Below are 142,487 nucleotides of genomic sequence, written 5' to 3' on the forward strand. Positions count from 1 at the left end.
CTGGCTTCTCCCAGGGCAAGCGATCTGACGATGAAAGAGATAAGGCACAAAAATCAGTGAATATCAGAAGCGATGTACCATCACTTCTGCCGTGTGCTGTTGGTCAGACTAACCATTGTGAGGGGAAGGGCTGGACAGGATATGAATCCCAAGCAGGCGGGATCTCCGTGTGCCAACTTGCAGACCACCATGGTCTACCAAAGATTTGTATCCTTCCCACGGGCAGAATATAGTCAGCTCCTCCCAGAGTCCCCAGAAATCTCACCCTGCGATAGCATCTGCTCAATGTCCGCAATCTCACAGTGCACATCAGGTCCGGGTGTTGTCATAGTTCCTTAAATCCAATTGCTGCATTCCCGTTCTTCTTGCTAAGTTGTCTGCTCCACCCCAACCCCTTGTGTATTAGTCAGCTCAGTCTGCTGTAGCAAAATCCCATAGATTGGGGGCCTTACACAACAGACATTTATATCTCACATTTCTGGAAGCTGGAAGTCCAAGATCAGGGTACCAGTGTGGTTAAGATCTGGTGAGGGCTCTCCTCCTGGCTTGGAGCTTAGTTTTGTTGTTGTTTTTTTTTTTTTGATAGCCTTTTTACTGTATCCTCACATGGAAGAGAGAGAGAGAGAGACAGAACTAGTTCTCTGGTCTCTTTACAATCTTATCACGAGAATCCCACCCTTGTGGTCTCATCTAAACCTAAGTACCTCCAAAATCTCCACCTCCAAATGCCATCGCATTGGGAGTTAGGGCTTAATAATGAACTTTAATGGACCACGGATATTCAGTTTATACACCCTGCCCTACTGAACATACAGTGGGACAGAAACAGAATAACCACTCTAGACAATCCTGCTCAAAAAGGGAGAAGATGAGAGCATGGAGCAGTTGCTGGTCCATACAGGTTCAAGCCAAGCAACTGTTGTTAAATTCCTTAATTTATGTCTCATGGTTTGGGAACCAGACGACAAGGCTCTGGTATACATATAGCTGAGTCCCTTTGCTGTTCACCTGAAAACATCACAACAGTGCTAATTGGCTAATCAGCTATGTATGTGTGTTAATTGCTCAGTTGTGTCGACTCTTTGCGACCCCCTGGACTGTAGCCCCCAGGCTCCTCTGTCCGTGGAATTCTCCAGGCAAGAATACTGGAGTGGGTAGCCACTTCCTTCTCCAGGGGATCTCTGTGATCCAGAGATTGAACTTGGGTCTCCTGCATTCGCAGTCATATTCTTTACCACCTGAGCCACCAGAGATTGTGCTCTAACACAAAATAAAAAGTTTTTTAAAAAAGGGAGAAGATGAGAGTAGGAAGCAGTTGCTGGTCCATGAAGATTCCAAGCCAGGCAAATGTCATAAGTTCCTTGATCATGTCTCAGGGCTTGGAAACCATACTCCGAGGCTCCTGACTGCCTTCTGGGCTCTTGATCCTTCCCTGTGACTCAGCCTTCTTTTTTCAAGAAGGTATCATGTGTTAGCACTGGGGAATATTCTCAGCCTGCTTCTTGTCAGTAGAACTTTGAGGGTCCAAAGACCTCCTTTTTTCTTGCACTACCTCTGTCCCTTTCAGTCCAAATCGGTAATGATTCTGTGCATGTAATTCTCACAAAAACTTTATGGATTCTCTGCTAATCTCCACGGATCTCCTCCATTAGACAAAGGCAACACGCCCAAATCTCTTCGAGATGAGATCTTCTCCACAAAGATAGGGCTTCTGAAGACAGCTGAGGGGAAATGGGCTAAAGCTTCTGGGAGCACTAGGTAATTTTTTGGCTGCACCGTTTGACATGCAGGATTTTAGTTCCCCGACCAGGGATTGAACCTGTGCCCCCTGCAGCAGAAGCTCAGAATCTTAACCACCAGGGAAGTGCCAAGGAGCACCATCCTTTGATTGCAAGGGTCTGTGAGTGACTCAGATCACTGGGGCTGCTGTAACAAAACACCGCAGACTGGGTAACTGATGAACAACAGGTATCTATTCGCACAGTTCTGGAGGCTGGAAGGGTTGAGTCCAGGGTACCAGCTTGGTTGGGTTCTGGTGGGGGCCCTCCTCCAGGTTGCAGACGTCTCCTTGTGCCCTCACATGGTGAAAAGGGCTAGAGAACTCGGTGGGGTCTGTTTTATAAGAATGCTAATCCATTCAGGGGGCTCCACCCTGTCAACCACAAATTGGCACTGGGCATGGTGCTTGCTGGATTTCCCTCATAGCTCAGCCACCAAAGAATCCACCTCCAATGCAGGAGACCCTGGTTCAATTCCTGGGTCGAGAAGATCCCCTGGAGAAGAAAAAGACTACCCACTCAGTATTCTGCCCTGGAGAATTCCATGGACTCGATAGTCCATAGGGTCACAAAGAGTCGGACACAACTGAGCGACTTTCACTTTCATGGTGCTTGCCATCTACTTCCTCAAGGATTAGGTCATGTACCACTGTAGCTGCTGACCTCAACCACCCCTAAAGGGATTCAGGGTGGAGAGCAGAAATGAGGCACTCTGGGCTCCCGGAAAACTGGCAGGATGGGTCTTCAGATAATCAGATATTCTCAGGAGCTGACTTTATGAGCCCAATTCTTGTATCTCCTCATATCTAGAAGAGCACTAAAATCCACCATGGCGATGACTGTTTCTCATGACTAGCAGAAGCTTCATGAGACCAGTAGAAATGTTCTAAAAAGTAAATAGGCTTGATCGCATGTATTCTCAGTTCAGTTCATTTCAGTTGCTCAGTCTTGTCCAACTCTTTGCGATCCCATGGACAGCATACCAGGCCTCCCTGTCCATCACCAACTCCTGGAGTTCACTCAAACTCATGTCCATTGACTTGGTGATGCCGTCCAACCATTTCCTCCTCTGTCATCCCCTTCACCTTTTGCCTTCAATCTTTCCCAGCATCAGAGTCTTTTCAAATGAGTCAACTCTTTGCATCAAGTGGCCAAAGTATTGGAGTTTCAGCTTCAGCATCAGTCCTTCCAATGAACAGTCAGGACTGATTTCCTTTAGGATGGACTGGTTGGATCTCCTCGCAGTCCAAGGGACTCTCAAGAGTCTTCTGCCTTCACCTAAATCACACATATACTGACCTTCCCCCCTGTTTCTTTGGAGCAGTTTCTCAGAGCTAGTTGAGGTGCTATCTTCCAGACTGCAGTCCTCATTTTGCCCCAGATAAAATTTAACTTGAAACTCTCACATGCGTTTTTTAAGTTGACCTAAGCACCTTCCAAACGCCCCACCTCCTAATGCCATCGTGTCACAGGGTTGGGATTACAATGTAGGAATCTGGGGGAGACAGGAGCATTCAGGTCACAGCAGTGAGGCATTTTTAATCTCATTAGAGGGCTTTTTGTCTGACAAAAGTGCTCTGGGGGTAGGGCTCTATGTCTTTCTGAAACTTTTCAAAATGATTTATAGGCACAGTCTAGGGTCTATCACTGGACCACGGTTTTCCTGGCAGAGCTTTGAATTTGACCTTTTGCTTGGAAGCCATTTCTTGATTCTAGCATAACTTGTCTTCTGGCCGAGCTGAAAACCATCCAGTCTGAGCTCCTTTCAGCTTAATGGCCTTTCTGTTCATTTCTCTCTCCCCCTGACATCTTATTATGAGTAACTAGTGGAAACCAGGCATCCCTGGCTCCAAATCTCCTTGACTAGATCACGAGCCTGCTGGGTGCGTTCTCCTCCGTCCACGTGACTGCAGGCAGTGGCATCACTAGCATCTCCTGCCTCCAGTTTCCGACAATTCCCTCACTTTCCTGCCAGCTCTCACCTGAGTCTTTAAAGGCCTTGGCTCTTTTTCTTTTTTTAAATTGCTTTTAAAAAATGCTTGCCTTAAAAAAATATTTAGAGGGCTTCCCTGCTGGCTCAGTGGTGAAGAATCTGCCTGACAATGCAGGAGACACTGGTTTGATCCCTGGGCCAGGAAGATCCCACATGCCCTGGAGCAACTAAGCCCGGGCGCCACAGCTAATGAGCCCACGTACTGCAACTACTGAGGCCTGAGCACCCTAGAGCCCGTGCTCCGAAACAAGAGAAGCTGCTGCAATGAGAAACCCTTGCACTCAGCGAAGGGTAGCCCCCAGTCACTGAAATCAGAGGAAAAAACCCATGCAGGAGCAAAGACCCAGCACAGCCAAAAGTAAAAATAAATAAAATTATTTCCAAAACTATGTATTTATTTATTTGGCTGCACCCGGTCTTAGTGGCAGCAACTTTGATCTTCCTCGTGGTATGCAGGCTCCTTTAGCTGAGGCATGAGAACAATTAGTTGTGGCATGTGGGATCTAGTTCCCTGACCAGGGATTGAACCCAGACCTTCTGCGTTAGGAACGAAGAGTCTTAGCCACTGGACCTTCCCTTGTGGCTCAGCTGGTAAAGAATCCACCTGCGATTCAGGAGACCTGGGTTCGATCCCAGGATTGGGAAGGTCTCCTGGAGAAGGGAAAGGCTACCCACTCCAGTATTCTGGCCTGGAGAATTCCATGGACTGTGTAGTCCATGGGGTCGCAAAGAGTCAGACACAAGTGAGTGACTTTCACTTTCACTTCAGCCACTGGACCCCAGGGAAGTCTCAAGACCTTGACTCTTTTATTCGCAGCTTCTTCAAGGGGCTCCAAGCTCTCACCAATATTCTCAACAAAGCCCACTGGCAGGTGCCAAAGCCACCCCCACATTTTGAATTTCCATCACAGGACCCCGCCTACAAATGGGTACTCTCTGTGCTACCAGCTTAGTCCTGAACTGTGCAGCTTAAAGCAGTAGAAGTTATTACCTTGCAGTTTCTGAGGCTCAGGTATCTGAGTGGCTTAGCCAGTGGTTCCCATGCAGGGTCTCCCAGGAAGCTCCCGTCCAGACATTGGTGGGTGTTGCGGTCATCTGACACTTGACTGGGTCTGGAGCATCTATGCCCGTGAGGCTTTCTTTGCTACGAGGGCCTCTCCATGGGGCTACTAGTGACTTGGCAGCTGACTGCCCCAAGAGCAAGTGATGGGGAGGGGAGGGAGTGAAGACAAGATGGAAGTAACCACGTGTCTGTTGTAACATAATTCCAGACGAGACCGGCATCACGATTTCTGTATTCTCCTGGACCAACCCCGTACGATGTGAAAGGATGTGAAATCCCAGGAGCACGGAGCATTATGGGTCATTTTCGAGGCTGATGATCACATAATTATTTAGGGGTGAGATGTCATGCTGTCTATAACTTACATACTTCCACAAAAAAAAGAAGAAGCAAACTTAATAACAATACTGTTAAGTCCCTTCATATGAACCTTCCAGTTGTAAACTTCAATGATGTGAACGTGCATTCACATGCCCAATCATGTTAGCTGGTTCACGTGTCTGATGTACATTGGGTTCACTCAGCTCCTGGAATTTCGGGCTGTCGTATACATGCATCTGACAAGTGGTTGGGCTTTGGTGTACCTTACTGCACAGTACTATTAGGGTATAGTAGTGCAGTATCTTTACTTCAGGCTCAGGATGTTAAGAAGCAAGCATAAAAGCAGCGGCGATGTAGCCTGGTGATCAGGCGTGAGTGAAATCACAGCTGGCCCTCCGTCTCCTATTGCTGGTAATTGCTCTGCCATCTCTCACCTCTTCTCCCTCCTCCAATCAGTACCCCCTTCTTGCCTGTTCTCTTGATGCCAGCCCATGTGCCAGCTGTTGTACTGCACCACTGGACTTTTCACGATACAGTACGGTAAGATTTACAACATTTTCTTTATTTTTTGTATTTGTTTCCTATGTATTATTAGTGTGAAAAGTATTATAAACCTATTATGTGCATGCTCAGTCACTTCAGTCATGTCTGGCTTTTTGCAGCCCTAAGGACTGTAGCCCACCAGGCTCCTCTGTCTATGGGATTCTCCAGGCAAGAATACTGGAGTGGGTTGCCATGCCCTCCCTCAGGGGATCTTCCCAACCCAGGGATCAAACCCAAGTCTCTTACATCTCCTGCATTGCCGGTGGATTCTTTACCACTAGCGCCACCTGGAAGCTCCTGTTAATAGTACAGGACTATACAGCCGATTGTGTTAGTCAGGTACCTAGGCTAACACTTTGGACTTGTGAACAGATTTCACTTACTCTTGGCATGGAGATCCTTTGTTTGTAGAGGCGTTACTGTATGTGACCCTTTGTGATCTTATGGGTGTAGCTCACCAGTCTCCTCTGTCCATGGGATTCTCCAGGTAAGAATACTGGAGTGGGTTGCCATGTCCTCCCCCAGGAGATCTTCCCAGTCCAGGGATCCAACCTGCAACTCCTGCATTGGCAGGCGAGTTCTTTACCACTAGCGCCACCTGGGAAGCCCCAGGGGACTTCCTGTAATTATATCTAAATCTACGGGACTTTACTGAGCTTTTCTTTCTACTTTTCTACATATTCACATATTTTCATAGTAAAAAGTGAGAAAGAGAAAACACCAATTTAGGTTTTCCGTGTGGGGGTAACCAGATGGCCTACTGGTTCAAGTATCATCTAGAAACCAGCTTTCCTTTCTCCCCAGCCTTCCGACATTCAGCAGCAAAGCCTGCGCTGCACAGAACTCAGTGCTTTCCCAGCTGGCTACCTGCAGCTGCACACAAAGGGGGGTTTGGCGGGCGAGCTGAGTCAGCAACACGGCCCAGAAATAGGAGCAGATGAACTGCAAGACGCTCTCCCCCAGGTATTCCTGGGAGATGTTCTCAAACACACCAGCACTTTTTGTGATTTTGCTCCTAAATTTCTTTAGAGGAGCAGTTACACAGAATACTTTTCCTGACCTTGCCTTCAAGGTCAGTGTTGATCCCGGGGCTTTAGCAGAGTCAGCGGTCTTGTTTAACTTTGCCTTTGCCCTGTTTGTTAATTCAGCTTGGGTTCACTTCCTGGAATTTCGATCCTGATTTCATGATAATAAATAAAACAACTTTGGAGGGATAACCAGCTGTGACTGTTGAGTCACAATTCTAATTTATTAAGGAACTCTGTGAAATCCGAGTGTTCAGTAAGAGTTTCTATAAGAATAGAGTTAAAAAAGAAATTCTTTTTAGAGTTAAATATTAACTTGTGATCAATTTTCCAGAGGAGTTTGAAACTGAAATTGGTGAAGGTGAAAAACTGCCCTTTGGGGTGTTGCGAGCAGTTTGTACATTTTGAGATAGAAGCAAAAATTTTTGTTTAGCGTTGACCTTCAATTTGTCCTGGGTGATAATACTTTGGTGACTTCTTTTACTTATTCAGATATTAAAAAAAAATACCTACACATTATTTTGGAGAAATCCTGTGGAAGTTTGAAATAATTCAACTGCAGATGTTTCAGACTGGCATGTGAAGGGTTCTGTTTAATGTTAAACTGGTGTATCTCTAGCAGGACACCTTTGCAGTGGGGAAGATCAGAAGGGAACCAGCCAGGGGTGATGGTTTGCTAGCTCAGCTATATTTCCCAGGATTCCTTTTCTTCTATGTTTCCAGTTTGATTGAGCTATTGAGTTGCGCAGTTGTGTTTGACTCTTTGTGACCCCGTGGACTGTAGCCCACAAGGCTCCTCTGTCCATAGGATTTTCCAGGCAAGAATACTGCAGTGGGTTGCCATTCCCTTCTCCAAGGGAATCTTCCTGACCCAGGGATCGAACCCACGTCTCTTATGTCTCCTGCACTGGCAGGTGTGTCCTTTACCTCTAGCACCACCTGGGAATGATCTCTAATTGAGCTATAAGAGATATTTTATCCTGAGAGTTGCACCTGCCTTCCTCCAGCCAGGCTTTCCTTGCCAAACAAAATCATGGAAGGTTGACACTGACATGGCCTATACAGATTACCTAGTTCAATTGGATCCTAAAGTTGGTCCATCATAAGACTCATCTGGGAAGCATTTTTTGAAATGTGGTTTCCCTAGTACCACCCTGGAAGATTCCAGGTCAGTAAATCTGAGCTCAGGACATCTGAATTTTCTGAAGTCCTTAGGTGGTTAGAATGGTCAGCTAAGTGGGTTTGCTGGTCATTGCAATTTTCAAAGTGTGGTCTTTGGACCAGGAGTACTAGGATCATCACCTAGAATCTTGTTTTGGACACACAAATTTTTGTACCACCTCCTAACCACACCTTGGACCTTCTGAATCAGAGGCTCTGTGTTTGGGGGCCTGGCACTCTGTGGTTTAATAAACCCGTCAGGGGATTCTGATGCATGATAAAATTTGAGAACCAAATCAAGTTTAATCCCTCATTTCATAGTTAATGAAACTGAGTCTAAAGAGAAGGACACATCTTTGGCTCAATATAAGGAGACAAGTCACTCTTTCCATTTTCTGGAAACAGTGACAGAACTTTATTTTGGGGGTCTCCAAAATCACTGCAGATGGTAACTGCAGCCATGAAATTAAAAGACATTTGGTCCTTGGAAGAAAAGGTATAACAAACCTAGACAATGTATTAAAAAGCAGAGACATCACTATGCTCAGGAAGGTCCATAGAGTCAAAGTTACAGATTTTCTAGTAGTCATGTATGGATGTGAGTTGGACCATAAAGAGGGCTGAATGCTGAAGATTGATGCTTTTGATGTGGTGTTGGAGAAGACTCTTGAGAGTCCCTTGGACTGCAAGGAGATCCAACCAGTCCATCCTAAAGGACATCAGTCTTGAGTGTTCATTGGAAGGACTGATGCTGAAGCTGAAGCTCCAATACTTTGTCCATCTGATGTGAAGAGCTGACTCATTGGAAAAGACCCTGATACTGGAAAAGATTGAGGGCAGGAGGAGAAGGGGACGACAGAGGATGAGATGGTTGGATGGCATCACTGACTAAATGGACATGAGTTTGAGCAGACTCTAGGGAATAGTGGTCAGGAAAGCCTGGTGTGCGGCAGGGGACGGAACTGCAGAGTTGGACATGACTTTGTGACTGAACAACAACAACAGGGAGAGGAGAAGAATAAGCAGCCTCTTATGGCACTCAGGTATTTTGAGGAGAGAATACTCACAGCCTTTGTTTTCAGAAACCTCGGGTTACTACACTTGTGAAAGCAAAGCTATCATCAACTAGAATATAATACACGATTCAATGAACCGGTTTGTAGTCCAAGATGCCAAAGGAATTGTTTTTCAGGAGTGCATATTGCCAACATCCGCTGGATCATCGAAAAAAGAAAAGAGATACAGAAAAACACCTATTTCTGCTTTATTGGCTATGCCAAAGCATTTGACTGTGTGGACCGCAATAAACTGTGGAAAAGACTGACAGAGATGGGAATACCAGACCACCTGACCTGCCTCTTGAGAAACCTATATGCAGGTCAGGAAGCAACAGTTAGAACTGGACATGGAACAACAGACTGGTTCCAAATAGGAAAAGGAGTACGTCAAGGCTGTATATTGTCACCCTGCTTATTTTTATACGCAGAGTACATCATTAGAAATGCTGGGCTGGAAGAAGCACAAGCTGGAATCAAGATTGCCGGGAGAAATATCAATAACCTCAGATATGCAGATAACACCATCCTTATGGCAGAAAGTGAAGAGGAACTAAAAAGCCTCTTGATGAAAGTGAAAGAGGAGAGTGAAAAAGTTGGCTTAAAGCTCAACATTCAGAAAATGAAGATCATGGCATCCGGTCCCATCACTTCATGGGAAATAGATGGGGAAACAGTGGAAACAGTGTCAGACTTTATTTTTTTGGCTCCAAAATCACTGCAGATGGTGCTTGTAGCCATGAAATTAAAAGACTCTTACTCCTTGGAAGGAAAGTTATGACCAACCTAGATAGCATATTAAAAAGCAGAGATATTACTTTGCCAACAAAGGTCTGTTTAGTCAAGGCTATGGTTTTTCCAGTGGTCATATATGGATGCAAGAGTTGGACTGTGAAGAAAGCTGAGCACTGAAGAATTGATGCTTTTGAACTGTGATGTTGGAGAAGACTCTTGAGAGTCCCTTGGACTTTAAGGAGATCCAGCCAGTCCATTCTAAAGGAGATCAGTCCTGGGTGTTCTTTGGAAGGAATGATGCTAAAGCTGAAACTCCAGTACTCTGGCCACCTCATGTGAAGAGTTGACTCATTGGAAAAGACTCTGATGCTGAGAGGGATTGGAGGCAGGAGGAGAAGGGGACGACAGAGGATGAGATGGTTGGATGGCATCACCGACTCAACAGACGTGAGTTTCAGTGAACTCGGGGAGTTGGTGATGGACAGGGAGGCCTGGCGTGCTGCAATTCATGGGGTTGCAAACAGTTGTACACGACTGAGCGACTGAAATGAACTGAACTGATTAGGGAAAAATCAAGAGCTGTAGCACTAAGGGAAGCTTCATGGAGAAAAATTTTAAAAGCTGGAAAGGATTTGCACAAATGGAAAAAGAGAAGGCGGCTCTTTCCCCAAAGTGGGAAAACCACAGGGAGGGAAAGGCAGAGAAAGGAAAATTGCAGCCAGGCTGAAGTGGAAGGTGCAAGTTAGGACAAAGAGAAAGCTTGTGGGCTGGATCTTGGAGATTATTTTAGGAAAACAGGTGGGAAAACAGTAGATACAAACCGTTCTGAATGTGGTTGTTATTCATTTGCTCAGTCGTGTCCATCTCTTTCCGATTCCATGAACTGCAGCACGCCAGGCTTCCCTGTCCTTCACCCTCTTCTGGGGTTTGCTCAAACTCACATCCATTGAGTCAGTGATGCTATCTAACCATCTCATCCTCTGTTGCCCTCTTCTCCTCTTGCCCTTCATCTTTCTCAGCATCAGGGTCTTTTCTAGCTAGTTGGCTCTTCGCATAAGGTGGCCAAAGTATTGGAGCTTCAGCTTAGGTAGGAGCAGAGGTGTATTTCACATTATAAGGCTGTCTCGTAAAATCTGAATCTGCCACACAACTTTGCTAGTTGGGAGTGATCTGGAGGTTTCCCAGGTGATAAAGAATACGGCTGCCAATGCAGGAGGCACGTGTTCGATCTCTGGGTCAGGAAGTTACCCTGGAGCAGGAAATGGCAACCCACTCCAGTATTCTTGCCTGGAAAATCCCCTGGATAGAGGAGCCTGGCAGGCTAACTGAGCATGCACGTGTACATCGACCTGGAGGACACTTAAAAAACCAAAACAAAAAAAAACTACTTTTAAGTATCTATGTCAATTTAGCACTGGGTTGGTATGTTTTGGCAAGACATGCATAGAGCTTCGAATATGAAATCCATCATGTTCAGTTCAGTTCAGTTCAGTTGCTCAGTCATGTCTGACTGTTTGCAACCCCATGAATTGCAACAGGCCAGGCATCCCTGTCCATCACCAACTCCCGGAGCTCACCCAAACTCATGTCCATCGAGTCAGTGATGCCATCCAGCCATCTCATCCTCTGTCGTCCCCTTCTCCTCCTGCCCCCAATCCCTCTCAGCATTAGAATCTTTTCCAATGAGTCAATTCTTTGCATGAGGTGGCCAAAATACTGGAGTTTCAGCTTTAGCATCAGTCCTTCCAAAGAATACCCAGGACTGATCTCCTTTAGAATGGACTGGTTAACTAGTGTTAATAAATAAGAAGTCACTAATGATGCTTGGAGAGCAAAACTCAGCAAATACCGGAAAAATGATGCCTAATCAGTCACATCTAATCCTTCCTTGTAAATGGTACTTACAAGATGCTTAGAAATAGTCTTATAGAAACAATTTTGTGTTTCCATGGAAACATAGGCTTGTGTAGAGGTCACCCTTCAGGCTGTCTGATTTTTGTCTTTCAGTGTCTGAGAGCTATTTTACAATTCAGTAAGTTGTTTGGAAATGACAGATAAACTGACCTTTGCCTCTGTCTTGTGGGAAAAAAGCCAGTTTTGCCTTCGTCTGCATTTTCCTTTCAGCATTCCTTTACTCCACATATGTGTGGACTTCCCCAAAACTTTCTTTTGAACTAATTTTAACATGTGCCTGGTGTTCTCATTAATTCATGAATAAGTAAAATCTTCAACACATGTCATTTTTATATCTGTGTGAGCATTGCTTTCCCTTTTTCGAAAATTACTCTTTAACAATCAGATTAAGTCTCACAAACCTTATTGCTGCAGGCTTTTTATATTATTGACTCATCATCCCTCTGCGGAAAAAATGTCTTATGAAAAAGGTCACCCTTAATCTCGATTCACAAGGTTTCCAATTAGAAGCATCTTAATTAGCAAGGCTCTGGTCTCTCTGGCCATCAGATTTTGGATGAAACTCTTATGGTGTCAAAAAAACTGCTGTTCCTTTTCACTCTGCCACTTATTTCACCCTCATTCCTTCCCGTTTCCTTTCTCAGCCTTCCTCTGTGGCCAGCTGCCTTGGTTATCACACTCTCAGGTGGCCTGACAAGGCAGAGGGCGGGAGGTCAGGTATGAATACCTAGCCACCTACTTTTTAAAAGAGCCTAATTTAGATTTATAGCAAAGAAGCCACAGGTGAAGCGGGATGAGGACAGAGGATGAGATGGTTGGAGGGCATCACCCATCCAATGGAGGCGAGCTTGGGCAAACTCAGGGGGATAGTGTGGAGAAGGAAATGGCAACCCACTCCAGTACTCTTGCTTAGAGGATCCGGTGGACAGAGGAGCCTGGTGGGCTGCTGTCCGTGGGGTCGCACAGAGTCGGACACGACTGAAGCGACTTAGCATGCGTGCATGCCTTGGAGAAGGAAATGGCAACCCACTCCAGTATTCTTGCCTGGAGAATCCCAGGGACAGAGGAGCCTGGTGGGCTGCCGTCTATGGGGTCCAACAGAGTCGGCCACGACTTAAGTGACTTAGCAGCAGCAGCAGCAGGGGGATAGTGAGGGGCAGGGAGATTTGGCGAGCTGCACAGTCTACGGGGTCGCAAAGAGTCAGATATGACTTAGCCACTAAACAACAACAAAGGGGTCACAGGCCTCCAGAACCAGGCACACATGTAAATTTCAGGGGCTCGCGGTCTTTATCCTCTCGGTCGACCTCCCTCCTTCCCTCCTCCCTCCCCGCTCCCCCTCCCACCTCCCCCGTCCCTCCCGCTTCCCTCTACCCTCTCTCCTCCCTCTGGGCCTCCCCGCCCCTCCCCGCCCTCCGACTCCGGCCTTCGCGGAGGCCGGAATCCTGGACGGTCACTGGCTCGCCGGGATCCCGCCGCGCTTCGTCACCGCGTCCACTTCCGTCTCGGCCGAAGGTGCCTCCCCGTTCGGCTGGTCCCCGACTGGCTCCCCTGGGTCCCCCAGGGCTGCGGCGCTGCCCTCTCCTGTCCAGTCCCCTCCTCCTCACGGGGTGGACAGCGGTCTTCAGGCGGCTGGAGGAGGTAGTGTGCTTTGCTGGCCCGAGGACTGCGCTGCAGGTCGGCGCTGTTCTGACTTGCGTGCGTGCGCGCGCAGGAGGCAAAGGAGGTCTTTGGCAGACGTGCACAGGGAATGAACCTATCCAGTTCACTCTCAACACCTGCTTTCAGCAAAGCAGGACATTGTCCCTTGCAGGACCGCCACCCCGCCATCCTGCTTTGGAGTGTTTTCCTGTATTACACTTTCACTGTACATTTTGAAAAGAAAGTTGAACTCATACTCTGCATAAATTTGCAATCTTTTTTTTTTTCCCCATGAAACACCATGTCACAATCCTTTCCTGCATGCTACTCTTCGTGACTGAGTTCCTACGGTTGAACATTTTGGTTGTAAAGTTCTTCCTATTAATGTAAAAGTGTGCGGGGGGGGGGGGGGGGTTGGGAATGAGCATACCTGGGTCCAGTCGGTTCTCCACACTTTGAAGCATTTATTAACACATGATGGAGAAGGGAGTGACAACCCACTCCAGTATTCTTGCCTCGGAAATCCCATGGACAGAGAGGAGCCTGGCGGGCTACAGTCCATGGGGCTGCAGAGAGTTGGACACGAAGCAACTTAGTGCGATGTTAAGAGAGACTGGGGCTGGTCTAGGAGCATGGCATCCTGGGTGCTGGCTGGGTCCTGCCAGCAGAGACTGTACAGTTCCCGCTGGGCCACGTGTGTCAGGAAGGCCCAGGCCTTGCTGACACTGGGCCCTGTGATTTAGGGCCACTTGCTGATGGGAATGCCACCTGTTGTTTTCAAAACCCATTTAAAGTAAGGTGGTCAGAAGTGAGCCTTGTGGGTATCAGTGGGAATGCCATCTGGGCCTCGCCACAGTCCAAGAAAAGGCCAAAGGCAGGTGTCTGGTTGCCAAGTTCACAGGCCAATCTAGCCTCATCCCATCTTGTTTTCTAATTAATGTTCTCAAGACTGTGTGCTCTCTGGAAAACACAGCCCAGACTGTGTGCATGTCAGTAGCAAGGTGGTATCCATGTCTCCCACCGGTCTCCTCTGTCCAAGGGATTCTCCAGGCAAGAATACGGGAGTGGGTTGCCATTCCCTTCTCCAGGATCTTCCAGACCCAGGGATCGAACTCGGGTCTTCTGCATTCCTGGCTGATTCTTTACTGTTTGAGCCACCAGGGAAAGACATGATTACTGAAAAACAAAAATAACTGGAGGAGTTGATGTTCACAGGACCATCTCTAAGGGTAGAGACTGAAGATCGATTGCCCTGCAAATTCCAATGTTGGCCCTTAGAGGAAGCCCCCCAGCCTTTCCCGGCAGCCACCTTCGCGGTCCTGTAACATTCCTCAGTGTTGCTTTCAGTGTCTTTGCAGGGATCTCCATCTCTAAATCGCCGAGGCTGCTGGCACTTTATTCCTTGACTTCTTTGCTAGTTGCATTTCCCTCAATGCCCATTTGCTTCACTCATTGAGATCTGCTTCTCTGTCTCTGTTAGAGAATCTTCATTGCTTGGGAAGTGTGACTCCCGAGTTATTTAAATCCTTGGGAGGATGAAAGCAGAGACCAGCTTTACCACCCATTTCTCTCGCCTTCTGCCCTCCAGTGAGAAAAGGAGAGTGTTCAGTTACACAGTTAAGGGTACTTTTCTGCGAAAGGCAAAATCATGACTCTAATACAAACATGAGCATGTGCTAAAGATTCTGTTTTATTCATTAAAGAGGGAACTAGGCAGGTGTTATCATTGCTTCAAAAGAAGAAGTCAAGAGGCACACATTCGTATGGAGTAAAAGGATGCCTCCGGAAGGTGCATCTTAGGGGCAGAGGGAGGACACAGCAGCCCCTTGAACTCTGCAGATGGAACACACCCCAGGGATCTCCGTGGGTCTGCTACTGCTGCTGTCGAGTCAGTCATGTCTGACTCTGCGACCTCATAGACGGCAGCCCACCAGGCTCCTCCGTCCCTGGGATTCTCCAGGGAAGAACATTGGAGCAGGTTGCCATTTCCTCCTCCAATGCATGAAAGTGAAAAGTGAAAGTGCAGTTGCTCAGTCTTGTCTGACTCTTTGCCACCCCATGGACTGCAGCCCACCAGGCCCCTCTGCCCATGGGATTCTCTTCCGTCCATGGGACTCAGTCCATGGCAAGAGTACTGGAGTGGGTTGCCGTTGCCTTCTCCCTCTGTGGGTCTAGACTTGTAATTTGGTGGAGACATTTGCTGTGTGAAGGAGGACTGGAGGGTGTTAAAGAAAAAATTAATCATTCGTGATGCTTGTTAAAAAACGGTAAGGTAGAGTTATTCAGGACCATTGTGATAGCTGTAGGGACCAGTCCAGCAGGATTTTGCAGTAGGAGAGAGGCAAGGGGCTTTAACTCCAAATGTCAGGAAAAGTGGGAATTTCTAGCCAGGGAGCAGAGTAGGAGTCAGTGGATGAAAATAAGGGGATTCCGGCTTAAGCTGACGTAACAGGATTCTTGCAGAAAATGAGCCAGGGTGAGCAGACATCCCCTGGGGGGTGGTGGAGGAGGAGGAACCGAGTCAGATATGGAGAGTAGGGGCTGAACCGACTTAGCCCGGAGTCTTACTAACACTGCACAAAGCCCAAAGTCAGAGCCTGGCTGAGAAGAGAGTTCAGAGGGTCCTGACTGGAGTCAGATCAAGGACAGCATCTTTGTTGAGGGATGAGAAAACCGGTCTGTAGAAGGTGGCTCTTGCAGTCACTCACAGTTGTGTGGGGTCTTGCATGGATGTGGTGGGTGGATCGCGGTCTTCACTGCAGCATTATGGGTGGCCTTGCCAAAAAAATTGTGCCCCTTGAGGTCTCCCCTGCTGGGGTCTGTCCTGGCCACCCCTGGTGTCATACAGAGGACTCTGACTTCTGGAGGCGTCCGTGGTGAAGACCACAGGTCTGATCTCGGCGTGGCTGGCACATGTGGCTTAGCCCACCTGCCATGATCCAGAAAAGCCCTTCTCGGTACATTTTAAGAGGCCCCCACCATAGGTGTCAGCCCACAGTCTGATCCCCTTACAGGAGGAAACCTTATCACTCACCATGACCTTGTCATGTCATTGAAGGAACTCTGTTTCAGTGGGAAAGTACCCGTTGACTATAGCACATCCTCTGAGCTGTGTGGTTCCAGGACTGTTCACTGTATTTGAGCTCTTCTGCAGCTCTGTGAATGTTGGGGATTGCTGATAGGTTTGTAAATTCTGTCCTGTCTGGTGATAAACTAATTGGCTTCCTCCCCTATGATCGAAAAATCTGTTTGGTCTCCACGTACAGTTCATATCAAGATCACTCTCCTGGGGAGACATCTGTGCCCTTTCCTTTTCCCCTTAGGCCCAGTTACAACATCTGCTTTATTTCCTCTTATTACACGAATAATACACAAGCCTTAACATGAAGTCATTTTGATAACTCTTCAGGAGTCAGAATAGTTTTCCTTTGTTTCCTGAAAGTTATGTTGTAACAAGTGTGTACTTGAGGGGTAGGGTGAGGGAAGGGCCCAAATCCTAAAGTGTCTGTGCAGAAAATTTATGTCTAGTACAGTCAGTCGAGCGTCAAGGGCACGTTTCCCAAGGCTCTTGCCCGCAGAGAAACTGTCTGCCCTGCCCGCCGTGGCCTTGGGCTGGGGCACACAGGCTGGGCTGGGCTGCTGTGCCACGTGAAGGCTCTGGCAGGAGTCCAGCCTTCGTGTGTGGCATGGCCAAGCCTGCCCTGGCCACCAGCCCTTTCTGCGGGAGAAAGACCTTTCGGGATCAGCCCAGAGAACGGCTCTCTTGGCTGTAAACATTCCCTTCAGAAAGTGGATAGCAGTGGAAAGTCAAGGAAAAAGATTCTGATTCGAGGTTGCTGCTTTTCTGCTGTCTTGCCTCCTCATTGGACCGCCCAGGTAAGAAATTAGCTGGAGGAATTGCTTTTCAAGAAATCGTGTGCAGTGGCACATGAAATTCACTGCTATTGATTGCTCTGACTTCTCTTACTAATTATTGTTCTATAACGTTGTTTACGGAAGCAAAGCCGTGAAAGATACAGTCAGATTTTTCTACGATCCAGTGGCCCACTCTGTTTGTATTTTTTCTGGTTTCCAGAGCTCTGCTTAGCAGGCAGTCTTGTTGTTGTTTTTAGCCCGACTCTTTGCAGCCCTGTGGACTGTAACTCGCCAGCTCTGTCCGTGGGATTTCCCAGGCAAGAAGACCGGCGTGGGCTGTCTTTCCTTTCTCCAGGGGATCTTCTCGACCCAGGGATCAAACCCGAGTCTCCTGCATTGGCAGGTGGATTCTTTCCTACTGAACCACCAGGGAGGTCGTCAAATGACTAACTCTTAATTTCTCTTTCCTTAAAATGTATTTATTGCTAGTTATGAACATTTAGAATCTGGTAGAAAGTACAGGGTAGCATGTAACAGCCACCTATAGTTATATGACACAGGTTTAAGATATGAATATTTTGTCCTATGTACTTGAAACCAAAACTTAAAGAAAACAACAACAATTTTATTTATTTATTTGATTTTGGCTGTGCTGGGTCTTCGTTGCTGAACAGGATTTTCTCTAGGTGCCGTGAGTGCGGGCTACTCTCTAGTTGCACTGGGAGGGCTTCTCACTTTGATGGCTTCTTGTTGCGGAGCGCAGGCTGGAGAGTGCTCAGGTTTCAGTAGTTGCAGTCCGTGGGCTCAGAAGTTGCAGTCCATGGGCTCAGAAGTTGCAGTCCCTGGGCTCAGAAGTTGCAGTCCCTGGGCTCAGAGGTTGCGGTCCGTGGGCTCAGAGGTTGCGGTCCGTGGGCTCAGAGGTTGCTGTCCCTGGGCTCAGAGGTTGCGGTCCGTGGGCTCAGAGGTTGCGGTCCGTGGGCTCAGAGGTTGCGGTCCCTGGGTTCAGAGGTTGCGGTCCCTGGGCTCAGAGGTTGCGGTCCGTGGGCTCAGAGGTTGCGGTCCCTGGGCTCAGAGGTTGCAGTCCCTGGGCTCAGAGGTTGCAGTCCCTGGGCTCAGAAGTTGCAGAAGTTGCAGTCCCTGGGCTCAGAAGTTGCAGTCCGTGGGCTCAGAAGTTGTAGGCCGTGGGCTCAGAGGTTGCAGGCCGTGGGCTCTCCAGCACAGGCTTAGTTGTTCTGGTGCATGGGCTTTGTTGCTCCACTGCATGTGGGATCTTCCTGGATCAAGGATTGAACCTGTGTCTCCTGCATTTGCAGGCAGATTGGTCACCCCTGAGCCACCAGGGAAGCCCCAAATCAAAGCTTTTTAAGGAATTAAGATGTAGCAAATACAGTTAAAACCAACAGTCTCCGTCCCTTACCTCCTGCCAATAACCACTGTGTGATGTGTGGTGTGTTTTATTGCCACGTGTTACACTTTTCCTACAGTGTATTTGTTAATGGAGTATTATTATTTGGAGGTCTTAGTGTTTATTTAGCATCAAAAAGCCATTGTCTTTTTATAAAACATGAGGTTTCGAGATTGAACATTTTGGTACATATGTATGGAGTTTGTTTACTGAACTTGCAGTGTCGTTTATAAGAATGGATTAGCTTCCTGCAGCTGCTGTAACAAATCACCACAAACTGGGTGATTTAAGACAACAGAAGCTTCCTCTCTCGTTGTCTGGAGGCCGGAAATCTGAAGTGAAGACGTTGGCAGGGCCATGCTCTTCCCGACACCTGTAAAGGAGGGTTTTTCCTTGTCTCTCTTCTGGCTTCTGGTGGTGGCTGCAGTCTTTGGCATCCTTGGCGTGTAGATGCCTCGCTCCAGCCTCTGCCTGTGTTGTCCCGTGACTGTATCTGTACCCAAATTCATTTCTCTTCTAAGGACACCAGTCATTAATTATATTAACACCCACCCTCCTCCAGGATGTTGTTGTTCGGTCTCTCAGTTGTGTCTGACATTTTATGACGCCATGGACTGCAACATGCCAGGCTTCCCTGTCCTTCACTATCTCCTGGAGTTGGCTCAAACTCATGTCCGTTGAGTCGGTGATGCCATCCAACCATCTCATCTCCTGTCGTCCCTTTCTCTTCCTGCCGTCAATCTTTCCCATCATCAGGGTCTTTTCCAATGAGTTGACTCTTCCCATCAGGTGGCCAAAGTATTGGAGCTTCAGCTTCAGTATCAGTCCTTCCAATGCATATTCAGGGTTGATTTCCTTTAGAATTAACTTCCTTGCTGTCCAAGGGACTCTCAGGAGTCTTCTCCAGCACCACAATTCTAAAGCATCACTTCTCTGGTGCTCAGCCTTCTTTATGGTCCAGCTCTCATCTCCGTACATGACTACTGGAAACACCATAGCTTTGACTATATGGACCTTTGTTGGCAAAGTAATGTCTCTGCTTTTTAATACGCTGTCTAAGTTGGTCATAGCTTTTGTTCCAAGGAGCAAGCGTCTTTTAATTTCATGGTTGCAGTCGCCATCTGCAGTGATTTTGGAGCCCAAGAAAATAAAGTCTGTCACTGTTTCCATTTTTCCTCATCTATTTGCCATGAAGTGATGGGACCAGATGCCATGATCTTGATTTTTTGAATGTTGAGTTTTAAGTCAGCTTTTCCACTCTCCTCTTTCACCTTCATCAAGAGGTTCTTTAGTTCCTCTTCTTAACCTGGTTACCTCTGCAAAGACCTTATTTCCAAATAAGGCCACTTTCATAGGTTCTGTGCGTTCAGACTTGAACAGTATCTTTGGAGGGGAACATGATTTAACCCATGACAGTGAGTAAATGACACTGTATCCCATTCTCCTCCTGATGGTCCTTAGGTTGCTTGCATAGGTTGCTTGAAATTGTTGCTACATCTTGATGGCAAGAACAGTCTTCCACATTCTCTGTGGGTGTGTGTGGTGAGCACATACAAACATATGCATGAATTTCTCCAAGGAATACACCCAGTGGGGGATTCTGGGCTGCAGGGTGTGTTCATTGTTGCCTTTGCTGACCTGCTTCCCAGAGTGTGTAGCAGTTTTTACTCCCTTCCTCCTCGCTCCATGGGCATCATCTCTTGGTGCTGAAAGACTTATTGCTGATCTGCAAGAGGTAAAATGGTATGTTGTGTTGTTCTTAGTATAATTTCCTTAAATACCATTGAGGTTAAGTATATTTTCATATATGTTTACGGACCATTCAGGTATATCCTGTTGTGAATTGCCTATTCATATCTTTGGAGCATTTTCTATTGGAGTTGTCTTTTTCTTGTTAATTTCTAACAATGCCTCATGTATTTTATCTGGATCCAACAGCCTCTACTTTGAAAAGAGTAACTTCATTTAGTCTGTATCTTGTTTTCCTCACTTTTTTTTTTATGGAATCTTTTATCTTACAGTGTTTAAAATTTTAATGAGAGTTTGAAAGCTTTTTGTTGTGGAACATCTAAAGGGTGTGTGAAAGTCCAGAGACTAGTACAACAGACACTCCTGAACCCCTCACTTCCAGCACAGTCAGAACTTGGACACTCTCTGCCACCTTCATGACCTACTGGGAGAGCCCCAGACTTCTGGTCATTTTATTAGTATGTGTGTTAGCATGTTGCTGTAAAAGATAGGACTCATTAAAACCAAAACTATTGCTGATATAATACTATTCCTCTTTGCCTTCCCTCACCACCACCCCCCCATTAAAATGATTCTCAATATCACCAAATACCCAGTCCATCGATTTTCTCCAATCTTTTTCAAGTGTGTATTTACTTATTTGGCTGTGCCGGGTCTTAGCTGCAGCATGCAAACTCTTAGTTGCAGCATGCGGGATCCAGTTTCCTGATCAAGGGATTGAACCCAGGCCTCCTGCATTGGGACTTCGGAGTCTTAGCCACTGGACCACCAAGGAAGTCCCCTCAGTTTTCTCATAAGTGTTTTTTAGACTTGGTTACATCGGCACCTTCTTGCACTTAGAACAGTAGACAGCACTTCAGCACTTCCCATGAAACCACCAGCAAAAAACAGAATTACAAAAGACGTGGCTCTAAATAGACCACGAGAAGGACACTTGTTCACAGCATGCGAGCTGAAACAGGAAGTGAGAGCACAGCCTTGTTCAGCCTTGGCTGGGCATGCGCGTCTCGGTGGCTCAGATTTTTCGCACCTCTACACAGACCTGCAGATGACGCAAAAGCCCTGCAAGTATTGATTTTGGCCTTCTGAGTAAATGTAGCAAGTAGGCAAGTTCATGAACGTAGAATCTGCAGGTCATGAGGTTCGACTGTGTGTGCTGATCACTCTCAAATGCATATCTTCAGCTTGGCCCCTGGCCCTGAGCTCGCGTGTTGTCATCCAACTGTCCCACTCAGGGCGTCTCAGAGCCATTTCAAACTCTCACGCCCCAGACTGAAGTCCTGGTCTCAAACCTGCTCTGTCTCACCCTCCCCTTCTCGTTGAGACCTTCTGTCCTTTCCCAGTTGCTCAAGCAAAAGACCTAGTCACCCCTGACTCTTTTCGGTCAAGTACCCTACCCATGCCATCTGTCAACAAAACCAATTGGCTGCACTTGAAAAATCTACTCAGCCCCTGACTTTTCTCCCTCTTTTCTCCATTGCCCCTCTTGCAGAAATAATTTGGCTTTTCCTCCATATGAGATGGGAGCTATTGGAGGATCCTGGGAAGTGGAATATCCCCCACCACCCTCCCTGATCTTTCTGTTCCAGTTACACTCTTCCTTGTTGTTCTTCACAAACTGAAAGAAAGGGGACGTCCTGGGTGGCTCAGTGGTAAAGAATCCACCGGCCGATGCAGGAGACAGGTTCGATCCGTGATCCGGAGACATCCCACATACCACAGAGCAACTAAGCCCGTGTGGCACAACTATTGGGTCTGTGCTCTAGAGCCCAGAAGCCACAACTGCCGAGCCCACGTGCGATGACTCCTGAAGCCCACATGTCCTGGAGCCTGTGGTCCACAAGAGAAGCCGTGCAGTGAGAAGTCCGCACACTGCAAGTAAAGGAAAGCCCGTGAGGCAATGGAGACCCAGCTTGGGCAAACACACACACACACACACACACACATACACACTGAAAGCAAGCCAAACTTGTGTACCGATCACCTAGGTTCAGTAAGTGTTTGCAGTTTGCCATAACTGCTTTACATGTCTATATGTGTCTTGCATGTCTGTTTGATGAATGATTTGAGGGTAAACTTAAGATGTTGATACTTCATGCCCACTTGAACATACATCTTCTAAAACTAAGAATGTTCTCCTGCATAACTATCAGTTCAGTCCAGTCCAGTTCAGTTGCTCAATTGTGTCCGACTCTGCGACCCTATGAATTGCAGCACGCCAGGCCTCCCTGTCCATCACCAACTCCCGGAGTTCACTCAGATTCACATCCATCGAGTCAGTGATGCCATCCAGCCATCTCATCCTCTGTCGTCCCCTTCTCCTCCTGCCCCCAATCCCTCCCAGCATCAGAGTCTTTTCCAATGAGTCAACTCTTCGCATGAGGTGGCCAAAGGACTGGAGTTTCAGCTTTAGCATCATTCCTTCCAAAGAAATCCCAGGGCTGATCTCCTTCAGAATGGACTGGTTGGATCTCCTTGCAGTCCAAGGGACTCTCAAGAGTCTTCTCCAACACCACAGTTCAAAAGCATCAATTCTTCGGCGCTCAGCCTTCTTCACAGTCCAATTCTCACATCCATACATGACTACTGGAAAAACCATAGCCTTGACTAGATGGACCTTAGTCGGCAAAGTAACGTCTCTGCTTTTTAATATACTATCTAGGTTGGTCATAACTTTTCTTCCAAGGAGTAAGCGTCTTTTAATTTCATGGCTACAAGCACCATCTGCAGTGATTTTGGAGCCCAAAAACATAAAGTCTGACACTGTTTCCACTGTTTCCCCGTCTATTTCCCATGAAGTGATGGGACTGGATGCCATGATCTTCGTTTTCTGAATGTTGAGCTTTAGGCCAACTTTTTCACTCTCCTCTTTCACTCTCATCAAGAGGCTTTTTAGTTCCTCTTAACTTTCTGCCTAAGGGTGGTGTCATCTGCATATCTGAGGTTATTGATATTTCTCCTGGCAATCTTGATTCCAGCTTGTGGTTCTTCCAGTCCAGCGTTTCTCATGATGTACTCTGCATATAAGTTAAATAAGCAGGGTGACAATATACAGCCTTGATGTACTCCTACTATCACACCGTAGAAATTTAATATTAATTCATAATATCAACTATCATCCATATCCATTTCCTCGATTATTCCCCAAATGTCTCTTATAGCTGTTCTTTTAAAAATCATTTTATTTATTTCATTTATTTATATTTTTATTTATTTTTTACTTATTTATTATTATTTTTCTTTATTTTATTTATTTTTGCTGGGTCTTTGTTGCTGCTCAGGCTTTTCTCTAGCTGTGGAGAGTGGCGGTTACTCTTTGTGACGATGTGCAGGCTTCTCATTGCAGTGGCTTCCCTGGCGTGGAGCACAGGCCTAGGGGACGCGGGCTTCAAGAGTCGAGGTGCACGGGCTCAGTAGCTGGGGCTCCCCGGCTCTGGAGCGCAGGCTCTGTTGTGACACACGGGCTTAGTTGCACCGAGCCATGTGGGGTCATCCTGGATCAGGGATTGAACCCACGTCTTCTGCATGGGCAGGTGGACTCTTTACCAGAGTTACCAGGGAAACGCTATAACTGTTCATAATTTGGAACCAGGATGTAGTCAAGATTCACACAGTGCATTTGGTTTTCTTTCTGTTTAATCTCTTAATCTCCTGCTGCCTCGTCCTTTATTTTTTCTTTTCCATTGATTTCTGAAGTTAGGAATGTTTCCCTCTCTCGTATTCTGTGTATCTGTCAGTTTTTTCCTGTTTCCAAATTTAATAGCATGAGGTTATTCGTACTTACTATCTATGAGTTTTAAAAGGAAACATATGTAATTTTTTCATTCCTTGTGCGATTATGTTGTTGCTCTGTGTCTTTATCATTCTGTCCTTTTTACTGATCTGGTTTCCTGGAGATATACCTATTTTATAACTCTTCAAAAAAAAACTCAGATTTTAATCATTTTCTGTTTTCTCCATTGTTTATTTTCATCTCATTATTTTCTTCTTTGGGGTTTATTCTGTTTTTTCCCCTCACTTTTTTTTTTTTGTTGTTGTTGTTTTTAAGCTGAGCTTTAAAGGATCTTAATTTCCTGACCAGGGATTGAACCCAGGGCCCCTGCAGTGGAAGCTTGGAGTCCTAACCACTGGACTACCAGGGAAGTCCCTTCTCTCACTTCATGAATTGGATTCCTAGCTTATTTCTGTTCTTTTCTTTTGTCAGTTACATACACTTGAAGAGCATCAGAGAATGCCATCCTCAAATATGGCACTTGGGCATATTGATTATTTTGAGCTGAAGGCAATTGAGAAACAGCAGATGAAAAAAGAGTTGTTTTTCACTCCCAGTTTCTACTTTTCTGCCTAAAATTAGGCCATAACTACCCCCTCCCCTGCTCTCCCACAATGAGAGGAGCAACTGTTATCACCAGAGATGAAGAGCTGTCACTGAGACGAGTCTGCATTAACAAAGTGGGCTCAAAGATCCTTCTCTTTTTATCAATTCCCCATGTCTTTCCTGGTCACATCTCCACAATTTATCACCCTTTGTTAAAATGGTATATAAGCCACGTGTCTGCTTCTTGGGCTTTCACTTCTTTTCTGCAAAGCCCCTGTGTACTCATTAAAAATATTAATAACATGTATGCTCTCTCTCCTGTTAATCTGCCATTTTTTAAAAAGGAAAGTTCATTGAAGTATGATATATTCACTCGTTTTAAATGAACAGTTTGCTTGATGCTGAAGTATCGAACTAGGTAGCCACCACCAAAACCAAGGTACAGAGCATGTCCATCATCCCAGTAAGCTCCCTGTCCTTTTGCAGCCAGTCTTCTTCCACTCCCAGCCTCTGGCAATAGTGGTTTAATTTCTTTATTATTTTACCTTCCCTGGAATGTCACAGGGGCTTGCCTAGTGGCTCAGCGGTAAGGAATCTGTCTGCCAATGTTGGAGGTGCGGGTTCAGTCTCTGGATCAGGAAGATCCTTTGGAGTAGGGGCTGGGTACCTGCCCCAGTATTCTTGCCTGGGAAATCTTTCCTATGGACAGAGGAGCCTGGTGTGCTGCAGTTCATGGGGTTGGGTTGCAGAGTCGTACATGACTGAGCATGCCTGCACATACTCTTGTACTTCTCATGTTTGTAATGGGAGTGGATTCTGATCAGCCTTCATCTTATTACTCAGAACTAGAAGTGATCATTGACTTCTTGCCTGAATACACTTCCCCAGTGGCTCAGTGGTAAAGAATCTGCCTGCCAGTGCAGGAGATGTGGGTTCGATCCCTGGGTCAGAAAGGTCCCCTGAAGAAGGAAATGGCAACCCACTCCAGAATTCTTGCCTGGAGAATGCCACGAACAGAGGAGCCTGGCAGGCTGTAGTCCATGGGATGGCAAAGAGTCAGACACAGCTGAGCAACTAAACAACATCATAGTTAAAATTAATTTTCCCTGTGCTCTTGATTTTAGTTTACTTGTTGTTTGTAAGCTTTGTCTTTGCACCACTCAGAGTATAATGCCTGTTCTCTCTCTGTAGCCCGAGTTGAGTATCTCCAATGGCTAACGAAGCTCATCCTTGTCCGTGTGACATTGGCCACAGAATAGAATATGGAGGGCTGGGGCATGAAGTTCAAGTGGAGCACATCAAGGCTTATCTCACCAAATCCCCTGTGGACGCTGGCAAAGCTGTGGTTGTCATTCAGGATATATTTGGCTGGCAGTTGCCCAACACCAGATATATGGCTGACATGATTGCAGGAAATGGATACACGTATGTATGAAATTCTGTGTGTGGGTTTTGTTTTTTTTTGGCTTAAATTCGTGTAAATTTCTGTATTTTGTTTCCTTCAAAGGAAACAAAACCAAAAAACCCTGACTGTGTTGTGACGTACATTATCTATTTTCTTATCTCACTGAAAAGAAAAAAGGAAGTGAAGTCACTCAGTTGTGTCCGACTCTTTGTGACCCTATGGACTGTAGCCTACCAGGCTCCTCCATCCATGGAATTTTCCAGGCAAGAGTACTGGAGTGGGTTGCCATTACCTTCTCCAAGGGGATCTTTCCAACCCAGGGATCGAACCTGGGTCTCCTGCACTGCAGGCAGATGCTTTACTGTCTGAGCCACCAGGGAAACCCTTAAAATGGAGAATGTCATATGATAGCCAATATCCAATGCAAGCCAACTGCTCCCAACTCAATCACTTGCCTTCAGATCCTTTGGTTGGCTGGCCGTGTAGACCTGCCGAGTGCTGAGAGAGTTATTTCCCTATGTGGGGCCCCACATAGACACTAGTGCAGGACAGCTGGGACAGAAGTCAGCAACTCTGAAATGGACCCATTACTTGGCTCCTGAAGCATCTCCACCGGGGTCAGCTTTCACACACAGGGCGCCCATGGTTATCCTGGTCTAAACACAAACTGTCATGTCAGAGTGAGATCTCCCTCACCTCCTGAAGGTCATCTCTTGGTCACGTTGTGTGGGCATGACCACCTTTGGTGAATGCTGTCATCTGTTTGCTCCTCACCACCCTGGTGTTGGTAGTAGCTTCAGGAAAGCTTCCCTGATAGCTCAATTGGCAAAGAATCTGCCTGCAATTTAGGAGACCCTGGTTCAGTTCCTGGGTTGGGAAGATCCGCTGGAGAAGGGATAGGCTCCCCACTAGAGTATTCTTGGGCTTCCCTGGTGGCTCAGCTGGTAAAGAATCCACCCGCAATGCAGGAGACCTGGGTTCAATCCCTGGGTTGGGAAGATCCCCTGGAGAAGGAAAAGGCTACCCGCACCATATTCTGGCCTGGAGAATTCCATGGGCTTTATAGTCCTTGGGGTTGCAAAGAGTCGGACACGACTGAGCAACTTTCACTTTCTTTTCAATAAAGCTTGGAGGAGAGAGGGGAGAGACCCTTCCTCTGTCCAGCTTCGCTAAGCGGAACGCCCAGCAAGCCCTGAGTGTGGTGCGCTGGATTCCCTTTTCTCAAAAAGAGGAGCTGCAAAGCAAAGGGAACGCCTGCCTCGTTCTCCTACAAGGAGAACCCATTTAAAGAGTGCACGCCCACTGACGAGTGATGTGGATTTACTGCTGACCCGAGAGAGGGTCTTCATTTGACTTTTCCCATTTCCGTGCCCTCAGGTTTCTTTTTGAAGATGTGTGCTTAGCCGCTCGGTCGTGTCCGACTCTTTGCAACCCCATGAACTGTAACCTTCCGTGCTCCTCTGTCCAGGCAAGAATACTGGAGTGGGTTGCCATGCCTTCCTCCAGGGGATCTTCCCAACCCTAACCCAGATCTCCCGCATTGCAGGCGGATTCCTTACCAGCTGAGCCACCAGGGAAGCCTCTTGGAGATGAGGCAGCTTAACTCTCCAGGGGCTACCCCAGTATAAAAACAACAGCCAATCCTGGTTGCCTTCTGGCTCGGCCAGACCGTGGGCTAGGGTGGGTCCTGGGCAATTCTCCTTCATCCTCCCAACAACTCTGCCGAGGTAGGGCTGTCGCAGTTCTCATTTTGCTGGTCAGGAAACTGGGGCGTGAAGGCAGAAGTCTCGGGGGCCCTAGGTCACCTGCTGTGACCAGGAGGCTGGATAGGATGGAGGTTTCTATTGTCTCAGTTCCGTTCAGTGCAGTCTTCAGTCGTGTCTGACTCTGTGACCCCATGGACAGCAGCATGCCAGCCTCCCTGTCCAGCACCAACTCCCGGAGCATGCTCAAACTCATGTCCATCGAGTCGGTGATGCCATCCAACCATCTCATCCTCTGTTGTCCCCTTCTCCTCCTGCCCTCAGTCTTTCCCAGCATCAGGGTCTTTTCCACTGAGTCAGTTCTTCGCATCAGGTGGCCAAAAGCATTGGAGTTTCAGCTTCAGCATCAGTCCTTCCAATGAGTATTCAGGACTGATTTCCTTTAGGATGGACTGGTTCAGGTGGGTCCATTAGCTTGGGACAGAACATAAAAATTGGGTAAAGATGCCTGTGACTTATAAAGTCCCTTCATACTTGTCTATTTTCCCTTCAGAATAGTCTTCTGAGGTTGGGTGGTGCTTGGCGCCATCTCTGTCAGATCAAGAAAAAGAGGCTGAAAGTGATTAAGTGACTTGTTAAGGTTCCAGGGGGGCGTCCCTGGTGGTTCAGTGGTAAAGAGTCTACCTGCCGATATAGGAGATGAGGGTTCGATCCCTGGGTTGGGAAGATCCCCTGGAGGAGGAAATGGCAACCCACTCCAGTATTCTTGCCTGGGAAGTCCCATGGACAGAGGAGCCTGGCGGGCTACAGTCCATGGGGTCGCCAAAAGGCAAAAAGTCGGACATGACTTCGTGACAACATAAGGTTTCAGGGCAGAACGGGGCAGTCCTGGGACCTGAACTTAGATTCTCCTGACCCGATTTCAGAGTTCTTCCTCCCACCATCACTCCCCGCCCCCGCAAGAGGAGGAGCTGTGTTCCTCTGTCCATGGCCATGACCTTTACTTTAGGATCTGGGTCTCTGGCTGGAGCCACGTTGCCCAGTCCCTGGGCTGATGCTCATGGAAGGACCTGACGTGGACCCCACAAGCCATCTTGTCCACTCCTCAGCCCTTTTAGAGCCTGCCCAAACCAGACCCTCCAGGCAGGAGATTGTGCCCCATTGGCCTCTTGGGCAGAGGCTGAGAAATTGCTTGGTCATGGTGACTGGACCGCTCAGAGGTGTGCCCGCTGGCCCGAGGCTAACTCAAAAGGCCTGCTGAGAGGTGTGGCTCCCCAGGGGTAGGTGCCACCCAGAACCTTTGTCCCAGGTGTTACACCTCGTGGGCATTGTGCTGAGGCAGGCGTTTTGGAGGGGTGGGGCTCTGAACAGGCTGCTGGCGGCCGTGCACCTTGGGTTGTGAAATCCAAGATGCTCTGGCCTGGGGCCAACTGGCCCGTTTGCCATGATTACAGTCCGCCTGGTGGCCACTGCTTTTTCTTTTCGCGTGGTCCAGAACCTCTTCCAGCACGGTAGGTTTCGTAAGGAAGGTAAACAGAGCCCGAGCCCCAGCAGCTCCGACACTAAGACGGGTGGCTCTCCTATTTTACAGAACCATTGTTCCAGACTTCTTTGTCGGGCAGGAGCCATGGGATCCCTCGGGGGACTGGTCCACCTTCCCGGAGTGGTTGAAGACCAGAAATGCCAGAAAGATTGATAAGTAAGTTAACGAGTGTGTCACCAGCCAGCATGGCGGTCTTGGTAGAGCCCCCAGGGACCCAGGAAGCAAGAGGCTGGAGGGAGGGGCGGGTCTGGCTTCTCCATCACATAGGACCTTAGAGGCTACTGCTCACCGAGTCCTTCCTGAGGCAGGAAGACAAGGTCTATGTGGTGGAGGGGTAGAACCGCACAGGCACCCTACCACCAGCAAGCTCACTTGCTTTGCCTTCTGGGAAATTCTTCATAGCACGGATGCTGAGGGAGCTTTCTTGAAGTCCCTGGGGTCCCCTCTCCCTTGGGCTCTTGGGGGCTATAGATCAACATGCCTTCCTCTTCCTCGGGCTGCAGAACCGCTTGAAACAACAGGCAGAGAAGAGAGACTCGAGAAAGCCTCAGGCCCGTTTCTGCTCAGCGGATTGGAAACAAAGCCTTGAGTGCTGTTCTCCCCCAGCGAGCCTCCCCACCTCCCTGGGGAAACTGCGGGTCTTTAGACCAGACCTGCCAGACCAGGGCTGCTGTCTTGCCAGGGTCCAGGGAACAGTGGGAAGAAAAGTGGGGGGCGGGAAATCCCCCAGATTGCAGCCTTTCATTGAATTGGCTCCAGCCAGTTCAGAAGCAAGGACCAGAGTGCTCAGCTGCCACTCGAATCCCTTCTCTGTCTGGAGGGTGAAGGATGGAGACGGGGGAAGAGGCGGGATGTTCTCCAGGGCCAAGCTCCTCCTGAGTTAGAGACCTGAGTCCCGGGCAAACGACTCCACCAACCCCTAGGCCTCGGCTCCCATCATTGGACTTTGTCCTGCCATGCATGTGAGCCTCGTGTTTGATAAGTTGCCCCCAAGCCCAGGCTGGGGCAATTGCAATAACAAAAGGCTCCCTGCCGGTGGCCACCTAGTCCCCGGACTCTCCGCTCCTCTAGAGCTGACCCCGGGCTGTGGGCCCCTCTGTCCCCTGACCTGGGGGACCCCACGCTGACCCCTGCCCCCAGCCCCCAGGGGCCCGACAATGGAGCTGGCATCAGACAAAGGTGTGGAGATGGGCATCCCGGGGATACCTTCTGAGCTATGGATCAGCCTTTGCTCAGAGTCAGAAGATACCTCCCCAGCCTATCCGCCGTCCGCTGCAGCTCCTCGGCCCCCCTCCCCACGCTCACTGGGGTTCTGGACACCCTCTCTCTGGGTGCCTGTGCGGAGCAGCCGTGACGCTCTATGGCTCAGGCCAGGGTCTCCCTCGGGTCCCTGCACAGTCCATCAGGCTGGGGAGATGCTGCAGGCTGCCCTGGGAGCTCCCCTCTTGCCAGAGCGTATCAGCAAGAGTAACAGCCTCAGGGTCTCACTGCGGGGGAGACCAGGGCCAGCGGCTCCCTTTGGAATTGCCTCTGGGGTGTGAAGCACCTTGTCTTGCGTCCCATCCCGGGAGATCTCACTTCAGGGCTATGGAGCCCCGGCTCCTTGCCCCAAGCTGGGGGACCCTCAGAGGTCACCCCAGCTCCAAGCTCCCCGAGGAGCCAGGTGAGGCTTTTGTAGAGACTGTGCCACTCCCCACTTTCTGTCCCCATCCTGCTTTCTCCCTTCCCCAGGGTGGACCCCGAGATCACTGGGGACCCAAGCTCCCACACATTTATCCATTTCCAGGCCTCCCTCCCGGGGGTTCAAGCTGCAAGCCGAAGGAAAACAAAATAAGCAAAGAGTTAAGAGTAAATTAGAAGTCGAAACACAAGAAAACCCAAGAGCCTGGGATGTGACTATGAAATTCAGCTTTGCGTGTGGGGGTGGGCTGGAGAGACTAGTTAGGACATTTTGAGGAAGAGCCCACGGGGCTGCCTCCCGTTTGTGAGTTCAGATCTGGGTGGTCCTTTCTGGCAGGCATCAGAGCAGCCCAGAGGGAACCCTCCACAGGGGATAAGGAGAACTGCACCTTTTCAATCAAAATGAGACATAAAATGCAAACACTAATTTGGAAAGTAGACCGAAGTCCTCGTGCCTGGTCAAGTCTTTTGTTTGAAAGAAAAGCCATCTTGAACTTACTGCTTAAGCAGTCGTGGGATTTGTTGGCTGACAGAACTGAAAAGAGGTAGTTTCTGGCTCTGAGCAGAGGTTGATCCGTAGCTCAGAAGGTATCCCCAGGATTCAGCCTCCACACCCTTGTCTGATGCTGGCTCCATTCTCGGGCAGCGTTTGCCTCTGGATGACAAGATGGCTGCAGCAGCTCCAGCCTCCTGTTGACTCTTTTCCTAGCAACCCAGCAAAATTCCCATTTTGTCCTGATGGTTATGATTGGGTCACAGGTCCATCCTTGAACCATTTATTGTGGCCAGAGATCACTTATACTCTGACTGGCCAGGCCTGAGTCACATATTACCCTCCTGGAACCAAGGCCCCCAAGGTATATGGACCAAGCATGGGGAAGAGAGATTCGTCTAAAGCTAAATCCTGGTGTTCCTGGGAAAGTGGGGAATATTCGCAGCAACAAAAGCAAAGATAGGGTCACTCGAGTCGGTTAAAGAATTTTTACAGAAATGCCCTCTTCCTTCTTGTCCCCTCCAATTAAGGCACTTATTCTTCAGATCAGAGCATTTGAGAAAACCCAAAATGACACAAACAGTGGCTTATTCCATTTCATTTTGCAGAATTACTCAGTTACTGCCCTTCTAACATTGTGAAAACTACTTGCACTCAGAATGGTATGATACAAACGTTTAAGTATGTTCCAAGATATCTTATGATTAAAGGAGAAAAAAAGTGGAAGAGAATTGTTTTCTCTCTCCTGTTCTCTTTTTTATCCTTAATTGCAAACAGACAGCATTTCTTTCTTATCAGAACAAGCAGAACTTTCTGGGCAGGGCTTGCAGCCCTGCCTCCATTTTGGCATCTTGTGTCTAAAAAAAAAAAGTTGTATGAGTTCCAAATGACCACTTTGCAAAAGAGCCATTTGCGAGAGGAGGGCTGCTGTCCCGGGTCCCCTCGGGCTTGCCTTGTCTTTGTGGCTTTCCCAACACCGCTGGGCTCCTGGGCACCAGAGGAAAGAGGCGAGGCCGAGTTAGAGTGCTGGGCAGGGAGCACGACGGTGCCCGGTCAGACAGGGCTGGGGAGCTGCCTCCTGGTTGCGGCTGGGCCCTCCTGGGGAGGAGAGAGAGGAGCTGGAGGTGCTTTCTGGGGCAGGACTTGGATCAGGCCCTCGAGCTGAGCTGCAGTCGTTGGCTTTGATTCCAAGGCTGTGGGAGACTGTTGCTCAAACTCGTCCTGTTTGTGCCGCCCTGTCGGGTGGTTGGAAGAGGCTGGGCTTGGCAGGGAGACTTCCCGGGGGATAGGGTACTGGTTACTCATCAGCTGGGCAGGAGGGCAGGGCTCTGAAGGTACGAATCTCAGACCTTCCCAGAACAGCTGCTGACAAAGCCCTGTAACCACTGGCACTTGCTGCCCGGCTCGCTTTCAAGGGGCCACACAATACCTTTTTTTTTTTTTTGCAGGGAGGGGTGGGGGGTCGTGCTGTGCAACTTGCTGGATCTTAGTTCCCTGACCGGGGATTGAACCTGGGCCCTAGCAGTGGAGGTGCTGAGTCGTAACCACTGAACCACCCGGTTATTCCCCTTGAATGACTTTCCTTTCCGTTTCTTAGAGAGTTCGATGCAGTCTTGAAGTATCTGAAGCAACAGTGTCAGGCCAAGAGAATCGGCGTCGTGGGATTCTGCTGGGGTGGAATTGCTGTTCATCATCTGATGTTGAAATACCCAGAGCTCAGGGCAGGGGTGTCCGTCTATGGTAAATCTGCCTTGTGTGTTTTTACACAGTGAAAGCCGGAGCGGGTGTTGAGGGACAATGGCCGCAAGCCGCTTCCCCAGCTGAGGGTCTTGAATGTAACACAAAACCCAGTTGTGTAGAGATGTTGTGCTGATCTTCAGGAAACGGTTTTAAGAATCTGAAGCTAGAGGTGGATGTTCTAGCTGACCAGAGGAAACGAGGGCCCGGCAGCGTGCCTTTGGGAAAACCCCCTAGCCCACGGGCTCAATTTTTCACCTAGGATGGAGGGGAGAATGTTTATTTCCACGATAAGGTTAATATCAAACAATATTGTTAGCCACAGCTTTGAAAAGATTTTTTTTCTAAGATATGAATTCTCAACTACTCATACATGTGTGCCCTCCTGCACACACACACACACACACACACACACACACACACACACAGAGGTTTCCCAGGTGGCACTAGTGGTAAAGAATCCGCCTGCCAGTGCAGGAGATGGTTTGACCCCTGGCTTGGGAAGATCCCCTGGAGGAGGGAATGGCAGCCTGCTCCAGTATTCCTGCCTGGAGAGTCCCCATGGACAGAGGAGTCTGGCGGACTCTTTAGTCCATGGTGTCGCAAACAGCTGGACATGGCTGAGCAGCTGAACACCCGCACATGAAGAAAGGGAAAACCCACTCTAAAATGTAAATAGCAACATAAACATTTCATCCAGATAGACCAAAGGTATCACAGCAGTGACATAAGAACGTTGTTATCTGTGTCAGTCAGTTCAGTCTCAGTCCTGACTCTTTGTGACCCTGTGAACCGCAGCATGCCAGGCCTCGCTGTCCATCACCACCTCCCGGAGTCCACCCAAACCCATGTCCATCGAGTCGGTGATGCCATCCAACCATCTCATCCTCTGTCATCCCCTTCTCCTCCTGCCCTCAATCTTTCCCAGCATCAGGGTCTTTTCACATGAGCCAGCCGTTCGCAACAGGTGGCCAAAGTATTGGAGTTTCAGCTTCAACATCTATGTACATAAACATTAAGTTAGGATGTGAAACGTTTGATTTTGGCTTTTTTTCATAGTCGTATATTCCATAGTATGCTAGAGATTCTTATTTAGCTTAATAGTTCCTTACTGTGGTATTTTCACTTACTTTCGGCATTTAAAAAGCCCTTTACCTGTTAACTTACACAAAGGTGTTAGTAAAGTTGCTGCTGTGCGCAATGGGGCTGGCGCTCCGGCGTGGACTGCTCGCCGACGCCCCCTCGTGGTCGCTGCTGCGAAGTGCCGACTGCGGAGCCTAGCTGGTCTTAGAGCCCTGGGGTCTCAAACGGCGGTCCAGCCACCCAACCTGGCCTTAACAAGATAGTGCAGAAAGCATGGCCCTCTTTCCCATGGCTCTTCTAGAGAAGAATTGCAGCTAAAGGGAGGCTCTCCGGGTTACCTAACTTTACTACAGAAAATGGGGAAATTTTATCTCCTCCCTCCCTAATCAGGATTCCCCATGACCACCCCTGAGTCAGGCTCCTCTGTGAGTCCTGTTTGCCTAGGTCCCGACCTTGGGCTCTGTCCTTGGCAAGAGTCCTCCACCCTCGATACGTGATCAAACTCCTCATGTCCCACCCTCGATGTCTTGTCACCCTGGCCTGCCTCCAGCAAGGAGAAAGTGTTAGTTGCTCAGTCCTGTCCGACTCTTTGTGACCCCAAGGACTCTCCGTGGATTGTACCTCTGTCCATGGGATTCTCCAGGCCAGAATACTGGAGTGGGTAGCCTTTCCCTTCTCCAGGGGATCTTTCTGACCCAGGGATCGGACCCGGGTCTCCGGCACTGCAGGCAGATTCTTTACTGTCTATGCCACCAGAGAAGCCCTGTCTCCAGCGAAGGCTTTGTCGAATGCTATCTGGCCAGCATCCCCTTTCCGCTTGGTCCCTTTGTGACTTTCCATCCACCAGTCCTCACTCTGCTTTATTGTCAGTAAATCCCTCTTGTCCTTACAGTGTGGTTGAGTCTGGTCTCCCTCTGCCGCTGCAAATTCTTATTGAATAAAACATCCATATCGTGTTTTAATAGGTGCCAAAATAATCTTTTCTTAAAGCTCCTCTTGAGCTTCCCTGATAGCTCAGCTGATAAAGAATCCACCTGCAATGTGTGAGGCCCTGGTTTGATCCCTGGGTCAGGAAGAGCCCCTGAAGAAGAGAAAGGCTACCTACTCCAGTATTCTGGCCTGGAGAATTCCATGGACTGTATAGTTCATGGGGTTGCAAAGTCGGACATGACTGAGCAACTTTGACTTAGAACTTCTCTTATTTCAAAATGTCAATGGATGGCAAAACTTTTACAGATTTTCCTATAGGACTGAGCACACCCACAGTTGTCTGAATCCATGAGGATTTTGACTAAATGATCTCTAAATTTCTAAAGGCACCTTTAGAAGGATAAAAGCCAATTATTATAAGTGACCCGCTAGGACCCTGCGCTGTCCCCGGGGACTTCATACGCTTGGTCTTATTTGAGCACAAATACCCCGTCGAACACTGAAGTCAGAACCTTGGGGCTTGAGTAGACTGTGAGAAACTTCCAGAACAGCCCTGGTCAGATGGTCCAGGTTAGAAAGTTATCAGTTCTTGGTAAATGAAGGCACAGCCTGGGAGGGAGCATTTTTCAGGCTGCTCCGCCGCATCTTTACCAGCCAGGCAGCCGGCAAGGTCTACAGTCATCATTTAATGGCCCGATTCCTGGTGAGTGAGGTGGAGAGAAGGGAGAGCTGACTCAGCAGCCTTCTCTTTGAGCCCAGTTGTATGGGCCAGGCCACTTCTGTGGAACTGCTAAAAAAGAAGAGAGAGAAAACCCCCAAAGCACATGTCTTCCTTTGGAAAATCAAGCTCGCGTCATTTTCTGTGGCTCGCGTACGGGAATCACACCCTTGTGTCTGCCCCTTCTCCAGGCATCATCAAAGACGCTGAAGACATGTACAGTCTGAAGAATCCCACGCTGTTCATCTTTGCTGAAAACGATGCTGTGATTCCTCTCGAGCAGGTAAGCTGGCATCTTGTTTAAGAGGATGACTTGACATTTCGGGGAAGATATCCCAAAGGATTTGTGTGTTGCTCCAGATAGTTTTCAACATTGAAATTTTAAAAGTGGGTTTTCTTTTGGGGGGGATTGTAGAGAGAGAGCGAGCTGGCATGGAGGCTCCTGGTAAGCAGGCCCTGCCTCCCTGTGCCCCGTGTGTAACCCACCAATTACCATAAGTTCTCTGTCCTTGAAGACATGGTTTTGTTAAATCCAGTATGTTGATAAGGAAAAGGCAGAAGGGAACTGTGGTTCAAAGCAGTTGTTTGGAAATTACTGTAGTTATTCATAACCCTTGTTGTTATTCAGTCACCAAGTCGTGTCTCTTTGGGACCCCATGGACTGCAGCACGCCAGGCCTCCCTGTCCATCACCATCTCCTGGTCTTTGCCCAAGTTATATCTATTGAATTGGTGATGCCATCCAAATACAATACATCATATTACAACCAATGCATTATATTAATGTTGAATATACATTTCAAACAACTTATATTTGAATCTACTGAAGTACAGATTGAATCCACTGAATATTGTGTGGTCAAATAGATTGAAGTATATTTTGAGTAATATGTGAATATATTAATATAACTTCAAAATAATGGATGTATCATTCTTATCAACATACTGCTCTGAATTCTGTCCTTTGCGAGAGGTTAGGATGGTGTCAGTTATAAAATTAAAAGTGAAAGCTTCATTCTAGCTCTGGTGCTTAAAGCACGGACGTTAAAGCTCTGTGATGAGCATTCAGGGAAGGAGTGGAGACTGGAACATACTGCTGGAGGGGTAATATCCTATCTTCATGACGTCTTTTTCCAACCAGGTCTCTTTGCTGACTCAGAAGCTGAAAGAGCACTGCAAAGTGGAATATCAAATTAAAACGTTTTCCGGGCAGACGCATGGCTTTGTGCATCGCAAGAGAGAAGACTGTTCGCCTGAAGACAAGCCGTACATTGACGAGGCGAGGAGGAACTTACTCGAGTGGCTGAACAAGTACGTGTAGCCACGGGCAAGGGCAAACTTTCTACAAGTAGCTCTCATTCGGAAATGTGCTTTGACATGTTTAGATCATTTTACTTTCACTTTACAGAAAATAAATCAAGGAGTCCTGAAATTCATCGTGTCATTTGAAACACAAATTCAGAAGGAAAAGTTAATGTATGAAATACTTTTATCTTTAACATATGCCCAAAATAAGATTTTTAACAACAGGGCAATACCTGTAGAATTTGGGCGATAGAGTAATATCCTATTAGCAAAAAATCCTAGAGGTCCCCAAGGAACACGTGACTACTCAGGTATGGCCTTCCTGGCTTGAATTGAGCGCATTCTCTAGAACAATTAAATTAGCGAAAGCATGAAATGTAAACTCAGGTAGAGCAAAAGCCCACCGTCATTGTACTTTAATCTCTGTCTTTACAGGAATGAATTTGTCATGATCATATACATATTGAGATTAAAGTAGGGTTCCATTGAACTAATTATATAAAGCTTATAACCTTGATTTTTTGGGTTTTTGAATCTGTGGCTTTTTCTAAAATCTAATAAACAGTGGATGAGAGTTGCCATCTGGCTGTCTCATGGTTTTTCAAACACAGCCATTTTTGGGCCCCTGGGGTTGGAGCTGCATCAAAAACTGCTCCTGTATTCAACCAGGAGGCTGGCGGTGTCAGAGGTGAAGCTTCAGTGTTTACACTGAAATTCATTAAAATGAAATCAAAGCTCAGGGATTTCCCTGGTGGTCCAGAGGTTAAGAATTCACCTCTTCACGAAGAGGGGTGTGGGTTCAATCCCTGGTTGGGGAGCTGAGATTCCCACATGCCTTGTGGCCCCCAAACCAGAACATAAAACAGAAGCAATATGGTAACACATTTAATAAAGGGCTTTAAAAAATGATTCTCATTAAAAAAATATCAAAGCCAAGCCCTGGCTCCTCAAGAGCCGCCTCCCGAGTCAAGGCTCGGTAGCCGCGGGTGGGCACAGCTTCTGAGTTTCTGCATCTGTGGCTTTTCCCGCATGCCATGGCCGCACCCTGCTGATGCCGTGAGACCTGCAGCCGCCCTTCTCGGCTGCAACTTGGAGACTCTCCACCCAGCCGGGTCCTCAGCCTTCCCTCCCACTGCCCCTGGGGTCTGCAGACACTGAAGGCTGCTTGTGTTCCCCCCGGGGGCCTGGGCCCTGCAGGTGGTACTCCTCACAGGCTGGGGGAAGGGAGCTTGCTTACGTACTGAGCTGCGGGTAGGCTTTTGGCCCAAGGTGCATGGGCTACTAGACCATTTCTTGTCAGGGCTGGGGTTTTTGGGGTAAGGGCAAATCGGGACCCTTCTCTTCTAGAAGACGGGGAGTGAGACGATCCCTTCAGCCCCAGGGAACCTCTCTTCTGGGCGTGCAGGAGCCCAGGGAAGGGGTGGCGGCTGATTGAAGCTCTTCCTGGAGGGACACCCGAGGGGCCAGGGCTGGAGGGCTGGCCCCTTTGGAGAGTGAGGGGGCCAGGGAGCAGAGGTGCCAGCCTGACCCTGTGGGGGTGGGGAGGGGAAGGGGGGCGCTAGAGCATTAGGAAGGGAGCTGGGAAGACACAGGGTCACCTGAAGTCGCCGAGAGACCACGCAGGAGCAGGGATACCACAGAAGTGGAGCTGTGGGGAGCAGAGTTTGGTTTCGGCCCAGCCTGGAATATCAGGTCTTCTTAGGCTGCAAATAACAGAAAGGCCCACTAACAAACAGTGGCTCAGACAGTCAGAGCTACGGTGTTTCCAGTGGTCACGTACGGATGCACGAGCTGGACCATAAGGAAGGCTGAGCACCAAAAGAATTGATGCTTCTGAACTGTGGTGTTGGAGAAGACTCTTGAGAGTCCCTTGAACAGCAAGGAGATCAAACCAGTCCATCTTTCATTCATTGGAAGGACTGATGTTGAAGCTAAAACTCCAATACTTTGGCCACCTCGTGCAAAGAGAGGACTCATTTGAAAAGACCCTGATGCTGGGAAAGATTGAAGGTGGGAGGAGAAGGTGACGACAGAGGATGAGATGGTTGCATGGCATCACAGACTCCATGGACATGAGTTTGAGTAAACTCTGGGAGTTGGTGATGGACAGGGAGGCCTGGCGTGCTGCAGTCCATGAGGTCGCAGAGTCGGATATGACTGAGTGACTGAACAGTAAAGAGAGTGATGGTGAAGTCTCCCCCAGACACCCTTAAATGGACCAGGAGTGGCTCAGGAGTGTCAGGATGTGGTAGGTGCCTGCTGCTCTGGGCCTCTCGCCTCCAGGCCTCGTGGGGAGGGAGGGAAATCCTGTCAATTTGTTAGGAGGGAGCTCTCCCAGAACCCAGCCTCTCCTCCCCCTAGCTGTCCTCCTGCCATGAAGGAGGCTGAGTGAGCCTGAGCCGAAGGGGGTCCATGGTCAGGACTGACTGGTTCCTGGCGCACCCCAGGGTGGGCCCAGTGGAGGCCTCCTGGCGGGTGGGCAGTAGAGGAGCCCCACGTGGATCTTGGGATTTGGGAACCAACTGCCAGGTGGCTGTGCCCCACGTGGGCATAGGCAGGTGTGGAGCAGGATGAGAGTGAGGTGGGCGGGGAGGGGTCCCAGTATCCAGGCCCCAGCATGTCAAGCTCCCATGTGGCTTTGGGAAACGCCCTAATGCTCTGACCTCTGCTGGTGGTGGTTTAGGTGCTCAGTTGTCTGACTCTTTGTGACCCCACGGACTGTAGCCGCTAGGCTCCTCTGTCCATGGGATCTCCCAGGCAAGACTACTGGAGTGGGTTGCCGTTTCCTTCTCTAGGGGATCTTCCCGACTCAGGGATCAAACTCGTGTCTGTTAAATCTCCTGCACTGGCAGGCGGATTCTTGACCACCCACAACCTGTAGTTCTTCTCAATGGGAAATCTACAAAATGAAGAGAGTAACATTGTATTGCAGATGGGTGTGGGCTTGTCATCAGGTGCTGGTCAGGGGGCTGAGCTGTGGTTGCTTCTGACTGTGTGTGTCAACCTGCCTTCACGGGTGCTGCAGAGAGGGGCGGCGGAGCCTGCGCTCAGGACCCAGAGGGCTTTGCTCTGTTCTGTTCTGTGAGGTGAAATGGTGAGAGACTATTTTTTGGGTACCATCTCCAGATAGTGACTGCAGCCATGAAATTAAAAGACGCCTGCTCCTTGGAAGAAAAGCTATGACCAACCTAGACAGCAAATTAAAAAACAGAGTCATTAATTTGCCAACAAAGGTCAGTTTAGTCAGAGCTATGGTTTTTCCAGTGGTCATGTATGGATGTGAGAGTTGGACCATAAGGAAAGCTGAGCACTGAAGAAGTGATGCTTTTGAACTGTGGTGTTGGAGAAGACTCCTGAGAGTCCCTTGGACTGCAAGGAGACCCAACCAGTCCATCCTAAAGGAAATCAGTCCTGAATATTCATTGGAAGGATTGATGCTGAAGCTGAAACTCCAATACTTTGGCCACCTGATGTGAAGAGCTGACTCATTTGAAAAGACCCTGATGCTGGGAAAGATTGAGGGCAGGAGAAGGGGACGACAGAGGATGAGATGGCTGGATGGCATCACTGACTCCATGGACATGAGTCTGAGTAGGCTCTGGGAGTTGGTGATGGAAAGGGAGGCCTGGCGTGCTGCAGTCCATGGCGTCACAGGGTCAGATATGACTGAGCGACTTCATTTTCACTTTCAAGAGGGCAGGGTGAGGATGCAGAGAAGAGGTTCCAGCCCTGCCCTAGGGCAGCTCACTCCTGCTCCGTGCCTGTGGCTGCTGGCAGGAACTCCTGTCACTGTCACCTCCAGGGGCCAGGCTGGAGGCCGCCCTGGAGCAGGCCCTGGCTGTGCCCAGAGGGAAGTGCCCCACGGGGCCCTGCATGGCGTGTCAGTGCTTTGACCTGGAAATGATGCTTCTTTCTGTTCATGGGCCCGAGCTGCTTACATGGCCCACTGGCCACAAGAATCCAGAAGTGTGACCCTGTCGGGTGCCCAGAAAGTGCTGGTGTGACAGACACGCACACACTCTGTGGCTTAAGGACAGATGTATGACCCCACGGTTCTGTGGACTGGAAGCCCAGGTTGGCTCATGTTGGTTTCTCCACTCTGGGTCTCCTGAGGTCCCAGTGCAGGTGCTGGCTGGCCAGGCTCTGGGGAGGATCTGCTTCCAGATACAGTTGACTCTTCAACAACAGGCTTGAACTGCAAGGGTCCTCTTGCAGATTTTGCAAACGAGATTTTTCAATAGTAAACCCAACAGTACTACATGTTTGACGTTGGCTGAATGCTCAGATGCAGAACCGAGCCCATGGAGGACAGGCTGTAATTTTTTCTTTCATTTTCAACGGCACAGATGGTCAGCGCCCCAACCTGTGTTTAAGGACCAGCTGTTCCTTGCAGCTTAGGACCAAGCTCTCGTTTCCTTCCTCAGGACCTAGAGGCCTTCAGGGCCAGCAGGTGGGCGTCCAGTCCTTCGCACCTGCCCGGCCCCGCTTCTGCTGTGGTTGCATGGGGCCCACCCACGTCAGCTTTCTAAGGTCTGCCAGCTAGTACTTGACTCCACTTGCAAAATCTCTTCACAGCAGCACCTGGATTAGTGTCTGACTGACTGCACCAGCAGGCTGAACCCTGGTGTACACTCCTGCCTACCACAGGGAAGGGGTGGGTGCGTGAGACTCTAGGTGGGAGCACGGGAGCTGGAAGTCCACATGGTCAACTTCAGTTGTTTTTGAAACAGGAGTTGAGATTATAACGCAAGTATTGATAAAGCTCTTAGTGCTTATCTTCAAAACATCTGCTATATGAACTTGAGTTTATTTCAGGCTGGTGCAAATTATGTAGCACCTCTTGAATCTGTCCATGACCAGCACTACTCATGAAGATTAGACGTACTAACAGAGCAGTTCTCAAACATTTTGATTTCAAGATCCCTGAATACTCGTCAAGACCTGCGAAATGCCCTACCCCCTGCTGCTTGTTTATGCCAGTTACACTAACTGGCATTCAATGTGTTAATGTAATTTCATATTTTCCAAAATGAAAAAAGGGAGCAGCAGCATTATTTTCCACTTTTGCAAACCTCAATGCCTCTTTACAGAGGACAGACAGTAAGTTCTCCTATCTGCTTCTAACGTGCTCAGTCCCTCAGTCATGTCCAACTCTTTGCGACCCCATGGACTGTAGGCGCCCAGGCTCCTCTGTCCATGGGATTCTCCAGGCAAGTATACTGGAGTGGGTGGCCATTTCCTCCTCCAGGGGATCTTCCCGACCCAGGGATCAAAACCATGTCTTTGGCATTGACAGGCAGTTTCTTTACCACTGAGTCACCTGGGAAGCTCTCTTTCTGTGTGATTGCTTGTAATTAAAGATCAAGCCATTTAACAAACATCAGAGACTTCCTTGGTGGTCCAGTGGTTAGAACTCTGCTTTCACTGCCAGGGGCTGAGGTTCTATCCCTGGCCAGGGAACTAAGATCCCAGAAGCTGAGTGGCATGGCCAGAAAACAATAAAGCAGATGAGTGGCATCGCCAGAAAACAATAAAAAACTCGCCTCCAACCCCTGAAACACTGAATAAAGCTGCAAGTGCAGGAACTGGGAACCAACAGGACAGTGCTGGGTACTGCGTGGGGATGTGGCCTCAGGGTCAAGGGCTTTATTGGCATGAGATACTGCTGCTGCTGCTAAGCTGCTTCAGTTGTGTCCGTCTCTGTGCGACCCCACAGACAGCAGCCCACCAGGCTCCTCTGTCCCTGGGACTCTCCAGGTAAGAATATTGGAGTGGGTTGCCATTTCCTTCTCCTATGCATGCATGCATGCTAAGTCACTTCAGTCGCGTCCGGCTCTGTGCGACCCCATAGACAGCAGCCAACCAGGCTCCTCCATCCCTGGGATTCTCCAGACAAGAATACTGGAGCAGGTTGCCATTTCCTTTTCCAATACATGAAAGTGAAAGGTGAAAGTGAAGTTGCTCAGTCGTGTCTGACTGTTCGCAACCCCATGGACTGTAGCCTACCAGGCTCCTCTGTCCACGGAATTCTCCAGGCAAGAATATTGGAATGGGTTGCAATCTCCTTCTCCAGGCATGAGATGGGGGTCAGCCAAAGCACAAGGGATGTAAACAAGCCATTTGGAATTGAAAGATAAAGGGCAACGTGGTACCTAGAAGAGGTGCTTTTCCTGGAAAGAATCAAAAGCATGTGAGCAACACATCTACGAGTTTGTTCATCAACTAGGCAGTTTCTTTCAACCAAAACCCTTCAGGAACGTCTGTGGTTCCCTGTTGGAGTGGTTTAGTCTTCACTCAACCACAAACCGCTTCACGTAAGAGACTCTGGTTCAAAGCAAGCTGTTGGATGTTCTTCACAGGCTGAAATCCGCCCTTGTAAATCAACTCATCCAGACAACTAGGTCAAGACAGTTATCTGAGTCGGTCTGTGTCTGCACTGAAACCAAACTTGAAATCGATGCATTCTGACGCTGCGCCCAACAGGTAGTAAATTATAAACGAGCCACTTCAGAGGCCATTTTACGATGAGATACATACTAGGTTGTATGTTCATCAGGAAGAATGATGTTAGCGTTCCTTGCTAAGTTTTCTAATGAAACCACCAATGTATTAACATGGAGCAAACACAATGACCCAACAGTTAAGACTGGCCAGCGTCCAGGTTCTCAGGAGAAACTAACGGCTCCAAACTCTTTCCCCTGGTGGCACGAAAGTGCACTTCATCATCACATCCTCTAAGCAACATGCTTTTAGAAAAGCAAACACAAGCCAGCAGGGGGCAGAACAGCACGGGGAGGGGGTACCCCAGACAAGTTGGCCAGGGTGTCTGACCCCACTGCATTGAATGCTGGCTGGAAGACGCTGGCCAATGAGGCCATTTGTAAGATGTGAACAGGAAGAAGGCTTTCTCCAACGCACGGTGGTAACAGGTGAAGCGCTCGGAACATAGCCTGGCCTCTGCCAAGGGCTATGCCACTGTGAGCCAGCACTGTTTAGTTGCCAAGTCACGGCGATTTGCTTCTTGACTCCATGGACCATGGCCCACCAGGTTTCTCTGTCCATGGGGATTCTCCAGGCAAGAAGACTGGAGTGGGTTGCCATTTCCTCCTCCAGGGGATCTCCCAGACCCAGGGATCAAACCCACAGTAAATAGAACTAACTCAATACCAACCTATACACATGGTAATTGCAAGGTGTTTCCTTCCACTCAACCCTTTTTTTCTGTTTCACTCTAACCTTCACTTGGTTTGTTCCCTGGAGAAAAGCCCAACTGGCTTCTGAATGGCCTTCTAAGCACCTGAGGGGGGGCCAGTCTGTGCCCACCCAGGCCTTCTCCGCACGACACTGGCCAGGGCTCTGGGTGGAGCCAGGCCAGGATAATGCTAGGGGGCTGTGTGAAGATCACACCATTAATGTTGGTCTACTCAGCACTGTGGGAACACCCCAGTCAGTATAACCGAACAGCACAGAAGACAGTCCACAGTTGTATGGTGGATACTCATCTCTGAAGGGTCTCCACAATCAAAGATTCACCCATTTAGACAGATGCACCACTTAAATAAATTTAATAGGACCAAGCCCATATTCCTCAATGTTAAAGTAAATCTTGAGACAAACCAAACGTTTAAAACTGTTAAAAACAGGTCGTACATTAAAAAAAAAAAAAATTAAACTCAAACCCCTTCAATTAAGGCATTTGATGAATGTTATAGTGAATGTTTAACTTAAAGAGCAGAATATAAAGGCTGTTTAGAGTTCCCTTTAATATAACAAATACAAAACCTTGTGAGATCACCTCTACACTTCCATGTCTCTAACAAGTGAAACTATGGTTACAAACAGCTACTGTTGTCACAGCATCTACGACAGTGTCTGATACGGGACGCAGCAATAAATAGCTATAGATGCAGCACAAGACCCCCATTTATTTAGTCACAGGAGTGGATCTTACTCCTCATTTTACTCTAGATTCTCTCTACTCTTCAGATTCTCCAGGCTTACGGATGTCGTCAATCTTCAAAATCATTCTGACCATTTGTGTTGCAAGAGAGATCTGTTGCTTTTTGCCGATCAAAGTTTCTATGACATGTTGATGTTTCATATCTGAAAAACACAAATTCATTCCTCTGAAACAGCATACTCTGGTCACTAATGGAAAGTGAACGTCGCTCAGTCGTGTCTGACTCTTTGGGACCCCACAGACTGTAACCCGCCAGGCTCCTCTGTCCCTGGTGATTCTCCAGGCAAGAAAACTGGAGTGGGCAGCCATACCCTCCTCCAGGGAATCTTTCCAACCCAGGGATTGAACCCAGGTCTTCTGAATTGCAGGCTGATTCTTTGCTGCTTGAGCCACCAGGGAAGCCCGTTATCATTAATACCTTGTTCCTATTTATCAATCAAAGTAAAACTTAAAAGACACAGAACTTTGAAAGCCACTAGTCTCGGTTATGTTTTCAGAAGAATACAATTTCATTACTTCCCAGGACATTCTGGAATGTGGGCCTGGTTACTGTAACACTGTGGAGGACAGGGAGTCCTCTTCAATAACAGGGTGAATTTCTCAGTGACTTGCTAAAAAAGGCAATCATTCAGTGACTTCTCACCCCCACAAAGTTCCCTACGCTATCGGTTAGTAAGCCCGAAGTCAGATCAGACGGTGCCTGACATGTAAAGCTGCTTCAGCAAAAACACAGACATTCAGGTTAAAGAAATGTAAACTGTCTGACAAGAAGTTGCTGCTATTACTAAATCCTCGGGTTGTTAACCTAAAATCCAGAATACACCTGTAGTTCTGAGTAAAAAAAATAAGCCATCAGATTCTGTGGTCAGAATTGAGACAGAACCCCAGAGATGGCCCAACTAGTAAGGAATCTGGGGATTCACCAGGACCACCATCCCACATGCTAGGGCTGCGCTACCATTTCAGCAATGAGTGATGAAGTGCTATGAAGCCACAGTACACACTCCATTTATAAAACACCCTCTGATTTACGGGACGCACCCACAGAATCAGTGGTAAACTGAAAGTCAATTTCACAGCTGTTCACTGACAGACCTTTATATAAAAGAAATGAGATGGGAATGACTTTCTACGATGGAAATCACCTTTGGAATAAATACTGCACTGCATTTTTTTGTTGTAGCTTGCTAAAACCAGCATCCTAACAATTCCCCAGGTAATTATATCAAACACTAAAACTCAGGACCTGGGTACCTGAAGTGTGTTCAAGAATTTACAAAGCCAGGACCAGTTCATGGTACACGCTATGCAGCAATAATTCCCCAGCTTAGGTCAGATTGCACCCAGTGCCTCACCATTGGTCCCCTTGTGCAGACAGTCGATCCCAAGGGCGGGGTTCACCTCCTTCACTTGTCTGGCCCGGACCTCGGTCATGGTCTGGATGGGGTTCATGCCGCTGTTCTCGGCGAGCGCCATGGGAATGACCTCCAGTGCGTCGGCGAAGGCGCGCATGGCGTACTGCTCCAGGGTCGGGCACTGCGAGGGCACAGGGTTACGTCAGCGTACTTGACAGAACCCCCAGCAGCTATTTGCAGACATTACAGAATGACACCCTTGAACAAGCTAACTCAGGACGAGTCCTCAGAACAGGCCGTCATATAAGTGCAGCTACACGGCGAGGGTGCAGAAGGTACATGTCGGAAGTCAAGAGAGCCAGTTTTCCTGCTGCACCTTTAGTTACAACGTCTAAGCAATTCTCAATTCCAGTTAATACTAAGTGTGCAGAGATCTGTGTCAAGGCTGCAGTCTGAAAAAGGCTGACAGATGCTGGCCTGTGGTAACCCACATCCACATCCTCAGGCACAAGGATCAGCTCAGATCAAAGGCCCGGAGTCCAGCCCCCGCCGCACACCATGCGGTCGGTCACACACCCTCACCTTGTCGGCCTCCTGGCTGACTGCCAGGGCACAGGAGATCTCCGCAGCGCCCCCGCCGTACACCACGCGGTTGTCCCGGATCAGGTTGCGGATGACGCACAGAGCGTCATGAAGGGAACGCTTGGCCTCCTCGATGATCTGGGAAAGCAAAGCTGCCCAAGTTAACGGTTCTATCTTCATTCTACTTTTCCTCCCTATAACGTACTTAGGGAAAAAACTCCCAAAATACCGGAGTGAGCCTAGGACTCCCTCCAGGACATATGACCAAGTGGTAAAGGGGGTCAAACAAAAAAAACAAAGCAACAGCCTTACAATGAATGAGTCTTACTCATCGTGATGCACTAGAAACCCATCCCTGGAGAGTGGAGAGTGCACCCACGCTCCCTCAGGTCTGCGTTTCTACCTGAGACTGAGGAAAGGCAAGTGTGCCCTGTAGGCCCAACAGTGGCACATGGTCTTCAGGGTTTTACACTGTGACACGAACTTATTTTATCTTTTTTTTGGCGGGCGGGTAGGGGAGAGGCCTGCACTGCATGGCTTGAGGGATCTTAGTTCCCAGACCAGGGATCGAGTCCAAGCCCCAGCAGTGCAAGAGCAGAGTCCTAACACTGGACTGCTAGGGAATTCCGGAGGTGTCCCTGCTTCTCCAAGAAAGATGGCCCCGTCCTTCTTCAAGTGTCCCAGCTAAATACATTATGTGAAAAGCCCAATCACATTCCAGAATCAGAAAAAATGCAGGACAAATAAGCGAATCCTTACCATCTTATTTCCTCCTCTGATGAAAATGGTGACGGCTCTGGAGTTCTTACACTGCTCAATGACCAGCATCTTGTCTTTGGTGGTCCCAAACGAGATCTCTTTCACAAGACCCGCAAAGCCCAGCTTCTCAGCTGTGAGCTCTGAGAACCGAGGGACAATGCGGCCGCCTGTGGCGATGGCGATCAACTGACGGGAGGAATGGAAAGACCAGCGTGGTGAGCAGGGAACTCTCAACACCAGACCACAGATGAGCTGAACGTGACCCACGACCGCCGTGCTCCCTAGAACCACCGCCCAAATCCAGCCCAAGAATCATGGTCCAGCCCAACGCCTTGTTCAGGGAACAAGGTTCTGAAGGGTGGGCGACCTGCCACTATGACCCTGCACACACTCTCAGCTCTCCCCCTTTCCCTCTCGCACCCATGAGGACCAACTACGCCTTGTCTGTTACCATGTCTGGGCAACTCTGAATGTTTATGAGGCTGACACAGAAGTGCACAACCAGTCTGCCCCCTCAGAGGGCCAAGCAGACAGCAGTGAGAAAGGAAAGCACCTGAAAATGCGATGGAACGCCAGAAACACATGCACAAACAGCAGGAAGATTCTAGCATTTTCCCCCTTGCAACTCAGCCTCTGGTCTGTGGAGCCTCAGCACAGTGTGGGAACCACAGCAGGGCGAGGTCACGGGGGCTTCGAGTAGAGATGCTCCGTGAGCTCAAGCCCTGCACGAGCTCAAGCCCTGCACGCAGTCTCCTCGCAGGGGGCCTCCTACCTCAATTTCAGGTCCTCCGACCCAGCGAACCGCCGGCAGGTCATTCTGGAGAAGTAAATGATTCGCTTCATCGTCAAAGCCCCACTGGCAAATAGCTAGGTTAGCACCAGTTTCTTTAATCTGGGAAAGAAATGCCACAATCATGTTAACAGAAGTATTTTTTATGCTCTTCTATTGGAAAAACGGTTGAAACCAAGGCGAGAAACATAGCTGGGTGTGTAGGTGGGAACATTAAAGTACAGAAAAGAGAAAGAAATACATCAGTGGCTATGTTCTGTCAGCTCTAGTTTAAATCTCACTAGGAGCAGTCTTAAGGCGCACCTGCCGGATCATCTCTTCAAACTTCTCCTTTTCGTACTTCTGAAGGGCTTTAAAATCTTCCACAGATGTCACATCCAGCTTATGCTTCGTCTTTGGTTTTGGTGGCTCAAATGGACACGTGAGGATTGCAATCTTAGCATCTTCCACTTGCTGCAGGAAGAGACAGAGACGTATGAACTACCTGGAGGGCTCAAGAGGGAGAAGCCTGATGCCACGGAGGCACGGCTCACCTTGGGCATCTGCGGGTGACTGAAGTCCTTGTCCACGATCACGCCCTTGATCAGCTTGGTGTCCTCCAGCCGCCCGCCCACCTTGCCTTCTACCTTGATGAGCTCGAAGTCAACGTCCCTGCGCTGCATGTCGGCCACGGTGAGGACGGCATTCACGGCGATCTCGGCCATTTGCCGGTGACAGCTGTTAACCCTGAGGGGACACACAACACTGACCTTTCCTGTCCACGCGACAGCGACTGCAGCCAGAACGAACACGCGCTGCGAAACTCAGACAGCGCGGCACAGCGTGCCCCACAGGCACGTCACACAACTAGCACATTCAGCGTCCCCGAAGGGCACCACCGCTGCCTGTACTTTCAACAGTCTGGGGAGGGACGCTTAACCCGGGTCCAGGGACTCCAGAGGGAGTCATAAACTGGGACGGGAAAAAAATTGTTAGTAACTGTACTGTACTATCTTCTTCCATTATGAATGTACACGAAGAGACCACTAACGTATGTCAAGAACCAAAAATTTACCAAGACCACTACTTGGTAATAGCACTAACACTTTCAAGTCAAAACAGAACAGGAGAGAGATGAAACCACCAAGGAGAAGCCAATCTTATCTACGGGACATGCACCACTCAACATCTGAAGCGACTGTTCAATTTCCCATCTGATTCTGAAAAAACCACAAAGCAACTGTAGCCCTCCAAATCCTAAGTTACCTGGAAAAGATAGCGGAGAAACTACAAACATTGTGTGTCCTAAGTGACTGACAAGCAATGTTTCAAAGTATGTTGAGTGTATCTGGCCCTTGTTGGTCCATTTGAACATTTTCTGTAGAAAAGATCTACGCATACCGCATACCGGAGTTTTCTAAAGACCTGCAAATAAAGCTGAGTCAACTTAGAAAGCAGTAACACAGAATGTGTGCATTTCAAGAAAGGGTAAAGCCTTCCTTCCAGGAGAACCAGAGTGCTGTACTTACAATAAAGGCCACCCCGGGGCAGTCACCCCTCCGGAGGCGTGGTCTCGGCTCAGACCTGCGACAAGGGGGCAGCTGGCACCACAGAGGACAGAAGGAAGCAGGCAACTCGGCTGCACTTGCCCCACCCTCTAAGTTGAGCCCATGTCATCCTTTAGGGCACAAATTTAAATACTTCCCAAATTGATGTGGATTAAGACAAACCCTGCAATAAGGTACCTTACATTAGGTTTTTATACTACATTTTAAAAAGAGCCCCTAAGTCTCCACTGTTGTTCAAGGTGAGCTTGTCTCGTGGCTGAGGCGGCTGAGTCTCCAGGAGGCAAGAGCTGTTTTGTGTCTCCAAGACTCCAGCTCTAGGCCTGGCAAGTAATAAGCACTATGTAAATGTTAGCAACAGCCCGTGTAAGACAATTTCAAGACTGCCCCTTCATACTAAACTAAAATTCTGGGTCATTAAATTCCCTCTTGAATGAATAAGGAGCAGAACCTCTCCATTAAAATGCTTCCTAGCAAAGAAATGGTAGAAAGTGTTAGAAAAAATGAGTACTGCCCACTAGTAGGATCCTTTACCACCCTAGCCTATTTTGAGAAATAAAGAACTAAATAGCTTACAAAAACTATCAAGGGGACTTAACCAAACCTGGAAATCCAGCCTCTAACAGAAACACAAAATGCCCATATTTATATCTGCAGTAAAGAGAAAGTAAACCCAAGTAACAAAACCAGAAGGTAGTCATTAAATCAGTATGAAGCCACCGTGGATAATTCTGAGCTGTCTTTAAGACCCAGCACATGACCACAGCCTCCTGCACGAACGTGCCCTGCAGCCCCGCACTGTACACGCACACTTTGGAGCCCAGCGTGGTCTTCGCCGTCTGGATCAGGGGCTCAGTGTTCTTCATGTCGACAAGGACACTGTCGCTGATCTTGTCCAGGTGCTCGATAGCGATGCGGGCGGCCTGCTCATAGCCGTCGGCGATCCTGATGGGGTGAATGCCGCGGTCCAGCAGCTGCTCGGCCTCTTCCAACAGGGCGCCAGCCAGGACTGCAGATAAGACAGCACACCTGGCTCAGGAAACCGCTAGAACTCAAAACACATGAGATGCTGCCCTGGAAATACCAAGGTTCCAGATGTAAGCTAAAAGTGTTTCAGAGGTAGAGGCCATCCTTAAAAATGGAGCCTCGTGTTTTGGTTCTTACAGGTACACAGATGGATGCTCAACTCTCAGTGACGTACAGAACGCAAAGAATGTAACACACAAACATTTTTATATGGGAAAAAAACTTCCTGTTTCCTAGGCCAAGGGTTTCTATTCAGTGAAATTTATGCTGGCATTATACAGTATTAAATAAAATTTGCTTACTATCCCTCCCATAACCTGTTGCCTTCCCCTCTCATTTTAGCATCACAAGAATTAAGTTTGAATGCTGCTGCACTCCAAGTACATCCAGAACAGTGTTTGGTTCCCAATGAATGTATAAGATATTTGCTGAATTAATTAATTCAAATTTCAAATGCAGAAAAAGTAACACTGAAGATATTCATCTCATCAATTCTCCCAAACTTAAAAAAATTTCAAACACTGAAAACAAATTTCAAGAATAATATAATGAATAGTTTACTTATTAAATCAGACATGTCACTCCTGAATATTTTAACATTCAGCTCCTAAGGACAGGCACAGTCTCCTGCATCGCTGTATCGAAACTGTCACACTCAGGAAATTTTTTTTTTTTTTTTAAAGGAAATCCTGATGTTGGTAAGATACTAATACATGACCCACAAATGACCCCACGTATCCCAAACATCCTTCAGAGCTGGGAGAAAGAAATCTGGCACCCAGCCAGGTTTCCCATTCGAGCTGCTGTCGCTTCTCTTGAGCTCCCTGAATCCAGAGGAGCTGCCTAACTCGACTCCCCACCCCCTTCCTCTTCTTTTATACTGACACTTTTGAAGCGCCTGGGCCATTTGTCTTGTATCGTGTCCTTCCACATGGATTTGTCAGACTGTCTCCCCATGATGTGATTCAGAATAAACACTTAGCAAGCGTGTTAGGCTTGTAACATTCTTTGCAACCCCATAGACTGTAGCCCATCAGGCTCCTCTGCCCACAGAATTCTCCAGGCACGAATACTGGATTGGGTAGCCATTCCCTTTCTCAGGGGATCTTCCCGCTCCAAGGATCAAATCCGGGTCTTCTGAACTGCAGGTGGATTCTTTAATGTCTGAGCCACCAAGAAAGCCCTTAATGTTAAATAACTTCTGTCAAATTAGAAAGGACATTTTCCCTTTTCTTACCAACCACTCCTGTGGTTCCGTCTCCGATCTCATCATCCTGTGATTTGGACAGTTCAACCATCAGCTTGGCGATCTGGTGGTCAACGTCCATCATGCTTAAGATGGTAGCACCGTCATTGGTCACAGTCACGTCACCATCTTTATCCACCATCATCTTATCAAGCCCTAAGAGACAACCATGTTTAAAATGACAGAGGGTAAAAACAAAACCAAAAACCTTACACTAAACCTATAAAACAGTTACCTTGACTTCTTGACCCAACACCTATCTAGGAGCTTACTACAAATAATTCAACATACATGAAGGAATATCTCCATGAAGACCTTTTTAGATTGGCTAACCTAAAGCAAAACACTGGAACAATTTAATGATGGCTAAAACCAGAGAAATTGCAAAAAAAAAAAAAAAAAAAATTATGGAGCATCACTAAATGTAACATCACAAAATATAATGTTGCAAAAGACAATAGCTATGATTTGGAAAATGCTAATGAAATTATGTTAAGTGGAAAAAACACCTGACCTAAATTTGGATGTAGCATGATGACTTTAACTGTGTTGAAGGTCTGGGATACATCCTAAACATGTGACCATATTAGGGGGAGGATGAGCCCCCCTGTCTCCTAACTTTCTGCAAACAGGCTGAATTGACTATCCTATACAACTTTCCTGAAAAACACAGAATGTTAAGTTTCTTACCATTTGGTCCAAGTGATGTTTTCATTGTATTTGCTACGGCCTTTGCTGCCATTATATGAGACTAAATGAAAAAGAAAAAGCCAATATTCAAGTTAGACATAATTTTAAGTTAAGAACATATAACTGATGGCTGTAAAACTCATGACACAGCTTCTATTCTCAAGAAAAGGCAGCAAACAGGTCCACATCTACCTGTGAAAACTGTACAACTCCTAGTGTTAGAAGACAATTCTTGTGTAAAACAACAGAGCCAAGTGCTCTGTGCTCGCTCTGTAACCCTCAACACCTCTAACGAGGCAGGTTGTCCCGGCCCATTTTACAGGCAAGAGCAGGGACAGTCTGACCCGAGAGGCTGTGCAGGACCATATGAAGCTGACTCCACGCGAGGAGTGCAGCTGTCAACACACAACACCCCGAACTATCACACCATGGTTTACTGTACACTCCTCTCCCCAAAGGTCCCGACGTACACAACTCCTCTCCCTAAAGGTCCAGTCAGTACACAACCCACAACCAAGAATTGCCCACCAAGGGAGTCAATGCTGAAAATAACAGAAGCCCAAATGCATCCTTCTCCCTTCCCATACATAATTACACTCACATTGCCTCCAAATACCTCATTTCCTGTCTTCCTATTCCTGCCATCACCAACCTAACTGATCCACCACACCACACAGATTTCCAGGGTCTCATTTACTGATCCTTCAGATTCATCCAGCTAAGTCATCCATTTTTCCGAACGTGTCGTTTTCCGCAGTCCCCAGCCCTTAAACGAGTCACCAGTACTCCGACTCTCAAGTCTGTAAGTTCCAGGTGGTCTTCGAAGTCTGAGACCTCGCTCTGTGCCAGTGAGGGCGGCCAAGGCCTGCTCCCCAACACGCCCTCTGACCCCTGAAGCCTTGATGAAGACCTCTGCTCATTAAATCCTGACCAGTTTACAAAGCAGTTCAAATGCAATGTTCTGTGCAGCCTTCCCTTGTCACCCCATCTCACAGGTTAACAAGACACAAAGTTCACTAGGTTTGTAAAAATACTGGTTATTCTTAAAATACATCTTTGACTGATAGGTCTGCATGATGAAATATGTAAAGAATAATGACCACAAACAGGTGGTTCATAACCAGGGGTGAATGTGCGCCCAGGAGACATCTGGCAATGCCTGGAGATATCCCTGGTTGTCACAATCAGGGAGGGACCAGAGAGGGTGGAGGCCAGGTGCTGCTATGCATCCAGTACAGGACAGACCTCACAACAAAGCAGGATCAGCCCCAAGGCTGCGGAGCAGGCTTTAGACCACTGGCTGCAGAGTCAGACAAGGCGGGTCTGAACGCTGGTGCTGTTCTTTACTAGCTCTGGGACCACGTTTCTCTCTAAGACCTGTCTCAAGAGACAGAGATTTGAAAGATGTAGCAGAGGCAAAATCACCTGTGGCTTCTGTTATACTGGTATTTTGGGTGCATGTGCTGGGTGTTACTTTCTCTGCTGGTTGCTTCCCATGAAAAACAGAACTGAACACGTAAAACAAGTGGCCTGAGTGCCCACCAGTGGTCAAAGGCTGGGTGACCACTTCTTAAGTTGCCCCATTTAATTCTTGTCCTCTGCTTGACAGGGATGTATTGCCCCCACTGGGAAAGGAGGTGTAACTTGCCCTAAGTCTAACAGCCCGGGACAGACCTATAAAACCTCAAGACACTAAGGGACAGCTCAGACCTGATGACACGGTCATACACACCAACTTCATGGACTCCACCCCAATGCCACCTCCTCAGGCACAGTTCTACCTAAACTGTTACTCTGTCCAAACGCCCTGCAATGGCTCTCTCCCATCCCTGAGGATAACATGGTCACGTCAAGGCGCTCAAGAACTTCCACCTGTGTGAACCCCTGCAACTCAGACTATGCTGCTAAAACCAGACTGCTGTCTCCTCCTCCAAGATGCCACGCGTTCTCTGGCTTTTGCTGTTCCTCTCCCTAGCAGCTAGCTCTCTCCCGTTCAAAACAGCGCTCGGTCCCAGACCAAAAGCCAATCCTCTACCCAAAGTATTAAGGACCCCCTCTGACTTTTGACCAGCACGCACGCCCTCCCATAGCTGGTGATTCAGGTCACACACTGCGTTGTACTACGATTATTGGTGACCACTTTTCATTCTTGCAGCTGTATTTTCTTCCTTAAAAGTGTACGTTTTTAACTTTTACGAGACCACACCCAGAACACGCCATGTATAAAGGAACTCAAAGATGAAATCACGCTGTCAATGGCTAAACCTTTAGGATGCCACGACGAAAATGAGGCCTTTGAGGCCGTTGCTGGGACACCGACTGAAAGTTAAGAGCCAGCGTCCTAACCGGTCAGGTGACCTGAGAACACCCCCCTGCATCCTACAGACGAAAACACTGTTCGGAAAACACTGTTCGGTTCGAGAAACCAGTGGGGACGCGCCTTCACCGCCCGAGAATTCAAGCCGCCCCACCCAACTCTGAAGAGCGCCCGCGGGCCACCCTAATCCCCCAAATGAGACTAAAGGCTTATACGTCGATTTTCCCGGGAGCGGGGCGAGGGACTGGAGACCAGAGTGGGCTCCCTCAAGCGCCCCCCGGAGCACATGGCAAAACGCCTCGGACATTGCGCAGGCGCAGAACCACCGGCTTCGGCCGCCTCCCCTCATCCCACCGCCAGTGCGTCCCGGGCCCGTTACCTTGAGGGCCTCAAGTCCCATAAGACGAGACTTGCGGTCCTGATCCTTGATGATGAGGAAAGGACGGCCATATTCATCGAAGGCGAGGGTCCCCACGGACGCCATGATGCGGCAGGAAGAGTTACACTCTCTCAACCGGCGGAGACCACGCCGGAACCCAGAGCCCGCCTTCCTCTCGCGGGAGGACTCAAGAGCTCGCGCAGGCGCAATGCAGGCCGCCCGAGACCTATTTCTCACTTGAGACTAGTTTAACGCCAGACAGTACCTTCTGGAAGCAACGACCTTCGGAAACTTCTATCATCTAGGAAGCTCTGGGGGGGGTGGAAGTTTGAAGACACAACGGGAACTTTAGAATCCAAAAGCTAGGAATATATGTAAATCAGACATTCATTAAAGCTCGAAAATTGACTGTTTCTTGATAGTGTTTCCCAACGAGGAGCTCATTTACTTAGAACATTATTTTCTCCCTCGTTCCCCTCCCGGCTCTGGGAAGGTGGTAGAGTCCACTTCCGGCTTTCTAACTGCCGGAAATCTCGCGATGGATGGAGGAGGAGGCGGTGAGGCCCCCCGCGCGCGGGAGTGGGCGTTTTGGGGCGCGGGCCCGACGTGGGGTTCGCGGTCAGTCGCCGAAGCATCCTGTCCAAGTTGGGCGCGGCTGGTGGGGGATCCGCGAGCCGGTTCCCGGGTTCGCGGCCTGGCGCTCGGTGCTCAGTGTTCGCACCTGCGGTGCGTGCTTGTGCTTGGCCCTGGTTTCTGCCCGCCCGGAGCTGTTCTCAAGCGCCTTGCGGCGAATAACTCATTCAGTTCGGCACGATATTCCAACACGCGGGCCCTGGAGTCCCGCTGTCCCGGTTGGGGAATCACAGCTCCGCTTCTTTTTCTAGCTGCGTCTTTGGGGAAGTGACCTGTCTGCAGCAATGGCAGTAATAACACTAGCATCTCTCTTTACGGGTTCAGGGAGACCCGTGCCTGACCCTTGGCAAGCTATGTGTAAGAGATCACTTGTTTTGCACAAATCCTTCGGTAACTAGCCCAGAGTTAACGCAGCTCCTAAGAAGAAAATGGACCTGGCTTTGCGCTGAATTTCCACCCCCTGAAGCCCGGAGTTGTGCTGCTTCTGAAAGTTTTTTCCTGGCAACCCTACCGAAGTCCCAGGTCCTCTGAATCCCTCCAGCTGCTTTTTCCTCAGAGCGCTGATTACGACCTAATCGTTTGTAGGCTTAAATTGATTTGTTGTGGGTTTCCAGCCTCAGCTGGTAAAGAATTCGCCTGCAATGCGGGAGGCCTGGGTTCGATCCCTGAGTTGGGAGGATCTCCTGGAGAAGGCAAAGGCTACTCACTCCAGTATTCTGGCCTGGAGAATGCCACGGACTGTGTAGATCTTTGGGTCGCAAAGAGTCGGACATGACGGAGCGACTTTCTCTTTCCAGCCTCCCACCATTCTGGCTGCCATAGAACAGGGGCTTTCCCTGTTGTATTATTCCTAGCCTTTTATTGTTTTGCTCAGAAGTTGAATGCGTGGGGCTATAACATTTAACCGTGGCCTGACAGTTGGGAACGGGTTTTGTCACCGGAGCCAGTGGTGATCATTTAACCTTTTCTTACGCTTGGCCCACTTGAGTGATGCTCCAAGGACGTTTAAACTTCTGGAGTCAGGTCTCAATTCATTTTAGCTTGGCCAGTTCAGTGTTTCCTCGTTCACAGTGATGAATCTTGCAGTCCATTTGGCTCCTTAGATTGTCGTGTAGTGCAGGGAATGTCTAGTGAGGTCTGCTATGCAATTTTATCTTTATTTTCTGTCAAAACATGGGGAAATTTTTTTTTTCTAGTATCAGTACATTCTTTATTTCAAAAAGATACAAGAGATGTTAGACCAGTACAGGAGAGACTTCTCCAGTGGACAAAATAATGCACGTTAAAGGGACATAAAATATATGCTGTAGTTTTTCATCCTGTATGTATATGGAAGTACACAGTGGATAGCCCTAAGATAGTGACGTGCAAATACAAACCCCCGCTTTAAACACAAATGGCAGGTCATAATCCCGGAAAGGCCTCTCCTTTCTTCCTGGCCATTTTACTTTGACTTGAATAAGAACCTTGTACCTTTTTGTGCCTCTTGCTCTAGGTGACCCAAACTTGTCCCTGAAAATTGAGGTCTTCAACTATTATCAGAAGTCACTTTTTTGGGTCTTCATCTCAAGGACTGGCTCCCTTCAACCCCTCAACAGAAATAGCCCATGGTCCCCCACAGCTCCCATTTAAAGAGCGCATGTGATGGAAATCTTGTGTAATTTATTTATATGACAGTGAGTAGACTGAATCTAACACATTGCATCAAAAAGATTTAGAGATTTGTAGAAGCTGTCTTTTTTTTTTTAATGGGTAAGAAGTGGATTTATTTAGAGAGAAACACTCCATAGACAAGAACGTTGGCTGTCTTAGGCAAGAGTGGCCTCGAAATATGGTGTGGCTAGTTTTTTGGCTTTTTCTTTTTAGTTTTAAGTCTTTTAAATTATGAAAGTATGATAACATGTTTACAGGAGACTTGAGAAACACAGAACAAGGTTACATGTAGTTCCACTATGTAGAAGCAGTCTTGATTTTAGTTTTTAATCTTTAGTGGCTGGTTTTCACTGGTAAAGGTCAGTATATTTTTTGTTGAACTGATAATAGCAATATTTTGGATATATAGTTTGGATTTACATAGTAACTTCTTCAAAAGTTTATGTAAATTTTTGTGATGTTGAAAGACTTTTGTAGCTGTAGAGACTGGAGGCAGAAAAGTGCGTGACACCATCAAGCGACACACTGCTGCTGGTGTTGCCTTTTTTAAAACCAAATAGTGTATTGCCTTTGCCCAGAAAGTTTCATCCCAGTGTGTATGAATAAAGGACAAGTTTAGCCTGGTGGTCAGGGACTCACACCCCATACTCCCCAAACACTGTTCGGCTTGCCTTACCTTGATTTCCAAGGCAGCCTTCTTTTCAGAATGTCCCTTTTTCAATAGAAGCCTCCCCTGCTTTTTTAAACTTTACACCACTTTGGTTTTATGAAAAACCTACATTAGTACCTATTTTTCCCAAACCGAAGTCCAAAGAGGATTTTCACTTTCATGCTAAAAGGGGACAAGGGAAGTGGCCTTCTGAGTTTTGCAGCGAGCTGTCCCCAGGGGCAGCATGCACCCCGAGGGGCTCTTTCCTGGGAACCACACTCAGCATCCAGCCGCCACAGCGCTGATCCCTGTCCGTTAGCACCTGTGCTCTGTCTAGATGTGTTCTGTTCATCCCTTAGCAAGGCATGCCCTAAGGTAATTGCTTCTTCACTTTAATCCTGTTCGACTTATGAAAGGTTTCACAGAGACACTGCTTTTGGACAGCATGGGAGACCTGTACCCTTAGGTCCTGCTGAAATCCTGTTTCTACCCACACCTTCCCGGTTCCATCATTGGGATCAGCCTTTCTTCTACCTCCTCTCATGTTCCCACCGCGTTTGGTACACGTTAGAGCATCTCGTACACTTTGTAACTGTCTCAGTATAACCCACCATTCACACAGGCTAAAGGGGTGCCCTGGAGACCAGGAGCGCTTTATTACATCTTTTTGCTGGTTAAGTTGAAGAGCACGTGTCTACACAGGTGAAACAGTTGTTTGGGTCCTCTGACTTGAGTTTATCTAGTCAGCTGCCTATTGGCTTATGCTCACTAGAGAAACGGATCCGTTACCATCTGAGGTACCAGGGAAGCCCAACTAGAGAAACGATCCATCAGCAGATAGTTGGGAAACAAAATGTGGGCTGTCCATACAGTGGAATATTATTGGACAGTAAGGAGAAATAAAGCACTGGTGCGATAAAGTGCCACACTGGCGATGAATCACTCACTAGGTGAAGAGTCAACCACAAAAACCACGAGCTGCGTGATTTCATGAAAGTCTTCTTTCTTTAGTTTATTTTTAATTGGAGGATAATTGCTTTATAGTATTGTATTGGCATCTGCCATACAACAACGTGAATCAGACATACGTATGTCCCCTCCCTCCTGAACTTCACAGCCCACCTCATCCCATCCCACCCTTGTAGGTTGTCTCGAGTACCGCACTGAGCTCCCAGTGTTACACAGCAGGAAAGTCTGCTTTCTTTAGAGACAGGAAGTAGATTTGTGTTTGCTTAGGGCTGGAGGGGAGAAGGCAATGGCACCCCACTCCAGCACTTTTGCCTGGAAAATCCCATGGGCGGAGGAGCCTGGTGGGCTGCAGTCCATGGGGTTGCAAAGAGTCGGACACGACTGAGCGACTTCACTTTCACTTTCATGCGTTGGAGAAGGAAATGGCAATCCACTCCAGTGTTCTTGCCTGGAGAATCCCAGGGACGAGGGAGCCTGGTGTGCTACTGTCTATGGGGTTGCACAGAGTCAGACACGACTGAAGTGACTTAGCAGTAGCAGTAGCAGCAGGGTTAGAGGGGGCAGGGAGGATGAGGGTAATGGCTGAAGCATAAGGGTTCATCCTATGGAAGTAATGAAAACGTTCTAAATTTAATTGGTGATGGATTTAAGGAATTGGCTCTTGTAACTCTGGAGGCCCATACCCACTGAGTGCTCAGTCGCTCAGACATCTCCAACTCTTTGTGACTCTGTAGACGGTAGCCCACCAGGCTCCTCTGTCCATGGGATTCTCCAGGCAAGAGTACTGGAGTGGGTTGCCATTCCCTTCAGGGATCTTCCCAACCCAGGAATCGAACCCCGGTCTCCTGCATTGCAGGCATATTCTTTACCAACTGGTCTATGAGGGAAGCCCCAACAACTCATCTTGTGCTACACAACTCTGAGTTCTGAGACTCCGGAGCTGTGTGACTGAGATCTTTCTGATCACTGTCCTCTACAGTTGAAACACCGGCAGAAGGACTTCTTTCATACAAGGCAAGGCAGACGTGCCTGCCTTTAACAAAGAAAAAAATCAAATGCTCTTCCATTAGCATGTTAAGTTCCTCCGTGCAATGCTGAAAAGTATGAATGAGAATGTACTTAAAACTCTTGCTTTCTATCGAACACCATCACTTTCCTAAACTTTACTTTACCTCCATCACTGGCACCATGAGTAGGCTTCTGTTACTGTTTCTGAGCTGGTCTTCTGCCATGACACCAGTTGTAAAACTCACTTTAGGAGACCTCAGCCTTCAATAACAAAGCCACGCTGAGCGGGAGATGCTGAGGTGGGTCAGCCGTGGGCTTCCGGTGTGTTCTGTATCCACGTTTGGGCCTCACCTCAGTTGCGGTAAATTACCACATCTCATGGGCTTCTCTGGGTGGCTCGAGTAAAGAACCTGCCTGCCAGTTCAGGAGATGCGGGTTCGATCCCTGGGTCAGGAAGATCCCCTGAGGAGGAAATGGCACCTACTCCAGTATTCTTGCCTGGAAAATTCCATGGATCGAGGAGCCTGGTGGACTGCAGTCCGTGGGGTCGCGAAGAGTTAGACACGGCTGAGTGAGCATGCACACCTCGGGACGGTAAGCAGAAGTAAGTCCAAATCTTACTTCCCAGCACCTGTGAGGACGCTGCTTGAGCCACTCGGCGGATGTGGTTGAGTGAAGGACTTCAAGATGGGAGGCTTGTCCTGGCCTGTCTGGGTGGCCCAGTGTACTCTCCAGGAAAGGATTCCTTTTTAAGAAGGAAAGGGGAGCAGGGGTGTCAGAGGAAGTGTGTTGTGGTGCCGGTGGCTGGGCTGGAGTGGGGCCACTGGCCGAGGAGTGCGGGTGGCCCGCCGTACCCTAGGGCTTCCAGAAAGGACAGGCATGCCCACCCTGTTTCAAAATCTGACCTCCAGAACTGTACCTTTAATAAGCGTGTATCGTTTTTAGCCCGCCTAGTTTATGGTAATTTCTTACTGCGGTAGACAGTGGGAGACTAAACACAGTGACCTTTTGAACAGAAACTGAACACTAATGTCTTCAAATGATGAGACTTGTGTGCCCCTTCCTCTTACTCCGTTTGTCTGCAGATTCCCGTGGTCTTGGCATTAGCGCCTCAGCTAGATGGAGAGCTGGTTCGGGGCACGGTGGTCTTGTTACGGTGGGGTTCCAGTGCTGCACGCTGTTGTGCATGCTCTTCCTGTATCCCCTTGTCTCATCCTCACAATGATCCCGTGATCCCCACTTTACAGATGAGACTGAGGTTCCGAGAGGTGAAGGGTCACAGCTGTCAGTAAGGGGTGGAGCCAGGATCCGACCTCGGCAGGTTCTGCAGCAGTGCCCTTACTCTCTGTGCTGTGCCCATCATTAATCCATTTCAGAATTAATTTCAAATAAATTTCAATGTAAAAAATGTGAGATCCTATTACGAATGCATTCTAAAGCATAAAACTCAGGAGGATGTTTAAGGTACCATTTATTCCCTTGGTAATCAGTGATTAGAGTTTGTTTTATTCTCTACTGTGATAGCACTGAAATGAGTGGTTTTTTTTTTTTTTTTTGTCCTTTATGGATCTGCTTTAAAAATCTCCTTATTACCATGGCTATTTAAGATTTTTAGTAAAATTTTGTCTCCTCTGTTAACTTCAGAATTGAATTTGTACCACTGGATTTTTGATGCCTGACCAATTTTGATGTAGAATGCTTTCTTCCTGTTTGAAATAGGATAATGATTAGACATTTTTATGCTTTTTATGAAGTTTTGTTCTGAACCACAAAAATACAGAGTGCATGGTTAATATTTGTATTAATGGATTGTTGTTTAGTTGCTAAGTCATGTCCGAGTCTTTGTGACACCATGAACTGCAGAACAGCGGGCTCCCCTGCTGTCTTTATCTCCAGGAGTTTATTCAAGCTCATGTCCATTGAGTTGGTGATGCCATGGGTACTGATTCATACTGATACTGATTCATAAGTAGATTTGAACACATTATTTTCCGGGGATGACTCCTAGGGGGAAAAAATCAGTATGTTGGAAAGAAAAGATTTCAGTCTTCCATTAGTATTGAATAATTTTCTGTTAAACACACTAGTTGATAGACTCTAGAACGCATTGTGGAATTCTACATTTGTAATTCCAATTGTTTTGAGCAAAATTAGCCTTTAAAAGGCACGAGTTTATTTGTTAATAAGAACTGTGGGGGAAAAAACCCTACCTTGGATTTCTGATTTGATGTTTCATATATCTTTTTCTGCTCTCAACCCAGGGACACACCTAGCAACACTTGAAGAAGGACGGCCGCCAGAATGCGTTCCACCTGCAAGTCTTGAAGCCAGCAGTTTGAAGAAAAGCAGCTGGGGGGCCTTATTTACTGGCATTGTTGGGGGGACGCTGGTGGCTGTGTATGCTGTGGCCACACCATTTATAACACCAGCCCTCCGAAGAATTTGTTTGCCTTTTGTACCTGCAACTACGAAACAGATCGAAAATGTTGTGAAAATGTTGCAGTGCAGGAGCGGACCCCTGGTGGACATTGGTAGTGGTGACGGACGTATTGTGAGTTACTCGAAGACGTTTTAAGGTTTACATTTTCTTAGGTTTTATGTTTTAAAATTTTTGTTTCACATTTCTTATGAGGCTTATGCAAAGCCTTGTTAAATTGATAGCCTAATAAAGTAGTCTTTTAATTTTGTGTTTGTTTGGCTGAACTACTAAGTCCTTCAGCAGGACTTTGGAATTTATTTTTCTCAGATTAATTGTTCTTAAAGGGGAAAGTGCTCGGATGTCTGGTAAAAAAGAACAATTGATTGATGATTATGAAATTGTTCATTAAAAAACTTAGGCCAACAGAAACATGTTAAGTCATGTAGTTTGACTATTTTACATTTTTTTCCAAGGATGACTCCTAGGGAAAAAAAAAAATCAGTATTTTGGGGAAAAAAAATTTCAGTCTTCCATTGGTATTGAATAATTTTCTGTAAAACCCTTTAGTTGGTATTGAATTAATTCTGCTTCTTGTGGGTTCAATCCCTGTGTTGGGAAGATCCCTTGGAGGAGGAAAGGGGTGACCCGCTCCAGTATTCTTGCCTGGAAAATCCCTCAGACAGAGGAGCCTGACAGGCTATCGTCCATGGGTTTGCAAAAAGCTGGACATGATGTAGGGACTCAACAACAGTAACAACTTAAGTAGGGAGTTTCATGTCTTTTTCTGATCTTGAATACAGCCTCTCCCTGCAGGTGATCGCAGCTGCAAAGGAAGGGTTCACAGCTGTGGGTTATGAGTTGAACCCCTGGCTCGTCTGGTACTCCAGGTACCGCGCCTGGAGGGAAGGGGTGCAGGCATCGGCCAGATTTCACATCTCAGACTTGTGGAAGGTACGTGTGGCAGAGGGCATGCTAGAGTACTCCACTCCCAAACTTTATGATTCTTGATTAGTATGACTGAAAACTGAATTAAAATAGAGAGTTAAAGTGTATATTTTGGCATTATGAAATGTGAACAGCTTTTAAATTGATAGATTTTACAAATCAGCCCTTCGTTAGAGTAGAAACTTAAGGTTTATAACTTTACAGGTCATGTGAGTACTTCTAAGGCTTTATTTACTCAATTTTAAATGTTATTTCTCTTTATTATGCAGTGATAAGGTTTTTTTAATCTCATTTGTAAGTCTTGTACATTGTCGTATAGGCATTAACTTGTTAATGTCATTCTTGGTAAGTATTGTGTGTGTGAGTGTGTATTTATATGCACATATAAGTACGTGTGTCTGAGTGTGTTTGAGACTGTGTCTGAGTTTGTGTATGTGTGTTTATGTGTGTGTGTATATGTGAGTGTGTGCACGCTAATGTGAGAGTGTGTGTGGGTACATGTGTGTACGTGTATATATACCTAGGGAGAGACAGACGTAGTGCAGGAGAAAGGAAAGGACCCACCAGCCACGCTGTGATGCTGCTTTGTGCCTTCAGAAAGTATAAGATATTTCCAAGTTTACTTGTTTTCTAAAAAATGCCTGGTAATTTTGCTTTAGGAATGCTCCATAAAATGCTTTTTCTTAAATAAGAATTTTCCTTTGTAATAGTGTCATCAGTAGCTTATAAAAATTCACTTGAGTTTTGTTTGCCTTGGTTTTTATTCCATATATACGTAAATGATCTCTCTATAGAGTAAATAAAACTTTTATTGGGTAATAAGAATTTTGACTGGCGAAGCACTTTTTCCCTCCAGTTTTCCAACTAAAGACCATTTTATTGCCATTTTTACTTAGTGTTTTAGAGAAGAGAAGGGGGACCATAATTCTAAGGATGACTCCATAGGAGAAACAGGTGGTTCCGAAAAACCTGGAGTTCTTGCTAAGCTTGTTTGGTGTAGAGCAGAGTAGAAAGTGGGTTGGGGTGCAGATGGCCCAGCCTACCAGGGTGACCACCACTGGTCACTGGTGAGTCCCTGCTTTTCTGACCATCGATCTGGGTGGCCCTGTGTGGAGTGGCTGTGAGGATGAGCTGGGATAGCTTCTGCGGAAACTTCTGGAAAACTGTAACAGATGAGCTAACATGGGTGAAAGTATTAACACGGGAAATCTTAAAAAGGGCCACTGTTTGTGAAAACCCACTATTTTTTTGAACTTCTGTTTTGTATTGGGGTATATATTGGGGTATATATGCTGGAAAAAACTGAAGGCCAGAAGAGAAGAGGGCAACACAGGATGAGATGGTTGGTTGGCATCACCAACTCAATGGACATGAGTTTGACCAAACTCCGGGAGGTAGTGAAGGACGGGGAAGCCTGGCATGCTGCAGTCCATGGAGTCACAAAGAGTCAGACAGCTTAGCAACTGAATAACAACAATGGCCGATTAACAATGTTGTGATAGTTTCAGGTGGACACCAAAGGGACTCAGTCATACATATACATGTATCCACTTCCCTCCAAACTCCCCTCCCATCCAGGCTGCCACATAACATTGAGCACAATTCCTTGTGCAGTACAGTAGGTCCTTGTTGGATATCCACTTTAAATACAGCAGTAGGTACATGTCCATCCCAAACTCCCTAACTGTCCCTCCCCAGTGGCAACCAGAAATTCGTTTTCTAAGTCTGTGAGTCTCTTTCTGGAAAACGGACCATTTTTGGAAATGGGAAATTGCTACTCATTTTGAAGTAAAGCTGATGTTTGACTTTCCAGAATTAATCTGTGAATTGTTTCTCCCTTCTCTTCAGGTCACCTTTTCGCAGTACTCAAATGTTGTTATCTTTGGTGTGCCCCAGATGGTGAGTACATCCTTCCTGCCACCCAAGTGTCTTTTCTAGGTTAGGAGGGGGTTTCTGGCCTGCTCCCCCGTGTGCAGAATGACAGATCATTGGTTTAACAAAGTACTTTAGGGCCTTAATAGTTTAATCATGAAAGATTCAGTCTTGTAGTTTGAAAGTTCTGCTTTAGATGAAGGCCTCAGGGATCTGCCCTAAGCCCTAACAGTTTGAGTCTGAAAACTGCTTTATGAGCTCCTGGTGTCTAATGTGAGTGGGCTTTCACAGTTGCTCACTTATTCTATCCAGCTGAAATCACTTGGGAAAGTTAATGGGAGGGGGCTTCCCTGATGGCTCAGTGGTAAAGAATGCGTGTGCAATGCAGGAAACACGGGTTCAATCCCTGGTCGGGAAGATCTTCTAGAGAAGAGAATGATTGCCCACTCCATTATTCTTGCTCGGGGAATTCCATGGACAGAGGAGTGTGGTGGTTTATTGTCCGTGGAGTCACAGAGTTGGACACAACTGATGCGACTTCGCAGGCACACACAAGCGCTGACTAGTTTCCATTGACCTCGGTTGGCTGATTTGTATTGAATTCTGACTCTGTACTTTGGAAAGTGAAAACGCTGCAGCATTGGACTGCAGACGGTCCTAAATTTAGCCTTTGGAAAGATGACCAGAATGAGAGGCTTTCATTGTAATTGTTGGTTTACTGACTGTAGAAAGAAATCCTCCTTCACTTTTCAAGCTCTATAATTGTAGGCATAGTAATCCTGGCAGATTTTGTTGTTTGCCGAAATGCCACTAAGTTAAGTGATACGGTTTTTATTAAAAAAAAAAAGGACTTTGTTGTTATGCTTTCTTATTCATATCTCAATTTTTCTTTAAGATATCTCATGCTGGAGGAATTTTTTTCTGTTAGAATTTTCAGTGAAATGCTTTTTTCTCTCTTTTTTTAAAAAAGTATTTAGAAGTGCTTTTGTTAGATACTCTTGAAAGTGATAGGATTCTGTATGTTCATAATTCTCAGCAAGCCTAACATGAAGGTGAAACCTGGGTGTCTATACTTTTGTTATAAAAATGAAAAGAGGTAGAAAGGCATGATCTCTGATCATTTTAAAAAAAACCTAAAAACGTATTTAGTATCAGAATTGCTATGGAATTTGATGGTTTTTTTTTTTCCTACTTATTGTGAAGTTTGAGCATTCTTTTGGGATAGTTGGCATTTTGAGGCAAAGAACCTTAATTTAAAATCCATGCTTTACACGGATAGAAAGCTGGCATGTTTGCACGGTCTTGAGAGGCCCCGAGGTGCTGTCCCAGCAGGGGGCAGCACTGGCCTTCTCCCGGCTCCAGCTCCTTGGCTACTCACTGCATTTGAAGTGTGGTCAGTTTTGGGAACTGTTCACCCAAGGGAAGAGTGTTATTTTGATAAATACTTTTGCGATTATGGGCCATTCTTCTGTACACACAGGAACCTTAAATAAGGCACTTGCAGCATTTCACCGTTCCCAGGAAGAAGGAAGCAGCTGAAATGCACAAAGTGCCCATGTCTCCTGGCACGAGAGGGATTCAGCCAACTTGGAGTCCTCCACGCAGGGGGACGGATCAGGGTGCTGAGGCCCGGATGGCCTCGGTGGGTCTGGGAGGCTCGGTTTCCCGGGCAGAGGTCCCTGTTTTCTGCCCTCCCCAGGCTTTGCCTGCGTGGAGACAGTGAAAGGAGGGAGGGGGCTGCCAGGGGTGTCAGGGGCCAGGTCGCCCTTGGGGTCCTTAGAGCCCTGGAAAATTCTTTTAGGCTGTCTGGGCCCATTATGCCATCTCCTGTTAGAACGTATTTCCCTTCTCCGCGCACTGGCTGGTGTCCTGGGCTTGATGGCTGGACAGAGCCAGCATGGCAGGGTTTCCTGTGGCCGCTGGGGCCCACGTGGGCCGTGAGAAGCCGGAGGCGGCGTTGGGAGCATCAGGGGGCGAGACCCTGGTGTTATGTGGCCTCCCTCTCCTGCTGCTGCTGGACTGGTGGTCCCTCAGCTCTGCTTCCGGTGCTGGACTGGCCGTCCCTCACAGCCTTGCGTGTCCGGTGCCAGACTGGCGGTTCTTCACAGCTCTGCACAGCAGCGCTCGGCTTACAGTGGCCCGAGCCTGCATCATGCGTGTGTGTCCAGGGTAGCAGGAGTGAGAGTGCCATTGGACCTGGCAGACCAGGGCCTGGATGAGAGATCGCGTCTCAGGCTTTTGGCTAAGATCAAGTGTGGTATCTGTCCTTATCAGTTTAATGTCTGGGGCTTCCCTCGTAGCTCAGTTGGTAAAGAATCTGCCTGCAATGCAGGAGACCCTAGTTCTATTCCTGGGTCAAGAAGATCCGCTGGAGAAGGGATAGGCTACCCGCTCCAGTATTCTTGGGCTTCCCTTGTGGCTCTGTTGGTAAAAACTCCACCTGCAATGTGGGAGACCTGGGTTCGATCCTTGGGTTGGGAAGATCCCCTGGAGAAGGGAACAGCTAATCATTCCAGTATTCTGGCCTGGAGAATTCCACAGTCCATTGGGTCACAGAGAGTCAGACAGGACTGAACAGCTTTCACTTTCACGTTCACCATGAACTTGCCTGCGAGGAGGGTGGGACAGATAGGTCGTGTCCTTGTTGAAAACCCTCTGGTGACTTGGTCATGCTTTAAACCAGCGATGATAAGGCCCAACCTTCCATCTGGCCTTGGCACCTGGCTGCCCCTAGCTCTCTGCGCACTGGCCCTGCCCTCCTCATGGCTGCTGGACTACACTGTGTGGGGCCGTGTCCTCCCCGAGACTCCAGTCCCTCCAACTCTGGGCCTGGTTAGTGAACGTCTGCTGACCACTCACAGGTCAGATGTCTCTTCCTCCGAGAAGCCATCCTTGATTGCCCTGTGCGATGAGCCCCGATACCACGATTTCCAAAGCTGGTTCCCTTCCCTGTGGACACGTGACTGCACTTCTCCTCATGTGATGGCTTTGGTGGCGTTGGCCGTGTGCACTGCACTGTGAGCTCGGGGACAGGGCAGACCTGTTGAGCTCTGCCAGACTCCCAGCTCCTGGCTCAGAGTGATCAGCTAGGAAATGTTTGTTAAACGAATGGATGAATATGGTATAAACATGCGCGTTAAGTACACTCTTCCCTTGGGCTATTAAGTTTCATAACTTCAAAGGATGACTCATTTAATTTTAGCTACGAATTCTGTTATGAATCCATGAGTGAAAATACTGCATAGTGTTCTGATAAAGAAACAGCATTCAGAACCGTGAATCCTGCATTCAGTCATTCATTAAACAAGTGTTTACTCAGGGTCCACTAAGCATCAGACCCTGTTCAAGTACTTCAGTGAATAAAGAGAAAAAAGGAAACATCCCTGCCCCAAGGTATTTACATGCTAATTGGGAGAGCAGGTATTCAGTGAGACGGGAGTGTAGACTGTGGTACAGTAAGGGGGGTCAGTGCTGTGGGCTCAGCAAAGCGCGAGAGGGAGACTGTCTTCGAAGAGGGGACTTTGAAAGTGAGGGGGAGCTGTGCGGCCATGTCTGGAAGAGCGCTCCAGGTCGAGGAACAGCCTCTGCGAAAGGAAAGGTGCTGAGGGGTGTGTGCCTGTGGGTCCAGAGGCAGCGAGGGGGTGGCCGTGGTGGGAGGGAGTGAGCAGGGGTGGCGGGGGAGAGATATGGGGGCCAGGCGGGAAGGACAGGGCCTGCTGTGGGGAGCAGAGGGTGGGGGAGATGCTGGGAGACGGGTCTGAGCTCTTGCGGACATCCAGGCCATCAGTGGGGGAAGCCAGTGCCAGGGTGGAGAAGCCAGTGACAGGTGGTCAGACTCTGGATGCTTGATGAGGACAGGAACAGGGTGAGCTGGCAGATCCAGTGGGGGGCACCCTGAGGTGTCTGACCTGAGCTGCTGGAGTCTGCTGAGCTGGGAAGCTGCAGGCAGACTGCGTAGGGGTAGGGTGGGGGGATCAGGAATTCCTCATGACACACGCAGTCTGGGACACGTGTGGGGTGACATGTGTAGGCAGCGGCCGATACCCGGAGGTCTGGGCTCAAGGTAGGGGACTTGTGGGGCATCAGCGCTCAGGAGCTGAAGCCGTGGGGGGCTGAGATCACCCGGGGAGGGGCCAAAGCCTTGCTGGACCTGAGCCCTGGCCTCAAGCACATGAGGGGCCCCTGGCAGAGGATACAGAGGAGTTGGGGTGGAGGAAAGGGAGGTGGAGTGACCCAGTGGCTCGGAGCTGTGGACGGGCCTGGCTGTTGTGTCTTGTGCCTTTAGCTGGTTTCAACTTATGTTTCAAGTTTGGAAGAGGTAATTAGAATAGGATGAGTTCATGTCACTTTGAAACGTATAATTGTATGAATTCCTTTGAGTTTCATTAGGCGGAGATGACACATCACGGCTTCTCTTTGTGTAAGATATCAAGACCCAGGTTTGTTGCATATTTATGTGTAATTTAGTCCGTTAATTTCTTATGATTGAAATAGAGCCTTTCATTCATAGGTTTATCTTGACTTAGCATATGACAGTCATTTGGAAATAAAAGATCTGTAAAAGAGAAAAGAATAGTAATCTGAATAAATTTACAGTTGTCCTTTTTATGAACAAAATTAGCATAAGAAACCCCTCACATTTTGGAAAAACACATATTGTCTTATTCTTTGCTTATTTAATTTTCCCCTCAAGGAACAAAATTTTTGCTTTTTTTTTTTTTGTTTAAAGAGCAATCTTTTGCAAGCTGTTAAAAGAATAAAAATATTCCATCCTTTAGTGGAATTTATTTATTGTTATCTCAGTTTTGATTATAGTAAAGAATCAGAATTTTGGCTCACTCCAGCCACAGGTCATGTAGAGGAGATTTTTTCCAAACCGCTTTTTAAAGACGCAGGTGAGGAATCAAACCCGTAGAAAATTCGTTCATCTTAATTTAACAGATTACTTTAATTAATTTTTGTCCGTGCCGGGTCTTCATTGCTGTGCTTGGGCTTTCTCTAGTTGCGGCGAGCGGGGGCTCCTCCCTAGTTGCGGTGCACAAGCTTCTCATTGCAGTGGCTTCCCTTGTTGTGAGCACAGGCTCTAGGTGCGCGGGCTTCAGTCCTTAAAGCTCACGGGCTCAGTAGTTGTGGTACGTGCACTTAATTGCTCCGTGGCATGTGGAATCTTCTGGACTAGGGATCAAAACCCGTGTCCCCTGCCTGGGCAGGCAGAGTCCTATCTGGCACATACAGTCTGGACACGTGTGGGTTGACACATGCAGGCATGTCAGGTGGGCAGCAGCACATGCCTGGAGGTCTGGCTCAAGGTAGGGGGCTCGTTGGGGCATCCACGCCCAGGAGCTGAAGCCAAGGGGGTACTGAGATCACCCGGGAAGGGGCCAAAGCCTTGCTGGACCTGAGCCACCAGGGAAGTCCAGCTTAATTACTTTTAAAGAGTGTAGCTTTTGCACAGGTCTTGGTTTCGAAACATTGCTTCTCACTCAGAGGAACCAGGAACGTTTGAGAAGTGGCTGATCCCGGGGCTGGGAAGGGAAGGTGTGAAAGCCTGGAACATTTAGTTGAGTCTGAATGTGAGGAAGTGCTCAGAAGGTTCGGTCAGGGCACGTGCACAGGAGAGAAGCCAGCTTGAGGGGCTCCAGGTGACCAAACCGGACAAGTTGAGTGTTAGAAGAAATGAGGATGACAGCGGATCGTAACCCGTTGATGAATCCGTGATGAATCCATCATGCTTACAGTGATGGAGACAGCAGGGGGAAAGCTCTTCCTTGAGATTCTGACTGTTGATCTGAAAGGAACGATGGACTTGGCAAGTGGCCGCTTTCAACCTGTGTAGTGAAATGGACTCAGGCAGAGTCGTCGAGAATGCAGCACTCACCGGGGGACAGTTAGACGAGTAACAAGACATTCACATCTTCCCAGGTGTCTGCCCACAGTATCGTGTTCATTTTGAAGGAGGGATAGTAACCACACTGTGGAGACGCTGAGATGCCTCCTCAGCCGAGTGGTACGTCACCCTCAAAGCAGAAGGACCCCACGGGCTCAGGACTGTCGAGTGTGCGAAGTTCACAGCCCCTCTGCTGGGTTGTTGCCATGGACGCACACGCCGCTCATCACAAGCAGACGCCAGAGGGACTCGCCTGTATCCTTTTGTTTTTCTTTTTTTGAGTTAAAATTTTATCTGGGGGCAAAATGAGGACTGTAGCCTGGGAGACAGCCCCTCAGATCGCTCTGAGAAACTGCTCCAAAGAGGCAGAGGGATAGGGTAGTATTTATGTGATTTTGGTGAAAGAGGAATACTTAGAGTCAAGCACATGTGTTTTTTTCGCAGAAGGTTTCTGCTGCTGGTCATGAGAGACAGTCAGCACCATGAAGGATTTTAGTGCCTTTCGGATATGAGGAGGTGCAAGAATTGGGCTCATGAAATCAGCTCCTGAAGATACCTGTCTCTCTGAAGGCATGCCCTGTCAGTTTTTCCCGAGCACAGAGTGCCTCCTTTCTGCTGTCCAACCTGAACTCCCTTCAGGGGGTGTTGGCTGTCAGCAGCTGCAGCAGCATGTGATTTAACCCTTGTAGAGGTAGGTGGCAAATGCCAGTTTGCAGTCAACAGGGCCTACTCATGGTCGTAAATTCGACCGTCCTTTGGGAGGCTTTTCGTGATCGTTTCATCTGACAGTGCTAGGAAGGCTCATTCCAAGGGCCAGCGAAGATTTTGCAGGCGGCTCACCCAGTGTGCACTGAACTAGGTCCATCAGCAGCAACCAGGGGGCTCTGGACCAGCTGTCTTACTTAATCTGTCGTGGTCCGGGCAAAACTCCCTCTTGTATCTTCCCATATTTAGAGTTACACCATTACAGTCATTGACCATATACAGGAGTATGTATTTGATCAACTGCTTCAAGTCGACTGGCCTGTGTTCTTAAAGGAGGTTATTGTCATGAGAGACAAAGAAAGGTGAGAGACTGTTCCAGCTTCAAGGAAGCCAAGGAACCGTTACAGCTCTGTGTACTGTGCGACCCTGGACTAGGGGGAGGTGTGAAGGACGCTCCTTGGGCATTTGATCGGGTGCTGTTGGGATGATTGTTGTTGGGATACAAAGTTTCCTGAATCTGATAACTGTGTTGAGGCTCTTTATCAGGAAACACTGAAGTACCAGGGAGTAAAGGGGCATGTTGTAGGCAGCCTATTCTCAGATGGTTTAGAAAAAGTGTTCTGAGGGGGGGGCGTGTAGAACAAGTCAGATAAAGCAACTGTGACAAACTGTTGAAAACTGGTGAGCCCGGGTAAAGGAATATAGCAGTTTTTTTGCTCTGATCTTGTATCCTTTCTGTGAATTTGAAATTATTTGAAAATAATAAAAGAATAGAGAAAAATATATTTAAGAGGTGAAGCTGGTAATATATTTTTAGGACCTGAAGATAAAATTCTAAGCAGCTGTTAATTTGCTAATATAATCACAGTGTCAGTACTTTTAGTAAACAGTAAAACTCTTACTTCACAAATAGATTACTTATAAAGTTATGTATAAGTGATACGTAAGAGAATTTTACTTTTCGTAAATTATATTGACTATAAAGAAATTAATTATTGGTGTATTATGGATATCTTTTTTGAAGAATTGTGAAATGTTTGATCATATTTCAATTTGGTAGAATGTGTATTTTTTTCCATGGTCTAATTCCATGTTTCTTTAGTTAGGAAAGTGGAAATCTGTGATACACATTTGCTAAAAATGACAGATTTTATATTTGATGATAGAAAATAGTCTTAAAATGGTGGTTCACGTGACTTCTGTATTTTGGTGGATTGTCGCCCAGGAGTGCTCTGTTTTACAATCAATAATTTGGCACAGATATTTTCAGGGACACAGAAGGACACTGAAGAGCCCCTTCCTGTGACCCCCCTGCTTTCTGAAATGATGGCTGTCATTCTCCACAGATGGCGCAGCTGGAGGAGAAGCTTGAACTCGAGCTTCAGGACGACGCGCGGGTCATTGCTTGCCGGTTCCCCTTCCCGCACTGGACCCCGGCGCAGGTCACGGGGGAGGGGATAGACACCGTGTGGGCCTACGACGCGCGCTCTTTCAGGGGAGGAGGTGGGAGGCCCTGAAGACCCGTGCACTTCCCGTTGGTTGTTCCCGTACAGCCTCTACCCAGAGTTTTCTGAGGTGTTGGAGTCTTTGATCTTCTAGGGACTTAAGGCTGTGTCTTCAGCAAAGATTATGTTTTTCACCACTGTGGAATGAGAAATGACAATTACTTTCCCTGACTTTTGGAGAAAATAAGCAGAAGTTGAGGCCAGCAGGTAGATGAAAAGCCCTTTTTGCGGAGTACGCCAACAGCTGTGTTCACCACTCTTCACGCACTTGGCCGTGAGAAGATTCGAGTAGGCTGTGCTCACACTGATGGCTGGGAAAGACGTTAGCAGCTCTGCACGTTGTGAAGGATATGATTTGACGCCACAGATGACAAGAAATATTTTTAAAGAGGGAATGTACTGTAAATGGCTTGCTGTTTCCTGTAACTTGATTCATACTTTAGATTTATCACTCTTTTTTTTTTCTTTCTTTCTGTGCTTCAGGACAAGATTAATTTTCTAAAGGTTTGGAGAAGTGTTACATTTTATAGCACTTTTTTTGGAATAACTTGTTCCAAGGCTATGGGATTACTGTATTTTGTCAATCTAAGATCTATATGTGTGTATAAATCTGTGTACATACATACACATTTTAACATTTCTGAATTGTGACATACCTTCCAGTTGACGGTGTTTTGTAACTTAATTGGCAGTGTGGCACTTCATGGCACAGTTGTATGTCAGCCACTGTTGGCAGAGTCTCAGATTTGATGAACTGTGGTGGAATAGTTGGTATGATTTGATAGTGAAATAAACCATCCTGAGCTTTGGTAAGGCAGACCTGGGTTCAGAGCCCTGCTTCAGCAGCAGCAGGGCCTTGTCGAAGTGGCTGGGCCTTGGTTTCCTGAGCATCGCTGTCGTTTGGATAGTTAAATGCTGAACAGGGGGCTGGAGACTGATCTGTAGAACTCTCAGCATGGAGTCTGAGGCCTGTAAGTGGTGTTTATTATTTCAGATACTAAAGAAAAGCTTGTTCACAGAAGCTACAGATTATTTCTGCTAGTCACCTCTTTATTTTATTAAAGCAGCCATTTATTTAGTATTTCTCATTTGTGAGAAGAGACTTAACTAATTTAGATAAAGACACGTCAAGGAAAACCTTTGAATGTTCGTAGGTAAACTTTACATATCTGAAAAATGAATATAGACTTGGCTCGCACAATCCCCATGTATCACAGAAAGGAATTAAACTCCCAATAATATTACACCTGAAACCTGAACACCAAACCATCTTAAGAGAGGTTTGATAAAATGGGATGGTTTGCATTTTTAACTAAACTGATAAAAATATGATCAGTTTGATAATCTTCACTTTTATGAGCAGCAAGTTGGGACTCATTCATTCAACAAATGCTTATTGACTGTCTACTGTGCAATAAACTTGTCTGATTCAATGGTGGGTGACGTGCAAGTCCCCAGATCTTACGGGGTTTATGTTCTAGAAGAGAGACAAACAGGTGAGTGAATGTTACCATGTGTGAATTCTCTGGAAGACGTAAGCGGTGTGATGGTGTAACGAGAAGCGAGTGTGTCTGGGGTGAGAGGGTGGGATATTGTGGACGTTCATCAGAGCGTACGGCAGAGTATGCAGAGCATACGGCAGGAATCTCCTTAAGTCTCGACAGGCGAGCAGACAGACCAGAAGCACGTGCCTTGGTTGTGTGGTGTGTCTTGTCCCCCACTGGGGCTGTTTGTTGTTCAGTTGCTGAGTCCTGTCTGACTCTGGCAATCCTATGAACTGTGGCCTTCCAGGCTCCTCTGTCCTTGGGATTTCCCAGGCAGGAATACTGGAGTGGATTGCCATTTCCCCCTCCAGGGGATCTTCCTGACCCAGGGATCAAATGTCTCCTGAATTGGCAAGCAGATTCTTCACCACTGAGCCACCAGGGAAGCCCTCAGGCTGCCTTGTTAATGATAAACCCATGTTGTTCTTAAGCTGCTTTCATGCAGGTGCTGTGATATTTGTAACCTCAGCAGTCTGATGGAGACAGGAGGAGTGAGGGGGGAAGCCTGCTGGCAAGGTTGGAAGGTGTGTCTGGAGTGTTCCAGAGGGATGGCAAGCCCCCAGGAACTCCCACCTGCTCTCAGAGTGGCGTTTAGGAATCATACCAAGTCACGGGGTCTATGACCTTGGGCCCGGCCTTCACAGCCGACATCCCGTGAGAGCATCTTGTTCTTGGGGACATGGGAAGCAGAATCTCCACTATCCTTGCTCCTGGGGAGTTCTGTTGGGGGAGAGATGATTTCTCAGGCTTGGAAAGGACTTGGGGAAAGGAAGGGAAGAACTTACCTTGGACTGCCCTTCAGATAGAGGAGCTATTATGGGCTGCATGTTTGTTTCCTGTGTTGAAATCCTAACCTCCCCAGTGTGTTGGCATCAGGAAGGGGGGCCTTGGCTTTAGGTTATGAGGGTGGATTCGTGCCCTGATGAAAGAGACCCCAGAGTGCTCCCTCGCCCTGTCCACCACAGAAGGTCACAGCGGGAAGAGGGCCCCCACCAGACCCCACAACAGCCAGCACCTTGATCCTGGACTCCCCAGCCTCCAGCACAGTGAGAAGTAGACACTTGGTGTTTCAGCCCCTTTCTGTGGTATCGGTCAGAGCGGCCTGATCTGACTGAGACCAGCCAGCGCAGAGAAGAGCCGTGCCAGCCCTTCCCAGACCTGTTTGTGCTCCAGCCAACATTTCCTTAGCCCCAGCAAGGAAGGGAAGTGAGAGGGAGCCTGGCTTAAAGAGGACTCTCCTGGGAACCTACTGGGAAGGGCAGGAAACCAGCCCACTGCCCTGATGAGTGCGGCCGAGTAAGCTCCCGGTCGGTTGGAAACTGGGTGGACGCTCTTAGTGAAGGCGGCCTCCGTGGGAGGGATATTCTCTCTGGATCTCCCCTCCTGACACTCACGGGGGGGATGCTTTGAACACAGTTTGTCCCTGGACTAACGTGGGTGATAGAACTGGAAATAGAAAAAGGAAGAGAAGAAACTGCTCTGAGAAACAGTGAATTCTGGATGGTAAAGGGTCTTGAGAACATACCGGAAGAGGCACAGTCATAGAGGTGGTGATGTGGGCTTCCCTGGTGGCTCAGTGATAAAGAGTCTGCCTGCCAACGCAGGAGACACGCGTTTGATCCATGGTCTGGGAAGATCCCACATGCCAAGGGGCAGCTGAGTCTGTGTGTCACAGCTGTGGAGTCCACGTGCCAAGACCGTGCCTGGGGCCTGTGAGCCACAGGAGAAACCACCTCTATGAGAAAGCTGCACACTGCAACTAGGGGGCAGCCCCTGCTGGCCATAACTTAGAGAAAGCCCACACACAGCAACGAAGACCCAGTGCAGCCAAAAAATAAGTGGATTTATATTAAAAAATATGAGGCTGTGGTATTTACCTTGGATGAGAGAGAGTTCGGAGGAAAGATCCCTCAGAGTTTGCAGGGTTGCCAAGCAGCAGCAGAAAGGAAAGTGACAACACAGCCGTGCGGTTTCCGTGCACTGGGAGTGTCCTGGTCTCGTCTTCAGGGAGGTGGCATTGTATTTATTTTTCCTTTTTAGCCAAGGGGTGTGTGTGTGTGTGTGTGTGTGTGTGTGTGTGTGTGTGTGTGTGTGTGTGATCATTAACTTGCTCAGTTACAAACTTCTCCAGTGTGTGTGTATGTATGTATATGTGTGTGTGAGATCATTAATTTGCTCAAACTGCCCCTGTGTGTGTGTATGTATGTGTGCGTATATGTATGTGTGTATGTATGTATATGTATGTGTGAGGGTTCATTAACTTGCTCAGTTACAGCCCACTCCAGTGTGTGTGTGTGTGAGATCATTAACATGCTCAGTTACAAACTGCTCTGGTGTGTGTGTATGTATATGTGTGTGATCATTAACTTGCTTAGTTACAAACCCCCCCTCCCCTTTGTGTGTGTGTGTGTGTGTGTGTGTGTGTGTGTGAGATCATTAACTTGCTCAGTTATAGCCCGCCTTGCGAGCTCAGGGTCTTACTGCAGTTGGCTGCTTCTCTGCAGTTCGACCTGTTCTGTGGCTCCGCGGTGTGAACTGGGGTCATCGGGTGGGAGCCGGACAGATGTGAAGTTCACGCTTAGGATGAAGTCCTTGCAGGACCTGCTGAGTCACTGGTCACTGGAGAGGCTGGAGCCGAGGCAGGCCGGCCACTGGGTGGAGATGTTGCAGAAGAGATCCGTCCTCCAGCAGCCTGAGTGCTGAGACAACCTGGGCTGATAACGAGCTGCGCAGTCCTGGCAGGGCCGCCTGCATCCTGTCTGCCAACCTCGGGGGGTCTGGGAGGCATCAAGACAGGCTTCAGCTGTGAAGGTGAGTCGCACAACTCCACAGAACTCAGCACCCCAAACACAACTACCTTGGGATGTGCTGACAAGGTAGTTGAATTGTTGGGGCGCAGGCGAGGCAGGCGAGTAAAGAGAAACATACCAGGGTCTCCAGCTGGGAAATGTGCAGGAGCAGAGAAGGAGGTTGGAATCTACAACCCATCAAGGGCTCAGCTGGAAAGGACGTGGTCGGGTTCACTGGGCACTGATTAACCCGGGGGACTGTTTCTGAAGCCTCTGATGGAAACAGGTCACTAATGACACCTCACTCCCTTCTGACATCGCCTGTCCTTGGGACCTTGTCCCAGGAGCAGCCTTCTGAAGACCAGGAACCCCCCTCGACCCTTCCCCAGCTTGTCTGACCAGGCTTGGCATCTGAGACGGGAGCTGAGCTGTGGAGTTTTGTGTTGAGAATTTTAATTGAGGAACAGGAGGATTGGGGACCGTCAAGTGGGAGCTCAGGTCAGGAAGTTGAGGTCAGAGGACCTTGGAAAGGTGTGAGAGACGAGAGACAGGCTTCTTTTTGGTCAGGGGCTCAGTGCAGGGGGCTGGCCATGGGCCTGGGGGGGTGGGAGCTCCTACCAGATGCCGGCCCTCGACCACCGACCTCTAGGTGGCTTAGGGAGCTGTCACTGTTTCTGGGATGTCCCAGCTCCCTCTTCATTGGATTCAACTGAGTGTCGGTTCCTTGAAGAACTCCGTTTAGGAATGGGGTTATTTTGTGACGATTGAAAATACCACTTGTCATAATGGGTATTAAACACAAGGAAATAATTTTCCCCCAAGATGTTGCAAGTTGTATTGTCATTTAGTTGATACATCATGTCCGATTCTTTTGCAACCCCTGGACTGTAGCCCCCCAGGCTCCTCTGTCCATGGGATTTGCCAGGCAAGAATACTGGAGTGGGTTGCCATTTCCTTCTCCAGGGGATCTTCCCGACCCAAGGATTGGACCAATGTGTTCTGCATTGGCAGGAGAGTTTTCTACCGCTGAGCCACCAGGGACTCCCACAAACTATATACTTAGGTGGAAGAAGTGGATATTTGTATAAACGTAAGAAAATTTCCATCTAAGTAACACAATATAGTTTAGGTAGAAAACTTTAGTGGTCTGGGATCCTCGGGCAGGACTCCATCTCCCTTTAGAGGGGAGCGTTCCTGTAAAAACACCAAGTTATGATTGTGTTGGAATCGTCCCACTTGTGACCCTATGGACTGGTGCAAATTGAACGTGAACAACAACAACAAAAATCGCATTGCCTCTTCTAGGTGAGGGAGATTAGATGTGTTTTTCTAACTTAATATTATGGTGTGAACGTTATCCAAGAAGAATGGATAAAACAGTAGCTTGTCAGTCACTATCTTCAAGGATGCGAGGGAGGAATCAAGTGATTTTTCTTCTCTGTAATATTGTAGGATGAGCAATTGGGCAGCCAAATTATTTTTCCTATGAATGAATGCAAATGTCAAATGATTTTTCCAAAAACTCCATCTGTATTCCAGACTTGGTGGAGGCATTTGCGTGGTGGAATCGCGCAGGGTTTGCTGTAAATACAGCTTTGTTGTGTTGTGCATGCAGAGCGTGACAGCTGCAGAAGGGACAGTGAGTCACAGTCTGCTGCTGCCAAGCTGCTAAGTCACTTCAGTCGTGTCCGACTCTGTGCGACCCCAGAGATGGCAGCCCAACAGGCTCCCCTGTCCCTGGGATTCTCCAGGCAAGAACACTGGAGTGGGTTGCCATTTCCTTCTCCAATGCATGAAAGTGAAAAGTGAAAGTGAAGTCGCTCAGTCGTGTCCGACTCTTTGTGACCCCATGGACTGCAGCCTCCCAGGCTCCTCCGTCCATGGGATTCTCCAGGCAAGAGCACTGGAGTGGGGTGCCATTGCCTTCTCTGTGAGTCACAGGACATTAGGCGCAATACCGATACCAAGTAGCTGGCAGTCAGCAGAATTGTGAGGCGAGTGAGGCTGATGGTTCCCGGTCTTCCCTTTACCTCCCCCTGCGCCAGCCTTGTCCCAGGCTCTAATCCTTTACCCTTTAAAAGAAAATAATATATTTAAAATTTTTATTTATTTTCAAGTGGACCACTTTAAAGTCTTTATTGAATTTGGTTACAGTATTGCTTCTGTTTTACATTTTGGTTTTTTGGCTGTGAGGTATGTGGGATCTTAGCTGGACGACCAGGGATCAAATCCGCACTCCCTGCAATGGAAGGTGAAGTCTTAACCCCTGAACCTCCAGGCAAATCTCTACCCTTACCCCTGTTTTTGCACATTTTTTTCACACTTAGCATTTCTTTTTTAAAAAAAAAAAATTGAAGTATAGTTGGTTTACAGTGTTTTAGTTTCAGGTGTACAGCAAACTGATTCAGTTGTACATGTGAATATATAGTTTCAGATTCTTTTCCTTTATAGGCTATTACAAAATATTGAGTATAATTCCCTGTGAAACACAGTAGGTTCTTGTTGTTTATTTTATATACAATACTGTGTATCTGTTAATCCCAAACTCCTAACTTATCCGTACCCCTCATCACTTAACCCTTTTTTTTTTGCACCTCTGCTTTTAAGCATTATATTTTTAAAGATACTTGTATTTTGTTAAGGAGAATGTTAATAAAAATTTGAATTTTAGTAAGGCTGAAAGAGATGAATTTGTAACAGAGACATGTCAGATTCCTTGCTTCCATCTGCCCTTACCCCAGTCTCACCTAAACTACTCAGTTGGTGCAACTTGGAAACCAGAGCATCCACAGAAAGAATCACTGGTACCTGGGGAGACTCCCTGGGCCACCCAGACAGACAGCTCTGTGGCGCTGGAGACTGCCCAGGGGAGAGTAATTTATACAAACAGCATGGGAATGCTGCTCTGGGGGAAGTGTATAGCCACGATGAGCCCGCGAGGGCTTCCACTTGGCTACCAGCCTGGGACAGCTCAAGCCCTGGGTCATTGCAGACGCTGCTGTTACAATTTCTTGAAATACAACAGAAAGGACTTCACGTTGAGAGCCACGTCCCTTCCAGCCAAAGCTTCCAGTTCTACTCTCATCATTCAAACCTAAGCTCCCCTTGCAGGAAAATCCGATGTGAACCAGCATGACTTCTAGGTGATTCTCTCCTCTCTGCACCAGTGGTCTGCCCGCTGACTGGTGTTAGAGCAACAGGTATCGCTGCGGTGCAGGGTGTTGTCAGGTGTAATGAACACGAGGCGGAACAGCACAGATTGCTTCTATTTATGTCATCATGGGGTATTCACGCGCTCACACATGCCTTCTCGCTCCCACACACACACACATACACACACAGCGTACCCTACCTGAAGCAATCTATGAATATATGAGAAACTGGTCCTAGCTTTTGCATCTCAGGAGGGTGGCTGGCGTTTGGAACTTGATGTACATGGAAGACATCTTTCTTTACATATTTTAAAACATATATACATTGCATTTTTACCATACATATAACTTTTTAATGAAGAGTTAATTTTTACCAGTTCATGCACATAGGTTAGCTCCGATTCACATACCAGACACCACTTTTGAGAGCACACTGGAGAGAGAACGGCTCGGCAGTGTGGCACTGAAGTGAGCCAGGCTGTTGCAAGACTCTCCTCTCCACAGGATTCTCTAGGCAAGAATACTGGAGTGGGTTGCCATTTTCTTCTCCAGGGGATCTTCCCAACCCCGGGATCAAACCTGTGGTCTCCTTCATCTCCTGCATTGGCAGGCGTATGCTTTGCCACTGAGCCAGCTGGGAAGCCCACGCTGGTAAACAAGAGCAGAAAGTCGGAGACCTGGACCTTCCAGGGCAAATCTGCTGGCTGTCAGAGCCAAGCTTTTGTGAAGATGGAGAGCTCAGTTTCAGTGGTTTGGGTGGGTGACACACTGTTTGTGATTTTTTTTGTATCTTCAGATTTTTTCTTCTTTCCTCACTGTTATATGTCTTTATCATAAAATGAAAGTGAGAAACATGATTTGTGAGATTTTAGGCCAGTGGTCCCCAAAATTAGAGACGGAGACGAGGCGGGTGGGCGAGGTGGTGGACTCCGTGGGCGAGGAGGAGAGCGGGCAGCGCTGGGCAGAGCCTCCCTTTGCTGGACCAGCCCTCCCCTTCCTCCCCGCCCCCTTGTGGCCACTGTAGGTCATGTCCAGCCCCTCCTCTCCCCTTCTTCCTCCTCGTCCTTTCCCACCACCTCTGGGAGATGGCTGCTAACTTCTAGAACAGGTCATGCCCAACTGGCCCTGTCGCTTTCTCTTTTGTACCGTCTGAAAAAGGACATCTTGGTAGATTAGCAAGTGTCACGCGCGGACAGTGCTGAATGGAACGTTTAGGTTATTGATTCTAAGTAACCATAACTCCTGTCTGAATCCTTTCCTCTGTGTCTAGGGAGCCCCGAGGGTATGATCTCCGGGGCTGGAGGTTCGCTCCCAGCCCTTCAGGAAGCCCCGTTTACCGTGGACACCCCTGTTAGAAATGCCTTTCTTAAACCTGGCTGAAACCTGGCTCCCTGGCATGTCCCATGCACTGGTCTAATATTACACCCTGGGGACCACCCTGAACACGTCTAGGACTTCCTCCATGGGCTGGAGCTTCAAAGATTTGAAGAATTGTCTCCCATCCTCAGTTTATCATCTATTCTCATAGTTCTTGGTAAAAATTAACTTCCCTGGGCTGGTTACTGCCCTCTTAAGAAGCTAGATTCGGTGTGATCTTTCTAAGGTGTGGCTGCTGGACCCAGACATGGCCACAGGCATGACTGGATCAGTGCAGAAAACAGGCTCCTCCTTCCTTATCTTCAAATTAGCTGAACACATGACAGTCTCAGTCATGTGGACTTTTTAGTTTTGCTCCTTAGTCATGATCTGTCCCCAGTTATACAAACCACATTCATGGAATTAAAAAAAATTTTTTTTAAAGTTTATTTTAATTAGAGGATACATTACTTCATGACTCAGGGAACCCAAAACTGGTGCTCTGTGACAGCTTGGAGGGATGCATGGGGAGGGAGGTGGGAGGGGGATTCAGGAGGGAGGGGACACGTATATACCTATGGCTTTTATGTTGATGTATGGAATTTTTTTTGTGTGTGACCCAAGTGGGTTTTCATTTGTGAAGCCAGTGAATAACAGATACGTTCTGAAATCTTTTATCGAGTTCGATTTGCCTACCTGCCAGGGGATTTGAAGGGACCGCTGGATCTTCATCTCCGCATCCGTCACCTGGTTGTCCCTGAGCCACCCGCAGCTGTGACAGCCACGCCATCGGTGTTCGCAGCCACCCTGGGTGCAGGGAGCAGGCACAGCCTCCCAGGGGCAGAGCCCTGAAACCTCCCCTCCTGGAACCCGCGTCACCGCCACCCTGGGTGCAGGGAGCAGGCACAGCCTCCCAGTGGGGCAGAGCCCTGGAACCTCCCCTCCTGGAGCCCGCGTCACCGCCACCCTGGGTGCAGGGAGCAGGCACAGCCTCCCAGTGGGGCAGAGCCCTGGAACCTCCCTTCCTGGAACCCGTGTCACCTCCACCCTGGGTGCAGGGAGCAGGCACAGCCTCCCAGTGGGGCAGAACCCTGGAACCTCCCCTCCTGGAACCCGCGTCACCGCCACCTGGGCTCCGTCGCTGGGTCCCAGCTTGGGGGCAGTCCGGGCATGTCTTCGGTGGTCGGTCCATATGTATTTGATGAATAAATGGGCAAATGAAGGGTGTCAGGGGAGGCTGGGCCTCTGGCCCCTCTGTCTTACTGAAGTGGGCTGTTTTCCTTGACCCCACACCCTGTGGTCTTGGCTTCCTGGTTAAAAATGAAAACTCGCTACCCTGGCAGGGTTCATTCCTAGCCATCCACACTGTCTCTTGGAGTCTCTACTTTTTTTTTAACATTTTTTTATTATGTGCTTTCTCACATTTTTCTTTAAGAAAAAACAGGTTAACCGAGGTCTAGTTGATATTCAACCCCCTCCACCCCAACAAAACGCAGGACATTTTGACGTATACAGTTTGGACATGCACATACCTGTGGAACCATCACCACAGCCAAGGTAACACACATATCCGTCACCTCCAAGGGTTGTCTCCGGTTCTTCTGCGTTTTGTAGTTGTTATGGTGGGAAGAACACTTACCGTGAGGTCTGCCCTCCTGACAGACCGGGATGTGTACAGTACTGAATTGTTCACCCTAGGCACTGTTTTGGGCAGTAGACTTCTAGAATTTACTCGTCCTATACAACCGAGACTTTATACCCATGGAACATGTCTCCCTTTCACCTCTCCACCAAGCCCTTGGCAACCCCCTCTCTACTCTCTGCTTCTGGGAGTCTGCCTCTATTAAATTTCTTACAAAAGTGGAATCATGCAGTATCTGTCTTTTTGTGCCGACACGGTGTCCTCCGGATTCATCCGTGTACTCACACGTGGCAGGGATCTCTGTTTCCTTTTTGCTGGGGTAGGCAAACCTCCGCCCACCTCTTTCCTGAGGTTCAGCCCTCGTCAGTCTACAGTTTCCTGAATCGACCTTCCTCCCCTTTTCAGGACTAATGTCTGCACACTGCCAGGAGATCACCATCTCCCTCCTGTCGTACACAATTTCTCCAGCATCCCCAGGGATAAAGTCATTTCTGGGCAATATTTTATTCTAACATGGATTCATTAAGAGCCATTAGCTCACCCGGCTGTCTCTCTGTATATTAAAAAAGCCCAAGTTGGATTACATTTTGCTATCCATTCTGTTTTTTAAAACTTTTTCGTTTGTATATAAACTGTGTGTAGTTTGATGATTATAGAATTCTCACAATGCTGATTTCTTCCTGAGTGAAAGTGAAGTCACTCAGTCGTGTCCGACTCTGAGACCCCATGGACTGCAGCCTCCTAGGTTCCTCCGTCCATGGGATTTTCCAGGCAAGAATACTGGAGTGGGGTGCCATTTAAATGAGTCTAAATTTGAAATTTCTAATGAAAAATGTTTCTTACTATAATCACTAATTGAGATAAGCTTTACCCCTATGAGCAGTTTTTCATTTATGGTATTTCAGTGCAGAAATCTTAAGTATTTGGGGAGTGGTGGGTTCCAAAATAAAACAATGGATTTCACATTTACCACATGATTCTGCTTGTATTTACAATTTACAGATCACTTTCTGGTAGTGGACTTCCCACGTGGTGCTATTCCAAGTAATAATTTTTTTTTTTTTAAATCTCTCTTCTCTCTTCCCTTGGACCAGCACCTTCATCTGACTTTTTGTCTTGTCTCTTGCATCTTAGAACCTGGCATTTGCTGTGTCCTGTTTCTGTTCTTGAAAGGGTCTTTTCCTTCCACATTTTAATGTTTCCAAATACAGTTTTTGATCTTGAAATTCACGCTGTAACAAAGCCTCTTGTTTTGTTTTGTTCGCATTTAAATAGGTGTCATCTTGTTTCTTCATGTTTTATTTCGTAGCCTGTCTGCTGACACAGCATCACTTTTGTTTCCAGTAAATGAAAGGAAAACATTTCCACCCACTTAGTAGTTAGGCAGAGAGAAGGGAAAAAAGCCTGAGTGCTCAGCAGTTCTCTGAGATAAGTGCGTGGTGGATTTACATTTTATTCTGTTTCACTGTTTGGTTCACAGGTCAGTGTTTTGTGTCTTCAGTAGTTGTGGTGATTGTCTGTTAAGGTTTTTACCTGATGCTTTTTAAGACATGGATTTTGAACCTATTTAAAAAGAGTTTCCATTAAAACAGAAAGTTCTGAATTTTTTTTCAAGCATAAAGAGTTACTTTGCTACAGAATGAAATGGATTATGTTTAGAGCAATAGGAACAAACAAATATTTCAAATTATCCATATGACTATTGGTCAAATCCTACAAACTGCTAAGCAAATGTGCAAATAATTCAGATGGACTATGATGAATTCTGTCCCAGAGGAAATGAACTATTGCTAGAATTAAGACAAGGAAGAGGATCTTACTGCTTGATTTGTATGTGGAAGGAAATGATGAAGGATGGTGATTTGCTATTTACAATTTCTCCCCCACAGCAGGAGAAAGTTTCAAAGTGGGTTTGATATGTGTTTTGTTTTTTTTTTTTCTTTCAGTTTTCAATCCTTTGTTCAGAAAAACCAATATTCTGGCCTAAGGAAATAGAAATAACTTCCAAGGATAGGCCAGTAATGATACCATATAAAAGAACTGTTTAGAATGTTTTGACTTAATGTTTTAAGGTGTTAATGGTAAAATACTAAAGCTATATACATAAGAATTTGCAGTATAATTTACAGAAAAAGAAAACCCTTTTTAGTTTACAGGGCCGTTAGTTTTGACAGATGCATGCAGGCCGCATAGTTATACACAATGAAATATAGAATAATCCCGTTACCCACAAAAGTCCCCTGTGCCCCTCTGGTCAGCCCCTCTCCCAGCCCCTGCTCCCTGGCAGCCACTCATCTATTTCCTGTCCCTCTATTCTCCAGAATAGCCTGTAGAGGGACTCTTACAGGATGTAAGGGCGTCTCAGGTGGTGCTAGTGGTAAAGAATCCACCTGCCAATGCAGGAGACAGGAGATGTGGGTTCCATCTGTGGGTTTGATACCTGGGTTGGGAAGATCCTCTGAACTAGGAAGTGGCAACCCACTCCAGTATCCTTGCCTGGAGAATTCCATGGACAGAGGAGCCTGGTGGGCTACAGTCCATGGGGCCATAAAGAGTGGGATACAGCTGAGCGACTGAACACATACAGAGTGTAAACCTTTGAGTCTGGCTACTTTGACTTAGCAATATGCATTTGAGATTCATCTGTATCGTGTGTTTATTAATCTTGATTGCTGAGTAGCGGTCTATTGTATGGGATACACCTGATTTTACCATTCACCAGTGGAAAAACATTTGGATTTTTTTTGCAGTTCTTGATGATTATGAATAAAGTTAGTGTAAACATTTGCATAGTATTTTTTTGTTTTGAACACAACTGTTTGTTGAAGTTGGATAAATACCTAGAAATAGAATTGCTGGTGTGTGTTATGTTTTAAGAAACTGCCAGACTGTGTGTATATTAATATTGTCCATGTTCCCACTGGCAGCTTTGGAGAGTTCTGGTAGCTTGCTATCCTCATCAGCCCTTGGTTATCTGAGTTTTCTCCCCTGGTTCAAATAAGTTTGTACTGGTTTTTTATTAGAGCATCATTTTGCATTTTTTAAAAATGATGTCATGGGGAGCATCTTTTCATAATCTTATCTGCTACCCATAACACATCAGTTCTTTAACCAAGTGTCTATTGAAGTATTTTGCCTGTTTTTAAAATTGGGTTGTTTGTTCACTTATTACTGAGTTTTGATAGTTCTTTATATATTTAGGATACAAATATATAGGAGACGTGTGTTTTGCCAATATTTTCTTCTAGTATGGGGCTTTTCTTTTCCCCTTCACTGAGCAGTGTGTTTTGCAAAGCAGTTTTTAATTTTGATGAAGTCCAACTTAATCTTTTATGAGTTGTACTTTCATGTCACATCTAAGAAATCTTTCCTAAAGTCACAAAGATTTTCTCCTGTGTTTACTTTCAGATGTATTACAGTTTTAGGTTTTATGTTACGGTCTGTGATTTATTTTGGGTTAAATATTGTGGAGTAAGATATGGATTAAGGCTTATTTCTTTGCATGTGAAAGTGTGAAAGTGTTAGTTGCTCAGTCATGTCCAACTCTTTTTGACCCCGTGGACTGTAGCCCGTCAGGCTCCTCTGTGCATGGAATTCTCCAGAAAGAATACCGGAATGCATAGCCATTCCCTTCTCCAGGGTATCTTCTCGATCCAGGGATTGAACCCAACTCTCCTGCACTGCAGGCAGATTCTTCACCATCTGAGCCACCAGGGAAGCCCATTTCTTTGCGTGTGTGTGTGTGTGTGTGTTAGTGGCTCAGTCCTGCATGACTCTTGGCAACCCCATGGATTGTAGCTCCCCAGGCGCCTCTGTCCGTGGGATTCTCCAGGTAAGAATACTGGAGTGGGTTGCCATGCCCTCCTTCAACAGATCTTCCAATGCAGGGATCTATCCCAGGTCTTCCACATTGCATGCAGATTCTTTACTGTCTGAGCCACCAGGGAAGCCCTTCTTTGCCTTAGGCCATTCAATTATTGCAGCAGCATTTGTTGAAAAAATTGTTTTTTCTCTTTTGAATTGTCATTGCATTTGTGTTGAAAATCAATTGACAAAATATATGTAAGTCTCTTCTGGACGGTGTATTTTCTTCCACTGATTTATGTATCTGTCCTTTCTTTAATTTCATATAGTCCTGAGGACTTCAGTTTTATAAGGTTCAACTTTGTCTTTTGTAAAAATTGTTTTGGCCATGTGGTTCCGTTGGCTTTTCGTGTAAATTTTAGAATCAGCTTGTCAATTTCTACAAAACGATCTACTGGGATTTTGAAGGAATTTTCATTAAATATATAGGTTAATTTGGGAGAATTGATGTCTTAACAATATTGAGTCTTCCAGTTCATGAACACAGTATGTCTCACATTTGCTTAAGTGTTTACATTTTTCATCAGTATTTTGTAGTTTCTGGTGTTTATTTTTTTGGGCTCCAAAATCACTGCGGATGGTGATTGCAGCCATGAAATTAAAAGACGCTTACTCCTTGGAAGAAAAGTTATGACCAACCCAGATAGCATATTGAAAAGCAGAGACATTACTTTGCCAACTAAGGTCCATCTAGTCAAGGCTATGGTTTTTCCAGTGGTCATGTATGGATGTGAGAGTTGGACTGTGAAAAAAGCTGAGTGCTGAAGAATTGATGCTTTTGAACTGTGGTGTTGGAGAAGACTCTTGAGAGTCCCTTGGTCTGCAAGGAGATCCAACCAGTCCATCCTAAAGGAGATCAGTCCTGGGATTTCTTTAGAGGGAATGATGCTGAAGCTGAAACTCCAGTACTTTGGCCTCCTCATGCGAAGAGTTGACTCATTGGAAAAGACTCTGATGCTGGGAGGGATTTGGGGCAGGAGGAAAAGGGGACGACAGAGGTTGAAATGTTTGGATGGCATTACTGACTCAATGGATGTGAGTCTGAGTGAACTCCAGGAGTTGGTGATGGACAGGGAGGCCTGGCATACTGTGATTCATGGGGTCGCAAAGAGTTGGACACGACTGAGTGACTGAACTGAACTGATCTTGCACAGATTTTGTTGGATTTGTGCCTAAGTATTTCATGCTTTGGGGTACTATTGTAAATAATTTCCAATTTTTTTTTTATTGCTGGTACATAAAAGTACAACTCATTTTAATATATTGACCATGACTTTGCTAAACCCACTTATTAGTTATAGCTCCTTTGTAGATTCTTTGGGATTTTTAATGTACAGAATCTTTTTTATTTTGGTTATTTCTTTTTTTAACATTAAAGAAAACCTTTTTATTTTGTTTTGGGTTATAGCTGATTCCCTGGTGGCTCAGATGGTAAAGAATCTCCCACAGTGTGGGAGACCCAGGTTCGATCCCTGGATTGGGAAGATTCCTGGAGAAGGGAATGGCAACCCACTCCCGTGTTCCGCCTGGAGAATCTCAAGGACAGAGGAGTCTGGTGGGCTACAGTCCATGGGGTGGCAAAGAGTCGGACATGACTGAGTGACTAAGCATGCACTAGACTTTTATCAGATGTATAATTTGTAACTATTTTCCCTATTGTGTGGGTTGTCTGTTCACTTTTTTTTTTTTTTTGAGGACTCTTCTCCTGTAGGAGGCCACCTTCTCATTGTGAGCCTACGTGGCCTTTCCTTTTTCCAGGTGCGTAGGGACAAAAAGAGAGGAAGGGAGCGTGAGAACTGTCTCTTCTTTTTTGGAAACTTTATTTGGCTGTGTCGGACCTTAGTTGCAGCACGTGGGCTCTTTCTCGCAGCCCCCAGGTTTTTCTCTAGTTGTGGCATGGGGGGCTCTAGAACCCGAGGGCTCAGTGGTGGTTTAGATCTTAACTTCTTTCAACAGTGTTTTATAGTTTTTCATGATCAAATCTTGCACTTTTTTTCTTAAGAGTATTCTTTTCTATGTTATTGTAAATGGAATTGTTTTCTTAATTTCCTTTTCAGATGGTTCATTGTTAGTGTATAGAAATGCAGTTGATCTTGTACTTTGCAGCCTTTCTAAACTTGTCTGTTAGCTCTGATAGTGTGCTTGTGAATACCTTAGGATTTTCTGTGTATAAGATCATATCATCTAATCTGGCTATTTCAATTTCTTTTTCTTGACTAATTGTCCTGGTTAGAATGTCCAGTACAGTGTTGAAGAGCAGTGGTGAGGGTGGATGTCCTTGTGTTGTTCCTTGTCTTAGGGGGGAAAGCTTTCAATCCTTCAGCATTAACTATGCTTTTATCTGTGGGCTTTTTGGGTAGATATCATTTGTCAGGATGAGAAAGCTTCCTTCCATTCCTAGTTTAATGAGTATTACGATGAAAGGTGCTAGCTTTTGTCACATGGTTTTCCTTTATCTATTCAGGTGATCTTGTGATCTTTGTTTTTAGTTCCTGGATTCAGTTTCCTAGTATTTTGTTGAGGAGTTTTATGCCTATAGCCATAAAGAATGATTTGTGGTTTTCTTTTCTTATGATGTCTTTATCTGGTTTTGGTACCAGGGAAATGCTAGACTCATAGAATGAGTTTGGAAAATGTTCCCTTCTCTTCTATTTTTTTTGTAGATTTTGTGAAGGACTGACATTAATTCTTCTTTAAACATTTGATAAGATTCACAAGTGAAGCCATATGGTTACCCGATGCTTTAGAAGAAAATAAAATATGTTTTATTTTTACATACATACTATATTTAGGTTTAGGGCTTTCCTGGCGGCTGAGCAGTAAAGAATCTGCCTACAATGCAGGAGACCTGGGTTCAGTCCCTGGGTTGGGACAATCCTCTGGAGAAGGGAAAGGCTACCCACTCCAGTATTCTGGCCTGGAGAATTCCAGGACTGTATAGTCCATGGGGTCACAAAGAATCAGACATGACTGAGCAACTTTCATTTCACTTTACTTCAAGATAAAGCAATTTAAAATTTCTGTTGTTTCCAAGCCTGTTATAGCTGACATTTTGTTCTTTAAGTAATTAATTGTGATTTAACAAGGGTGATTTCACCTTAAGACTTTAAGTAACATTTGTGTTTAAGAGATTTGGTACTATCATGAATCAAGGAAGATGAACATGAAAATATGATCCTAAGAAAATTTTCTAATTGCTAATTTGATGATTTCTTATAATTCACCTTATCATCATCTCTCCTTTAAACAAAACCAGTTACAAAGAAAATATTCTTAGGTGAATAAAAATATGTCCTTTCCTATGTTTAAAACGTCAACAAAAAGTTTAACTTTATTACCCCCCAGTTCAGAGAATTCTAAAGTACTCTTCAGTCTGAAGGATATTCTTAGAGGTGAAAAAAAAAGGAATCTTGCGACATACAGCAAAGCAAATGAGAGTCTCAAAGTGAAAAATCTGTAGTGAGATGAATCGTCAATCACTCTGCAAGGTCTAATTCTTCCTGTTGCATTTTCTTATTTTGGCCCAGTGACACATTCAGTGAAGGATCATGATTTTATGCAATTAATTCCATGACTATAAGTACTGAAAAGGAGAGGTTATTAAAACTCGGGAGACTTCTGAGTTCTAGCAAAACCATTAAAAAGGAACTAATGTGATAATAAAATGAAAAGCAATTCAAAGCTTATCAGCCTAATAAAGAATATTACCAAATATCTTACTGTAATAAAGATCTTTGAAAATGAAACAAAGGAAAAAAAAAGGCTCACCAGCTCAGATTAACAATCTGTTATGATGGGTTTGGCCCTCATTAAATGAGCCACGACATCTTGAAGAGGGTATTTAATTACCAAGTGATTTGTAACCAGATTCACTGGAGAATTATAGGAGGAATTGTAAACATGTTGACATCAACGCCACACACAAAGTCTGGCCACAAACATTGTCTATATTTGGTACTCAGTGCTTTTTCTGTGATCCAGACAGAAGCAGTTCTTGCCTCTGCAAGGCAGTGAATTACACGTACGATGCATTGAAACACCACCATCGTGCCAAGAAGGACAAGGTATTTCATCTCTATGAAGGGAGTTTGATGTCAAGAAATGCACTGTGGCAGATGGCAGTACATACGGGTCTTTTCCCTTCCCCACTGTAGAAGTGGAGGGGAGAAGTCGATTAGTTGTCCACCCTTGGACTCTAATTCCCAACCGCAGAAGAAAGGCTGCCTTCCTCGGCAGAGATTTGTGCCCATTTTATCTTGTTGACACACAAGATTGTAGAGCTCACAATGATTACATTTCAAAACCACCAGAAAGCCTGAGAAGAGCCACTGAGCAAAATGCAGGTAATCAGAATCACAGATATGTCAGGTGCCCTCCTGCTCCAACAATAGTCAACCCTGCATATTCATTGGAACGACTGATGCTGAAGCTGAAGCTCCAATACTTTGGCCACCTGATGCTAAGAGTCGACACACTGGAAAAGGCCCTGATGCTAGGAAAGATTGAAGGCAGGAGGGGAAGGGGATGATGAGATGGTTGGATGGCATCATTGATTCAATGGACATGCGTTTGAGCAAGCTCTGGGAGATAGTGAAGGACAGGGAAGCCTGGCGTGCTGTAGTCCACAGGGTTGCAAAGATTCGGACACGACTTAGGGACTGAGCAACAACTCCTGCTCCGTCTGCTCTGCCCTCAACATTGTTACGGATTTCTCTCCATCACTCTTTCATTCCTGTTTCATGTCCTTCTCCCTCATCTCCTTTTTTCAAAGTTCTCCTCCTCCCAGGACCCCTAAGTTACTTCTGAGTGCTGTCGACTGAAAATAAATGCACAGCCTAAAACTGTCAGTTAGGTTGCATCTGGGAAATTACTGAGGATGGTGGCCAGGAATGTGGCATCTCAAGTAGCTCTGAGGATGGCTACAAAGAGGAAAGGGAGGAGCCAGGATACACAGTTTTGGTGGAAAAAATAAAAACAACCCTCGTAGAACATCAAAAGATAGCTGCTAATCACAAAACCCGGATATCTCAAGTTAACAATTTTGGTGCTTTTCTACGTAAGGGAAGATGCAGGATCCGGCTTATTGCGGTTACTCCTCTGATGTGCACCCTCACCGTCTGTGGTCAGCATCCTGTTTATCTCCATCCTGAATTCCCCTCAGGGCACACCGTCAGGCGGCTGCAGTGACTGATGGCTTGATGACCACAACATCCTTTGTTTACTGAAACTGCTGTTGACACTCTTTGTCCACAGGATCTCAGAAATCTCACTGTTTTTGACTCCGCTCTCACAAAAACCATGCCTATGAGCTTTTCCATAGCAATCTCCAGTAATTATAAAATTGGAACAGACTTTAAGAAAATTTCATCAAACCCCCTCAGGTTAGATGAGAGAGAAAGTGTGCCCCTGGTCACAGGGAAGTGGCTGGACTGGAGTGGGAACACAGGGTCCTTCAGTTCAGTTCAGTTGCTCAGTCGTGTCCGACTCTTTGTGACCCCATGAATCGCAGCATGCCAGGCCTCCCTGTCCATCACCATCTCCCAGAGTTCACTCAGACTCATGTCCATCGAGTCCGTGATGCCATCCAGCCATCTCATCCTCGGTCGTCCTCTTCTCCTCCTGCCCCCAATCCCTTCCAGCATCAGAGTCTTTCCAATGAGTCAACTCTTCGCATGAGGTGGCCAAAGTACTGGAGTTTCAGCTTCAGCATCATTCCTTCTAAAGAAATCCCAGGGTTGATCTTCTTCAGAATGGACTGGTTGGATCTCCTTGCAGTCCAAGGGACTCTCAAGAGTCTTCTCCAACACGACAGGTCAAAAGCATCAAATCTTCGGTGCTCAGCCTTCTTCACAGTCCAACTCTCACATCCATACATGACCACAGGAAAAACTTGACTAGACGGACCTTAGTTGGCAAAGTAATGTCTCTGCTTTGAATATACTATCTAGGTTGGTCATAACTTTTCTTCCAAGGAGTAAGTGTCTTTTAAATTCATGGCTGCAGTCACCATCTGCAGTGATTTTGGAGCCCCCAAAAATAGTCTGACACTGTTTCTACTGTTTCTCCATCTATTTCCCATGAAGTGATGGGACCGGATGCCATGATCTTCGTTTTCTGAATGTTGAGCTTTAAGCCAACTTTTTCGCTTTTCTCCTTCACTTTCATCAAGAGGCTTTTTAGCTCCTCTTCACTTTCTGCCATAAGGGTGGTGTCATCTGCATATCTGAGGTGATTGATATTTCTCCCTGCAATCTTGCTTCCAGCTTGTGTTTCTTCCAGCCCAGCGTTTCTCATGATGTACTCCGCATATAAGTTAAATAAGCAGGGTGACAATATACAGCCTTGACGTACTCCTTTTCCTATTTGGAACCAGTCTGTTGTTCCATGTCCAGTTCTAACTGTTGCTTCCTGACCTGCATACAGATTTCTCAAGAGGCAGGTTAGGTGGTCTGGTATTCCCATCTCTTTCAGAATTTTCCACAGCTTATTGTGATCCACATAGTCAAAGGCTTTGGCATAGTCCATAAAGCAGAAATAGATGTTTTTCTGGAACTCTCTTGCTTTTTCCATGATCCAGCGGATGTTGGCAATTTGATCTCTGGTTCCTCTGCCTTTTCTAAAACCAGCTTGAACATCAGGGAGTTCACAGTTCACGTATTGCTGAAGCCTGGCTTGGAGAATTTTGAGCATTACTTTACTAGCATGTGAGATGAGTGCAATTGTGCGGTAGTTTGAGCATTCTTCTGCACTGCCTTTCTTTGGAATTGGAATGAAAACTGACCTTTTCCAGTCCTGTGGCCACTGCTGAGTTTTCCAAATTTGTTGGCATATTGAGTGTGGCACTTTCACAGCATCATCTTTCAGGATTTGAAACAGCTCAACTGGAATTCCGTCACCTCCACTAGCTTTGTTCATAGTGATGCTTTCTAAGGCCCACTTGACTTCACATTCCAAGATGTCTGGCTCTAGATGAGTGATCACATCATCATGATTATCTGGGTCATGAAGATCTTTTTTGTACAGTTCTTCCGTGTATTCTTGCCACTTCTTCTTAATATCTTCTGCTTCTGTTAGGTCCATACCATTTCTGTCCTTTATCGAGCCCATCTTTGCATGAAATGTTCCCTTGGTATCTCTAATTTTCTTGAAGAGATTTCTAGTCTTTCCCATCCTGTTGTTTTCCTCTATTTCTTTGCATTGATCACTGAAGAAGGCTTTCTTGTCTCTTCTTGCTATTCTTTGGAACTCTGCATTCAGATGCTTATATCTTTCCTTTTCTCCTTTGCTTTTAACCTCTCTTCTTTTCACAGCTATTTGTAAGGCCTCCCCAGACAGCCATTTTGCTTTTTTGCATTTCTTTTCTGTGGGGATGGTCTTGATCCCTGTCTCCTGTACAGTGTCACGAACCTCATTCCATAGTTCATCAGGAACTCTGTCTATCAGATCTAGGCCCTTAAATCTATTTCTCACTTCCACTGTGTAATCATAGGGAATTTAATTTAGGTCATACCTGAATGGTCTAGCGGTTTTCCCTACTTTCTTCAATTTAAGTCTGAATTTGGCAATAAGGAGTTCATGATCTGAGGCACAGTCAGCTCCTGGTCTTGTTTTTGTTGACTGTATAGAGCTTCTCCATCTTTGGCTACAAAGAATATAATCAATCTGATTTCGGTGTTGACCATCTGGTGATGTCCATGTGTAGAGTCTTCTTTTTTTGTTGGAAGAGGGTGTTTGCTATGATCAGTGCATTTTCTTGGCAAAACTCTATTAGTCTTTGCCCTGCTTCATTCCGCATTCCAAGGCCAAATTTGCCTGTTACTCCAGGTGTTTCTTGACTTCCTACTTTTGCATTCCAGTCCCCTATAATGAAAAGGGCATCTTTTTTGGGTGTTAGTTCTAAAAGGTCTTGTAGGTCTTCATAAAACCGTTCAACTTCAGCTTCTTCATCATTACTGGTTGGGGCATAGACTTGGATAACTGTGATATTGAATGGATTGCCTTGGAGACGAACAGAGATCATTCTGTCATTTTTGAGATTGCATCCAAGTACTGCATTTCGGACTGTTTTGTTGACCATGATGGCTACTCCATCTCTTCTGAGGGATTCTTGCCCGCAGTAGTAGATATAATGATCATCTGATTTGAATTCACCCATTCCAGTCCATTTTAGTTCGCTGATTCCTAGAATGTCGACGTTCACCCTTTCCATCTCTTGTTTGACCACTTCCAATTTGCCTTGATTCATGGACCTGACATTCCAGGTTCCTATGCAATATTGCTCTTTACAGCATCAGATCTTGCTTCTATCACCAGTCACATCCACAATTGGGTATTGTTTTTGCTTTGACTCCATCCCTTCTTTCTTTCTGGAGTTATTTCTCCACTGATCTCCAGTAGCATATTGGGCACCTAATGACCTGGGGAGTTCCTCTTTCAGTATCCTATCATTTTGCCTTTTCATACTGTTCACGGGGTTCTCAAGGCAAGAATACTGAAGTGGCTTGCCATTCCCTTCTCCAGTGGACCACACTCTGTCAGACCTCTCCACCATGACCTGCCTGTCTTGGGTTGCCCCACAGGCATGGCTTGGTTTCATTGAGTTAGACAAAGCTGTGGTTCTAGTGTGATTAGATTGACTAGTTTTCTGTGGGTATGGTTTCAGTGTGTCTGCCCTCTGATGCCCTCTTGCAACACCTACCATCTTACTTGGGTTTTCTTACCTTGGGCGTGGGATATCTCTTTACGGCTGCTCCAGCAAAGCACAGACGCTGCTCCTTACCTTGGACGAGGGGTATCTCCTTACTGCCGCCGTTCCTGACCTTCTGGCCCTTCCTAAATGCCTGATGAGTTAATTCACAGCAGGCTGGTCATAGCACTGCTGGTGTGTTATTCAGTCTCTAAGATTTATCTCAGAAGTGTATGGACTTAGTCGCTCAGCTGTGTCTGACTCTTTGCAACCACAGGCTGCAGCCCACCAGGACTCTCTGTCCATGGGGATTCTCCAGGCAAGAATACTGAAGTGAGTTGCCATGCCCTCCTCTAGGGGATCTTCCCAACTCAGGGATAGAACCCAGGTCTTCTGCATTGCAGGTGGATTCTTTACCATCTGAGCCACCAGGGAAGCCCCTCGTGTTTCTCAGAACTGTTTCAGGAGATGTTTTTTCAGAAGTGTATAGAGCCATGAAATTAAAAGGCTCTTGAGAGTCCCTTGAACTACAGAGAGGTCAAACTGGTCAATCCTAAAGAAAATCAACCCTGAACATGCATTGAAAGGACTGATGGTGAAGCTGAAACTCCAATACTTTGGCCACCTGATGCAAAGGGCCAACTCATTCAAAAAGACCCTGGTGCTGGGAAAGATTGAGGGCAGGAGGAGAAGGGGATGACAGAGGAGGAGATGGTTGGTTGACATCACCAATTCAATGGACATGAGTTTGAGCAAACTCTGGAGATGATGAAGGACGGGGAAGATTGGCGTGCTGCAGTCCTTGGGGTTGCAAAGAGACACAACTGAGTGACTGAGCAACGTAGAGCCATTGGATGAATCCATATGGTACATCTTCTTAGAGCATCAATTCAACTAGAACTGATACTGCAGGAAGAAAAATTAAGGACTGTGTTGATTAAGCTGTTGTCTCTCAGCTCCCCCAACCTTTCTGTGGTCAGTGTGCTGGTGTTGGGCTAAGTGTCTGCAGGGTGAAAGTTGCTCAGTCGTGTCCGACTCCTTGCGACCCCATGAACTATACAGTCCATGGAATTCTCCAGGCCAGAATACTGGAGTGGGTAGCCTTTCCCTCCTCCAGGGGAATCTTCCCAACCCAGGGATTGAACCCAGGTCTCCCTCATTGCAGGCAGATTCTTTACCAGCTGAACCACAAGGGAAGTCAGATCGTCTGTAACCTAGGTTCTGTTTCCGAGCTGCTCCTTTTAAGGCACTGCCAAAAGGGAGTGCCAGAGGGTGGCTGCTAGGCTGGAGGAGGAAGAAGGGTCCTCCTTGGTGCTTTTCCCTGTTAATGACCACCCAGTGACTGCCTGCCTGCTGATGGTTCCTTACCCCCCAGCATCTGATGTTGCAGTAATAACAACTGCAGTTTTCCCATGTGCACACAACCCGTTTCACTGATCCCCTTAGAAACACCCACACGCTGTTCATGTCTCCACCCCAAAGACCTTCATACCCTGTGGGACTCGCTTCTCTGGTTCTAGGGTTTAATGATCCCAACCTCTTCCTTTTGTTTCCCAGCCCTGGGGTGTTTAGTTGCTTTCTGCATTACAACCTCTGGGAACCTCAGTTCAGTTCGGCTCAGTCATGTCCGACTCTTTGCAGCCCCATGGGCTGCAGCACGCCAGATCTCCCTGTCCATCACCAACTCCCAGAGTTTGCTCAAACTTATGTCCATCGAGTCTGTGATGCCATCCAACCATTTCACCCTCTGTCGTCTCCTTCGCCCGCCTTCAATCTTTCCCAGCATCAGGGTCTTTTCAAATGAGTCAGTTTTTTGCATCAGGTGGCCAAAGGATTGGAGTTTCAGCTTCAGCATCAGCCCTTCCAATGAATACTCAGGACTGATCTCCTTTAGAATGGACTGACTGGATCTCCTTGCAGTCCAAGGAACTCTCAAGAGTCTTCTCCAACACCACAGTTCAAAAGCATTAATTCTTCGGCGCTTAGCTTTCTTTATAGTCCAACTCTCACATCCATACTTGACTGCTAGAAAAACCATAGCTTTGACTAGACTGGGAACCTCACTATCCCCTATTTGCATTTTTTAGGTCACACCAGTGCTTGGTTATCAAGCTTTTATGTTAAATTCTCAGTTGAAATAATGGGCGTGGTTTGTTTCCCCTATCAGACTCTGAGTGATATAAGTACTTCAGTCTGTGTTTATGATTATATTAAGCATAAATATGTGTGGAGTATAGCACAGAAATTATTTACATTTAAAAGACAAAACAGGGACTTCTTCAAAGGAATTTGGCACCCTTTCAGAAATGCCTCCTGCATTTCCTTCCAGATACCTTCCTTATCTTCTATTAGGGTTACCCTAGTGAGGAAGTCTGGGAAACATTTTAATGAGTTGTTCCTGAGGGCTTTTTAATGCCAGGAGGGGGAATTTCCAGAGACTAAGACTTCATTTAAGGAGGTGGAGCAGGCAGTTTGACCAAGAGGATGACTTTTAGCAGCGCTTTACAAATTTTACCTCTGAGCAAGTCATACTGCCTTCAATCTTTCCCCTGCCTTCAGTCTTTCCCAGCATCAGGGTCTTGAAGGCAGGAGGAAAAGGGGACAACAGAGGATGAGGTGGTTGGATGGCATCACTAACTCGATGGACATGAGTTTGAGCAAACTCTGAGAGTTGGTGAAGGGCAGGGAAACCTGGCATGCTGCAGTCCATGGGGTTGCAAAGAGTTGGACACGACAGCAGTTGAACCGAGCTGAAGTCATACTGTGATGACGAAAATAGTATGGCTTTAAATGGCATTATTCAGGTAATGATCAGAAAACAGCAATGGATTGTTATCAGAAGCAGTTTTCCTGAACTCTGCATATAAGTGCTCAGTCAGGTCAGTCCCACTCTTTGTGACCCAAACTTCGTGGACTGTTGCCCACCAGGCTCCTTAGTCCATGGGGTTTTCCAGGCAAGAGTACTGGAGTGCGTTGGCATGCCCTCCTCCAAGGGATCTTCCTGACCCAGGGACTGAACCTTCGTCTCCTGCATTACAGGTGGATTCTTTATCACTGAGCCACCAAGGAAGCCTTCCTGAACTCTATAAAATTCTAGGAAAGTTTTGGCTCGAGCTGAGTGGCCCATCCCATATGGGCTGGGTAGTTCATGCGTGAATCAGAGCTTTAACCAGCCCTTGGAGGTGGGATAAGTTGCATCTTCTGATTCAAGCCAGAGCTAAACTAGCAGCTGTGGTTTGTTCTGTTCACTGATCAGCAAAGCTTCTCTTTCACATTGGAACACCCCTGCATATGCTTGGCAGGCTGATGGTGTCTTGTTTGCAGCTCCCAGAGAAGACATAACCACGGAGCATCGTCCTTCTCAAGCAGACTCCCAGTGTTCTTCTTGAAGTAAATAAGGCAAGAGAACAACAAGAGAGCAGACTCATTCTTGAGTGTATCACACATAAAATTGCTCGTAATGCAGTTTAGTGTCTGGAGATAATAATCAGTCTTGCATTTCTAAAGTTGTAACCACGTGGGATGGGAGTGAGTGGGAGGGAGGTCTCAAGGGGAGGGTATATATGTGTACATACAGCTGATTCATTTCCTTGTATATGAGAAACTAGCACAACATTGGAAAGCAATTCTATTCCAAAAAACAGTTGTAAACACAATGGTAATGATGTAAGCAGGTACACAGCCTCCTTGTCCTCCAAACAGAAAACCAGTGCTTGGAAATTACACTGTGGTCAAAAGCAAAGAAATGTCTAGAGACGGTTGGGTAAGATGTGTGGAACAGGTTGGAAGCAATGAAGCTGCACAGGTGAGTTTAGGTCTGGTCCATGGACCTTATGGAATCTAGAGGAAGCTTTCTTCTGCTGTTAAGTGAGTACATAGCATGAGTATGAATGACAAGATAGTCTTTATGGGAAAAGAACTCCAAAAACAGGGCCGCTTGAGAAGAGAAGACAACCCACTCCATCCCTTTGCCTGATTAAGGCATAGAAGTAGAGAACAGAATCTGTGTTAGAAGAATTATCTACATATATGAACATATTTTTCTACGTTAACTGCCAGGAGCCTCTTAAAATCATGGAAGCACAGACTACAAAGCTCTGACATGCTAGAGCTGGTTCCATAACACTGAGATATCCTTCTGTAGTTACAGGTCTTTTTTTTTTTTTTTTTTTAGATTCCATGGCTCGTATCCTCAAAAAATAACCAAGCCTAGAATAAATTCACCTGAGAAACAAATTAAACACAGCCCAGATAATTCACTTACTGCCGTATATTCTTAGAAATGAAAGCCATTTTCTCTCCAAATGGGTTTCAAGGTCCTCTCATTCCATGAGATGCTCCTGAGAAGTTCTGCAGTGAAGAAACCCATTTTAACTTTCGATCCATTTTTTTCAACTTTGTTGGAACACAGAATTCTTTTTTTTTTTTTTCACGTATAGTCTCTTAAAATCCAATGAAAACTACATTTTAAAGACTGGGAGATGTCCTAAGGTATTCTCTTGCATATAGAACCACAGAGGAAGACTGGTGTCTTCTTTTTTTATATATAATTTATATTTATTCAAGTTTTGGCTGCACTGGGTCCTCGTTGCTTTGCATGGGCTTCCTCTAGGCGAGCGGGGGCTACTCTTGCTTGTGGTGAGTGGGCTTCTCATTGTGCAGACTTCTTTCGTTGAGCACAGGCTCTAGGCGCATGGGGCTTCAGTAGTTGTAACCAGCAGGCTCAGTAATTATGGCTCACGGGCTCAGTCATCCCCTGGCATGTGGAATCCTCCCTTGACCAGGGATCAAACCCAGGACCCCTGCACTGGCATGCAGATTCTTACCTACTGTGCCACCAGGGAAATCCTGGTGTCTTCTTTTTGCTTGCAGTCTTTTGGAAAGTTTATTCGAGCTTATTCTCAGGTGTCTTGATCTAAAAAAATGAGTATAGAATCATAAGGACTATTGACTATTATTTCCACAGTCTTCTTCCCTGGTGGCTCAGATGGTAAAGAATCTGCCTGCAGTATAGGAGACGCAGGTTTAGTCCCTGGGTCGGGAAGATCCCCTGGAGAAGGGAGTGACAACCCACTCCAGTATTCTTGCCTGGAGAATCCCATGGACAGAGTTGCCATGGGGTCTCAAAGAGATGGACACGACTGAGGAACTAACACTTTCACTTTTTCAGGCACATAGTAGGATTGGAATTCCCCAGCTCCTTTAAATTAGGTATGGCCATGTGACTCAATGTGGTCAATAAAATATGGACAGAGTCATTAAGATTCAGTGCATCAATTATTACACTCCCCTGGTGGCTCAGATGGTAAAGAATCTGCCTGCGATGCAGGAGACATAGGTTTAATCCCTGGGTTGGGAAGATCACCTGGAGTAGGAAGTGACAACCCACTCCAGTATACCTGCCTGGAGAATTCCATGGACAGAGGAGCCTGTGGGGTCCCAAAGAGTCGAACATGACTGACTAGCACTTTTTCCACTTTTACTTCTTTCTACCATAAAGTAGAAGAAGTACTTTTAAAGTAAAAGAAGTACTTTTACTTCTTTCTACCATAACAGTTCCAGATGATGTTATCTTTGTCAGACCCTGCTGCTGCTGCTACTAAGTCGCTTCAGTCATGTCTGACTCTGTGCGTCCCCACAGACGGCAGCCCACCAGGCTCCTCTGTCCCTGGGGTTCTCCAGGCAAGAATACTGGAATGGGTTGCCATTTCCTTTTCCAATGCATGCGTGAATGCTAAGTCGCTTCGGTCTTGTCTGACTCTGTGTGATCCTATGGACAGCACCCACCAGGCTCCTCTGTCCACAGGATTCTCTAGGCAAGAATGCTGGAGTGGGATGCCATTTCCTCTCCATTGTCAGACCCTGTCTCTTAGCAAAAATGACATGGAGCAGTATCTGCTCTGCACCCCCTACTGGCCAATGCATAGTGAACAGGTAACATGAGAAAACTAATTATATTTTCTAGCTGTGAAAGTATGGGTCTTTTACTTACCGTAGCATAGTTTATCTTATTCTGACTGTAACAGAAATTGCTACCAGGAGTTGGATGCTAAGAGCAGGAAAATTATAATTTGTCATTGGCTTGAAGGACAAGTCATAGGCAGTGAAGAAACTGTGATAACATCTGGAAAGATGACAATCCTTGTTATGCAGGTGCAAACATTTTGGTGAAACTGTTGCTCACAGTTATTTGGAAGGCAGATTATATGCCTAATGAATTTACAGCTAGAAAAAGATGCAGACAGACAATATAGTTGACTCTTAGACGACCATGGATCATGCAGTACTGTAGCATTTACTGTTGAAAAATACCTGCGTATATGCGGACCTGCGCAGTTCAAATGTGTGTTGTTCAAGGGTCAGCTGTATTACTGATATGTTGGTTTCCATTGGCTGTACTTGACAAAGTATTGTAAGAAAAACAAGGTCAGAAAAGAATTAGCTGGATTCCAAGCAGGAGTTCATGGAAGATTTGAGACTTTGGAATATTGAAAAAGCTGACTGATTTTTAGACTGCAAACAGCAGAAGATAAAATTGAGAAAACCTCCTAGTAATAAAAAGGAATTAAATCTGAGTCTTGCAGCCCAAGGCATGACCTCTGTGCCTACTGTTAAAAACCATTCAACCGATTATATTTCCTCGGCTGTCACACCGTTATTAAAACCTCTGCAAGGTTTATTTCATCTTGTAGAGTATTTATTTTTATTTATTTATTTTGGCCATGCCATATGGGATCTTAGTTCCTCGACCAAGGATCGAACCCATGCCCCTTGCACTAGGCAAGTCCCAAGACAGGTCTTAATAACTGGTTGTGCCTGTTGGCACATGGAGTTTTCTGGAATCAAACAGATAAAAGACTGATGAAGTTGTTGCAAGAAGTATACTTCTAAAAGAATCACCAGGCCGGATTAAAATTGGATTAAAATAAAAATTGTTTAGGACCCTTGGACCCTAAACGTTTAGGTCGGGAAGTGGGCTGAGTAAGCCACACAGCTCCCAAGCAGAGCATGTCCCCTGAGGCTTACTTCAGATGAGTCAACGACCCGTGTGTGAAGCCAAGGCCTGTGGAAGATGAGGGATAATGAGGCTTCTTGCAGGGAGCATATTCAGGGACTAATGTCCCTCACCCCCAGGATGGAACTCATAGTACTGGGTTGGCCAAAAGAACAAAACTTTTGGCCAACCCAGTATTTGTCCAGGGGATTTCAGGACCGGTGCAGAACACTGTCTGTTATATATCTCCTATTTTCCTTCTTTCCAAAGAGAAATGTTTGTTGGCGTTGTCTGTTTCTTGTTTGCTCTTTGTAAACTGGGTATCTGTGTCTTTTTATCTTGTAAGTCTCCAGAATGAGAGATGCTGTATCCGGGCCCACTTTAGTTGCTGTGTACCACTTGCTGTCACGGGCTGAACTGTGTCCCCCCAAATCAAACGTTGCAGCCTTAACACCCAAGGAGACTCCACTCAGAGATAGGAACTTTAAAAGAGGGAATTAAGGTTAAGTGAGGTCCTAAGCTGATATGATCAGTTTCAGGGGCGGCTAACCCTGCTGACACCACAGCTCTCCTCCAGAGCTGTGTGAAATAAACTTCTATTGTTTAAGTCCCAAGTCGGCAATATTTTGTCATACCAGCTGGAAGAGCCTAATATACCTTTGGATGAAGGGACAAGCGTATATCACCCAGAGGTGCTGGATCAGTGACTGGATGGATTTTTATGTTGTCCTTCTTGGGGAGGGAATAAGTGAATTTTGTCTAAGGGAAGAAAACAGAGCTGACTGGCCACCAGAGAGGCAGATTACCATTAGAACTCTTCAGCCATTAAGATGGTACTTCCACGACCCCTTGAAGATTGGCATGGTCACGTGGCTCCCTTGGCCAATCGGATGTGAGCAGACGTGACCTGGTGTTTGTCTAGGCAGAGTCCCTTAAGAGCTAATGTGTGATGTGCTGACCCCCCTTCCCTCTGCCACAGCATCTGTGATGTTCCAGATGGTAGAGTGTCTGCCAGCCTGTGTCCCTGAATACTGACAACACGGAGCAGGGTCCCAGCCAATCCATAATAGTCACGAGCAGGGTGAGAAATGATGTTTACGATCATTGAGATTTCGGGGAGTGTTTATTACTGTGGCATAACCTAGTCTATCTCGATTGATGTAATCAATAATATGGGTAGGAAAAGTCTCCAAAATGCTCATAGAAAATTTGATTGTGTCATATGATTAATCCAATATATTGGAGCTTGTCCTTCATTAGATAAAGAAGTAGAGCTGATGTTGGAGGATGCCCATCCATCACTGCATTGTCCTCTGTCTTCAAAGGTGATGCTGGTGAATGACTATAGGAAGAACATGTTTTAGGTTAATTTGTCAGTAGCGGTAATGGATTCTTTTATAACCATTCACTCTTCTCCTCTCAGCTACCTCTTAGGAAGGCAAGGGTTATATGTCATCAGAGTCAGTCGGGGCCTCAAATCCACCATGTCAGTTCCATTCACTTTGTGCCTCAATAAATGGGCACCACCAGTTGACAGCAACAAGGCGGAGTCACCAGGGAATCCTCAGGTCCTATTTAGCTTAAACATGAACCAGAAGCCAGGAGCACGGGGCAAGGTATGACCACCTACAGATTGCAGACATTTGCAAGGTCAAAGTATAGTGACCTGAGGAATATCTGTTGTATTCCTTTGTGAATAATGAGCTTGCAAGGAAGTTTTACCATGTGCATTGCCAATAAGTCATCAATAAAACTCTTCGCATGTAGACTGGGGTGTTGTTATACTAGGAGTTAAGACTAACTGAACACATTCTGTGGGGTAGACTGCAGGGTTGTCTGTTGCATGGTATGTTGTTTGCTCTCCAACAATGCTTCAGAAAGCAGAAAACTTCAAGGGTGTGTGTGTGTGTGTGCTGTGTGAGGTGTGTGTGTGTGTGTGTGAGAGAGAGAGAGAGACAGAAGAATCTAGAAGAAGAAAACTTTTGGGAAAGATTGCATATGAGGTTGGAGAAGGAAATGGCAACCCAGTCCAGTATTCTTGCCTGGGAAATCCCACGGACAAGGGGAGCCTGGCGGCTACAGTCCATGGGGTCACAAAGAGTCGGACGTGACTGAGTGAGTGCCTGTGTGCAGGCATATGAGGTTAGAAGGCAGAATTGTAGTCTTCAGTCAGAGCATCGTCCCTGTCTCCCGGGAGCTGTCTTTGGCCACGTTTTTTCCCAACAGTCCTTCTGTGCAGTGTGGCCCTCCCGCCTTTGCCCACAGCTAATTGTCCAAGGGGGCTCTTGACCCAAAGAGCCTCTAGGCAGAAGTCATGAGAGTTGAAGCTTGGAGTTGAGCTGACTGAGCGGTCTGGCCCCTCTGGAAGGCCTGTGGTGAGAGAGGGAAGAAGAAGGTGAGCTGTAGAGGGGAAGGGCTGGAGACCAAGCCTGGAGGGCCCCAGTGGCTGGCTCCCCCGGTCTTGTCCTTGACGAACTCAAGGACAACCCAGCGTCCTTATGCGTGAGTTTCCTGTGGCTGCTGTAACCGACGACCACAAACTGAAAGTGAAAGTTGCTTGGTCGTGTCCGACTCTTTGTGACCCCAGGAACTATACAGTCCAAGGAATTCTCCAGGCCAGAATACTGGAGTGGGTGGCCTTTCTCTTCTCCAGGGGATCTTCTCCAACCCAGGGATCAAACCCAGGTCTCCTGCATTGTGGGTGGATTCTTTACCAGCTGAGCCACCAGGGAAGCCCAAGAATACTAGAGTGGGTAGCCTATCCCTTCTCCAGCAGATCTTCCCAACCCAGGAATTGAACTGGGGTCTCCTGCATTGCAGGTGGATTCTTTACCAACTGAGCTATGAGGGAAGCCCACAAACTAAGTGGTTTAAAATAACAGAAATGTAGCCTTTCAGAGTTCTGGAGGCCAGAAGCCTAAGGCCAAGGTGTTGGCCGGGTTGGCTCCCTTCGAGGTCTCTGAGGGAGGGAATCAGTTCAGGTGCCTCTCCTGGCTCCAGGGGATGGGTGGCCGTCCCTGGTAGTCCCTGGCAGTCCCTGGTGTGGGCTGCGTCTCGCCAGTCTCTGACTCTGCTGTTACGCGCACATTCTCCGTGTCTTTTCACACCGCCTTCTGTCTGTCTGTCTGTCTGTCTGTCTCTTCTCCTTTATTTATTTATTTTTAAAGATTGTTTTTTTTTTTTTTTGATGTGGACCATTTTTAAAGTCTTTATTGAATTGAATTTATTACAATATGGCTTCTGTTTTATGTTTTTTTTTTTTTGCCCCCCCGAGGCATGTGTGACGTCCACTCCCTGAACAGGGACCGAACCTGTACTCCCTGCATAGGGGGAAGGCAGATTCTTAACCACTGGACCAAGGGAAGTCCCTTCTCCTCTCTTTATAAGGACACCAGTCATACCAGAGGAGGGCCACTCTAATGACCTCACCTTGACTTGATCCATGTCCACCAAGACCCTCTTTCCAAATAAGGTTCATTTACAGGTGCTAGGGTTCAGACTTGAACACATTTTCTGGTTGGGGTGCGGCGGTGGGGGGGGACATAATTCAACCCATAACGCCTTGTATTCATCTTTTCCCTTAAGCTTCCTGGGCGTGATCTCTGTCTCTTGCAGTGTCACCTGGGTTTGCAGGGAGGGGGACCTGAGGCAGACCTTGGGGGCCTGGAGGCAGAGCAGGTGTAGGGGAAGAAGCGCTGATATGAGATATAGAAAACCCATCCCCTACCCCCACACCTGTGGTGGGAAGGGATGTGTGATCAGGAGCTGAATTAACAGAATAACTCAAAGGAGAGCCGTGTGAGGCCGTCTATCTCTTGGCCCCGCAGAGGTGGACAGACAGGATTAGAGCTATTGGGACTCTTGCCTTCAGAAGAGAGAGAAGCTCGGCTCAAAACTGCTTAAGTAAAGAAGAGGGAGGTGGGATTACTGACACGTGTAGCTGGGAAGACAGGGGACGCTGTGTATAAACCAGAGTAAAGCGTAACCAGTGCTCTGTTATGTGGAAATATCAAAAAGAGCCAGGAAATATCATGTCTAGAAATGAATAATAGCAATAATAATCATTTTAGAAGTGTATATATGAATACATTGTTGAATGGCCACTTTTAAACTGAATATGACGCAACAATGATTACTTCAATTATACGTAATATAACAAGGGTCTGAAAAAGAAGAAAGGTTTTTGCTGAAATAGAAAAGTTTTCAGGAAGAGTTAAAATACCAGCTATTATTTATCTGATGAATTACATTAGATATTTATCATAGGTCTGGAGTTGTAAAGAGTGACTTGAAGCTGGAATTTTTCAGGGCTCGTGATTTGAAACGCAGTTTCAGTGTTACTGGAATTCAAATTATCACCATTCCACGGAGGGCATCCATCAGTTGTCCAGTCTCTAGACAAGGATAAGAATGGTGACAAAATTTAAAGAATGTGGATTCTATTCCCAGCTAGTCAAGGTACCTCTTTTTTTGTTCATTCTTTTTTCATTAGAGGTAAGATATGAGAGCAGTGAAATCAGTCTCTTAAATTTATCAACCAAATGACAGTAGGAACTTCAGCTCAGCAAGATAAAGAGCATGGATTTGAAATTTAAGGACTAACTAATGTTGGAATAGAACAGGGAGCATGTAGGTGTCCATGCAGCCTCTACCTCGTCTTTGGGGCGTAAGGAGAGAGTGTTAGACAGTGTGAACGGATGTAGAAAATCATTCTCAAGAGAGTGAATGGACATTATTCTAAAATGCTCTAACAAGAAGGTCAAAGTCCTCATCTCCAATTCGTTTTAAATTTCCAGAAAAATGCAAAACAGAAAGAGAGGAAAAGGGAAGAAAGTAGGTTGTCCAGCTTGTTGATGCCTCATTGGCCTTTCATGATGATGATGTCATCTGATTAATTAGTAGTTTCTTTTTTGAAACACGTGCACATGACAGAATATTCAAGAGTGAAAATGTCTTGGCTCTACCTCCCACTCCTGATTTGTTAATTTTCCTTAAAGGTACCCTTGGTCACTGGTTTCTTATGTATACACATACCTGGCAATCTTCTTTGTATTTACTACACGAATTAATTTGAAATTCTTTTCATTGCAAATTGACGCACATGGATCCATGAAGCACTGTGCTTCCCCCGCCCCCAAAAATGGAAATGGCACTCTATCATATAGATGCATCATGATATTTTTAATTGTCCACTATTTATATATATATATATATATATATATATATATTTTAGGTCTTTTGTCATGAGAAATAATGATTTTTTGTGTGTATACATTTATGAGTATGCCTGTAGGATACATTCTCAAGATAAACGTGTTAGACCAGGGTCAGTAGGAAAACAGAAGCCAGTCCATGTAGTTCTGGTGTTAAAGATTTTAATAAAGGGAGTGAGAGCTCACACATCCTTGGCACACTCAGGTCAGCAAAGATTAAGTAAATGTTAGTGTCTCAGTCATATTCGACTCTTTGTGACCCCATGGACTCTAGCCTGCCAGGCTATGGAATTCTTCAGGCAAGAATACTGGAGTGGGTTGCTATTCCGTTACTCCAGGGGATCTTCCTGACCCAAGGATTGAACCCGGGTCTCCTGCACTGCCGGCATATTCGTTACTCTCTGAGCCACCGGGGAGCTAAGGTTAGAGAAGATGCAAAAAGCAATCTCAGGTTGAAGCCCCTGAGTGGGTGGTCCTTACAAGCTCACCGTGAAACTGCTGTAAGCTCCCAGAAACCCTCACCAGGGACCTCACACTGTAGCGCAAGGTGGTGGTTCTCAAGAGGTGCCAGGAGCAAGCCGCAGGCCCGCTGTCCCCCAGCCTAGCTCCACCTGTGAAGGCAAAACAGCAGTGGCCCCTCCCCTTCTCTTATCCACGAGGGTTTCTCATTGGAGGAGTAACTCAGAACCTGGGAGGGGCTTCTGGGGGATGTAGCCCCTCCCTTTTCTTTTATGATTCAGAAACTTTAGAAGGTGGTGATGAAGAGTTGACAACAGACCTTCCGGTGTAAGCAATGTGTAAGGAAGTGCTGGGTTGATGGGTGTGTGGACTTGAAAATTTTAATCACGACTGCCTAATTGCTGCTCAGAGAGGCTGTACCCATTTGTATCTCCAGCCCAGAGTATAAAAGAGTATTTATAAGAATGCCTCTTTCCTTGCACTCTTGCCAACACAACGGATTCTAAAAAAGATTTTAACTTTGCTAAGTTGATAATAGAAAATAATATTCTATTGTAGTTTCTAATTTGTATTTTTAAATGATGAGATTATTTTTTATAATTTTAAAAACCACTTTTTCTTCCCTGGATTGGGAAAATCCCCTGGGAAAGGAAATGGCAACCCACTCCAGTATTCTTGCCTGGAGAATTCCATGGACAGAGGAGCTTGGTGGGCTACAGTCCATGGGGTTGCAAAGAGTCGGACACGACTGAGTGACTAACACACTTTTCCCCCCTGCGACGAGTCTATTCATATCCTTTGCCCGTTTTTATATTATGCCATTGCTCTTTTTCTTACTGATCTATAGGAGCCTTTTGTCATGGTGCTACAAACATATACCAGTCCTGGTTTCTTTTTTGCTGTGCATAAAATTTTAATGTTCTTTATACAGATTTAAAAAAATCTCCTATTTATAGCTTTTGGATTTTGCGTCGTCCACAAAAGTCCTCCCCCACTCTGAGAACATAAGGGACTTTGCCTGAATTTTCTTCAGCAATATTTATGAATTTTTTAAAAAATGTAAATGTTTGACCCACTTGTGATTTATTTTGGTACAACAAGTGTCACAGGGATCTAACTTAATATTTTCCACATGGACTAAAGGAAAGCAGAGAGTTCTAGATTAAGCTGTATTCTTCGTAGAAGTTGTGAATTGCAGACATCCCACCGGCAGGCTTGGGCAGCCCCAGGTCGGGTAGTGCAGGCAGAGGACAGGGAGAGACTTTTCTGGGGTTGGGGCAGAGCTGGAGGCAGAAGTGAGCTCCTCACAGTCACAGCTGGGAGTGAGACTGGCCGAGGATGGGTCTAGTGATGCGAGGAGGAAGCAGATGGGTCCGCCAGAAGGATGCTCCTCAGCGTCAGCCCAAGGTAAAGGGACGAGGCTGTGAACAGACAGCTGCAGTCAGTGTGTTTTGGGAAGTCTGGCCGGGTGGAGCACTGAGGGGAGGGCAGATGGCACAGCAGGGGAGCCGGAGTGGACGTGCCCTCCCAGCGCCAGGCTGAGCCACCGACTCGGGGCTTCTTTCTCAGGACTGAGACAGAGGAGCTGCTTGCAGAGAAGGGGCACGTTTCAAACCAGGACTCTCAGGTGCATCCCTGGAGTCAAGAGTGCAGTATCCTGGGGTGGGGCAGGGGAGGCTGCAGGCCTGGGGTTCTGTTTCTGCTCGGGACTCAGCCCCTGAGCACTTCACATCAGACCGAGTGTCCTTGTGGGATCCGTGGCTCAATAATGAGACAATATATTTGGTGTGACGTTTTCGCTGTGCCAGGGTGTAGGTGGGCTCTCCACTCACCATCTCTTTGCATCTTTACCTGCTGCTATCGGGCTTCCCAGGTGGCACTGTGGTAAAGAATTGCCAGCCAATGTAGGAGATGCAAGAGACAGGGGTTCCATCCTTGGGAGAGGAGATCCCCTGGAGGAGGAGATGGCAACCCACTCCAGTATTCCTTCCTGGAGAATCCCATGGACAGAGGAGCCTGGCGAGCCACAGTCCATGGGGTCGCAAAGATTTGGACACGGGCGCACATACAATTCTGCCATCACTGGGAAAAGTAAGAGTGGGATTGGGACAGATTGGGAAACTGAGGCTTAATTCCCTGAATGTCACAGAGATTGAACTTGAGAATAGTGTCTCTGAGTCTAGAACTGAGCTCTTAACTGCTCTGAAGTTGTGTCTGTGACTCAAGGTCAGCTAATGTTTCTGCTCTTGGTTATGATTCATGTACATGTATAAAGTGTTCCATTATAATTAAAAATGTACCTAGATATTGGGATATAAGAGAATAGAATTGCTGACGTACACTCTAGTCTGAGCAAGTCAATGCCTCCATAGATTTTTAGGAACTTCTTTGGGGCAGTCATCCCTTTCTTCCCGAATTGCCTGTCCCAGCTTCTCACAGATGCCAGTCTTTCCTTCAGAGGAGACAGGGCTTTTGTAAGAGATAAGTTTTGTTCTGAAAGCTGGATGGCTGTGTGTCCTTCTGTGCCCTTCACGTCCTCTACAGGGCACACGAAGCAGAGGTTTGATTATTTTTTCTAGAATACAGGAGGAGAAAAGGTGGCTTTAAAAGCAGTGTTTAGCTTTCACATCCACTCGCTATTTTTGTGCAATTATTTGATAAGAAAACCAAAGTTATAGGATTGACCGTGTTTCTGTGAAAGGGAGTCTTTCAGCTCTTTCTCGGCAAACTCTGACCCTCCCTTTCACTAGCAGCGGGCTTCCTGAGGTCTGGAAACCAGGGCTGGCTGCTGGGACACCACCCCCAGGGGGTGGTACAGGGTGCCCCGCTTAGAAGGGCTCTGTGGGGGGTGGTGGTACAGGGTCCCCTGCTCAGAAGGACTCTGCTTGGTTTAACACTGTCGCTGTCTTAAAAGTTTTGCATAAGGAACCTTGCGCTTCCTTTTACTCATGTTTGTTTATTTTCGGTTGCATCAAGTCTTCGTTGTGGTGCACGAGGTCTTTTGTTGCGGTGTGCAGGCTTCTCTCTGGTTGTGGGGCCCTGGCTCAGCAGTTGTGACCACTCAGGCTTAGATGCCCTGGTGGCATGAGGGATCTTAGTTCCCGGACCAGGGATCAAGCCCGTATCCCCTACAATGGAAGGCAGATTCTTAACCGCTGGACCACCAGGGAAGTCCCACCTTGCATTTTCTTTCCTCACTGGGCCCTGCAAATTACATACATGTTCCTGCCTGACATGACGTGGTGAGGGGGCCTTGCAGAAACCTGGGATAGAATACTTTATTGACCTCCAGTGATGTCCTCATTCTCCCAGGTGCAGGGAGCCAGTCTGCTAAGGTATTATGTGGGCTGCGGCCCGCATCTCTCTACAGGCACCTCTGACACCTTTCTGTCCTCTGCCCTGCTGTAACCATCCGCAACCTGTAATTAAAGTGGCAGAGCTGTTATTGAGAGAGATGGGAGAAACAAGCTTGCAACTAGGACCTTTGCCCCAAACTCGCAGTTGTTTATCCTCCAAGATTCTGTGAGCCTGTCTCCTTGGGGCTCTTCGTATCTTGTGATATATGGTACCTGTCCATTAACATGGGGATAATTTCCAGGCGGATCCTGTTTCTCCTGACAGCCTGGCACCAACGACAGCGCTTAGGTGAGTGGGGTTTTGATCTGGTTCATGTTAAATCATTTGTAGAGGCTCAGGAGATAAAACATAAAACAAACTCGTGCTTGTTGAAGCAGAGATGCCTCCACCGCTGCATCCCACCTGCCCTCCCACCTCTGGGATCCTAGGGAGAAAAGCTCATAAGCTCCTGGCTTAGATCCATGTATGGTCCTTCCAGTGTCAAAACCTAAGCTTACTTAGATACCTAAGCATTCCTCAGAGCACAAAAATACGGGAAGAGTGAAAAGTTCTCTATGGTGAAAGGTACTGCAGAGTATTAAAACAGTTCAAGGGCACTGTTCAGCCGGACAAAGGGATTGGAGAGAAGAGGCCAGAGGTGTCCCACGTTGGGTTTTTCCAACCTCTGGGATTTAAGGCGTGATGATCTGAGATGGAGCTGATGTAATAATAGAAATAAAGTAAAAGTGAAGTTGTTCAGTCATGTCCGACTCTTTGCGACCCCATGGACTGTAGCCAATCAGGTTCCTCCATCCATGGAATTTTCCAGGCAAGAGTACTGGAGTGGGTTGCCATTTCCTTCTCCAGGGGATCTTCCCAACCCAGGAATCAAAGCCAGGTCTCCTGCATTGCGGGCAGATGCTTTACCTTCTGAGCCACAGGGAAACCTAAGTGCACAATCAAATGTGATGTGCTTAAACCATCCAGGAACCTCCCTTCCCCAGGTCCAGGGAAAAACTTGTCTTCCACAGAACTGGTTCCTGGTGCTAAAAAGTCTGGGGGCTGCTGAGCTAGGATATTTCAGCTTAGACACCCCTATAGATTCTTCAGGTCTTGAGTATCTACTTTTTCAGTCTTGTCATGATATTCCTTCATTTACTTCTTCTAACAACTGCAGAAAGTAAGGTAGTGGGGTACGTTGATCACAAGAATGGACCAGTGAATGAGCCCGCCTCACCCCTTAACTTTTAGACTCCTCCCACTCTGAAGCTGGGCTTGACCGCGTGACTTGCTTTGACCATTGGGAAGTAGCAAACGGGAGCCTGTTGTGCTCTTCCCTATCAGTCAGGGCTCTCTGAAGAAATAGAACCAATAGGATGTGCATTGATACAGAAGTGGAAATTTATCAGAGGAATGGGCTCGCGTGGTTACGGCGGCTGAGAAACCACACTGTCTGTCTCTGCAAACTCGAAAACCAGGGAGCAGATGGTGTATTTCAGGCTGAGTCCCAAGGCCTGAGACCAGGGCGGCGGTGATGATGGCGGGGCAAGGTCAGTCCCAGTCTGAGTCTTGAGAGCCCGAGCACCAGGAGAGCCTTTGTCCGAGGGCCGGAGAAGTCGGGTGACTCAGCTCAAGCAGAGAGAGACAGAGTCCACCTTTCCTTTACCTTTCTGTTTTGTTCAGGATCTCAGATGAAGCGCACCTGCCATAGTGAGGACCATCTTCTTTACTCCGTATACTGGTTCCAAAGTGACTCTGTTCTGGAGACACCCTCACAGACACGTCGGAAACAATGTTTTCCTAGCTCCGTGGGTATCCCTTAGCTGGGTCAGGTGAATACACAAAACCAGCCATCACAGGCTATGCTGCAAAAGGCCGCCCTCTCCTCCCAGCCCCCACACTTCCGTCAGCAAACGCTTTCCACCCCTTTTTGTCATTTCCTCATGTATTTCCCTCCATAACTCTGAATGGGATGCTTTTACTGCTGTTTCTTCACTTTCAGCATAGATTACAGTTTTATTACTGTTGAATTTATATTATGAAAATGCAGGACTTAGCTGTGTTACATGATCATACAATCGTCACATGAGCATGTTTCCCTTTCTCATATCTCGCCTTAAAATGCTGAACACATTGTGTGTGTGTGTGTGTGTGTGTGTGTGTGTGTAATTCTTTTTCTCCACATTCAGGGATGGATGGGTTTAGAGATCTAGTGTTGTCATAATTTTAGCTGTGTAAATCTTGTTTACAATTGAGACACATTATATCTCAGTGATTATATTTCATTTCCTGTGGATTTTTTCAGTTCCTTCTCCTGGAAATTGTTTTCTTCTCTCTTTTCTGTGTTTCTTCATCTCTCTCTCTCTCTCTGATCTGATCTTTTCACACACTCAACCAGTTTTTTCCCCCAACTTTTATTACAATTTTTCATAAGGTCAAACCTCTCAGATAACTTCTCAGATATTTGTTTGGATAAGCCACTGAGATGTTATGGTTCTCCCCCCACCCCCCCACCCCCGGTTCATTGAGTTGCAGTTGACATGTCACACTGTATAAGTTTAAGGTGTACAACATGATGATTTGATACACTTACATGTGCAAAATGATGCCCGCAAGAGGTTCATTAGTACCTCAATCACCTCACATAATTGCCATTTAGGAATTTTATTTATTCTTAATTGGAGGATAATTGCTTTATAATACTGAGTTGGTTTCTGCCATGCATCGACATGATTCAGCCACAGGTATGTGTATGTCCCCTCCCTCTTGAACCTCCCTCTCAGCTCCCACCCCAAAAACGGCGAGAATGTTTAAGATCTACGTTCTTAGCAAATTTCATGCATATACTGTCAAGTGTAGTTGACTGTAGTCATCACGCTGTACATCAGGGCCCCAGGACTCACTCATAATTGGAAGTTTGTACCCTTTGACCAACTTCTGCTCATTTCCCCGCCCCAGCCAGCCCCTAGCAGCCACCATCCTTCTCTCGACTTCTGTGAGTTCTGCTTTTTTAGATTCCACATGTAAGTGAGATCAGATAATATTTGTCTTTCTCGGTCTGACTTATTTCATTTAGCATAATGCCATGAAGTTCCATCCATCCTTCCATTAATTTTGTTTCAAAAGGCAGGATGCTTTCTGTTTTTAATAGGTGACTAACAGTCCATTGTGTGTGTGTGTGTCTCTCACATCTTTATCTTTGCATCCGTAGATGGACTCTTAGGTTGTTTCCATATCTTGGCCATTGTGAATAATGCTTCAGTGAAAACGGGGGTGCAGATACCTCATCAAAATACTGATCTGGGGAATTTCCTGGTGGTTCAGTGGTTAGGACTTGACACTTTTACTGCTGGGGCCTAGGTTCATTCCCTGGTCAGGGAACTGGGATCCCCCAAACTGTGAGCTTTGAAAATACAGTTTGAAAACTATTTCCCCCCCCCCAAAAAAAAAGATATCAATTCCATTTTCTGTGTATTTATACCCAGAATTAGAATAGCTGGATCGTATAATAATTCGAGTTTTGATTTTTGAAGAATCTGCATACTGTGTTACAGAATGTGCCAACTTACGTTCCCAGCAACAGTGCACGGGGTCTCCGTTTCCACACCCTTGCCAGCACTCTTCTAGGCATGTTACAGTTTCAGCTCTGCATTTAAATCTTTAAAATCCATTCTGAGTTAGTTTTTATAAGTGGAAAAAGATAGAGGTTCAGCTTCTTTCTTCTGGTTGGGATTATGCGGTTTTCCCAACACCATTTATTGGAGAAACTATCCTTTCCTCATCAGTGTTCTTCGCTCCCATGTCGAATATTAGTTGACTGTTTATCTGTGGGTTTATTTCTGGGCTCTTGATTCTGTTCCAAGGCCTATGTGTATATTTTTATGCCAGCAATGTCCAGTTTTGATTACTATGGCTTTGTAATGAAGTTTGAAAAACCAAGAAGTGTGAAACTTCCAGTTTTTCAAGATTTCTCTGACTATTCAGAGTCTTTCGTTGTTCCATACAAGTTTTTTTTTCTATGTCTATAAAAATTATCATTGGAATTTTTACTGCATTGAATCTATAGGTTGTTTTGGGTACTGTGGCTATTTTAACAATGTCCTTCCAATCGATGAACACAGGATATATTTCTATTTATTTCTGTCTCCTTTAATTTCTTTCATTAAGTCTTGTACTTTTCAGTGTACACCTTCTTGGTGTTAGTTTATTCCTAATTCTTTTATTGTTTTTGATGCTATCATAAACACTATTGTTTTGTTTATTCTTTTTCAGATAGTTTGTTGTTAGTGTATAGAAGTGCAACTGATTACTGATTTGTTCATTTTGTACCCTGCAACTGTACTTGACTTTATTAATCCTAACAGCTTTTTGGTGGTCTTTAGGATTGTCTCTATATAAGATTATGCAGTCTGAAAATAGAGACAGTTTTACTTTTTCGATTCTGATTGGAATACATTTTATTTCTTTTTCTTACCTAGTTGTCAGTCAAGATTTTGTGGCTATTTTCCATGTGGGATTATTATAGCAATACCTGAGTGATAAGGAGGCTTCCTCATATGTCTAGAGATCTCTGGCTGGCAGCTCACTTTTAAGAATGAAGCACTCAAGATAAGAGAACATACTCTGTATGATTTTGATACCTTTAGACCATGAAATTTTTGTGCCTTGTCTTATGTCTGTGAATATATTCCAGTGTCTTCTAGTTGATAGTCTATGGGAACCTGAATAGAACCTGTATCCTACTGTTGTGTGAAAGTTGTATAAGTCTTGATTATGTTGAATTGGGTCATAGTGCTTTTCAGGTCTACTATATTCTTTTGCTTTTCTGTATATTCATTCTATTAATTTTTAAGGGTGGGATATTGAAACTCCAGCTAAAAATATTAATTTATCTACTTAAAAAGAATTGTAATATATAGTGGAACTGTATGTAACTTTGTTCTTTATTTTCCACATCTCCTGTAGATGTGTTGTCATGCTTTCATAACTTAAAAAAATAGATAAAGCAATTTTCTGCCCCCCCCCACTAAAAAAAAAGAATGAAGCACTGAAAAGGGATCTGAGACCCGGTGTGCTTGGATGGGGCTTGGAGACTATGGTGACTGAGTGGGGGACATAGGCAGTTCATAGGGAGCCTCCACATTTCAGTGTCTGCAGATCTTGCTATGGTGCCCCCACTTTTCCTGGGATGTCCTTGTCCCACTACTGGAATTTTACATCTTGCTTCCTGCAGTCTCATGAATGTCTCTCTAGTATATCCTCATATGGCAGGAAGAGTGAGAAAGCTCTTGTGTCTCTTCTTATAAGGGCACTAATCCCATTCAGGAGGGCTCCGCCCTCAAGAGGAAATCATCTACCAAAGACCCTCCGCCAACACCATCCGTTGGGGGTTAGGGTTTCGACATATGAATTTTTAGGGAGCCATCAACATTCAGCCCATAATGCATCATGAGCTAAAGAGTCAGGTGTGGATAGTGCTGATCCCTGAGAGTGTTGATGCTAGCTCACCTCTCATACTTGTCAGGAAGTGCTTTCCTGGTCTCCTTGCCTCTTCTTTCTTTCCTGACCCAGAGGATTCAGAGCTGGATTTAATGAACAGGAGAAGTACAAGCTGAAAAAAGAGGAAAAGGGCAGCTCCCCTCTTGACTGCAACAACCTGACCTGGAGAAGGAAAAGAAACCTGATCTTGGAATCAAGGTTTGAATTTTGATGCTTATGTGGGACTGGATATTTAAAATGTGGAACTGAACTTTTATTTTGTGATTAAGGTCTTTTAAAGTTTTAAATTTAACAGTGGCCAGAAAGTTCAAGAGGCTGAGTTTTTACCCAGGAGTAGAAGAACCTGTCTATTAGCGGTTTGAAAGGGAAAATGAGAGTAGATATTAATAAATTTCAGCTGCTTTGTGATTATATCCCAGAATCCGAATCAGTCAGTTTAGTTCAGTCACTTAGTCATGTCCAAATCTTTGTAATCCCATAGACTGCAGCATGCCAGGCTTCCCTGTTTATCACCAACTCCTAGAGCTTGCTCCAACTCATGTCTGTCAAGTCTGTGGCCGTCCAATCATCTCACCCTCTGTCATCCCCTTCTCCTCCTGCCCTCAATCTTTCCCAGCATCAGGGTCTTTTCAAATGAGTCTGTTCTTTGCATCAGCTGGCCAAAGGATTGGAGTTTCAGCTTTAGCATTAGTCCTTCCAATGAATATTCAGGGTTGATTTCCTTTAGGATGGACTGGTTGGATCTCCTTGCAGTCCAAGAGACTCTCAAGAGTCTTCTCCAACACCACAGTTCAAAAGCATCAATTCTTTGGTGCTCAGTTTTCTTTCTAGTCCAACTCTCACATCCATACATGACTATGGAAAAACCATAGCTTTGACTAGATGGACCTTTCTTGGCAAAGTAACGTCTCTGCTTTTTAATATGCTGTCTAGGTTGGTCATAGCTTCTCTTCCAAGGAGCAAGTGCTTTTAATTTCATGGCTGCAATCACCATCTGCAGTGATTTTGGAGCCCCCCCCAAATAAAGTCTCTCAGGGCACTCAGGTCCTGTGCACTGGGATGACCGTGAGGGATGGGATGGGGAGGGAGGTGGGAGGTGGGTTCAGGATGGGGGACACATGTACACCCATGGATGATTCATGTCATTGTATGGCAAAAAACACTACAATATTGTAAAGTAATTAGCCTCCAATTAAAATAAATAAATTAAAAAAAAGTCTGTCACTGTTTCCATTGTTTCTCCATCTATTTGCTACGAAGTGATGGGACCAGATGCCGTGATCTTCATTTTCTGAATGTCGAATTTTAAGCCAACTTTTTATTTTCCTCTTTCACTTTCATCAAGAGGCTCTTTAGTTCTTCTTTGCTTTCTGCCATAAGGGTAATATCATCTGCATATCTGAGGTTCAGTTCAGTTCAATCGCTCAGTCGTGTCCGACTCTTTGCGACCCCATGAATCGCAGCACGCCAGGCCTCCCTGTCCATCACCATCTCCCGGAGTTCATTCAGACTCATGTCCATCGAGTCCATGATGCCATCCAGCCATCCCATCCTCGGTCGTCCCCTTATCCTCCTGCTCCCAATCCCTCCCAGCATCAGAGTCTTTTCCAATGAGTCAACTCTTCGCATGAGGTGGCCAAAGTACTGGAGTTTCAGCTTCAGCATCATTCCCTCCAAAGAAATCCCAGGGCTGATCCCCTTCAGAATGGACTGGTTGGATCTCCTTGCAGTCCAAGGGACTCTCAAGAGTCTTCTCCAACACCACAGTTCAAAAGCATCAATTCTTCAGCGCTCAGCCTTCTTCACAGTCCAACTCTCACATCCATACATGACCACAGGAAAAACCACAGCCTTGACTAGACAGACCTTAGTCGGCAAAGTAATGTCCCTGATTTTGAATATGCTATCTAGGTTGGTCATAACTTTTCTTCCAAGGAGTAAGCATCTTTTAATTTCATGGCTGCAGTCACCATCTGCACTGATTTTGGAGCCCCCCAAAATAAAGTCTGACACTGTTTCCACTGTTTCCCCGTCTAATTCCCATGAAGTGATGGGACTGGATGCCATGATCTTCGTTTTCTGAATGTTGAGCTTTAAGCCAACTTTTTCACTCTCCTCTTTCACTTTCATCTGAGGTTATTGATATTTTTTCTGGCCATCTTGATTCCAGTTTGTGCTTCATCCAGCCAAGCATTTCGCATGATGTACTCTCCATATAAGTCAAATAGGCAGGGTGACAATATACAGCCTTGACAATATACAGATAATATATTCCTTTCCTGATTTGGAACCAGTCTGTTGGTCCATGTCCAGTTCTAACTGTTGTTTCTTGACCTGCATACAGATTTCTCAGGAGGCAGGTAAGGTGATCTGGTATTCCCATCTCTTTAAGAATTTTCCACAGTTTGTTGTGATTCACACAGTCAAAGGCTTTGTTGTAGTCAATAAAGCAGAAGTAGATGTTTTTTGGGAACTCTCTTGCTTTTTTGATGATCCAACGGATGTTGGCAATTTGATCTCTGTTTTCTCTGCCTTTTCTAAATCCAGCTTGAACATCTGGAAGTTCATGGTTCACATGCTGTTGAAGCCTGGCTTGAAGAATTTTGAGCATTTCTTTGCTAGTGTGTGAGAGGAGTGCAATTGTGTGGTAGTTTGAACATCCTTTGGCATTGCCTTTCTTTAGGTTTGGAATGAAAACTGACCTTTTCCAGTCCCGTGGCCACTGCTGAGTTTTCCAAATGTGCTGGCATATTGAGTGCAGCACTTTAATGACATCATCTTTTAGGATTTGAAACAGCTTTACTGGAATTCCACCACCTCCATTAGCTTTGTTCGTAGTGATGCCTCCTAAAGCCCACTTGACTTTGCATTCCAGGATGTCTGGCTCTAGGTGAGTGATCACACCATCGTGGTTATTTGGGTCATGGAGATCTTTTTTGTATAGCTTTTCTGTGTATTCTTGCCACCTCTTAATATCTTCTGCTTCTGTTAGGTTCATACCATTTCTGTCCTTTATTGTGCCCTTCTTTGCATGAAATGTTCCCTTGATATCTCTAATTTTCTTGAAGAGATCTCTAGTCTTTCCCAGTCTATTGTTTTCCTCTATTTCTTTGCATTGATCACTGAGGAAGGCTTTCTTATCTCTCCTTGTTATTCTTTGGCACTCTGCATTCAAATGGGTGTATTTGAATCTGAATAGTTCATCCTAATAGCTACACTTATCTGAGAATCTTTTTATTTTGCTCTTCCTCTTGAGAGGATAAAATTCTAGGTCATTATTTTTTCATCACTTCAATAATATTATTCCACTGTCTTCCAACATCTAATCCTATTGAAGAGGAGTCTGTGTCACCATAATTGTCATTTGTGTTTCTGCACATCTCATAAAGGGGACACTGACAACTTCTGTTCCAGACTATCTTTTTAAGGGTATTTATAGAAAAAAACTGCTTTGAGAGACAGATATAGTGTCTTCTTCTGGAGACACAGGTAGGTTTGTTTCAGGATCTTTAACTCTCCTGCGTGAATTGAGGGCTTTTTGTTTCAGGATCTTTAACTCTCTTGTTTGAATTGAGGGCTTTTTGTTGTTGTTGTTGATTATAAGTGTTTCTCATTGATGTTGTGAGCTCAGCTTTGCCTTTTTTTTTCTTGGAGCATAGTGAGTACCATTTAGACAAGAAGTTTACCAAATGTGAGTAAATAATCACTTTAATGGACTTTTCTCGAGTGTTTAATTTTAAGGTAATGTAATTAATACTGGAGTTGCAGTTGTCATAGCAATTAACTATTGATAATTCCATTTAACGGCACTGATTTTAATTTCAACAAACACTGTCTATGTTTACTTTTCAACATTTATTAGAATACTTAGTCTTTTTTTTTTTCTTAAGCTTAACTCATCCAGCCTTCCTTATCATACACTGTCTTGGGACTTGCTGATCGGTGGTATTGCTGTTCCTAAACTTTTGCAGTGATTCCAGTCCCATTCAACGCTCCGCACACTTTCCTTTCCCCTTGCTCACACTAGGTATGTTACATTTCCCATTTTATGACTTTTCACTTCTTCAAACTGCCCTTTATTGCTCGAAGTTCCACATTGTAATTTGAAAAGGAGAACACTAAAATATCTGTTTCTGAACGAGCTGCTAACTACGGGGCTGTGATTGTATTCAAAATTGATAGTTCAGCTGAAACTTTATTTTATTCAACTCGAGAGGTATTTTTGTAGCTGATTATTCTTGCTTATGGCTTTACCTAGAGCTTTTTATTTCACAGTTACATTTTGTACCATGTTAAATATTTTTTCATCTATTTTTCACAAAGCTAGATAAAAATGTTAACAAAGACATAAAAGCCATAAGTTAAACCCGGAATAGTAGTGGAATCAGAAGTGATAGACTGCACCATCTTACTTTTATTGTTTTCTGAGATTTATTGCTGTGAAGAAGATTCAACCCAAGACTATGATGGCTAATAGAGTTAGACCAAATTTTCAGATATCTAAAATTATGGCACTAAAACTTCTTTCATATGCTAACTGGAAATGAAAAGGAAAATACGTTCAGATAAATGTCCTGAGGTAGGAAAAGAAATAGCAACCATACAGATGAGACAAGTCTTGCTTGTTATCTCTGTTAGATTGGCTGTTCTTACTGAGAGCTGCTCCATCACTCGAGTCCTTCTTCCTTCAGTGATAACCCACAATACACTGTCGCCCCAGGGAAGCCAGGAAGCTCTGTGCAAGATGGCAGAGAGTCACTGCCGTTCTCTTCCTTCCTCATCGTCAGCCTGGGTCCCTGGAGTCCCTGGGGTTCCCTGGGCTGGCTTTGTGACCAAGGGGGCAGGGCACTTCCTGTTTATGGGACGTGGGTCCGCATATTGCATCACATTCTTCAAGGGGTCCATGATCTTCCAGATGCCAAGAGTGGAGTCTAAAAGCATCTCTCTTTTACAGAAGACTCTCTTAGAAATTATTTTGATTATTACAAAAGGACTGATGGGTATTTAAAAGCAAAAATATCACTTTGCAGACAAAAGTCTGTTTAGTCAAAGCAACGGTTTTTCCCCTAGTCCTATATGGATGTGAGAGTTGGGCCATAAAGAAGGCTGAGCTCCAAAGAATTGATGCTTTTGAATTGTGGTGCTGGTGAAGACTCTTGAGAGTCTCTTGGACAGCAAGGAGATCAAAGCAGTCAATCCTAAAAGGAAATCAACCCTGGATACTCATTGGAAGGACTGATGCTGAACTCCAAATCTGGCCACCTGATTCGAAGAGCTCACTCATTGGAAAAGACCCTGATGCTGGGAAAGATCGAAGGCAAAAGGAGAAAGGAGTGGCAGAGTATGAGATGGTTGCATGGCATCACTGACTCAAGGGACATGAATTTGAGCAAACTCTGGAAGATAGTGGAGAATAGAGGAGCCTTGTATGCTGCAGTCCATGGGGTTGCAAAGAGTTGGACAAAACTTAGAGACTGATCAACAAGCAATGAATTGATATTAATCATATTATTAATAATAATATATATGATTATGTGCCAGGACTGTCCTAAGTTCTTGGTTACAAAATTTAAAAAAAACTTATGGATAACTGCAAATGTATAACAACAGGGAAAGCAAAAATATGATTCTCCATGTGCTTATCACCCAGCTTCAATCACCATCAACATTTTGCTAATTGTTATTAGGCTTTGAAATGCATGGCCTGATAGAGTTGCCATTAGTACCCTAGGGGTAGGTACTCTTGATAAACCTTTTTTAGATGAGGACCCAGAGGCTTGGAGAAGCTCAGCTGCTGGCTGATGGTTGCACAGCTTGTGAGTAGAGTGTGGACTTGAACTAGGGGCTGGCCAGCTCTGGAGCCACCCTTATCTTAGGCCACTAGGGGTCTCCCTTCTTGAGTGACTGCCTCCTACCTTCACATGCCCGTGTGTGTGTGTGTGTGTGTGTGTGTGTGTGTGTGTGTAGTTGTTCAGTTGTGTCCCACTCTTAGGGACCCTTTGGACTGTAGCCCACCAGGCTCCTCTGTCCATGGGATTTTCTAGACAAGAATACTGGAGTGGGTTGCCATTTCCTTTTCCCTAGAGTCTTCCCCACCCAAGGATTGAACCTGTGTCTCCTGCTTTGCAAGAGGATTCTCTACCTGCTGAGCCATTGGGGAAGCCCCTATGCCTGGCTTCCCTGCAAATACTTTCATCTTGGGAGTAGCTCCATTTACTGAGCACTTCCTCAGCCTTTTTTTTTTCAGTTTTAGTGAAAGTCACTCAGTTGTGTCTGACTCTTTGCGACTCTATGGACCCCATGAACTATGTATGCAGTCCATGGAATTCTCTAGGCCAGAATACTGGAGTGGGTAGCTGTTCCCCTCTCTAGGGACTCTTCCCAACCCAGGGATTGAACCCAGGTCTCCCACATTGCAGGTGGATTCTTTACCAGCTGAGCCACCTGATAGCTGGGGTTTCCCGATAGCTCAGTTGATAAAGAATCCACCTGCAATGCAGGAGACCCTGGTTTAATTCCTGGGTCTGGTAGATCCTCTGGAGAACGGATAAGCTACCCACTCCAGTATTTTTGGACTTCCCTTAAGGCTCAGCTGATAAAGAATCCACCCGCAATGCTGGAGACCTGGATTCGATCTCTGGGTTGGAAAGATGCCCTGGAGAAGGGAAAGGTTACCCACTCCAGTATTCTGGCCTGGAGAATTCCATGGATTGTAATCATGGGGTTGCAAAGAGTTGGACATGACTGAGCGACTTTCACTTCACTTCCTCAGCTTTATGTGTGGTTTTGTCCTGTTGTTTTTTGCCTGCATTTAAAAAAGTGTATTCTTCCTGCTTTTAATAAAGTGTCTCTGAGAGATGTATTTTATCCTCAATTTACAGACAAGGAAACCTCACGACAGATGTTAGACAACTCAGCCAGTGTTGTACCTAATCAGCGATGGAATTGATGCTGGAATCCAGACAGTCTGACTTCTCTCCAACACACACTGGGCTCCAGGCTCAGTTAAATGTGGCATGAAATTAAAAGAGTGTATTTTCTAGAGTTGAAAAGTGTTAGTCACTCAGTCGTGTCCAACTCTTTGAGACCCCCTGGACTGTAGCCCACTAGGCTCCTCTGTCCATGGGATTCTCCAGGCAAGAATACTTCTCCAGGCAAGAAGCCATTCCCTTCTCCAGGGGATCTTCCCAACCCAGGAATCCAATCCATGTCTTCCACATTGTGGGCAGGTTCTTTTCTGTGTGAGCCACCAGGGAAGCCCATTTTCTAAAAGGGAGTTTATAGTCATGGTGTCAACTAATGGTGGCGAGAATTGAGCACCTAGCTGGAGACTGCGGCTATTTCAGCACAGAGGAGGGTGTGAGGCTTATGGGGTTCCCTACTGCCTGTCCTCAGGGCACTGTGATGTCTCCGGGGACCCCCCCCCCAACTCACATCAGATCCTCAGGGTCCAGGGCAGGTTCTAGATTCCCATTTCTAAGCTGGGCCTCGGCTTTGTGCCATATTTTAGAGGATGAAGAGACTTCCTGAAATTGGTGGGTTTCAGGACCATCCCTCACCCCTGGACAGTGAGATCTGTCCTCTGAGACCAGAGGCAGCATCACTCATCATCGACCAAAAGGTACCGTGGCTTCATCGTGCTTATAGGAGCGCCAAGGCCAATGACACCCCAGCATTTGGAAGATACTCCTGTCCTTCAGGGGGGTGACTGGCTCAGCTTAGTCTGTGTCATCCACTGCCTCAGCCAAACATGTTACCTTTATGCACAGAGATGAGGAAACCAAGCATTTTGCTTTGTGTGGTGGTAGGTAGGAAAGAAAAAGCTATAGGGAAGGGACTTCCCTGGTGGTCCAGTGGCTATGAGTCCCAATCCCTGGCTGGGGAGCTAGATCCCACATGCTGCAACTAAGACTGGGCGAAGCCAAGTAAATAAATAAATACTGAAAAAAGACTACAGGGAAAGTATCAGGAGCCTAAAGATTATTATTAAAAGTTGAGTTATGCTTATATTAATTAGTTAGTTAGTGTTAGTTGCTCAGTTGTGTCCAACTCTTTGCAACCTCATGGACTTATGAATAGCAATAATTAATTTACATTTTCACAGTATTGCAAGCCCACATTACTTCTGGATCATTAAAATGCAATGATCGTTTGACTAAGTGGTTGATTAGAAAAGTCACGTATATTGACACAGGTATAGAAAGTGCTACTGGATACACATCTACTAATTACTGGGCTGGCTACCGTCCACCGGCTCGCACAGAGTGGGACACGACTGAGCGACTAAGCACACAAACATACAGCGAGCATGTGCTATTTCCCATCATCAGAAAAAGAAACCCCCAAAGATAAAGCACAGACTAGGGAGGTGAGCTTTCACTTTTTAATCCCTGCAGCTCACCTGCGGAGGGTTGCTGTCAAAATCCCCTGGCAAGTGGCAGGCTTCCTGTCACCCCTCTTCCCTCTACCATCACTGCTTCCTGGTTTGAGTAACTCCAGGCACACCCAGACACCGCTTGTTAGGACAACACTGTGTGGGAGGCCCACTGGAGAAGACTTCACCCACGCTGCACCCCAGCCCTCATCTTAACTCAAGCAGTCCTTTGAGAATTCAGATGCTTGCTGGAGCTCGTAGCCACCCTCTTTGCTGCTGCAGCAGCATACTGATGGGGACTGAACTCACGCTTTCCATTCCAGGCAGTCTTAATACCCTGGCTAGACTCCGTGGTCTGGCCCAGCTCCCAAATCCATGCGCAAATCAATCTCCATGGCTGGCGGATGCAATAATCTGTTTGACTTTAGCCAGGCAGGCACGGACCTTGAGTGGGGGCGGGGAGGGTGGAGTCAGGCTCTCAACCACAGAGTTGAGTGGTGGAGAGGTTTGTAAAGGCCTTGAGGATTCTGTGCCTTGAACAAGGGAAATAGTGCTGGGGGAGGGGAGACGTGCTGGATGTCTGCTTCACTGATGCGTATTTTCCAGATTTTATGTGCTCATCAGATGGCTGGACCAGATACTCCCAGACTTTGGTGTTTTCATTTTTTTATGACCTTTTCCTTCAGATGGAAAGTATAAGTCTTTGTTTTTCTGAGACCTGGGAGAAACTGTGGATAGCTTCACAGGTATAGATGTTGCGTTTGGGTTATTCAGTTAATGACAGCAGTGAGGCTTCCCTGGGGGCTCAGTGGTAAAGAATCTGCCTGCCAACGCAGGAGGCATAAGAGACCCGGTTTGATCCCTGGGTTGGGAAGATCCTGCAGAAGGGAATGGCAACCCACTCCAGTATTCTTGCCTGGAGAATCCCATGGACAGAGGAGTCTGGCAGACTATAGTCCACAGGGTTATAAAGAGTCAGACATGACTGAGCACACACACGTGCACGCACACACACACACACACACACAATGCCTCCCATTATATAGAACAAGGCCATATGTAAACATTTTATTTCCCCCTTATATCTGTTTCTAATAAGCTATTTCTTGTTATTAGTGATGCTGTTAAGTTTTATTTACCTCATTGCAGTTCCTATTCTCTGTCTTTGTCTCTGTTCCTTGGAAGAAACCAAATCCAAGCTTGTACTGAAAATTTGTAATGTTCCAGGTTCAGATTCCCATCCCTTTCCCATCAATTACAGCAACACACCTGTAAACATTAATACTTCCATTTTACTGATGTGGACCTAGGAAACATGGGACATGTCAAGATAGTGCCTCAGTAGAGAGAGCTGTGTGTTTGTTGGGGCCACACCAGCTGCTGGCCAAGCAGGCCTCTAAGTCTCAGGCGTTTGTTGCTCACTCATGGGACAACCCGCCGGGGGGTTCCCAGGTGGTGGGTGGCTTTTGTCCCCCCTCGCCTTCTGCCTTGTGCTTCTGCTGTTCTCTGGGACCTTGGAGCACTCAGCATATAGCTGCCATCCACACAAAGTCAAGCCTCTTCATTATTCTGGAATCCCATCTTTCCCTTTATGGTCCGACTTTAAAGAAGGCTGAGCACCGAAGAATTGATGCTTTCAAGCTGTGGTGCTGGAGAAGACTCTTGAGAGCCCCTTGGACAGCAAGGAGATCCAACTAGTCCATCCTAAAGGAAATCAATCCTGAATATTCATTGGAAGGACTGATGCTGAAGCTGAAGCTCCAATACTTTGGCCATCTGATGCGGAGAGCTGACACATTGGAGAAGACCCTGATGCTGGGAGAGATTGAAGGTGGGAGGAGAAGAGGGTGACAGAAAATGAGATGGTTGGATGACATCATCGACTCAACGGACATGAGTTTGAGCAAACTCCAGGAGTCTGAGCAAACTCCAGGAGTTTACTGGCCTGCTGCAGCCCATGGGGTTGCAAAGACTGAGCGACTGAACAACAGCAACAGCATCTTTCCCCATGAATATACTCGCACACGGTGACTTTCATCTTTTCACGTTGCCTGGTAAACACTTCCATTAACAACACTTTTAAAATCGAAGTTTGTAAAGCTTAATGTAGGTTTATTGTGTCTCCCAATTTTTAATTCCTAAACAGTAGCAGAGAAACCATATATTTTTCTCACTCTCAAATATTAGCCTTGTTTTTCCCTTTAGCTTTTTTCTTTCAGTAAAACTGCATTTCTTGACAACGTCTGTTTTTTTTCATTGCTTTCCTCTCATTTCCCACCTCAAAGGTTGCTTCTGTAGGTGTTTTGACAGTTGCCTGGCTTGGCCAGGCTCCCGTGGAGAGTGGATATTTCCTGGCTTTTCTGTGTTACTGCTCAGGCTATTAACAGCTCCTTAAATGGACTCAGCTTTCAAGTCACCACTGGCCTTTTCAAGGTTGTTGGCCACTGGTGGGGAAGTTTCTAGCCCTTTCTAAAGCTCTCTGAACCTTGTTTGGCATTTAGCTGCTTTTCATGAAAGTCCTGGGATCCCCTGGAGGCTCAGATGGTAAAGAATCTACCTGCAATGCAGGAGACCTGGATTCGATCCTTGGGTTGGGAAGACCCCCTGGAGAAGGGAATAGCAACCCGCTCCAGGATTCTTGCCTGGCAAATCTCATGGACAGAGGAGCCTAGCGAGCTACAGTCCATGGAGCTGCAAAGAGTTCAACTTGACTGAGTGGCTAACACTTTCATGAAAATCCTAGATTGGTTAGGAGCAAAAAATTTCCCCTAGTCCTGGGATCAAGACTTTGAAAAGAAATGTCTACAGTGCATTGTTTTTGATTCTTTCTTAGTGAGTTATCCTGAGGCCCAAGATGCGAGGTCTGAGATTTAATAGCCATGGAGGGTGAATGAACAAGAGGATGAAAGGTTACAGGTAACCCCACCATGCGGCGAGAGAGTCCCTGCTATTAGCTCCCTCCCAGGACCAGGTCAGCATCATGCTTGGGCTCTGGATACTTTTCTCCAAGGTGATCATTGTCAGTCAGGTGTTTCCAAGAAATGGACCACTTTGCCTGGTCGTTCCTGAAGCTGGGCTGCTGAACGAGGTGACAGCTGAGCTTTCTGCAGCACTGCAGGGATGCTGACTCACTGTCCCCAGGGCCCCACTGGAGGCAGAAGGCAGCGGTGGCCTTGGGGCACTCCTTTCTTAAAATCAAGAATGTGACATGGGCTGAGCTCAGAGGTTTAACTCCACCCCTACATCTCTGCTTGGTGTGCCCTCTGGCTGATGAGAGGTGGGCTATTCCTTGGAGGGGGAGGGAGAACTTGGTCAGGAGGTCTACCTTGTAAGGACTTAAGTGAAGGCTTTGTTGTTTTTTAGTCGCTGAGTCATATCCGACTCTTTGTGACCCCATGGAGTGTAGCCTGCTGTCCATGGGATTTTCCAGGCAAGAATACTGGAGCGGGTTGCCATTTCTTCCTCAAGGGAATCTTCCTGACCCAGAGATTGAACCCGATTTTCCTGCACTGGCGGGCAGATTCTTTATCACTGAGCAATCTGGGAAGCCCCAGTGTAAGGTAGGTCTAATAGTTCCCTGGAAATCCCAAAAGTTGAACCACAGAGTCGCTGGGATAAAAATAAAAAAACTCTTGATGACATGGATATGTGTGGGAAGCAACACTTAGCCACTCAGTATTATTTTTCTAGTTGTTCTGTAAGATACCTTTTAACTCATGGCAATTACTGAATTTCCTAGATCCTCAGATATCACTGATTGTAAAACGCATTATCAATTAAATAACAGTATTTTTGATGTGATGAGAACAAAATACTATTGCTTAAAATGGGCTGTTTGCAAAACACATTCCAAATTTTAGAAATGGTAAAATGTGATGAAATGGTAATATTTTAGCTCAAGGAAATATATTAGAAAAGATTTTCTGCTCTAGACTAGAGCAACACCAGCTCTGTAGGTAGTAGAAGAGGCTTTTTGTTTTTTCCAGGTTAGTTATCCCTTTTCCTGAAGTTTGGGGTCTGCAATTACAGGAGCAGGCAGAAGCCAGTGGCTGTAGTGGTGAGGCTCCCGCAGGGCGATTTGTGGGTGTAATTTCTTGCTGTTGTCTGTTCTGCCGTCCTCCTAGCTTGCACTGAAACCCGCTGTGAGCCAGCGGACCCCTAGGGAGTGAATTTGCAGGAAGATAAATTCCCCTGTCCCTGCCTACCTTTGAATGCTATTGTGGAAACTGAATAGAATACAGATCACCCCCAAATTGAATTCTGTGTACCTGCTCTGCTAAGTAGAAAATTGCATATCAAATAGGTTCCTAGACTCAGCTCGGTCTAGACACAAAACTTGCTTCCAGTTTTTAATGTTCTTGGTCATTCAGGCATATGACACCCGCTTGCCCCAATCATTTCAGGATCTCAGACATTTTATTTGGGGGAAGTTATCACTGCTTCCTGCCAACGCCTGTCCCTGCCCTACCTGCAGTGTTCTCGAGGATACTGTGTTTATCTCTGTTACAGCATCAGCAGCCTCAATTGGCACTGCTTAGATGTAGGGACTGGGTCTCATTTTTATCATAAGTGTTTAGTATTAGCACACATCATTGTGCAAGAAATGCATATTAATGCACGAGGGCAGGGAGAAATGGCTGGCATTAGGACCTCTAAAGATCCTTCTCACATGGACTTACCCCTGAAAGGCAGCCCAGTGCCCCTCTCCTGTGTAGAGCATGTGGGTAAGAGGATAACTAGTGTCTGATGATAATTCTCTCCTTGATGTAACTCCTCATTTGGTCCTTTGTTTCCTCTGAACACTAGTAGGTGCCTCTGTAGAGGAAGTTACAGAGCCTGGTTCTGCTACTGCAACTGTGGCAGTTATGCTCAACCTCCAGGCGGCTGCACATTCTGCAAAGCAGGAAGGGAGATGCCAACCACAAAGTGAAAATGCACAGACATTCAAGTTCCATCCAGGGTCAGTGCCAGTTGTTGGCAGACTGAGTGTCTCCAGGCTGGGGATTATTTGGGGACCATCAAGAAGACCAAGGATGTGTCCCTCACTGGTGTAACAGCACGCTTTGTGCTTTGCTCCTTTGAGGTGGAAACCTTTCATCAAGTGCATGCTCAGCTGCTTCAGTCCCGTCTGACTCTTTGTGACCCCATGGACTGCAACCCGCCAGGCTCCTCTGTCCTTGGGATTCTCCAGGCAAGAATATTGAAATGGGTTGCCCTACCCTGCTCCAGGGGATCTTCCTGACCTGGGGGTGGAACCCACATCTCCTATGTTGCAGGTGGATTCTTTACCTGCTGAGCCATCAGAGAGTCCTAAGTAAATTTACCTCTATGATAGGGATATATGTGGGGCACAGCGTAAATTGAGTGTCAAAGAAATTAGAACATGAAATGTGAGTTTTGTCCTGGGATGGCTTTGCCAAGAGGAACCTTTGCTTGTGTTCCGAGACTTGTGAGTCTCTCCCGAGGCAAGGGCCTGGGGGTGGAGCCTGAGCTGTTTGATTGGCAGGAGGCAGAATCACAGAGCAGTGCACCCCACCCCCCACCTCCTTGATTTTTCTCTCTGGATCTTATGGTTTAGTTATGCATTTCTCGTGGCTTGCTGTAGGAGTGATTTTCCCGGAGGAGTGCTACACTGTGGAAATTGGAGGGGGCATTTTTGGTTGTGACAATGATGGGGAGTGTGCTAAGTCACTTCAGTCATGTCTGACTCTTTGCGACCCTAAGGACTGTAGCCCACCAAGCTCCTCTGTCCATGGGATTCTCCAGGCATGAACAGAAGGGCCTCTGCTCTTGATAGCATTTAGTGAGCATGGCCCAGGGACATTGTGTCTTGCAGAGTGTGGGGCAGTGCTATCTGTGGAAGGATCTCCTGGTGTCCTGCTGGACTTTCTAATGTCCCAAGGGACTTTCCTCAGGCCATGGATGTGATCTAGCCCTGGATAATGCTGACCTGGGATGCCTTTTGTAGCTACAGTTTTCTTAATGACCTTCTGTACAGGTCTTCCAAAGAAATTTTTCCATGATGTGTCAGGGACCAACAAAATATATATAAAAGAAAATCATTACAATATTTCATGTGAGATTGTATAGATATTGACAAGTTCCTTTTTTAAAAAGTAATATGTATGGCCGCTCAATTAAACAGTCACCAAATAACAAGGAATTCACCAGTATTTCCAAATGCGCCGTCTTGGTGTTTGTAGCTCACCATGTGTTTGAAGTATGACATAATTCTTATGGAACACATTCAATTTGTTGCTTCCCAGTTTCAACAGGAGCAGTTAAATCTGTCTCCTTTTAGACAAATTGTTAATGAAAAGGCAGCAGAACAATCATTTTCCTGTGATACGCAATTCTGTCCCCTTAAATACAGAGAGCCTGACAGAGCCATTCAGCACTGAGCACTTTCTCCTCTGTGAAGCTGAACTCTCTCTGACCCTCGGATACTAACAACTGGAGCAAAAAGGGAAGAAAGAGGGGGAAAGTTAGCTAAAACTAAAAACTCACCTGTAATACACAGAGTCCCGAAAGTTGAATGGGAAGCATATTTTACCTTATTGTTTTCAGATACCGTGTGCTTCTGCTGCCAAATCTATTCTTACCGATTTTAAAGTATCTTAAGATGTGGGGGCAGTGTTTGGAAGATAGTGAGACTGTCTGAAAGATTCAGAGTTTAGAGTCCCGAGTTTTCCTCTCTTTTAGTAGTGAGTCAGTGCTGCTGCTAACGGCACGGTGTTCCTTCTTTCAAGAGACCCCGTGGATTACACAGTCCACGGGAATTCTCCAGCCAGAATACTGGACTGGGTAGCCTTTCCCTTCTCCAGGGGATCTTCTCAACCCAGGGACTGAACCCAGGTCTCCCGCATTGCCCGCAGATTCTTTACCAGCTGAGCCACCAGGGAAGGCCAAGAATGTTGCAGTGGGTAGCCTATCCCTTCTGCAGCAGATCTTCCCAACCCAGGAACTGAACCGGGTTCTCCTGCATTGCAGGTGGATTCTTTACCAACTGAACTATCAGGGAAGTCCTCAAGAGACCCATGCAGGAGAAAACAAAAGAGATTAGCCAACCATCCAAAACAAGCGTGTGATTTGACCTCATTTTAACATATATTTATTAGATTTTCTTGAATAGAATTGAACCAGGACAGTTTTACATCCTATTATAAAGAAATAAAATATTCAACCATGTCTTTAGAACATAGTGTAGAATAGTGACCGGTGGTGTTTAATGAGTGTATACTCTCTGCCATTCTGTACCAAGGTTGTCAGCTGACCTCACCAATGATGGGTGGATGGTCATGATTATCACCCATGCAGAAATTGATGCAGAAATGTGAGTCAGAGAGGTTATGGTTGAATAGCATCACCGACTCAATGGATGTGAATTTGAGCAAACTCTGGGAGATAGTGAGGGACAGGGAAGCCTGGCGTGCTGCAGTCCATGGGGTTGCAGAGAGTCGGACACGATTCAGTAACTGAACAACGACAGAGAGATCACTCAGCCAGTTTGTGGCAGAGCCAGCTTTTACACTCAGGAAGGCAAACTGAAGTTAAGACGCTTAACCCTACATGATGCCACAGCTGGAGATCACTTCACACAGTAAAACCTTGTCAATTCCGACTGCTTTGGAGATCTGGGAAGGAATGGTCTGAATGACAGGACGTTTGAAAAGAAATGCCATCTGACACATCCAAGAGATGTGTGTAAAGTAAATACAGATTTTAAAATCAGGCAAGAAGTCTTGACAATCTCATTTTACTGTAAAGGAAGATATCTGGTTTTAGAAATACTGAAGCATTTAATTTTAAGGGTCTTGATGCTAAGTGGGCGCTAAGTTGCTTCAGTCGTGTCTGGCTCTTTGTGACTCTGTACACTGTAGTCCGCCAGGCTTCTCCATCCATGGGATTTTCCAGGCAAGATTTCTGGAGTGGGTTGCCATCTCTTTCTCCAGGGGACCTTCCCGACCCAGGGATCGAACTCTCCTCTCCTGCATTGGCAGACAGGTTCTTTACCACTAGCGCCACCTTTTGTGATTCTAATCCATGATTTTTCACAGTAGAAATGGGACCTATTTGCGTGTTGATTACACATAGTGCCATGTGGACCACGGAAGGGCCATGCAGATGTGTAAGTTACAGATGGTGGAATCTTTGAGAGTGTAGACTCCAGGCTCAGGGCTGGATTCAAAGGCTTGTATAATGCCCCAGGGTTGAAGACTAGATGGATCAATAGGTATTCAGCAGCCCTTAGTGCAGAGAAGGGGCTCAACTGATGCAGACAGTCATCACTACTACAACCAAAAAGAGGACCCTGGGCTCGGGAGTGAGCAGGAGACAGATACCACAGCTAACCGTCCTCTGTAGTGCATCAGACGTGTGCAATCCTGTTGAAGGAAGTGAGTCTGGAAGGGAGATGTGGCCCGACCCCAGACAGCCTCAGCACAGCGTTTGGGCTCCATTTCTGCTGGCACTAGGGAGCAGGGATGATGCTGGTGTGAAACGGGAGGATTTAGGAAGGGATCTGATGAGGAGGGACAACAGAGACCTTGTCCGGAGGAGGGCAGAGAAAGGAGACCAGAGCGAGGCAAATGCTCACGGTGCCTGTCAGGGTGCCAAGCAGGAGGTTGAAGGCTGGGGCACATCAGACCCCCAGCCTGTGCCCACCACGCAGGAGACCACGTGGGTCACAGGGCCTGACGTGCTCACCAGTAACCACTCATAAGTTTTCTCCCCGGGTTATGCATAGCAGAGACTGCAGTGGCCACATGAAACAGAGGGTTTAGGCCACTTGACAGTTGTATTTCTCCTTGTGAATTTGTAAGTCTGGGTCTGGGCTTCCCTGGTGGTTGAACAGCACAGAATCCACCTGCCAATGCAAGAAATTCAGGCTCTATCCCCGGGTTGGGAAGATCCCCTGAAGGAGGAAATGGCAGCCTACTCCAGTATTCTTGCCTGGAGAATCCCATGGACAGAGGAGCCTGGCAGCTTACAGCCCATGGGGTTGCAGAGTCGGACACAACTGAGTGACTAACATACACACAGGTTTTGTTTATTTACTCAAGGTAGAGACTTGCAGACATTTTTCACTCTCCTCTTCCCCCCATTCATTTGGACACCAAGCCCTTGGTGAAAGCTCTTCTTAAATATCACTCCCAGCCCTGGATCTCTGTCTATCACCTCCACTCAGAACTTGGGGTTGGTGCCCAAGTCCAGGGGTGGCTGTTAGCTGGTCCCCTCACCTCTTTTCTTCCTCTTTTCTAGCTCCAACACAGTCATGCTCTATGTTGCTGCTCCATAGATGATTTACCATCTCTGCTTCCTATACAAGGAAGCAACACCACCAACAGCAACCAGCCAACCCATAGAACCCACAAAGCCTCTTCAGTGGCCCTCCGTTGCCGGCACGGTGAACTCCCCGATTCACAGTAAAGGATGCTTGTCATCTGGCCCTGACTTTCCAGCACCTTTCCCGTCTTACAGTGCAGCCACTCTACCTGCCTCTCTGCCCCTGTTTCCTGAGAAAGCTGTGCATTTGTGAGTTGGTTTTGTTTTAAAACGCACCTCTGTGCTTTTATACCTGTTGGGAACGCCGTTTCTCATACCCCGTCTCGTCGTTTGCTGGTTGAATTCGTGTTCACCAAGGCTTGGTTCAAAGGGGCGTGTGTGTGTGCTCAGTTGCTCAGTCATGTCCAACTCTTTATGACCCCACGGACTGTAGCCCGCCAGGCTCCTCTGTCTGTGCAATTTCCCAGTCAAGAATGCTGGAGTGGGTTGCCATTTCCTACTCCAGGGGATCTTCCTGACCCAAGGATCGAACCTCTGTCTCCGGAGTCTCCTGCATTGGCAGCGGATACTTTACCCCTGAGCCGTCTGGGAAGCCAGCTGGCAGACATTCCTTTCTCTGTGTTTTCATGGTGACAGGAATGCACTCGTGTTCACACTGTATTGCACTTGCTTCTCTTCCAGCGGCTTATGTGGTCTCTGAGCTGCTGCGAGGCAGGCCCTGTGCATTGCAGTGCACACTGTGGGTGGACCCGGCAGTCACTGGATGGAGGGAGGGATGGTGGCAGTGTACCATAGATGGGGGGGGCATGAAGAAGTGTAAAAAAGAGTCAGGAGCCGTGAGCTGTAACAGCTCAGGCCTATGTGATTGACTTTTATGTGCCATAGAACCTTGCCCTATTGCCAGCAGTTTTGGGAAGCGTCTCAGCCCTAATGCTTTAAGCACGTTGCTGTAATTCCACTCTCCATAAAGTGGTCTTTAAATTGTGTTTTGAGGCTGGGAAGTAACACATCAGTGACATGCTTAACTGTACAGCCACAGCAAAACGGGAATCTAGACCTATCTGTATGCAAACACCAGGCGTCAAGTTCATCATTGTTATTAGGAAATGAAAATACAGCCGGAGCAGAAACCACAGTATATTTCCCTCTGCCTGTGTTGTGTTTTTGTCAATGGGGCTTCTGAAGGACTAGGCATTTACAGACCCATTAGAATGAACACTTTTATATCCTAATGTAAAATTAAAGGAATTAAAGGATCTGCCTGAGATACACTTGTCTAAACCTCTATTAACGTCTCTCTTGTTTTTTTTTTTTGTCTAGGTTAGTGATATATTATTGGAGCAGAAAATGTCCAAGTCGTGTGTATACTTTCTAAATCTCAATGTATTTTTTTTTTCTGACAAGGTGTAGAATTGATTTTCTTTTCTTCTGTCCAAAATATAACATGTAGGGACAACAAAACTGTTCTTAAATGCAAAGCATACTATACTTCTTTTTTTCCAGTTCTTTATTATTATTTTTTAAAACTCTCATTTGTATCATCACATTGTGTATTTTCCAAAGATGGATGCTCTTGGCTTCTCCAAGCTCTCATGTGAGCCCATTAATTCCTTTTCCTTAAGCCCATCAAGCAGTATTTACTGTGGTGTTTACCAAGGCCTCCCCTAGCTTGCGTGGGATCCGGGGCAAATAGTCTTTGTGAGGCCTCTAGCCATGTTAACAATTTGATTGAAACATGTGTTCAAAAATGCATGAGGGGACTTCCCTGGTGGTCCAGTGGTTACAAATCCTCCTTGCAATACAGGCAACGTGGGTTCAATTCCTGGGCGGGGAACTAAGATCCCACGTGCAACTAAGCCCAGACTTCGCAACTCCTGAGTCCACACACCAGAGCTCGAGAGTCTGTGCACAGCCATGAAAGAGCCTGCATGCCACAGCTAAGACTTGACACAGCCAAATAAATAAATATTTAAAAAATGCATGGCTCCATTGAGGTGTATTGATTTATCAATGAAGGTTTAGAATCATGTAGAGAAGAGATACTGAGGAACTTATTTTTTTTCCCAATCAGTGCATGTGAAGCTGCTTCCTCCTCTCTAGGCACCAACTCTATCTGTTCAAGTCTAGGGACCATGACTTCATCGTGTTCATGGTCCAAGGCACCAGTTCCTGATCATTCCATACCCCCCACCTTGCTGTCACACACGACACATGGCTCTTTGGAACCTGTTTACACTGAAACAACACAGTTCATCTTGCCGTGTGGTTTCCTGGGGCGCTTACTGAGGCCACACTGTATTACACACAATGGACATCGTCCCTTCAGCCGTCCGGGAACACTGGCTTCCAGCGACAATCTCAGGGTGTTACTGTGCTTTGTCAGTGATGGTTATGAAGGCAACCCTTCCCAAGAGGATGCAGCAATGCTTGGATGATAACTTCTCTGTGGTCGTGGCCAATGTGCTGATTTTATAGCATAAGGGAGAACAGCACATCTGTGTCTTGAACCCTTTAGATGCTCGTCTCTGTGAGCTTCAATGTGCTCTCTCAGTGTCTACTCCACAACGCAGGGGCCAGGCCGGGGGAGAGGAGCGGTCTCCTGGCTCAGAGAGCATCTGTCCCTTATCCTACACTCACCTAGGAAAGTACAGCCATAAAAGATTTCCTTTGGATTTACTGTTACTTCTGTAAAAATGTCAACCTGAAGGTTTGCAGATAGTCTCCTGAGTTATCCCAGAGACAGTGCACAAGGTATTCTCACATAACTGGGAATCTTGACAAATCCCGAATTGTCCAAGAGCCCAGTAGTTGATAAAAAAATCTCATTCTTATGTCCCGGCCATTGTGCATGTGTGTGTATGCGAGTTATTCTAAGTGCTTAGCGGTTCTCATAATTTTCTGCACCCATTTGTGAAGTGTATTTTGATGTTGATTTTATTTTTCCTTTGTGAAAAAATATAATAATGGACGTAACAACTTTCCAAATGGATACTGATGGTGAAGGAGGCTCTGTGTGTGGCAGGGGGACAGGAGGTACGTGCAATGCTCCGTTGCTGTTGTTCAGTCGCTCAGTTGTGTCCGACTCTCTGTGACCCCCTGGACTGCAGCACATCAGGCTTCCCTGTCCTTCACCATCTCCCAGAGTTTGCTCAGACTCATGTACGTTGAGTTGATGATGCCATCCAGCCATCTCATCCTCTGCAGTGTTCGGTAGTTTTAGACCAATTTTGCTGTGAATCTAAAATTAAAAAAATACTACCATGAGGAAAATACTGACTCAGAAGACTGTGATGTCACCATGTTAACGGAGGTGGGAGAGGATGTTTTAAAGTCACACGGTACATGGGGCAATGATATGGAAAGTCCTAGCAGGAGATGGGTGCAGCCGCCTCTTAGGACTGCCAGACATATGACCTGGAGACTGAGGGAGGGTTGGCGTGACACCCCTGCCCTCCAGGCTAAAAGACATCTGCCACCACTCCAGCTGCCCCTGGGTGCTAAGGACCAGAGGCAGCACTGTAGTTGGAACACAGATGGGCAAAAGCCAATCCACAGACCTACGCACTTGGCTCCAGTCCAAGGATCAGCAGTGACCCTTCGTGAGCTCAGACCCCTGAACTTGCCCTGTGTCTGACATGAGTAAGAATCTCCAAAATCAGCACATCAGCACACTTCTGCCAGCCTGTGTGGGTGCTCAGTTGCATTTGACATGTTGCGACCCCGTAGACTGTCAGGTTGCTCTGTCCATGGAATATTCCAGGCAAGAATACCAGACTGGGTTGCCATGCCCTCCTCCAGGGGATCTTCCCCACCCAGGGATCGACCTGTATCTTTTGTGTCTCCTACGCTGGTGGGCAGATTCTTTACCACTGCTCCGCCAAACCTTTGAGACCAATATGGTACCACCTGGTGGGAGTCATCTGCTGGCCAGGCTGCCCTCCTGGAACCAGAGCTCAGTCAGGGCTGACAACCCAGCAGCATGAATCTGCTTGCTACTTGGCGCATCTGGTCAACCCATTTCCAAACCACAGTGTCTGGAAACTAGACACGTTTGCCCCTTAGGTAGCGGAGGAAGCCTGTGCTTCACTCCCCGTATCTTTTCTCCACCAGCAGTTGAAGCTTGAGAGGTCGATACCAGCTGCATGCGGTCCTTCCTGAGATGCCCTCGCAGCCTTGGGCCACTTTCCCGACTGGCCTGGTCAGTGTGCCTCATCTGGTCTCACAGTCAGACTCAGAACTGCCCTGTACAGCTGTGCAGTTTGCATGCTGCACAGTGGTGCCCGTTCCCAGGAGGCGCCGCTCCCATCACAGACGGTGCAGATATTTCACTACAGCAGACGGTGCTAAACTGTCTTGTTCTAAAAAAGATCGGTGTATTAGGATGATTTGTTTTTTGATAAATGGAAATCTAGAAGAAGGGGGCACCTTTTCAGAATTTGCAGGAAATAGCCATATGGGCTAGCAGTGCTTTGAGCTACACCTGCCCACTCTCTGCTGGCCAAGCTGTGGAGGCACCTTCATTTTCCCCTTGTTAACATCGTTCATTCGTGCATTCATTTATTCACTGACAGTTATCCAGTGCCCACTATGTGCCCAAACCCTGAGAATTTGGGAGGTTTTGTGAGCAGTTCCGCTACATGTTGGGGGGGAGGTGGCCCCTTGTCTAGTGGCCCAGGCCCCCCTAGGGTGTGTCCAGTTTTGGCCAGCGGACCATGAACAGGAAGAGCAGCGTGTGACTCTGGGCCAAGCAGTTGAGAAGAGGTATCGCTCTCACTCCTCTTCCCATCTGGGTGGATGCACAAGCCTCAGTGGCCTGTGGAGGCCAATCCATGGAGCTTGGCATGTGGTCACACAAAGTCCTGATGAGCACAGTCGACGTGAGCACGGCTTCCTTGTCAGATGGACTCGGATTCAAGCCCTAACGTTGCCGCTCATCAGCTGTGTGGCTTTAATCTTCAACCCCAAAGTCCTATTTCCTCACCTATAAAATGCAAAGAACAATCCCCCAGCGCCTCCATGGTTGGGAGGAATACAGGGTGTCACACACACACACACACACACACACAGTGTGAGGAGAGAAGGCACTCAGCAAGTGGCCCCCACATTGCCCCAGGGCCGGGGTGTCTGTGGTGATTAAGGCTGTGGGCTCTGGACCAGGCAGCTTGGACCTGAATCCTGGGTCTGCCCTTCTGTACTGTCTCAGGGACGTGACTTACTTATCTGTTAAATGGGGACAACAGCAGTCCCTATGTTATAAACAGGTTGGGAGGATGAAATTGAACTGAGAACAGGGCCAGGCACAGGGTAAACACTGGGTGTAGTGGGCTGAGCAGTGGCCTCCCAAATGGTAATGTTAATGCATGAACCCCTGACTGTGACCTTATTTGGAAAAAGGGTCATGGCTGACGTCATTAAGTTGATCTTGAGACCAAATCGTTCTGGATTATTTGGATGGGCCCTAAGTCCGATGACACATGCCCTTGTAAAAGGCAGAAGAGAAAAAGGTGGACCGCAGAGCAGAAAGCCGCGAGGAGACAGAGTGGAGTGGTGCAGCCAGATGCCAAGGAACGCTGGCAGCCCCGAGATGCTGGAGGAGGCGAGCAGGGATCCTCTCCAAGGCCTCTGGAGGGAGCTTGGCACCTTGATGTCAGATATCTGGCTGTTAGGACTGTGAGAGCATCCATTCCTGTGGTTTGTACTTTTAAATTTTTTGTTGGTGTATAATTGCTTCACAATGTTGTGTTAGTTTCTGTTGTACAACAGTGTGAATCAGCTATCAGTTCAGTTCAGTCGCTCAGTCGTGTCCGACTCTTTGCAACCCCATGGACTGCAGCATGCCAGGCTTCCCTGGCCATCACCAACTCCAGGAGCCTACTCAAACTCATCTCCATCACATTGGTGATGTCATCCAACCATCTCATCCTCTGTCGTCCCCTTCTCCTCCTGCCCTCAATCTTTCCCAGCATCACGGTCTTTTCCAATGAGTCAGTTCTTTGCATCAGGTGGCCAAAGTACTGGAGTTTCAGCTTCAGCATCAGTCCTTCCAATGAATATTCAGGACTGATTTCCTTTAGGATGGACTAGTTGGATCTCCTTGCAGTCCAAGGGACTCTCAAGAGTCTTCTCCAACACTACAGTTCAAAAGCATCAATTCTTTGGTGCTCTGCTTTCTTTCTAGTCCAACTCTCACATCCATACATGACCACTGGAAAAACCATAGCATATGTATACATATATCCCCTCCCTCCT

At 46.5% G+C, this 142,487-nt stretch overlaps 3 protein-coding genes and 1 pseudogene across 11 annotated transcripts; 3 read left to right on the forward strand and 1 right to left on the reverse strand.

Moving 5' to 3' along the window:
• The first annotated feature begins 12,998 nt into the window (after positions 1 to 12,998).
• Positions 12,999 to 37,731, forward strand: CMBL (carboxymethylenebutenolidase homolog). 2 transcript variants are annotated; one of them, XM_069556078.1, is made up of 6 exons: positions 12,999 to 13,229; positions 25,748 to 25,981; positions 29,256 to 29,363; positions 32,978 to 33,120; positions 36,040 to 36,131; positions 36,989 to 37,731. In XM_069556078.1, exons 2-6 carry the CDS (start codon positions 25,767 to 25,769, stop codon positions 37,166 to 37,168), a joined length of 738 nt encoding a protein of 245 aa, XP_069412179.1. In that variant the 5' UTR covers positions 12,999 to 13,229; positions 25,748 to 25,766; the 3' UTR covers positions 37,169 to 37,731. The 2 variants fall into 2 exon arrangements, with proteins under 2 accessions (XP_069412179.1, XP_069412178.1); XM_069556077.1 differs by lacking the exon at positions 12,999 to 13,229 and adding an exon at positions 16,585 to 17,105.
• Positions 37,732 to 44,895: 7,164 nt separating this feature from the next.
• CCT5 (chaperonin containing TCP1 subunit 5) lies at positions 44,896 to 56,287 on the reverse strand. Its single transcript, XM_069556079.1, has 11 exons — positions 55,801 to 56,287; positions 53,105 to 53,165; positions 52,406 to 52,570; positions 50,953 to 51,151; positions 49,132 to 49,324; positions 48,902 to 49,051; positions 48,581 to 48,700; positions 47,809 to 47,994; positions 47,050 to 47,187; positions 46,468 to 46,648; positions 44,896 to 45,255 (listed from the first exon to the last, which is right to left on the reverse strand). Exons 1-11 carry the CDS (start codon positions 55,903 to 55,905, stop codon positions 45,128 to 45,130), a joined length of 1,626 nt encoding a protein of 541 aa, XP_069412180.1. The 5' UTR covers positions 55,906 to 56,287; the 3' UTR covers positions 44,896 to 45,127.
• Positions 56,288 to 56,305: 18 nt separating this feature from the next.
• Positions 56,306 to 75,478, forward strand: ATPSCKMT (ATP synthase c subunit lysine N-methyltransferase). 8 transcript variants are annotated; one of them, XR_011249604.1, is made up of 7 exons: positions 56,306 to 56,357; positions 62,974 to 63,263; positions 63,945 to 64,082; positions 65,925 to 65,975; positions 71,871 to 71,955; positions 72,280 to 72,526; positions 73,887 to 75,478. XR_011249604.1 is itself a non-coding variant. In XM_069556082.1 (6 exons), exons 1-5 carry the CDS (start codon positions 56,339 to 56,341, stop codon positions 71,910 to 71,912), a joined length of 540 nt encoding a protein of 179 aa, XP_069412183.1. In that variant the 5' UTR covers positions 56,308 to 56,338; the 3' UTR covers positions 71,913 to 71,955; positions 73,887 to 75,478. The 8 variants fall into 8 exon arrangements, 5 of the variants coding, with proteins under 5 accessions (XP_069412182.1, XP_069412183.1, XP_069412184.1 ...); XR_011249602.1 differs by having other exon boundaries at positions 56,308 to 56,357; positions 71,871 to 72,526; XR_011249603.1 differs by lacking the exon at positions 71,871 to 71,955 and having other exon boundaries at positions 56,308 to 56,357.
• LOC138422047 (U2 spliceosomal RNA) lies at positions 68,171 to 68,290 on the forward strand (annotated as a pseudogene).
• Positions 75,479 to 142,487: the final 67,009 nt, after the last annotated feature.

The sequence above is a fragment of the Ovis canadensis genome, chromosome 16, assembly GCF_042477335.2.
Source record: "Ovis canadensis isolate MfBH-ARS-UI-01 breed Bighorn chromosome 16, ARS-UI_OviCan_v2, whole genome shotgun sequence".
Classification (NCBI taxonomy): Eukaryota; Metazoa; Chordata; class Mammalia; order Artiodactyla; family Bovidae; genus Ovis; species Ovis canadensis.

Excerpts from the sequence above, each read along its gene's own strand:
- CMBL (XM_069556078.1), top strand. The coding sequence starts at position 25,767 with ATGGCTAACGAAGCTCATCCTTGTCCGTGTGACATTGGCCACAGAATA. Across the intron at positions 29,364-32,977 it reads AATGCCAGAAAGATTGATAA|AGAGTTCGATGCAGTCTTGA; the intron begins GTAAGTTAACGA and ends TCCGTTTCTTAG. Across the intron at positions 36,132-36,988 it reads CTGTGATTCCTCTCGAGCAG|GTCTCTTTGCTGACTCAGAA; the intron begins GTAAGCTGGCAT and ends TTTTCCAACCAG.
- CCT5 (XM_069556079.1), bottom strand. The coding sequence starts at position 55,905 with ATGGCGTCCGTGGGGACCCTCGCCTTCGATGAATATGGCCGTCCTTTC. Across the intron at positions 49,052-49,131 it reads GTCACCCGCAGATGCCCAAG|CAAGTGGAAGATGCTAAGAT; the intron begins GTGAGCCGTGCC and ends CTCTTCCTGCAG. Across the intron at positions 48,701-48,901 it reads TTGAAGAGATGATCCGGCAG|ATTAAAGAAACTGGTGCTAA; the intron begins GTGCGCCTTAAG and ends TTTCTTTCCCAG.
- ATPSCKMT (XM_069556081.1), top strand. Across the intron at positions 63,264-63,944 it reads GTAGTGGTGACGGACGTATT|GTGATCGCAGCTGCAAAGGA; the intron begins GTGAGTTACTCG and ends CTCTCCCTGCAG. Across the intron at positions 65,976-73,886 it reads TCTTTGGTGTGCCCCAGATG|ATGGCGCAGCTGGAGGAGAA; the intron begins GTGAGTACATCC and ends CATTCTCCACAG.